This window comes from Oncorhynchus mykiss, chromosome 24, assembly GCF_057628025.1.
Source record: "Oncorhynchus mykiss isolate SJ-2025 chromosome 24, ASM5762802v1, whole genome shotgun sequence".
In the NCBI taxonomy this organism is placed as follows: domain Eukaryota; kingdom Metazoa; phylum Chordata; class Actinopteri; order Salmoniformes; family Salmonidae; genus Oncorhynchus; species Oncorhynchus mykiss.
The window spans coordinates 18886210-19030388 of NC_143045.1; the positions used below are offsets into that span (position 1 = coordinate 18886210).

Consider the following 144179-nt stretch of genomic DNA (forward strand, 5'->3'; position numbering starts at 1 on the left):
AAAAGTGGGAATGAATTCTGTTTGTTTCTCAATAATGATGGTTTAATTCTGAGCAATGTTTCATTTCCTCTTGCAACATAACTAGCTGCAGCTTTAACTCAGTCATGACACAAATGGAAACTAGGCACCACCGCACAGAGTTGTCAATGTTATGAAACAAGAACATATGTTTGGCATGAGTTAAATAGTGCAGTGAGTAATAATGCAGTCATTTACATATCCCATAAGTGTCTTCCTATTTTATCTATCATTGAAGGAGGACACTCCTTCAAGCGAAACAGGTTTTAGTTGGAAGAACACTTTTTCAAAAGCTCCCAGACATAGCATATACAGCCTTATTTGACTCGGGAATAGGACAATGAACACCATTTGGCACAATAAGTAACTTACTGAAGGATTCATGTCAACAAGACTTTAAGTTTGGAGAAGAGAACCACCCCAAGGTAAGGAAGCTGAGGAACTGTATGCTTTCAATCAGTTAAATATCTTAAATTATTGATATGTTAAACCCTCAAAATACATAAATGTCTTAAAAATATATACGGTTTGTTACATAGTTACTAAATACTAAGAGTTAAGGTTAAGGAAATGATGCACAGTGACGCCAAACGTACAGTCAACGTACTGACGTAGGTTTGTGGGAAATCCCTTTCCACATTCACACCGAATACAAAACATGGGGAATACATGTTTCAATGCCAAAAAGGTAATGTTTTGTCTTTCGAAATACTATTTTTATGTATTTCTCTGTATATATAGAAATTAGGAACATTGACATAAATTCAACATTGGCTATGTGCATGCATGTATGTAGATTTTTGTCTAAGTGAATGTCAACAGCATGTTGTTTGTGCTATGCTACTCAACAAGTGCAAGCTAATAACGAAACTAAAGAGTATTTTTGCTATCATTTTACAACATTTTGAAAATTTGCACAATAGTGTAGACGGGAAGTTTGACAAAACTGTAGACTATAGGGACCATTCATCCCTCAGAGCAGACCACAGTTGAAGTCAGTTTTGGCCAGGTAACCAACACACGCAGAACTGCTAAAGGCCATTGAGTTTCAAATGAGTAAACTACAACAATTTAACTATATGATCAAGGAAATTGAGCCACAAGTTTGTTTGAGACTTAGTTTTCACTTTGATTATGTTTTATTCAGTACAGAGGATATTAAAGTTATGAATGCATTTTGTGATGTTGCAGACCCAGAGTGAGGAACAGCATGAGAAGAATCAAGATGCCAGCCCCTCTGAGGGTCAGAATCATAATAATTGCCATCCTCACCAACCTCTAACGGTATTGGTTTCAACTACTAAACTACTGGACGGTCCAACTACTCATCACTGAATTTCTAATGTTACAATAACATATTAAATTAATGTGTAACTCAATTAGCTTATATTTGCTGTAACATCAAAAAATTCTAGATGCCACAACAATGTAAAGAAGACCAATCTGGCACCAAGACAGAGGTGTATTATGAAAAACATTTTCTTCCTTGGAAATGGAACATCACAGCCTTGTGAGTTGTCTGTGTATTTGTTTTAGTGATTGGAATTTGGTGATGGTAAGGAACCTTAAGGTGTGTTGAAAAATCTTTTATACCTAGGTCTACTTTTTTTTCTTTTTAGAATTCAGAACAACCACATGGAATCAACTGTGCCTGTAAATAGCAGTAAGTAAAGCTAGTGGAATTAAAGTGGCCTACTAGAAAGTATTCCGTCTACTAGTTTGTCTTAAAGTTTTGAGATTTCAAAATCGTACTAATTGCCACCTGTGAATATTGTATGATATCATGTCATATATATTGTTATCACTTTACCTTTAATATATTCTAATCTCCTCACAACAGCGGTGGTCCCATTTCAGGCTGGGGTGGCGGGTGTGGATATACATCCTCATCTAGGCTTCATCTCAATAGGATCATCTCCAGACTGTGTTCAGGCAGCTCTACCTCATACCGATGGCTCTTCCTCACAGCATTCACCTCAACACCAGCTTCTTCAATGATGGTAGGGTTTCACAATAGTGAGGGAACAAAAGCACAACCATACCTTCAATCAAGCAAGGTATCTAGTTATATCTCAAACAGAATGGAGGCACACAGAGCAGCAACATTAGTAAATATATTTATATTACATAACGTACACAAGAATCCCCAAGTGTGAATTCACAGCCACCGATAAATGAAATGATACCATGCAGAAAGCACACCATCATTTTACGACTGATCTATCATAGATCTAAAACTGAGATTAAACTGTGGTGGTGTTTCCCAAATGAGTCACTCTCAGTCAGATATAATCATCTGTCATTTCATGAGTGCTTCTAACCTGTTCTGTCCTGTTGTTGCAGCAGTCATAACATCAGGTATGAAAAGCTCCAGTAGCCTTGGAAGAAGAGATTAAGTGAAGGAAGAGGCTGCTTATGAAAACATTTCTGCTGCTATTTTCTGCTGCTTTTAAGATGTATGTATGTATGTATGTATGTATGTATGCATGTATGCATGTGTGTGTGTGTGTGTGTGTATAAGCATGTGTGCGTATGTGTGTGTGTGTGTATAAGCATGTGTGTGTGTGTGTGTGTGTGTGTGTGTGTGTGTGTGTGTGTGTGTGTGTGTGTGTGTGTGTGTGTGTGTGTATAAGCATGTGTGTGTGTATGTGTGTGTGTGTGTGTGTGTGTGTATAAGCATGTGTGTGTGTGTGTGTATGTGTGTATGTGTGGTAGCTAGGAAATGTATGTTTTTGTATTTAAGTAAATATTTGCTATTACTTATGCAGTGAGATGGCCTTTTCATGTTCCGATCAAAATCATAAAAACACCAAGAGTGCTTTGGTGATTCCACTCTGGTTGCAGATAATATTTTTTCTGAAAGATTAGTTAGCCTTCAAAATTCTTTACATATGAGCATGAACTAGCCATAATATTATCGCCTTGATCACACTGACAGCATCATTGTGCATTGTCTAGATATGTGTGCAACAAAAGTTCACCTTCTGCTACCATTTTTGTCAAGCTGTCTACACATACAGTATGACTCATACGTTTGATAAATCCAACCTATGCACCACACAGACCGCACTGCAACTGCCTCTGCAACGCAATGCTGTAAGTCAAACGCAGCATTCCATTGGAAATGAATGTACTTCTGGTGTACTAAAACGCAATGAAGCTGTTGGTGTGACTGAGGCATTTTAAGTTGGATTTATCGAAGATATGCGTCAAACTGTATGCATAGAGGGCTTAACAGAAAGGGTAGCAGAAGGTGCATGTTGAAGTTTTGTAGCACACATTTCAAGATGATGCTGCGTACCATTTTGCGCAATAACACTGCAGGTGTGATCAAGGCATTATCCATCGAACTAGCTTACGGCTCAGCTCGTCTCACTACTTTAGATAATTAACATAGATACATAGCTAGCTAATGTTAGCTACCTGGGTCAATCTTACAATTTTCTGTCCCCAGGAAATATCAGTTCTTATTTAGTGTAAAATGTGGATTCCAAAAAGGCATTAAATATAAGGTCATGTGTCCTTTACCTTAAAAACACCAAAATGTGGATCCTGAAATGGAATTTTATGCATTTTAAACACTTTTTGTTAGTGGATGTAGGCGTTTTTTGGAATGTCCTCAGGTGTTATTCATCAACCGCGACAAGAAATATAAGCCATAAAATAATAAAATGTTTAGAATATTTCTTCACTATTTCATAGTTCTAGTTAAAGGTTTTTTTTTTTTTTTTTTTACATTAGAAGGTTCCTATTCCGCTTAAATGGACCCTGTATCATCTGATGTGTCTCCAGTATGACACATGGGTTTATCAAGGCTTCATGCCCAAAATGCAGTAAGCTCCACTGAAAAATGGAGGGTGCTACATTCAGGCATAGTAGTACCGAATTCTGTGAGACTCTGCATTACTATAAAGTATACTGTAAATGTCACACCTGCTTCCGATCCCCCTCTCTGGTGCTCAATGTCACCAGCGCACTCATCATTACACACACCTGCGCTTAATTATGGGACTCACCTGGACTCCATCACATCATTTACCTCCCCTATATCTGTCACTTCCTAAGTTTCATTCCAGAGTCAGCATTGATGTTGTTACGTTTCTCCTGTTCAGAAGCTGTTCTTGTTTTGTTTCGTGTCTATTTATTATTAAATCCACACCCTGTACTCGCTTCTCGTCTCCCAGCGTCTGTCATTACAGAACCGCTACAATAAAGGTACAAGTATCCGGCAGTTAAGGGAGCTCCCAAATTAAGTAAGGCCTGGCCATTGGCTTGTTTTTGCCCTTTGTTTTACCACATACACATCTGCAAACACACACAACACCCTTCTATACAAATAAATATTTGTTTGTGGTGTTAAAACCGTGTCTGGTTTATTGTGTAGGTTTTCGACTTTGTTTTAGTAGGTTCTTCATGGGCTAAAAAGGATGTACCTTCAAGGGCATACAAATGCAATTTACTGAAGTATCGATTGTCTGAATTTTGGATGAACACATGTAAGTTCTCCTGATGAGAAATGTACTGAAAAACCCAATGTAAACCTGCTATAGAGAATCTTTGAAATGTTTTACAACAATGAGTCCGAAATAAAAGGGAAAGAACAGACTCAAAGAACAGGTATTGAAAGACCTCTGTTCTGAAGTTCTGGTGAGGCCTGATCACCCTCGCAAGAAAGATCAGGGACAATGCTTGACATTTTTAATTAATATGTATTCATTGCGAATTTTGAAGAACTTTATAATTGATAAATTCTTCTAAGTGTGATTCAGACCCCGTGAAGGAGAGAGGGAGGGAGCGCTGTCCCTGAATGAGGGAAACCTGTCTCTAGTCTATTTGACTATTCCTTGAATTCCCTTAAGGGATAAAAGTATTTCCTTATGGAGTTATCAAGGGTTGTAATTCTAATTGTATTTGTTCTGAATCGTTTATATTTTTATTTAACCGGCACTGTTGGGTTACCTTGGACGCATGAATCACAGTGTGGCTTGAAGCCTTCCCCACATTAAATAAGGAAGAAAAGACTGTGGCTTAATGCCTGCTACATGATATTCGGTATACCACAAAGTCAAGATAGCGATGAGGGGACACATTTCAACTCAAAGATAATAAAATAACTGTGTAACATGATGCAAGTTAAGAGAAGGTTGCATGTACCATTTCAACCGTAAAGTTCTGGAATTGTAGAACGCTACAATGGCATTCTGAAAATAAACTGGCAAAAATATGTGCTCAACCAGGACTACCTGGGTGGATACACTACCCATAGTCTTGTTTTCAATGCGTTCCACCCCAGTCAGGAAAACTGGACTTGGTCCACATGAGGTACTCATGGCCTGTCCCATGAGGACCCCAGCATCGCCACCAGCTGCAGTCCCAGATCTGCATCTGTTGGATGACACGATGATGATGTACAGTATAACTCTGACTAACTGTACTCAATCTATTCACTCACAGGTCTCTGCTGCCCAAACCTCCCCAGACGACTGTCCCCATCACGATCTCCAGCCCTGAGATTGGGTAATGGTGATCTCCCTCACAAGCCCAACGGTGGTAAAGTGCTTAGGGAAAGACACCTGGATCCACGCCTCCCACTGTAAGCAGGTAGCAGAGCCAGAAGATGTTACTCCCGTTACTCCTACACCCCAGTAGGCAGTAGATGAACAACCTTTTCCATTCTTCACTCCAAGACCATCTGACCATGTGCATCTACCGGGTACATATCCTAGTGTGAACAACTACCTCACTCAAGGTAAGGGACTCAAGGTAAGGGACTCATACAGCCACATTGAACTATAACTGTTAGAACCAACGATGCCTGATATATCTAAACAAACATTTGTGTTGTTATACAATCCAAAACACAGAAGTTAAATGATCCACTGAGCAATCAGTCCAAATTATGTGAAGCAATATACTGTATGTAGCTAAGCAATGCATTGTCATTAGCTCTGAAGCTGTCCAGAGTACAAATAACTAAAGCAAACCTGCTACGTCTGGTTGCATGTCTTGGTAGATGTGGAGCCCTCATGACTGATCAAGCATTAGTATGAAGAACTAAACATGGTGGATGAGGACAAACAGGATCGGGAGGAGGACAGAGTTAAAGTGGCGTGATATTGCCTGAGCATCAGCATAACTGAACAACACAGACAGCAAAATTATGTTCATCAGCAAAGAAAGAGGGTCAGGAATGGGTGGTTGTCACAACAGCGTGCTAAGTATTGATGTCTCACAAGACATCACGTTAAACGTTTGACCATAACATACACATACTGTAACTTTACTATTTTATTTGCTTCCTGCTCCTGTGTTGTTTAAATGTATTGTACAGTTTGTAATGTTCCTGCAAATAATTATAAAACAACTATTTGAAGTTAAGTTAATAAAGAACAGAAAATGTCATGTTTTGTCCCTCTGATTCCTAAGGATATCTGTCGGTAAATCTGTAAAAGCCTTTTGATATTTTAACTCACCACCCCTAAAAACACCTTGCTGATGTTTATTCATAAGTAAACAGTTAACAGCATATAGCTAGTCTGGGTACCAGTCTGTTTAGCTATCATTCCACTCCTTGCCACTCCTATCATGCTAAACATATGGCATATGACACCAAATACAAAAAGTAGAAAGTTAGCTAAACAGATTGGTACCCAGGCTAGCATATTGCATGATACATCAGATGATTTTGGAGTAGGACAGACTCAGGCATAATGCAATGTCAGTGTGGGCCTAGAGTACAACTTCAGGGGGAAAGGAGGGGAGCCTCACTCTAGATCTGGGCCTTTATTTTGTGTGGGCGTGGGCATGTACGTGTGTGTGTGTGTGTGACCACCACTGTGCTGTGCTTTTTTCTCATTTGACTTCAGGAGTGGTATGAGATGCTCACCTTGTGGCGAGAAGAAGAATGGTCACAGAAGGACAGACAAGTAGTTTACCACCAAGGTTGGAGTTAGTTATGTATGTTAACTTGATATGAATTGTTTCTCATGCCTTCTTATTGACATTACAACAAATACTAGTCTTATAAACCTCATCAAGTCAAACGAAACAATGAATGATGATCAGCAAAATGTCAATGGTTCAACAGTCATATTGTCTATACAAGCTAGTTTTATTAAATAAAAAAAATAGGCCTGAATTCTGTTAATTTCTCAATAATGATGTTGGTTTACTTCTGAACAAGGTTTAATTTCCTCTTGTAACATATCAGCTTTAACTCAGTCATGACACAAATGGAAACTTAGCACCAACGCACAGAGCACTGTCAACGTTACGAAACAAGGAAAATAGGTTTGGCATGAGTTAAATAGTGCAGTGAGTAATAAAGCAGTAGTTTACCACCAAGGTTAGAGTTGGAGTTAGTTATGTATGTTAACTTGATATGAATTGTTTTTCATGCCTTCTTATTGACATTACAACAAATATGTGGAGTCTTATAAACCTCATCAAGTCAAATGAAACAATGAATGATGATCAGCAAAATGTCAATGGTTCCACAGTGCTCTTCTGGTCTCACAATCCTAGTGTCAATACAAGCTAGTTTTATTAAATAAAAAAGTGGGAATGAATTCTGTTTGTTTCTCAATAATGATGGTTTAATTCTGAGCAATGTTTCATTTCCTCTTGCAACATAACTAGCTGCAGCTTTAACTCAGTCATGACACAAATGGAAACTAGGCACCACCGCACAGAGTTGTCAATGTTATGAAACAAGAACATATGTTTGGCATGAGTTAAATAGTGCAGTGAGTAATAATGCAGTCATTTACATATCCCATAAGTGTCTTCCTATTTTATCTATCATTGAAGGAGGACACTCCTTCAAGCGAAACAGGTTTTAGTTGGAAGAACACTTTTTCAAAAGCTCCCAGACATAGCATATACAGCCTTATTTGACTCGGGAATAGGACAATGAACAACATTTGGCACAATAAGTAACTTACTCAAGGATTCATGTCAACAAGACTTTAAGTTTGGAGAAGAGAACCACCCCAAGGTAAGGAAGCTGAGGAACTGTATGCTTTCAATCAGTTAAATATCTTAAATTATTGATATGTTAAACACTCAAAATACATAAATGTCTTAAAAATATATACGGTTTGTTACATAGTTACTAAATACTAAGAGTTAAGGTTAAGGAAATGATGCACAGTGACGCCAAACGTACAGTCAACGTACTGACGTAGGTTTGTGGGAAATCCCTTTCCACATTCACACCGAATACAAAACATGGGGAATACATGTTTCAATGCCAAAAAGGTAATGTTTTGTCTTTCGAAATACTATTTTTATGTATTTCTCTGTATATATAGAAATTAAGAACATTGGCATAAATTCAACATTGGCTATGTGCATTATGCATGTAGATTTTTGTCTAAGTGAATGTCAATAGCATGTTGTTTGTGCTATGCTACTCAACAAGTGCAAGCTAATAACGAAACTAAAGAGCATTTTTGCTATCATTTTACAACATTTTGAAAATTTGCACAATAGTGTAGACGGGAAGTTTGACAAAACTGTAGACTATAGGGACCATTCATCCCTCAGAGCAGACCACAGTTGAAGTCAGTTTTGGCCAGGTAACCAACACACGCAGAACTGCTAAAGGCCATTGAGTTTCAAATGAGTAAACTACAACAATTTAACTATATGATCAAGGAAATTGAGCCACAAGTTTGTTTGAGACTTAGTTTTCACTTTGATTATGTTTTATTCAGTACAGAGGATATTAAAGTTATGAATGCATTTTGTGATGTTGCAGACCCAGAGTGAGGAACAGCATGAGAAGAATCAAGATGCCGGCCCCTCTGAGGGTCAGAATCATAATAATTGCCATCCTCACCAACCTCTAACGGTATTGGTTTCAACTACTAAACTACTGGACGGTCCAACTACTCATCACTGAATTTCTAATGTTACAATAACATATTAAATTAATGTGTAACTCAATTAGCTTATATTTGCTGTAACATCAAACAATTCTAGATGCCACAACAATGTAAAGAAGACCAATCTGGCACCAAGACAGAGGTGTATTATGAAAAAGATTTTCTTCCTTGGAAATGGAACATCACAGCCTTGTGAGTTGTCTGTGTATTTGTTTTAGTGATTGGAATTTGGTAATGGTAAGGAACCTTAAGGTGTCTTGAAAAATCTTTTATACCTAGGTCTACTTTTTTTTCTTTTTAGAATTCAGAACAACCACATGGAATCAATTGTGCCTGTAAATAGCAGTAAGTAAAGCTAGTGGAATTAAAGTGGCCTACTAGAAAGTATTCAGTCTACTAGTTTGTCTTAAAGTTTTGAGATTTCAAAATCGTACTAATTGCCACCTGTGAATATTGTATGATATCATGTCATATATATTGTTATCACTTTACCTTTAATATATTCTAATCTCCTCACAACAGCGGTGGTCCCATTTCAGGCTGGGGTGGCGGGTGTGGATATACATCCTCATCTAGGCTTCATCTCAATAGGATCATCTCCAGACTGTGTTCAGGCAGCTCTACCTCATACCGATGGCTCTTCCTCACAGCATTCACCTCAACACCAGCTTCTTCAATGATGGTAGGGTTTCACAATAGTGAGGGAACAAAAGCACAACCATACCTTCAATCAAGCAAGGTATCTAGTTATATCTCAAACAGAATGGAGGCACACAGAGCAGCAACATTAGTAAATATATTTATATTACATAACGTACACAAGAATCCCCAAGTGTGAATTCACAGCCACCGATAAATGAAATGATACCATGCAGAAAGCACACCATCATTTTACGACTGATCTATCATAGATCTAAAACTGAGATTAAACTGTGGTGGTGTTTCCCCAAATGAGTCACTCTCAGTCAGATATAATCATCTGTCATTTCATGAGTGCTTCTAACCTGTTCTGTCCTGTTGTTGCAGCAGTCATAACATCAGGTATGAAAAGCTCCAGTAGCCTTGGAAGAAGAGATTAAGTGAAGGAAGAGGCTGCTTTTGAAAACATTTCTGCTGCTATTTTATGCTGCTTTTAAGATGTATGTATGTATGTATGTATGTATGTATGTATGTATGTATGTATGTATGTATGTATGTATGTGTGTGTGTGAGTGTGTGTGTGTATAAGCATGTGTGTGTGTGTGTGTGTGTGTGTGTGTGTATAAGCATGTGTGTGTGTGTGTGTGTGTGTGTGTGTGTGTGTGTGTGTGTGTGTGTGTGTGTGTGTGTGTGTATAAGCATGTGTGTGTGTATGTGTGTGTGTGTGTGTGTGTGTGTGTATAAGCATGTGTGTGTGTGTGTGTATGTGTGTATGTGTGGTAGCTAGGAAATGTATGTTTTTGTATTTAACCTGTCTACGATACTGGTTCCCAATTGGGGATCAACCCTCCCACGTGCAGCTGAAACGGTGGCGCATGGAACGCAAAAATATTCTTAAAAATATTTAACCTCCACACATTAACAAGTCCAATAGCTCAAATGAAAGATAAACATCTTGTTCATTTAGCCAGCAAGTCAGATTTCTAAAATGTTTTACGGCGAAAACATAGCACATATATATGTAAAACCACCACCAGACACAGCTCATTTCAATAGCCAAAACATGCAATCAACAAACGCAGGATTAAAAAATAAATCGCTCACTAACCTTTTGAAAATCTTCATCAGATGACAGTAATATGACATATTACACAGTACATATTTTTTTTTTTCAATAATATGCCATTTATATCCATAAATGTCCATTTACAGTGAGTTCACCTTCAGAAATTACTCAAAAACGCCCGCAGGAAATCTATGTAGCGCGGCAAGATAACGTAAAATAGACATCATAAACTTTGACTAAATATACATGTTCTACATATAGTTAGAAAGATACACTGCTTCTTTATGCAACTGCTGTGTTAGATTTATTTTTAACGTTACAGAAATCGCACACTATTCCATATTGTGAGACAGCGCTCAGTTCCAAGCTACATTTCCACGTAATGTTGGAGTCAACAGAAACACAGATTTAAGCATAAATATTCCCTTACCTTCGATGGTCTTCATTCAGAATGTTCTGGAAGGCTTCATACTTACCCAATACATCGTTTGGTTTCAAGTCTTGCGTCTTTGTATTAGCTACTGCTAATAACATCAGCTGAAATGCACCCAAAACGTCCTCTGGTCCGGATAAGTTGCGCATCAAAACTTCGAAATTACACATTATATGTCGACTAAACAGGTCAAACTAAGTGCAGAAGCAAGCTTTATGATGTTTTAGACGTGCAAAACAAACTTCAATTCAATCGGCCATCGTCTGCCCTTCTCTTCAGTGCTGGAAACAAAGGAATGGCTGTGACCAATTCGCGCCCATACGCACAGCCTATTCTCTCGTGGCACGCACTAATTTCACTCCCATAGGGTCAATTCTCGCGCGATTTGAACGGTTTGAAGCCCTAATGAAAGAGGACATCTAGCGGAAGAGATAGAAAGTGTCCGCAGAATCATAGCTGGTTGGGAAGGGTGGGGGCCATGACGTCAAAGTTGCTCCAACTTTCATGGCCACAAAAACTAGTTTGGAAGAATGCCTGCCCTGTGAGTTCTGCTATACTTACAGACATAATTCCAACGGTTTTAGAATCTTTAGAGTGTTTTCTATCCAATAATAATTTTTATTTGCATATATTAACAATTTTTGACAGATTTTTTTTCCAGTTTACTAGGGGTACCCAATCTCTCCAAAGGGGGCGTATGTCTGCCATATCCTCAACATTAAGTAAATATTTGCTATTACTTATGCAGTGAGATGGCCTTTTCATGTTCCGATCAAAATCATAAAAACACCAAGAGTGCTTTGGTGATTCCACTCTGGTTGCAGATAATATTTTTTCTGAAAGTTTAGTTAGCCTTCAAAATTCTTTACATATGAGCATGAACTAGCCATAATATTATCGCCTTGATCACACTGACAGCATCATTGTGCATTGTCTAGATATGTGTGCAACAAAAGTTCACCTTCTGCTACCATTTTTGTCAAGCTGTCTACACATACAGTTTGACTCATACGTTTGATAAATCCAACGTATGCACCACACAGAACGCACTGCAACTGCCTCTGCAACGCAATGCTGTAAGTCAAACGCAGCATTCCATTGGAAATTAATGTACTTCTGGTGTACTAAAACGCAATGAAGCTGTTGGTGTGACTGAGGCATTTTAAGTTGGATTTATCGAAGATATGCGTCAAACTGTATGCATAGAGGGCTTAACAGAAAGGGTAGCAGAAGGTGAATGTTGAAGTTTTGTAGCACACATTTCAAGATGATGCAGCGTACCATTTTGCGCAATAACACTGCAGGTGTGATCAAGGCATTATCCATCGAACTAGCTTACGGCTCAGCTCGTCTCACTACTTTAGATAATTAACATAGATACATAGCTAGCTAATGTTAGCTACCTGGGTCAATCTTACAATTTTCTGTCCCCAGGAAATATCAGTTCTTATTTAGTGTAAAATGTGGATTCCAAAAAGGCATTAAATATAAGGTCATGTGTCCTTTACCTTAAAAACACCAAAATGTGGATCATGAAATGGAATTTTATGCATTTTAAACACTTTTTGTTAGTGGATGTAGGCGTTTTTTGGAATGTCCTCAGGTGTTATTCATCAACCGCGACAAGAAATATAAGCCATAAAATAATAAAATGTTTAGAATATTTCTTCACTATTTCATAGTTCTAGTTAAAGTTTTTTTTTTTTTTTTTTTTTTTTTTTTACATTAGAAGGTTCCTATTCCGCTTAAATGGACCCTGTATCATCTGATGTGTCTCCAGTATGACACATGGGTTTATCAAGGCTTCATGCCCAAAATGCAGTAAGCTCCACTGAAAAATGGAGGGTGCTACATCCAGGCATAGTAGTACCGAATTCTGTGAGACTCTGCATTACTATAAAGTATACTGTAAATGTCACACCTGCTTCCGATCCCCCTCTCTGGTGCTCAATGTCACCAGCGCACTCATCATTACACACACCTGCGCTTAATTATGGGACTCACCTGGACTCCATCACATCATTTACCTCCCCTATATCTGTCACTTCCTCATTCCTCATTCCAGAGTCAGCATTGATGTTGTTACGTTTCTCCTGTTCAGAAGCTGTTCTTGTTTTGTTTCGTGTCTATTTATTATTAAATCCACACCCTGTACTCGCTTCTCGTCTCCCAGCGTCTGTCATTACAGAACCGCTACAATAAAGGTACAAGTATCCGGCAGTTAAGGGAGCTCCCAAATTAAGTAAGGCCTGGCCATTGGCTTGTTTTTGCCCTTTGTTTTACCACATACACATCTGCAAACACACACAACACCCTTCTATACAAATAAATATTTGTTTGTGGTGTTAAAACCGTGTCTGGTTTATTGTGTAGGTTTTCGACTTTGTTTTAGTAGGTTCTTCATGGGCTAAAAAGGATGTACCTTCAAGGGCATACAAATGCAATTTACTGAAGTATCGATTGTCTGAATTTTGGATGAACACATGTAAGTTCTCCTGATGAGAAATGTACTGAAAAACCCAATGTAAACCTGCTATAGAGAATCTTTGAAATGTTTTACAACAATGAGTCTGAAATAAAAGGGAAAGAACAGACTCAAAGAACAGGTATTGAAAGACCTCTGTTCTGAAGTTCTGGTGAGGCCTGATCACCCTCGCAAGAAAGATCAGGGACAATGCTTGACATTTTTAATTAATATGTATTCATTGCGAATTTTGAAGAACTTTATAATTGATAAATTCTTCTAAGTGTGATTCAGACCCCGTGAAGGAGAGAGGGAGGGAGCGCTGTCCCTGAATGAGGGAAACCTGTCTCTAGTCTATTTGACTATTCCTTGAATTCCCTTAAGGGATAAAAGTATTTCCTTATGGAGTTATCAAGGGTTGTAATTCTAATTTTATTTGTTCTGAATCGTTTATATTTTTATTTAACCGGCACTGTTGGGTTACCTTGGACGCATGAATCACAGTGTGGCTTGAAGCCTTCCCCACATTAAATAAGGAAGAAAAGACTGTGGCTTAATGCCTGCTACATGATATTGTTCCACGATTCGGTATACCACAAAGTCAAGATAGCGATGAGGGGACACATTTCAACTCAAAGATAATAAAATAACTGTGTAACATGATGCAAGTTAAGAGAAGGTTGCATGTACCATTTCAACCGTAAAGTTCTGGAATTGTAGAACGCTACAATGGCATTCTGAAAATAAACTGGCAAAAATATGTGCTCAACCAGGACTACCTGGGTGGATACACTACCCATAGTCTTGTTTTCAATGCGTTCCACCCCAGTCAGGAAAACTGGACTTGGTCCACATGAGGTACTCATGGCCTGTCCCATGAGGACCCCAGCATCGCCACCAGCTGCAGTCCCAGATCTGCATCTGTTGGATGACACGATGATGATGTACAGTATAACTCTGACTAACTGTACTCAATCTATTCACTCACAGGTCTCTGCTGCCCAAACCTCCCCAGACGACTGTCCCCATCACGATCTCCAGCCCTGAGATTGGGTAATGGTGATCTCCCTCACAAGCCCAACGGTGGTAAAGTGCTTAGGGAAAGACACCTGGATCCACGCCTCCCACTGTAAGCAGGTAGCAGAGCCAGAAGATGTTACTCCCGTTACTCCTACACCCCAGTAGGCAGTAGATGAACAACCTTTTCCATTCTTCACTCCAAGACCATCTGACCATGTGCATCTACCGGGTACATATCCTAGTGTGAACAACTACCTCACTCAAGGTAAGGGACTCAAGGTAAGGGACTCATACAGCCACATTGAACTATAACTGTTAGAACCAACGATGCCTGATATATCTAAACAAACATTTGTGTTGTTATACAATCCAAAACACAGAAGTTAAATGATCCACTGAGCAATCAGTCCAAATTATGTGAAGCAATATACTGTATGTAGCTAAGCAATGCATTGTCATTAGCTCTGAAGCTGTCCAGAGTACAAATAACTAAAGCAAACCTGCTACGTCTGGTTGCATGTCTTGGTAGATGTGGAGCCCTCATGACTGATCAAGCATTAGTATGAAGAACTAAACATGGTGGATGAGGACAAACAGGATCGGGAGGAGGACAGAGTTAAAGTGCCGTGATATTGCCTGAGCATCAGCATAACTGAACAACACAGACAGCAAAATGATGTTCATCAGCAAAGAAAGAGGGTCAGGAATGGGTGGTTGTCACAACAGCGTGCTAAGTATTGATGTCTCACAAGACATCACGTTAAACGTTTGACCATAACATACACATACTGTAACTTTACTATTTTATTTGCTTCCTGCTCCTGTGTTGTTTAAATGTATTGTACAGTTTGTAATGTTCCTGCAAATAATTATAAAACAACTATTTGAAGTTAAGTTAATAAAGAACAGAAAATGTCATGTTTTGTCCCTCTGATTCCTAAGGATATCTGTCGGTAAATCTGTAAAAGCCTTTTGATATTTTAACTCACCACCCCTAAAAACACCTTGCTGATGTTTATTCATAAGTAAACAGTTAACAGCATATAGCTAGTCTGGGTACCAGTCTGTTTAGCTATCATTCCACTCCTTGCCACTCCTATCATGCTAAACATATGGCATATGACACCAAATACAAAAAGTAGAAAGTTAGCTAAACAGATTGGTACCCAGGCTAGCATATTGCATGATACATCAGATGATTTTGGAGTAGGACAGACTCAGGCATAATGCAATGTCAGTGTGGGCCTAGAGTACAACTTCAGGGGGAAAGGAGGGGAGCCTCACTCTAGATCTGGGCCTTGATTTTGTGTGGGTGTGGGCGTGGGCATGTACGTGTGTGTGTGACCACCACTGTGCTGTGCTATTTTCTCATTTGACTTCAGGAGTGGTATGAGATGCTCACCTTGTGGCGAGAAGAAGAATGGTCACAGAAGGACAGACAAGTAGTTTACCACCAAGGTTGGAGTTAGTTATGTATGTTAACTTGATATGAATTGTTTCTAATTCCTTCTTATTGACATTACAACAAATACTAGTCTTATAAACCTCATCAAGTCAAATGAAACAATGAATGATGATCAGCAAAATGTCAATGGTTCAACAGTCATATTGTCTATACAAGCTAGTTTTATTAAATAAAAAAAATTAGGCCTGAATTCTGTTTGTTTCTCAATAATGATGTTGGTTTACTTCTGAACAAGGTTTAATTTCCTCTTGTAACATATCAGCTTTAACTCAGTCATGACACAAATGGAAACTTAGCACCAACGCACAGAGCACTGTCAACGTTACGAAACCAGAAAATAGGTTTGGCATGAGTTAAATAGTGCAGTGAGTAATAAAGCAGTAGTTTACCGCCAAGGTTAGAGTTGGAGTTAGTTATGTATGTTAACTTGATATGAATTGTTTTTCATGCCTTCTTATTGACATTACAATAAATATGTGGAGTCTTATAAACCTCATCAAGTCAAATGAAACAATGAATGATGATCAGCAAAATGTCAATGGTTCCACAGTGCTCTTCTGGTCTCACAATCCTAGTGTCAATACAAGCTAGTTTTATTAAATAAAAAAGTGGGAATGAATTCTGTTTGTTTCTCAATAATGATGGTTTAATTCTGAGCAATGTTTCATTTCCTCTTACAACATAACTAGCTGCAGCTTTAACTCAGTCATGACACAAATGGAAACTAGGCACCACCGCACAGAGTTGTCAATGTTATGAAACAAGAACATATGTTTGGCATGAGTTAAATAGTGCAGTGAGTAATAATGCAGTCATTTACATATCCCATAAGTGTCTTCCTATTTTATCTATCATTGAAGGAGGACACTTCTTCAAGCGAAACAGGTTTTAGTTGGAAGAACACTTTTTCAAAAGCTCCCAGACATAGCATATACAGCCTTATTTGACTCGGGAATAGGACAATGAACAACATTTGGCACAATAAGTAACTTACTCAAGGATTCATGTCAACAAGACTTTAAGTTTGGAGAAGAGAACCACCCCAAGGTAAGGAAGCTGAGGAACTGTATGCTTTCAATCAGTTAAATATCTTAAATTATTGATATGTTAAACACTCAAAATACATAAATGTCTTAAAAATATATACGGTTTGTTACATAGTTACTAAATACTAAGAGTTAAGGTTAAGGAAATGATGCACAGTGACGCCAAACGTACAGTCAACGTACTGACGTAGGTTTGTGGGAAATCCCTTTCCACATTCACACCGAATACAAAACATGGGGAATACATGTTTCAATGCCAAAAAGGTAATGTTTTGTCTTTCGAAATACTATTTTTATGTATTTCTCTGTATATATAGAAATTAGGAACATTGACATAAATTCAACATTGGCTATGTGCATGCATGCATGTAGATTTTTGTCTAAGTGAATGTCAACAGCATGTTGTTTGTGCTATGCTACTCAAAAAGTGCAAGCTAATAACGAAACTAAAGAGTATTTTTGCTATCATTTTACAACATTTTGAAAATTTGCACAATAGTGTAGACGGGAAGTTTGACAAAACTGTAGACTATAGGGACCATTCATCCCTCAGAGCAGACCACAGTTGAAGTCAGTTTTGGCCAGGTAACCAACACACGCAGAACTGCTAAAGGCCATTGAGTTTCAAATGAGTAAACTACAACAATTTAACTATATGACCAAGGAAATTGAGCCACAAGTTTGTTTGAGACTTAGTTTTCACTTTGATTATGTTTTATTCAGTACAGAGGATATTAAAGTTATGAATGCATTTTGTGATGTTGCAGACCCAGAGTGAGGAACAGCATGAGAAGAATCAAGATGCCGGCCCCTCTGAGGGTCAGAATCATAATAATTGCCATCCTCACCAACCTCTAACGGTATTGGTTTCAACTACTAAACTACTGGACGGTCCAACTACTCATCACTGAATTTCTAATGTTACAATAACATATTAAATTAATGTGTAACTCAATTAGCTTATATTTGCTGTAACATCAAACAATTCTAGATGCCACAACAATGTAAAGAAGACCAATCTGGCACCAAGACAGAGGTGTATTATGAAAAAGATTTTCTTCCTTGGAAATGGAACATCACAGCCTTGTGAGTTGTCTGTGTATTTGTTTTAGTGATTGGAATTTGGTAATGGTAAGGAACCTTAAGGTATCTTGAAAAATCTTTTATACCTAGGTCTACTTTTTTTTCTTTTTAGAATTCAGAACAACCACATGGAATCAACTGTGCCTGTAAATAGCAGTAAGTAAAGCTAGTGGAATTAAAGTGGCCTACTAGAAAGTATTCCGTCTACTAGTTTGTCTTAAAGTTTTGAGATTTCAAAATCGTACTAATTGCCACCTGTGAACATTGTATGATATCATGTCATATATATTGTTATCACTTTACCTTTAATATATTCTAATCTCCTCACAACAGCGGTGATCCCATTTCAGGCTGGGGTGGCGGGTGTGGATATACATCCTCATCTAGGCTTCATCTCAATAGGATCATCTCCAGACTGTGTTCAGGCAGCTCTACCTCATACCGATGGCTCTTCCTCACAGCATTCACCTCAACACCAGCTTCTTCAATGATGGTAGGGTTTCACAATAGTGAGGGAACAAAAGCACAACCATACCTTCAATCAAGCAAGGTATCTAGTTATATCTCAAACAGAATGGAGGCACACAGAGCAGCAACATTAGTAAATATATTTATATTACATAACGTACACAAGAATCCCCAAGTGTAAATTCACAGCCACCGATAAATGAAATGATACCATGCAGAAAAGCACACCATCATTTTACGACTGATCTATCATAGATCTAAAACTGAGATTAAACTGTGGTGGTGTTTCCCCAAATGAGTCACTCTCAGTCAGATACAGTGCCTTGCGAAAGTATTCGGCCCCCTTGAACTTTGCGACCTTTTGCCACATTTCAGGCTTCAAACATAAAGATATAAAACTGTATTTTTTTGTGAAGAATCAACAACAAGTGGGACACAAACATGAAGTGGAACGACATTTATTGGATATTTCAAACTTTTTTAACAAATCAAAAACTGAAAAATTGGGCATCTTTAAAATCTTTCTTCACTATTTCATAGTCCTAGTTAAAGTATTTTGTTTTACTTTAGAAGGTGCCTATTCTGCTTAATGGACCCTGTATCATCTGATGTGTCTCCAGTATGATTATGTATACACATGGTTTTATCAAGGCTTCATGCCCAAAATGCAGTAAGCTCCACTGAAAAATGGAGGGTGGTACATCTTGTCACGTTCTGGCCTTTATTTCCGTTGTTTTGTATTTATTTAGTATGGTCAGGGCGTGAGTTGGGTGGGCAGTCTATGTTTGTTTTTCTATGTTTTGGGGCATTTCTATGTTTTCGGCCTAGTATGGTTCTCAATCAGAGGCAGGTGTCATTAGTTGTCTCTGATTGAGAATCATACTTAGGTAGCCTGGGTTGCACTGTTTGTTTGTGGGTGATTGTCTATGTTAGTGGCTTGTGTCAGCACAGGTCTCATGTTGTAGCTTCACGGTCGTATTTGGGTTATTGTTTTTGTTATTCTTTTGTATAGTGTTCAGTCTTTCTTTATTAAAGATTCACCATGGACACTTACCACGCTGCGTATTGGTCCTCAGATCCATCTCGCATCTCCTCTTCAGATGAAGAGGAGGACGGCCGTGACAGAATCACCCACCAACCAAGGACCAAGCGGCGTGGTAGAAAACAGCGACGACAGCAGCAGCAGCAGCAACAACAGCGGCCGGTATCACAGGACTCCTGGACATGGGAGGAGATACTGAACGGAGAGGGACCCTGGGCACAGGCTGGGGAATATCGCCGCCCCAAAGCAGAGCTGGAGGCAGCGAAAGCTGCGCGGCGGCGATATGAGGAGGGGGGGGCACACGAGGGGTGGAGCTAAGCCAGGTAGCAGACCTGCGCTCACTCCTCGTGCTTATTATAAGCAGCGTGATACTGGGCAGGCACCGTGTTATGCGGTTAAGCGCACGGTGTCGCCAGTACGTGTCCATAGCCCGGTGCGCTATAGGACAGCCCCCCGAGAGTGTCATGCGAGTGCGGGCATCGAGCCAGGTCGTATGGTGCCTGCTCAGCGGGTCTGGTCGCCGGTACGCAGTTTTGGTCCAGGGTATCCTGCGCCGGCTCTGCGTGCTGTGTCTCCGGGGCGCTGGGAGGGTGCAGTGCGTCCTCTGCCTGCGCTCCGCTCGTGCCGGGCGAATGTGGGAGTGGAGCCTAAGGGAGAGATGTGTGTAGTAAGCACTAGATCTCCCGTGCTTACCCACAGCCCGGTTCAACCTGTGCCTGCACTCTGGAGGGTCCGGGCAAGAGTGGTTATCCAGCCTGGGGAAGTGGTGCCAAGGTTGAGCTCCAGTGCTCCCCCACAGCCCGGTCCTTCAGGTGCCTCCTCCTAACCCCAAGCCTCCTGCAGGTCTCCCCAGCCTGGTGGTTCCTGTGGCAGCCCCACGCACCAGGCTGTCTCTCTGTCTCCTCCCTGCAGGTGGTCCCGCCTGTCCGGCGCCGCTGCCGGAGCCTCCCGCCTGTCCGGCGCCGCTGCCGGAGCCTCCCGCCTGTCCGGCGCCGCTGCCGGAGCCTCCCGCCTGTCCGGCGCCGCTGCCGGAGCCTCCCGCCTGTCCGGAGCCTCCCGCCTGTCCGGCGCCGGAGCCTCCCGCCTGTCCGGCGCCGCTGCCGGAGCCCCTCTGCCCCGAGCTGCCCCTCTGTCCAGTGGGGTCATTGAGTAGGGTGGCCATGGTGAGGAAGCCACGGAGGCGGACAATAAAGCGGACTAAGACAATGATGAAGTGGAGTCCGCGTCCTGCGCCAGAGCCGCCACCGCGGACAGACGCCCACCCAGACCCTCCCCTATAGGTCAAGGTTTTGCGGCCGGAGTCCGCACCTTTGGGGGGGGGGGGTACTGTCACGTTCTGGCCTTTATTTCCGTTGTTTTGTATTTATTTAGTATGGTCAGGGCGTGAGTTGGGTGGGCAGTCTGTTTGTTTTTCTATGTTTTGGGGCATTTCTATGTTTTCGGCCTAGTATGGTTCTCAATCAGAGGCAGGTGTCATTAGTTGTCTCTGATTGAGAATCATACTTAGGTAGCCTGGGTTGCACTGTTTGTTTGTGGGTGATTGTCTATGTTAGTGGCTTGTGTCAGCACAGGTCTCATTTTGTAGCTTCACGGTCGTATTTGGTTTATTGTTTTTGTTATTCTTTTGTATAGTGTTCAGTCTTTCTTTATTAAAGATTCACCATGGACACTTACCACGCTGCGTATTGGTCCTCAGATCCATCTCGCCTCTCCTCTTCAGATGAAGAGGAGGACGGCCGTGACACATCTAGGCATAGTAGTAATGAATTCTATGAGACTCTGCATTACTATAAAGTATAAAGGTACCTGTATCCGGCTGTTAAGGGAGCTCCAAATTACGTAAGGCCTGGCCATTTGTTTGTTCTTGCACAATGTTTTACCAAACACATATCTGCATACACACACACCACCTGTCTATACAAATAAATATTTGTTAGTGGTGTTAAAACCGTGTCTGGTTTGTGTGAGTGTTTCTACTTTGTTTTAGTAGGTTCTTCACAGGTTAAAAAGGATGTACCTTAAAGTATCTGTCTGAATTTTGGATGAAAAAATGTAAGTTCTCCTGATGAGAAACGTACTGAAACCCAATACCTGGTGTAGAGAATCTTTGAAATGTTTTACAATAAGGAGTCTGAAGTAAAGGGAAAGAAAAGTTAAAGAACAGACTCAAAGAACAGGTTTTGAATGACCTCTGTTCTGACTTTCTGATCTGTTCACCCTCGCTAGAAAGATCAGGGACATTGGTTGAAATTTAAGTATTATGTAAACAGAGAATTATGAAGAAGTTTATAATTGATCAGTAGTTCTAATTGTGAGAAGGAGAGAGCGAGGGACCGCTGTCCCGACTGAGGGAAACCTGTCTCTAGTCTATTTGACTATTCCTTGAATTCCCGTATTATATAAAAGCCCTTATGAGTTATCAAGGGTTGTAATTGAAATGTTATTTGTTCAGATTTGTTTATTTTTATTTAACCGACACTTACCTTGGATGCATGAATCACAGTGTGGCTTGAAGCCTTCCCCACATTAAATAAGGAAGCAAAGACTGTGGCTTAATGCCTGCTACATATTGTTCCACGATTCAGTATACCACAAAGTCTAGATAGCGATAAGGGGACACATTTCAACTCAAAGATAATAAATGAACTGTGTGACATTGTCACGTCTGCTCCTGCTCCTCCCCCCCGGGTTATGACGTCGCCAGAGTTCTAACCACCGGTTCTGAGATTCATCATTACGCACACCTGGACTCCATTACCTTCATCATATTCCTCCCCTTTGCATGTCACTCTCCCATGTTTACTCACCAGTTGGTATTGTTCTTGTGTATCGGCGTAGTGCCTTATGTTAGTGTCGTGTTCTTGGTTTAATTGTTTTGTTAAAACGTTTCACCTGCACGTGCTTCTGACTTACCACCCCATTATTACAGACATGATGCAAGTTAAGAGAAATTTGCATGTACCGTTTCAACTGGAAAATTCTGGACTTGCAGAACACTACAATGGCGTTCGGAAAAATAAACTGGCAAAAACATGTGCTCAACCAGGACTACCTGGGTGGATACACTACCCATAGCCTTGTTTTCAATGCGTTCCACCCCAGTCAGGAAAACTGGACTTGGTCCACATGAGGACCCCAGCATCGCCACCAGCTGCAGTCCCAGATCTGCATCTGTTGGATGACACTATGATGATGTACAGTATAACTCTGACTAACTGTACTCAAGCTATTCACTCACAGGTCTCTGCTGCCCAAACCTCCCCAGACGACTGTCCCCATCACGATCTCCAGCCCTGAGATTGGGTTATGGTGAGGAGGCACGGCAGAGGTAAAGAACCTTCAAAACCCAGGTGGAAGGGACCACAACAAATCTCCCTCACAAGCCCAACGGTGGTAAAGTGCTTAGGGAAAGACACCTGGATCCACGCCTCCCACTGTAAGCAGGTAGCAGAGCCAGAAGATGTTACTCCTGTTACTCCTACACCCCAGTAGAGGCACTCTGCTTACCCTGGGACCTCCTATAACCCAGTAGAGGCACTATGCTTACCCTGGGACCTCCTATAACCCAGTAGAGGCACTCTGCTTACCCTGGGACCTCCTACAACCCAGTAGGGGCACTCTGCTTACCCTGGGACCTCCTACAACCCAGTAGAGGCACTCTGCTTACCCTTACCACTTTCTTATAGTTAGCTAGTAATGTCTCTGTACTACAGAATGAATCAGATTGTTGGGTTTGTTACCAGACAGTGCAGAGACTATGCCATTACTAGCTATACCTCTCTGTGCTTACTAAATATTGATGCAGACCAAAGCAGGTAACCTTAGAGACGGAGAGCTTGATTGGGTGGAGGATAAGGTGATTTTATTTTAATAATGCCACCTCTCTGCCTAAGCAACCCATCACCCTGGCCTACTCTCCCCCAGGTTATTTGTGTTATAAAGCATATGGAATCGGTCTCCAGTTGGGGGAAAGTTATTGTAAGTATAACCTTTCATTCTACAATAACATAACCGTACACATATTGTTGAGAAATGAAACATTCCACCCTAACATGTCGATGGGAATACATTATAAACTTAAGAATGTCAGTGTGTATGCTAAACCTACTTCCTCAGTCAGTGGATCTATGCATGTGTTTGGGGGGAAAGCCTATACTATTATCTGCCTACAAACTGGTCAGGATCATGCTATGCTGCCTATGTTGTTCCTGCTATGTGTGCTACCCCAGTACCCCCAAATCACCTTTTCTCCCACTTGTATAGGAAGACCATTGTAATGTTTTTTTCTATGCATTAATTCCCAAAATGGCATGACAACTGTGCTTGATTCCATTATAGAACTAGGAAATTAAGTAGAAAGAATACGTAATGCTACTGCTACTGCTTTTGAAGAATTAACTGCTGAACTTGTGGCTATACCTAACATGGTCTTACAAAATAGATTGTCTTTGGATATTCTCCTAGCAGCTGAGGGGTTTGTGCAGTGGTGGGTGACGAATGTTGTACTTACATTCCAGACTTATCTATTGGTGTTGCTGAGTAAGTTGCCACTATCAGACAGGAGGTATATACTGTAAACAAGCAAGATAACGAGAGAGGTCAGCATCTGTTTGCACGGGTGAAAAGTAGCCTGAGGAACATTAGAACTCTTGTGTTGCAATGTCTCCTAGCCCTGGTTGGAGTCCTTATCTATCATTCTGCCTGTTCTCATGCATTACGACCCTGGTGAGGAGATTGTGTGAAACAGCAGTAAATCTTCCCCACCAGATGGTCATGACCACAGAAGTAAACATGAATGAGCTGACGGATCTTACCACTGTTTCACTCTTTACCATTTAGAGTTTGAGTTCTTACCTGTGAAATCAGAGATAGATCTCCCTCGCAGCTGCTTGATTAAAGATTTTTCTATTATACAGTCTCTACCTTAATTTTTCGATCGAGTTGTCCTCAACAGTACTGAAGGTCGGGTTTATAACACTTCCTTGCGGATATTTTGCATCAGATTACCCCCCGAAATAGGGACAAAATCAGCAGACAACAGGTAATGTAGGTTGAAATTATGTTTGTTCAACATTCTGACTTGTAATGGGACTGTTCGGGAATGCTGAGCCTAGATGATAGAGATGAGTGTAAGTATTTCACTCTCAGATTCTAAAAGAGCCTAGCTGTATGTACGCCTATCTATAGTGCCTTCAGAAAGTATTCACACCCCTTGACTTTTTCCATATTTTGTTGTGTTAGAGCCAGAATTTAAAATTGATTAAATAAAGATTTGTTTTGTCACTGGAGAACACACAATACCACAATGTCAAAGTGGAATTGTTTTTATTTTTATTTAGACAAATTAATAAACAATGCTAACTTGTGTCAATAAGTACTCAACCCATTTGTCATTGCAAGCTTAAATAAGTTCAGGAGTAAAACTTAACAAGTCACATAATAAGATGCATGGGCTCACTCTGTGTGCAATAATAGAGTTAAAAAAAGAATGTTAATGGCTACCTCACCTCACACACAATTATCTGTAAGGTCCCTCAGTCAAGCAGTGAATTTCAAACACAGATTTAACCACAAAGACCAGAGATGTTTTACAATGCCTCACAAAGAAGGGCACCTGTTGGTAATTGGATAAAAATGTAAAAAGCAGACATTGAATATCCCTTTCAGCATGGTGAAGTTATATCACTTTGGAGTGTGTATCAATACACCCAATCACTACAAAGGTATAGTCGTCCTTCCTAACTCAGTTGCTGGAGAGGAGGGAAAATGTTCAGGGATTTTTCTATGAGGCCAATGGTGACTTTAAAACAGTTAGAGTTTAATGGCTGTGATAGGAGAAAACTGACATTTTAGTTACTCCACAATACTAACCTAAATGACAGAGTGAAAAGGAAGCCTGTACAGACTAAAGATATCCCAAAAACATGTATCCTGCTTACAACAAGGCACTAAAGTAATACTGCAAAAAATGTGTTGTTCATTAGTTTACTCCAATTAGGGGAGGGGTGGTAGAGTTAGAAGAAAAACATGTATATACACACATATATATATATATATATATATATATATATATATATATATATATATATATATATAGTACCAGTCAAAAGTTTGACTATTTTCTACATTGTAGAATAATAGTGAAGACATCAAAACTATGAAATAACACATATGGAATCATTCAGTAAACTAAAAAAGTGTTAAACAAATCAAAATATATATTTTCTATTCGAGATTCTTCAAAGTAACCACCCTTTGCTTTGATGAGAGCTTTGCACAATCTTGGCATTCTCTCAATGGGATGGTATTTTCATGTTCCACTCAAAATCATAAAAAACACCAATTTAGCTTTGGTGGTCCAACTCTGGTTGCAGATAATCGGTGTTTTCCGATAGATTAGTTAACCTTAAAAATGCTTTACTTTTGAGCATGAACGGTGCAGCGTTTGCGCGAATGCATTGCATTCATCCAGCCAGAGAATCAACAAAGTTGCGCAAATGCTGCCTTTTCAGACACGCTGAATCGAACGCGAAGAAATACATTGGCAACAAACAACATATTCGGGCTTCAGCTGATTGGTTGACCTTATGGACCGCTTGGCATGTTTTGGAAGTAAGTGTTGGCTAAATTGCACAGATAGAAACAGCGCACAAACATGGCTGAAAACGAGTTTGCACGAGATATCGTTTTCCATCTAACTATCTGCTCAGCTCGTCGCACTAACGCAACGTTAGCTACATACAGCTAGATAGAAGGCTAGCCCAGCTAGCTAACAATTATCCATTTTAGCTAACTATGTATTTGCCTTCGGGTAGCTAATCGATTCAACCAGCTACTGTAGCTAGCTAACTAATGCATCTCTGTTAGCTACATAATTGTCAGCTAGCTTCCGACTTGAAGTGCCTACGCTAGCTTGCTAGTTACAGTGTATTCAGACCCCTTGACTTTTCCCATATTTTGTTACGTTACAGCCTTATTCTAAAATGTAATTGTTTTCCTTCATCAATCAACACACAATACTCCACAATGACAAAGTGAAAACAGGTTTTTAGAAATGTTTGCAAATGTATATAAACTCGAAATTGAGCTCTAGTGCATCCTGTCGAAATTGATCATCATTGAGATGTTGCTACAGCTTGATTGGAGTCCACCTGTGGTAAATTAAATAGATTTGGAAAGGAACACACCTGTCTATATAAGGTCCCACCGTTGACAATGCATGTCAGGGCAAAAACCAAGCCGTGAGGTCAAAAATTGCTGTGCAGCGACGCGCCACCTTAAACCTTGACAGCGCTTGAGAGGATCTGCAGAATAATGGGAGAAACTCCCCAAATTCAGGTGTGCCAAGCTTGTAGCGTCATACCCAAAAATATTTGAGGCTGCTAAAGGTGCTTCAACTGAGTAAAGGGTCTGAATACTTGTAAATGTGATATTTCAGTTTATTGTTAGTACATTTGCAAAAAATTCTAGACCTGTTTGTGCTTTGTCGATATGCTATATTGTGTGTAGATTGGAGGGAGGGAGGGACAATTTAATCAATTTTAGAATGATGCTGTAACGTAACAATGTGGAAAAAGTCAAGGGGTCTGACTACTGAATGCACCTTCTGTTAGCCAACGTTAGCTACTGCTAAACCTGTGATGCTTGCTTTAAATCTGACCAATAATACAGATTTTAACAGAATATTTCCAGTAGCTAATGTCTGCATATGGTTACCAGTAGAATTGGCCAGTTTTGGACATTACTCTGACTTATTTTCAGATGACCCTTCTGACAAGCCCCCATGTCGAGGTTGCTCATCTAACCTGGTGGAACCCTACATAAAATGTGCTGAGTGTGGACCCTCACCTTTCCTTCTATGTCTCCAGGTGAGGGGGGCACATTGCATCCTCTGGCATGCGCATAAAACTGTTAATACATTTTGCCTAACTAGATAACTCTACTGACACTATACCCCCCCCCCCCCCCCCCCCCCCCCACACACACACACACACACACACGCATTCTGTTTCAGTGTTTTACCAGAGGGTTTGAGTTCAAGAAACATGAGAGTGATCACAAGTATGAAATAATGGTAAGATATTCGTGTTAATTGTGCTGTCATCCATTCTGAGTAATGCATATTATTATAATATTGACTCTTAAGTTATCCATTATTTACCAAAATTCTGGCTAAACAATAGTGACCATGCTCAATACCATGCCTCCCCCTCACACAGACGTCAGACTTCCCTGTGCTGGAACCTGGCTGGACAGCACAGGAAGAGATGGCCGTACTGGAAGCAGTTATGGACTGTGGCTTTGGGAACTGGTTAGTATACACACACACACACACACACAATCGCTCTCTCATCATATATTACAAACTTGCAGACGAGGGGCCATTTGCAGTCTAACTTGTTTCGTAGCAGCACTCTCGTGTACTGTCTGCCAATATAAACATGTTCAAATTGATTTCAAAATCATAACTGTCACTTTTCTATTTGACTCTGCACAGGCAGGATGTAGCATATCAGATGCGCACCAAAAGCAAGGAGGAGTGTGAGGCCCACTACATGAAGAACTTCATCAACAACCCCTTGTTCTCCTCCACCCTGCTCAATCTCAGACAGATAGAGGAGGCTCGTACTGCAGTCACAGCCATTCCCTTCAAACGTCAGTATACAAACAACAAATCAAATCAAAATCAAATTTATTTATATAGCCCTTCGTACATCAGCTGATATCTCAAAGTGCTGTACAGAAACCCAGCCTAAAACCCCAAACAGCAAGCAATGCAGGTGTAGAAGCACGGTGGCTAGGAAAAACTCCCTAGAAAGGCCAAAACCTAGGAAGAAACCTAGAGAGGAACCAGGCTATGTGGGGTGGCCAGTCCTCTTCTGGCTGTGCCGGGTGGAGTTTATAACAAAACATGGTCAAGATGTTCAAATGTTCATAAATGACCAGCATGGTCGAATAATAAGGCAGAATAGTTGAAACTGGAGCAGCAGCACAGTCAGGTGGACTGGGGACAGCAAGGAGTCATCATGTCAGGTATTCCTGGGGCATGGTCCTAAGGCTCAGGTCCTCCGAGAGAGAGAAAGAAAGAGAGAATTAGAGAGAGCATATGTGGGATGGCCAGTCCTCTTCTGGCTGTGCTGGAACACACCTACTCCTCTGGATTTCTCCCTCCATAGTAATAAGGAGAGTTTTTGTCTTACAAGTTATTATAGAATTCTGAAGCCATACAACAAATACAATTTAGGCTATGCTTCAAAAGAAATTGTAAACTGGGTGGTTCGAGCCCTGTATGCTGATTGGTTGACAGCTGTTTTATATCAGACCATATGACAAAACATGTATATTTACTGCTGTAATTACGTTGATAACCAGTTTATAATAGCAATAAGGCACCATGGGGGTTTGGGATATATGGCCAATATACCACGGCTAAGGGCTGTGTCCAGGCACTCCGTGTTGTGTTGTGCATAAGAACAGCCCTTAGCTGTGGTATATTGGCCATATACCACACCTCCTCGGGCCTTATTGCTTAATTAGACTTGTGTATGATTTCCAGCTGATAAAGGCAGGGAGGAATACATGGCTTTTGTGATTTATCTGATATGCAACTACATCGTTCCTCATTTATGCTTGCTTTCTTATACAGTAGTAACATGTTTATCATGAGGGCCATTTCAGAGCACTAGGTATAAGTACTATTTTGGTTTTCCTCCCAGCCACTGACGATCCCCCCAGGCCCACCTTTGACTCTCTGTTGTCTCGAGACATGGCTGGATACATGCCTGCCAGAGCAGACTTCATGGAGGTGAGGGGAACTAGGGTCTTAAAGCATCCATGCCTTTAGTTGTTCTAATCTCACAAGCCATAGTCAGACATTCACTTTTTCTCTTCTTCTGCTAAAAACATTTCCCCATGTCATAATGAGCATGTCCTCATACTCCTGGCACATTATAATTAGAATCATAGTAACTACTTAACGATAACCAAGACAACCCTTGCCACCCTGCTAATGTATGCATGAGTGAAGATATTAGTTCTCCAGAGGGCCATCTCTCTGCAGTCCTATTGAACTCTTACTCATCTCCTTGTCCTTCTGTGGTCCCCTCCTGTTATTTGTCATCCTGTCTAGGAATTTGACAACTATGCTGAGTGGGATCTGAAAGACATTGATTTTGTGGATGATGACTCAGACCTACTACATGGTGTGTCGATAGTGCTATAATTGTATTTGAATTGAAAGTGAAGTCCAACCCTGCTTTCAATAGAGATTGGAAGTGTATGTTTATTGTACAAAATATCCTCATTGCTTTGTCTGACATATGTTTCTGGTTCAATCTAGCGTTGAAGATTGCTGTTGTTGACATATACCATTCAAGGTTAAAGGAGAGGGGTAGAAGAAAGAAGTAAGTTGAAATGTTTTAACTCTGTTGTAAGGGGCTTATTCAGCCACTAGATGGCCTCAAATATCTTTGAATCTTTGCCCTTCATCATATGCCTATAACACTGCAGATGTTTCCACAAGAACATTTAATTGCTTTCCAAAATTGGAAATGTGATACCTACACAAGTAACACAACAGTCTACTGACACTAGCCTATTACCATAAGCACTGGTTCAGAATCATCGGTTGCTATGAATTCTGAAAGGCTTAAACATTACACAACTGTCAAATTTGAGTGTTCTTTGACCTGGTCACTTATTTTGTATTTATTTTTAGATTTGAGACGTTCATGAATTGTCAAACTCCGTCCTCAGCCCCCTTCAGTGTGTGTCAGTACTGGTCTTGGCCATGGTGGTCAGTCCATTCATGTGGTAATACATCCATCACTAAATCAAACATAATGAGTTGCTACTCCCCTAACTCTGTGGTATGGCATGTGGGGTGTGTATTGTATGTTAGCTGGCCAGAGCTCCCAGGACCGTGCATGTTTGTCTCATCTCAAATGACCCCCTATTCCCTACATGGGCCCTGGTCAAAATAGTGCACTACTTTTGACCAGGGCCCATCAAAATAGTGCACTATGTAGGGACTAGGGGGCCATTTGGGATGTAACACTGCTAGTCTGCCCAATGACCCCCACCCCGAGCTGGTGACATGGCAGAGGCCCAAAGCAGTGACTCTTGACTTGCAGGCCACATAGTTCAAACTCAGTAAGCCCCACTGTCAGGTCCTGTTTCACAGCATAGGAAGCCTACTTGTTGCAAAGCTGTTCTCACAACCATACCTTCAAGCTATACTATATATACAAAAGTATGTGGACACCCCTTTTTAAATTTGTGGTTTTGGCTATTTCAGCCATCTGTTGCTGACAGGTGTATAAAATTGAGCACACAGCCATGTAGGGCAGCAGGGTAGCCTAGTGGTTAGAGCGTTGGACTGTTAACCCACTGTTCCTAGGCCGTCATTGAAAATAAGAATTTGTTCTTAACTGACTTGCCTAGTTAAATAAAGGTGTAAAAATAAAATCTCCATAGACAAACATTGGCAGTAGAATGGCCTTACTGAAGAGCTCAGTGACTTTCAATGTGTCACTGACAAGTCAGTTTGTCAAATTTCTGCCCTGCTAGAGCTGCCTCGTTTCCACTTCACAATAACACAGTTGACCGTCTAGGAGCAACAAAGGCTCAGCTGCGAAGTGGTAGGGCACACAAGCTCACAGAACACGACTGTTGATTGCTGAATCGCGTAGTGCTTAAAAATCGTCTGTTCTTGGTTGCCACACTCACTAACGAGTTCCAAACTGCCTCTGGAAGCAACCTCTGCACAAGAACTGTCGGGACTCAGGAGCTTCATGAAATGCGTTTCCAGCTGCACACAAGCCTAAGTTCACCATGCGCAATGCTGAGTGATGAATCCCACTTCACCATCTGGCAGTCCGACAGACGAATATGTGTTTGGCGGATGCCGGGAGAATGCTACCTGTCCAAGTGCATAAAGCCAACTAAAATTTTTGGTGGAGGAAGAATAATGGTTTGGGGCTGTTTTCATGGTTTGGGCAAGGCCCCTTAGTTCCAGTGAAGGGAAATCTTAACACTACAGCATACAATGACATTCTAGACTATTCTATGCTTCCAACTTGGTAGCAACAGTTTGGGGAAGGCCCTTGTGTCGGCATGACAATGCCCCCGTGCACAAATGCTCTTGTGCTGCGGGGATTTGCTACCTTTCGGCCAATGTTTCAACAGCTAGTGGAAAACCTTCCCAGAAGAGTGGAGTCTGTTTTTAGCTGCAAAGGGGGTGGACCAAATCCATATGAATGCCCATGATTTTGGAATGAGATGGTTATCGAGCAGGTGGCCACATACTTTGGTCATGTAGTGTATGTGGTTCAGGTTTAGCAGATATAAGGTACCATCACTCATTCAATAAATGTCAGTCTAAACCCTCTGCTGTTTTCACTCTCTCTACCGGCCTGAGAATTGGCTGGTATTCACCAATGGACGTGTCCATATTCTTGACTTTGTTGTCTTACAGGATCATCAGGGACCATGGACTGATCAACCTGAGGAAGTTCCAGAGTAAGTGCTCTCCTAACAGATTAGAACTGGGCTGCAGAACAACCAGGAGACCAGGCGTTACTATAACACCCAGACTGAGTATGCATTATGTATCCATGGTTGTATGTAAACAACTGTTGCAATAATGATCAACAGTAACCCGAGGGACCCTGAAGGCACTGCCTGTGCTTTTATTTACGCTGGAAGCTGAGAATAGCCCAGTGCGACGCGTGCCAGAGCATGCCGCAGCATAATTATTGCTCCACTATGAATAGATGCCTATGAAATGAACACTGCAGGTCTAATGACCAACTGTATTGGAGATTTGTGAGCTCTTATTGATCCCCTCTCCATGGACAGTTTTTCATCTAGCTTGGTAATATAATACATTTTTGTGTCCCGCTTTTTATTCATGGCAGATGGGACTGCAAGAGACTCCCTGACTAGATTTATACAATCGGTTCCTCTTTTTCCATTACTGGCCAGTGCAGTGTTATCTCCAGGTGATGCTCTGGGAAATTGGCTGTAGTTTTAGGGGTGGAAAAGGACACCCTTATGTTTTATTTACCAGTCTCCAGTCACTACGGCCCTCCTCCCCATCTCTCCTCCTATCTCGTTAGTCTTTCAAGACAAAAGAGAACCCAGAATTGCGGTAGAGCTGCAGCGTGGTTGTCATGGAGACTGTCAAAGTGTGTGTGTGTGTTAGTCATACGGTAATGGAAGCCGTGTCCAAGCCTGGGAGGCTCACAGTGTCGTGCCTAGGCTGATCATGCTGTTGCTCCAGGCAGTTTGAACAAACCGTCTCACTCAGTACCTCAGGACCACCAATCCAGCCCATTCCTGTTATGGAGTGTTTCAAATATTTGACTCCGCAGGACATTGACTCTACCTGTGTGTGCATGTCAGACACGTTCTCATCACTGTACAGCCACTAAATCAATGAGGAACTCTTGCTGCCAGCTTGCAGATAGACAAAGCTGTGCCAGCCTTGAGCTGCTGTCATACTACCCCACATTCACTGTGTACAGAATATATAATATAGAAATCACCATGTCTGCAAAGCCACGAGAGTCCACTCAATAAATATATATATCTATGTCTCAGCAAAAAAAGAAATGTCCCTTTTTCAGGACCCTGTCTTTCAAAGATAATTTGTAAAAATCCAAATAACTTCACAGATCTTTGTTTTAAAGGGTTTAAACACTGTTTCCCATGCTTGTTCAATGAACCATAAACAATTAAGGAACATGCACCTGTGGAGTGGTCGTTAAGACACTAACAGCTTACAGATGGCAATTAAGGTCACAGTTATGAAAACTTAGGACACTAAAGAGGCCTTTCTACTGACTCTGAAAAACACCAAAAGAAAGATGCCCAGTGTCCCTGCTCATCTGTGTGAACGTGCCTTAGGCATGCTTTAAGGAGGCATGAGGACTGCAGATGTGGTAAGGAAAATCTCAGTCTGTCTTGTGAGATGCTTAAGACAGTGATACAGGGAGACCGGATGGACAGCTGATTGTCCTCGCAGTGGCAGACCACGTGTAACTCCTGCACAGGAACGATACATCCGAACGTCACACCTGCGGGACAGGTACAGGATGGCAACAACTGCCCGAGTTACACCGGGAACGCACAATCCCTCCATCAGTGCTCAGACTGTTCGAGAGGCTGGACTGAGGGCTTGTAGACCTGTTGTAAGACAGGTCCTCACCAGACATCACTGGCAACAATGTCGCCTATGGGCACAAACCCACCGTCGCTGGACCAGACAGGACTGGCAAAAAGTGCTCTTCACTGACGAGTTGTGGTTTTGGCTTACCTGGGGTGATGGTCGGATTTGCGTTTATCGTCGAAGGAATGAGCGTTACACCAAGGCCTGTACTTTGGAGCGGGATCGATTTAGAGGTGGAAGGTCCGTCATGGTCTGGGGCGGTGTGTAATAGCATCATTGGACTGAGCTTGTTGTCATTGCAGGCAATCTCAACGCTGTGTGTTACAGGGAAGACATCCTCCTCCCTCATGTGGTACCCTTCCTCAGGCTCATCCTGACATGACCCCCCCCCCCAGAAATGTCCGGAAACTTGCAGGTGCCTTTGTGGAAGAGTGGGGTAACGTCTCACAGCAAGAACTGGCAAATCTGGTGCAGTCCATTAGGAGATTTAATGCAGCTGGTGGCCACACCAGTTACTTTTGATTTTGACCCTCTCCCCCCTTGTTCAGGGACACATTCCATTTCCATGTTGGTCATGTGTCTGTGGAACTTGTTGAGTTTGTCTCCAGTTGTTGAATCTTATGTTCAAATGCCCATCGGGGGAGCTTTTAAACCGTTCATGGCCACAGCAGGTTATCTCAGTGATGCAAGGGGGTCACTCAATGTGCAATGTCTGGACATGTTCTCCTCTGGTGTTCCTCAAAATCCTCTAATCTACCAAGATTGAATGTGATACAGATCACTGCTGTCATACCCTCTTCCTGGAGATCTACTGGGTTTACAGTCCAACTCTAATTTACCACCTCATTCTACTTATCTACTTATGTAGTGTTAGACTGAACCTACCGGACGGTAGATCTCCAGGAAGAGGGTTGGGCAGTCCTGCTCTACAATTACAGCTACGTCTCGCGACCATTGTGTTTTTATCTTCCAGTCCTGGAGCATCGCTACCCTAAGGAGGTACAGGATCTGTATGATGCTATGAGACGTTTCGCCAGGGTGGTGGGCCCTATCGAACACGACAAGTTCATAGAGAGTCATGCATGTGAGTATGACATTCTAATGTGCACACACAGTAGTCATTTGATGTTCACACCTGTCTGTCTGTCTCCGCCTGTCTGTCCCTGTCTGCAGTATAGACCGGTGAGGTGAGTGGACAGGCCTTTCTGATCTCATGTCATCCTTGTCTTTCAGTGGAGTTTGAGCTGAGGAGAGAGATTGGCAGGCTGCAGGAGTACAGGAGAGCAGGCATCCAGTCTTTCTGCAGTGAGTCCAGTCTACCCATATAACCCTGTCCCCCCCCCCCCCCCTACTGCCAGACAGTCCCCCTCAGAATCTGTGTCCCAAATGGCACCCTATTCCCTATTTAGTGCATTACTTTTGACCAGAGCCCATACAGCGCTGGTCAAAAATAGTGCACTTTGTAGGAAAAGGGTTAAATTTGGGACAGAGGCAGAGCCTCATTAGTGACTTCCTTGTGTCAGCCAGGACCCAGGGCTGACTGCACCAGTAACCCCCTCCCTCCTCTGTGTCCCCCTGCAGGTGCCAAGGTGTATGAGCGTGTGAAGCACGTGCGGGAGGATGAGCGGAGGAAGAGGACCATGCTAGTTGATGTGCTGCAGTACATTCAGGACGGACGGGCCTGCCAGCAGTGGCTCAGCAAACAGGCTGCCATGTGAGCCCCGTCCGCTTACCCTTTTGTCCAGTGTTTCACAATCCATTCCTCTGGACCATGTGGTTGTACGTTCATGTTTAAGTCCAACACTAGCCCACCTGATTCTACTAATCAATGGCTTGATGATTAGTTGACTATTTGAATCAGGGGTATTAGTGCCTGGCTGTAACTGAGATACCACCCACTTCTGCAGTTTATTACTGTGTGCTTGGCTCTAACTGCAACAAGCAGTGCTTGATTGTTGATTGTTTGTATGTAGAGCTGTTCTTGTCATTTTGTTGTTTATCCTAAGCACAGCTCTTGGGTGTTCTGATAATTATTCTTTATGGAAGGAGAAAAAAAACAACTGCTAGTGATTAATTCTCTCTGTGGACAACGATCCCGGAGAGTGAAGTGTGTGCCTGTAGTGACACTTCTCTTTCCACAGTGATGCTGGTATCACTCCTGTTGTCATCACCACATCAGGTAAGGACTCTCTTCCTTTCCCTCTCCTTCCCCCGCTACCTCTCTTCTTATCATGGTCCCAGGTGCAGTCACATGAATGTATTCTCAGAGATGCTCCTCCAGAAATCCAGTCAACGTACAGGACTGTTATGCTTATTTGTCTGTTTCCGTTGTCATTCAGTGACCTCCAGTGCACAAGTAGGACACATCTATGTACTCAGTCATTTCTACACAGCTATATTTATACTAATTTGCCTGTCATAAATATTTGTCTTTATTTTCCTCACAAAACTGATTTTGTAAACCCATCAGTTTGTCATTTATAACAATAAGAGAATAGTCTTTTCTTAATTTTTTTTTTTTAGATCTGTTATAGTGTTATTGTTCCACAGCAACAGGCAGGAGAAGCGCCCCTCCTCTCAACCTGACTGGCCTGCCAGGGACAGAGAAGCTCAACGACAGGGAGAAAGAGGTACACACAGAATCCATTCCATTACAAATGAATTCTAGGATCTCTATGGATGTAAGGCTCTCAGCACCACCAGGGCATGAAATGAAGGGCTAAACAGAGTGTGTGTCCTAAATGGTACCCTATTCCTCGTAGGCCCTGGTAAAAAGTAGTATACTCTATAGCAGGGCTCCAACTCTGTTCCTGGAGAGCTGTCCTCCTGCAGGTTTTTGCTCCAACCCCAGTTGTAACTAACCTGATTCAGCTTATCAACAAGCTAATTATCAGAATCCGGTGTTGTAGCGAAAACCTACAGGACAGCACCTCTGCAGAAAACGGCTTGGAGAGCGCTGCTCTATGGGGAATACAGTGGTATTTGGGATGCAGTCACGACTGGCATTTTGTTGAAGTAAAATGGCGTGTCTCTTTCTCGCTCTCTCTCTCTCTCTCTCCTGTGGCTGGCTGCAGCTGTGCCAGGTGGTGCGTCTGGTGCCAGGTGCCTACCTGGAGTACAAGCAGGCCCTGCTGAACGAGTGCAGGCGGCAGGGTGGTCTACGGCTGGCACAGGCCCGGGCACTCATCAAGATTGATGTCAACAAGACACGCAAGATCTACGACTTCCTGATCAAGGAGGGCTACATCAACAAGGCCTAGACCAGCCTAAGACCAAGGTTGTGTCATAAATGGAACCCGATTCCCTAAATAGTGCACTACTTTTGACCAGAGCGGGGTGCTATTTGGGACGCATCCAGAGTCAGAACTGTTCCAGCAGAGGTCATGGCTGGACTGGACCCTAACTGATACGTTTTATTCTCATGTTGTCTTGGTGAAATGATGCTGTCATGTGCTGTGAGAACTACGTTTCAATGCCCTTCCTTTGAAAGAAACACAATGAATTGTACACTATATTTACAGAAGTATGTGGACACCCCTTAAAATTAGTTGATTCTGCTATTTCAGCCACACCTGTTACTGACAGGTGTTTAAAATAGAGCACACAGCCATGCAATCTCCATAGGAAAACATTGGCAGTAGAAAGCCTTACTGAAGAGCTCAGTGACAGTTTGGCAAATTTCTGCCCTGCTAGAGCTTTCCCAGTTAACTGTAAGTGCTGTTATTGTGAAGTGGAAGCGTCTAGGAGCAACAACGGCTCAGCCGCGAAGTGGTAGGCCACATAAGCTCACAAGACCGGCGCGTGCTGAAGCGAATAGCGCTTAAGCATCGTCTGTCCTCAGTTGTAACACTCACTACCAAGTTCCAAAATGCCTCTGGAAGCAACGTCAGCACAATAATTGTTCATCGGGTGCTTCATGAAATGGGTTTCCATGGCTGAGCAGCAGCACTCAAGTCTAATATCACCATGCGCAATGTCAAGCGTTGGCTGGAGTGGTGTAAAGCTCAACGCCATTGGACTCTGGAGTGATGAATCACACTTTACCATCTGGCAGATCGACGGACAAATCTGGGTTTGGCAGATGCCAGGAGAAGACTACCTGTCCGAATGCATAGTACTAACTGTGAAGTTTGGAGGAGGAATAATGGTCTAGGGCTGTTTTTCATGGTTCAGTCTAGACCCATTGGTTCCAGTGAAGGGAAATCTTAATGCTACAGCATACAATAACATTCTATATGATCCTGTGCTTCCAACTTGGTGGTAACAGTTTCAGCATGACACTGCCCCCGTGCACAAAAAGAGGTCCATACAGAAATGGTTTGTCGGGCCTCCGGGGTGGCGCAGGGGTCTAAGGCATCGCAGCGCTAGCTGTGCCACCAGAGACTCTGGGTTTGCGCTCAGGCTCTGTCGCAGCCGGCCGCGACTAGGAGGTCCGGGTTAGAGAGGGTTTGGCCGGTATGGATATCCTTGTCTCATCGCGCACCAGCGACTCCTGTGGCGGGCCGGGTGCAGTGCATGCTAACCAAGGTTGCCAGGTGTACAGTGTTTCCTCCGACACATTGGTGCGGCTGGCTTCCGGGTTGGATGCGCGCTTGGTTGGGTTGTGTTTCGGAGGACGCATGGCTTTCGACCTTCGTCTCTCCCGAGCCCGTACGGGAGTTGTAGCAATGAGACAAGATAGTAATTACTAACAATTGGATACTACGAAAAGGGGGTAAAAAAATTTTTTGGTCGAGATCGGTGTGAAAGAACTTGACTGGCCTGCCTAGAACCCTGACATAAACCCCATCGAAAACCTTTGGGATAAAATGAAAAGCTGACTGTGAGCCAGGCCTAATCCCCCAACATCAGTGCCCGACCTCAATAATGCTCTTGTGGCTGAATGGAAGCATGTCCCCGCAGCGACGTTCCAACCACTAGTGGAAAGCCGTCCCAGAAGAGTGGAGGCTGTTATAGCAACGAAGGGAGGACCAATGCCCATGATTTTGGAATGAGCTGTTTGACGAGCACATACTCTGAATTTGTTATCAACTTCAGGTCCTACATTTTGCGTCAGTCTTGCCTTGTATATGTTACCAGTCAAAAGTTTGGACACACCTACACATTCAAGGGTTTATCTTCAATTTACTATTTTGTACATTGTAGAATAATAGAGAAGACATCAAAACTATGAAATAACACATGGAATCATGTAGGATTCAAAAAAAAGTGTTTTAAAAAAATCCAAAATATATTTTAGGTTCTTCAAAGTAGCCACCCTTTGCCTTGATGACGACAGCTTTTCATTCTCTTAATGGTTGTACAGTCGTCTCAAATAAAACTGTGAAGGACCTCGGCGTTACTCTGGACCCTGATCTCTCTTTTGAAGAACATATCAAGACCATTTCAAGGACAGCTTTTTTCCATCTACGTAACATTGCAAAAATCAGAAACTTTCTGTCCAAAAATGATGCAGAAAAATTAATCCATGCTTTTGTCACTTCTAGGTTAGACTACTGCAATGCTCTACTTTCCGGCTACCCGGATAAAGCACTAAATAAACTTCAGTTAGTGCTAAATACGGCTGCTAGAATCCTGACTAGAACCAAAAAAATTGATCATATTACTCCAGTGCTAGCCTCCCTACACTGGCTTCCTGTCAAAGCAAGGGCTGATTTCAAGGTTTTACTGATAGGCAAACAAAGCATTACATGGGCTTGCTCCTACCTATCTCTCTGATTTGGTCCTGCCGTACATACCTACACGTACGCTACGGTCACAAGACGCAGGCCTCCTAATTGTCCCTAGAATTTTAAGCAAACAGCTGGAGGCAGGGCTTTCTCCTATAGAGCTCCATTTTTATGGAACGGTCTGCCTACCCATGTCAGAGACGCAAACTCGGTCTCAACCTTTAAGTCTCTACTGAAGACTCATCTCTTCAGTGGGTCATATGATTGAGTGTAGTCTGGCCCAGGAGTGGGAGGGTGAACGGAAAGGCTCTGGAGCAACGAACCGCCCTTGCTGTCTTTGCCTGGCCGGTTCCCCTCTTTCCACTGGGATTCTCTGCCTCTAACCCTATTACAGGGGCTGAGTCACTGGCTCTACTGGGGCTCTCTCATGCCGTCCCTGGAGGGGGTGCGTCACCTGAGTGGGTTGAGTCACTGATGTGGTCATCCTGTCTGGGTTGGCGCCCCCCCCCCCCTTGGGTTGTGCCGTGGCGAAGGTCTTTGTGGGCTATACTCAGCCTTGTCTCAGGATGGTAAGTTGGTGGTTGAAGATATCCCTCTAGTGGTGTGGGGGCTGTGCTTTGGCAAAGTGGGTGGGGTTATATCCTTCCTGTTTGGCCCTGTCCGGGGGTGTCCTCAGAGTGGGCCACAGTGTCTCCTGACCCCTCCTGTCTCAGCCTCCAGTATTTATGCTGCAGTAGTAGTTTATGTGTCGGGGGCTAGGGTCAGTTTGTTATATCTGGAGTACTTCTCCTGTCCTATTCGGTGTCCTGTGTGAATCTACGTGTGCGTTCTCTAATTCTCTCCTTCTCTCTCTCGGAGGACCTGAGCCCTAGGACCATGCCCCAGGAATACCTGACATGATGACTCCTTGCTGTCCCCAGTCCACCTGACTGTGCTGCTGCTCCAGTTTCAACTATTCTGCCTTATTATTATTTGACCATGTTGGTCATTTATGAACATTTGAACATCTTGACCATGTTTTGTTATAAACTCCACCCGGCACAGCCAGAAGAGGACTGGCCACCCCACATAGCCTGGTTCCTCTCTAGGTTTCTTCCTAGGTTTTGGCCTTTCTAGGGAGTTTTTCCTAGCCACCGTGCTTCTACACCTGCATTGCTTGCTGTTTGGGGTTTTAGGCTGGGTTTCTGTACAGCACTTTGAGATATCAGCTGATGTACGAAGGGCTATATAAATAAATTTGATTTGATTTGATTCTTAACCAGCTTCACCTAGAATGCTTTTCCAACGGTCTTGAAGGAGTTCCCACATATGCTGAGCACTTGTTGGCTACTTTTCCTTCACTCTGTGATCCAACTCATCCCAAACCATCTCAATTGGGTTGAGGTCGGGTGATTGTGGAGGCCAGGTCACCTGATACAGCACTCCATTACTCTCCTTCATGGTCAAATAGCCCTTACACAGCATGGAGGTGTTTTGGGTCATTGTCCTGCTGTAAAACAAATGACAGTCCCTAAGTGCAAACCAGATGGGATGGAGTATCACCGCAGAATGCTGTGGTAGCCATGTTGGTTAAGTGGGCCTTGAATTCTAAATAAATCACTGACAGTGTCACCTGCATGTACCATCACACCACCTCCATGCTTCACAGTGGGAGCTACACATGCGGAGATCAAGCGTTCACCTACTCTGCGTCTCACAAAGACACACAATAATCTCAAATTTGGACTCATCAGTCCAAAGGACAGATTTCCACCGATCTAATGTCCATTGCTCATGTTTCTTGGCCCAAGCAAGTTTCTTCTTATTATTGGTGTCCTTTTAGTAGTGATTTCTTTGCAGCAATTTGACCACGAAGGCCTGATTCATGCAGTCTCCTCTGAACAGTTGATGTGTCTGTCACTTGAACTCTGTGAAGCATTTATTTGGGCTGTAATTTCTGAGCCTGGTAACTCTATTTAATTTATCCTCTGCAGCAGAGGTAACTCTGGGTCTTCCTTTCATGTGGCGGTTCTCCTGAGAGACAGTTTCATCATAACACTTGATGGTTTTTGTGACTGCACTTGAATACATTTTCAAAGTTCTTGAAATGTTCCGGATTGACTGACCTTCATGTCTTAAAATAATGATGGACTGTTGTTTCTCTTTGCTTATTTGAGCTGTTCTTGCCATAATATGGACTTGGTCTTTTACCAAATAATCTATCTTCTGTATACTGAATGGGTTAGGAAGAAAATAAATTCCATAAATTAACTTTTTAACAAGGCACACCTGTTCATTGAAATGTATTCCAGCTGACTACCTGATTAAGCTGGTTGAGAGAATGCCAAGTGTGCAAAGCTGTCATCAAAGCAAAGGGTGGCTACTTTGAAGAATCAAAAATATATTTTGATTTGTTTAACACTTTTTTTTGTGTTATTTCATAGTTTTGATGTATTCACTATTATTCTGCAATGTAAAAAATGGTACAAATAAAGAAAAACCGTGGAATGAGTAGGTGTCAACTTTTGACTGGTACTGTCTGTACCTTCCTATTTGTACAGTACTTTAATTGTCAGTGACACAGGAGCAGATAAGAAAATTGTGTAGTTATTTCTTGTAATGAAATGTTTTATGTGAAATGTATAACCGTACATGGTATATTTTACTTATCATCAATGTGTAATAGCAGTTACCTGTTACATGATAACCAACTTTCCATCGTAGCATCGGTGCTGAGTTGCTTTACCTAAGCAGGTTCTGTTAGCAACACCTCTCCCAGTTTGATAATGGGCTCCATCTCTGATTCAATTCCTTCTCTGCCAGTGGAGTGAGTCTGGGGCTGTATTTCTACAACTTTTCAGAGTAGGAGTGCTGACCTAGGATCAGACCACCCCCCCCCCCCCCCCCACCCCACCCCCCACCCATCCATGTAATCTTAGAAATCCAAAAGGCAAAACTGATCCTAAATCGGCACTTTTAACTTGAAACTCTATATACATACAGGCCCTGGTGTGACGTGAGAGATGTGACTAATGCTAACTATCACCTAGACCCAGCCAGCCAGCCCAGCGGCCTCTCCCTCTACTCTGATGGCATTATCAGAGCAGCGGTGTCACGTCAGCCAGCGCTAATAGTCTGATTACAGCTCCAGATCCCCCCTTTGATGATAAGGAGGAGGCTCGAAATGTGCTCTGTCTACAGGGATGAAGAACCCAGAAAGTCTGTTTTGCAGCCTATTGTTATTTCTCTTTTTTGCTATGATACTAGAATATTGTTTATGATTCTGCGGTTCAGCAAAATCGGTGTCTGTTACTGTGGTCCCTAACTAGTATCCTTTGCCCCAATTGCATAGTTTCTTATAATACCAGTCTGCTGCAGACTATGCAGGACCTTGTTAAGACCAATGCAGTTCAAGATGGCTTGTGAGGTTGTAGGTGTATTGGAGAGTTTGAAAAAGTTGTCAGCATTGTTGGTATAAGCTCTGCCTCCCAGGTACAATGACTGGACTCTCAATCAATGTGGCTCAGTGGGGCCACGTGAACCCCTTATCTACATTGCAAATGGGTCCTGGTCAAAAGTAGTGCACTATATAGGGAACAGGGTGCCATTTGGGATACACACACTCTGCCACCTGCCTACCTCCTGGTGAGAAGGTGGAGGAGTGTGAAATAGGAAAGAGAGACTGTCCCAAAAGGTACATTATTCCCTATAAAGTGTACTACTTTTGACCAGAACCCATAGACCCTGGTCAAAAGTAGTGCACTATAAAGGTACTAGGGTGTTGTTTGGGACATAGACAGAGTGCAGCTGTCAGCAGGTGTCATGGGAGGAAATCGGGATGAGGTTCTGTGGGCGAGAGAACGTTTATCAGGCAGTAAGAAGCTCTGGGACATTCATTTTGACACCAGTGTCTCATGGCCAGGTAAACAAGTTAATTTGCTGGGTTGTCTTGGAATAAGCGTGACATGGCAATGATCAATAAAATAACGAATCAGTAAGGTTAGTTGTTCAAATTACAAGAGCTGTTGCTTGTTATGGGGGGAGTCTCAAATTAAGCAGGTTAGGTTTAGCTACAGGCTTGGCTCAGCTGCACTGTAAAACCAAGCAGGCTGGGCTCAGCTGCACTGTAAAACCAAGCAGGCTGGGCTCAGCTGCACTGTAAAACCAAGCAGGCTGGGCTCAGCTGCACTGTAAAACCAAGCAGGCTGGGCTCAGCTGCACTGTAAAACCAAGCAGGCTGGGCTCAGCTGCACTGTAAAACCAAGCAGGCTGGGCTCAGCTGCACTGTAAAACGAAGCAGGCTGGGCTCAGCTGCACTGTAAAACCAAGCAGGCTGGGTTTAGCTACAGTGTACCATTTCTCTCTTCACCCACACACTGTCTGTTCAGATGCACTCACCATCACTCCCTTCCCCCATCCATCCCTACAGGGTTGAAGTGATACTGACTTCCTTTAGGGGAAACTCTGCCTCTGTTCATCCATTGAAGTTAAAGTGCATGTGATGGAATAGCGCCACTCTACATTACGCATAAAACACAGAACACAAGTGGAACGTGTTAAGATTTTAAGAGCTTTCTTTTTGTCACACACTCCTGTTGTTTTTCATTTTTGCTGACAACAGCTGGTAATTTTTTTATTAACTTTTATTTCACCTTTATTTAACCAGGTAGGCTAGTTGAGAACAAGTTCTCATTTACAACTGCGACCTGGCCAAGATAAAACAAAGCAGTGTGACAAACAACAACACAGAGTTACACATGGAATAAACAAACATACAGTCAATAATTCTTACGTGAATTATGTTATCAATGTTCATAAACTGAACTTCAATTAAACGACTCAGTCTGCAACCCAGCATTTGTAAGATTATGGTTGAATGAAAGAGAGTCCCAGCTACAATAGCCAAAATGTTTATTCATGAGGAGTAGAGTGTTGGATGCTATTTTGTAAATTACATCACCAAAGTCAAGGATCGGTAGGATGGTCAGTTAATATATGAGATGCATTGGATGGCATCTTTCTAGTACTCCTACTCTGTGCCAAATCTGAAGCATTTCTAATGCACAACTACCAGATCAATCAGTTCAATTATGTAGGCCTATGTTCAGTCATCGAGGAGATATGATCAATCGATAACCTACAATACATCTGACAAACATGTATTTGGATGAATAGTATTCACAGCTCTGTTGTGTACGCATACACAGTAAGGACAAGACACTGTATGATAAGATAAATGACCCTTCAGGGATCATGAACAGGAAATAATGTTGATTTGCTGCTTATTTGAGAAGGCATTGTTAAGTGCCTGCCAAGTCCCCCCTAACATGATCTTGTTCTGTGCCGTTCTCAGTGTTGAAGTGAGGATGCATTTTACAGAGCCCTAAGTACAGTATTGTGTAAACTCCGAAGAGACCTTGGTTAGAAACACAGCTCTCCTAAAGAAATGGACGTCTTGATTTTAAAGCATCCCTCGTCTTCCTCAGTATCGATTTTGAACTGCAGTATTATTTTGTGAAAATGGAAGAGAGATGTTTCCTTCCAGTTGGTTGAATAAACAAGCAGTCTTGGCTTTTTTTCCTGGTCAGTGGAGTCTTGGGCTGTGTGCTAAATGACACACTATTCCCTATATAGTGCACTACTTTTTGCCATGACCAATAGAGTCCTAAACCCTGTATAGTATCCCACTATTTGGGGAATAGGGTGCCTTTTGGGACATAACCCTGCTCCTGCTGAAAGGACAAGCTCTAGCCGTTGCCCCCCCCCGCCCGCCCTTCTGCCTGGCCCCTTTCAAGCCATTATTGCTAGGCAGTGATTAACACAGAGTGGAACCTGTCTGCCATTGTCAACATGCTTGGTTCCCTTGGAAACCAGTTCTCAGGCACTCTAGAGCTGAAGTCTGAAAAGAGGATTGGCTGGTGGAAGGAGGAGCAATGGGGGGAGATGTGTCAATAGCCACACACTCGCGCACGCACACACAAGCACACACACACTTTCTCTTGCCCTGTTGCTCACGCTCATCACTGACTGAGTCACTAACGAAAGCCGAGAGCAAGCAGCTGCATTCCATTTAACACATAACATAGTGTTTTTACACTCAATGAGGCACACTTATTGCAGACATTTACTCCAAGTAGAATTTGAATTCTCAGTCAGTCAAATCCTTCTCCTATCAGGACACAGAGCAACAGCGAAGAGTGCAACCTCGTTGACGCTCTGTTATCACAGGTTCTACATGGTTTTCTTTGCAGGAGCTAGCAGCAGCTAAATGTGTTGTTTGATGTGGGAGTAGTCCTGGTCACTGTGACAGAGACACCATGCTAAGCCCAGCCTCTCCTGCTGACATGTTGCCACTGCAAACACTTACGATCCCAGGTCTATTTACTGCAGTCACAGCTGGAGCGATGCAGGGAGGGAGGCGCCTACGGGATCAATGGCAGCAGCCAGGGCTTAATTTAGACCGCCAGCCAGGGCTTAATTTAGACAGCCAGCCAGGTATTAATTTAGACCGCCAGCCAGGGCTTCATTTAGACCGCCAGCAAGGGCTTAATTTAGACCGCCAACCAGGGCTTGATTTAGACCGCCAGCCAGGGCTTAATTTAGACCGCCAGCAAGGTCTTAATTTAGACCGCCAGCCAGGTCTTAATTTAGACCGCCAGCCAGGGTTTAATTTAGACCGCCAGCCAGGGCTTAATTTAGACCGCCAGCCAGGGCTTAATTTAGACCGCCAGCCAGGGCTTAATTTAGACCGCCAGCCAGGTCTTAATTTAGACCGCCAGCCAGGGCTTAATTTAGACCGCCAGCCAGGGCTTAATTTAGATCGCCAGCAAGGTCTTCATTTAGACCGCCAGCCAGGGCTTCATTTAGACCGCCAGCCAGGGCTTCATTTAGACCGCCAGCCAGGGCTTAATTTAGACCGCCAGCCAGGGCTTAATTTAGACCGCCAGCCAGGTCTTCATTTAGACCGCCAGCCAGGGCTTAATTTAGATCGCCAGCAAGGTCTTCATTTAGACCGCCAGCCAGGGCTTCATTTAGACCGCCAGCCAGGGCTTAATTTAGACCGCCAGCCAGGGCTTAATTTAGACCGCCAGCCAGGGCTTAATTTAGACCGCCAGCCAGGTCTTAATTTAGACCGCCAGCCAGGGCTTAATTTAGACCGCCAGCTAGGTCTTAATTTAGACCGCCAGCCAGGGCTTAATTTAGACCGCCAGCTAGGTCTTAATTTAGACCGCCAGCCAGGGCTTAATTTAGACCGCCAGCCAGGTCTTAATTTAGACCGCCAGCCAGGGCTTAATTTAGACCGCCAGCCAGGTCTTAATTTAGACCGCCAGCCAGGGCTTAATTTAGACCGCCAGCCAGGGCTTAATTTAGACCGCCAGCCAGGTCCAGCACATCTACTCTCCATCACTGACCACAAAACACTTTCCACACGCCTCATCTTACCAGCTCCCTGCCAAGGGGGAGAATGTATCAATGGCAGTCCCAAAATGAATGGCAGAGCAATCCGTAATGTGACTCTTCCCTTTAGGTTGCGATAGTGTTGCAGCAAGGCTATGTGACAGAGCAGAGCAGAGGATTAGGGTGGATCAGACTGTGCATCTGTTGATTTAGTTTATTTTCTCAGGCATCACCATTAATCATATTATCAGAGGAGAGTATCAGGTGCTGTCTGAACTTTGTCCAACTTAGCCGTTTTTACACAGGCCTTTAATTCCACTATAGAGACTGTACTGTACCAACATATAATTCATATAATCTCTGCTGTCCAGAGACATGCCCACCTAAACCATTGAAGCTCCCTGGCTGACCCCTAAACCCAAGGCCAGTCTCCTCTCACTCTAACCCCCTGGAAGTGGCCTCCTGGTGTGGAGGGTCCTGGGAGAGAGCAGTACACTCTTAGAAAAAAAAGGTGCTATCTAGAACCTAAAAGGATTCTTCAGCTGTCCCCATTTGAAGAACGCTTTTTATTCCCAGGTAGAACCTTTTCCATTGAGATGTATACATGGAACCCAAAAGGGTTCTACCTGGAAACAAAAAGGGTGCTCCAATGGGGATGACCTAAGAATCATTTTGTAACCATTTTTTCTAAGAGTATACTAACATCTCTTATGGGGCAGGTCCTGCCAATGCTTCTGGCGCAGCACTTCTATTTCTGCTGTAGGGCTCTCTCTAACTGGGACGCTAAAATGGGTTAGCTGTCACGTCCAGCATTCTTCCTAAATGATTTAATTAGAATCTGGCTCTCGTGCCATGTTTTTATGTTCTTGATTTATTAGTGCGATTCAAGGTTTTCTATAGGCCCCCATTGACACGCGATAGTAGTTATACCCCACCAGTCTTCATTATTTAGAAACTACATACTACAATGTTATGTGGAAAGATGCCTGTGTGTGAAATTTTTGATACTCCAGTGGTAGGTGTGACAGATATGTGTGACAGTCACTATGCTTGCTTAACAGCTTTGCTTCCACAAGTCTGCTACAAACAAACTCTGTTATATAGGAAGCCTCAGTCAAGTCATTGTGGCCCTAGTGCACCCTGCACCATCATCTGAGCACCTCTCTGAGTAACGGGAAGTGCTACCGCCCACCCATTCGGACCAGACAGCTCCACTGAAATGAGGCTGCAGGTGCTTGTTGTTTTTGGGTGACAGTGAGTGTATATTTTCAGCCTCCATCGCAGGAGGCTCTGGAACAATATTAAACCACCTCACCATCTCACCGGAATGCCTGTGACTCATCTGACATTTCCGTCTCCCTCTCCCTGCAGCCTCCAGCACTCAAACACACTCTCTTCTCTGTGACGTGCTGTGTCCCAAATGGCACCCTATTCCTGATATAGTGCACTACATAAGGAATAGGGTGCCATTAGGGATGTATCCCCTGTCGCTCTCCCTCAATCTTTTTTCAGTTTTGCCCTCACCCTCTGTCCGAACACTCCTTATTACATCTTACTGCTGGCTTTAATCTCCTTCACTCTATTGGCAGACCACTATTTGCTCTGCTTTTACAATTTGCTCCCCTCCCCACGCATTTCTCCTGTGGTTCTTTGATAAGCACTGACATGTAGCATGAGCTAATATCTGTCTCCTACACCTTGTCCTGTCCTGTGAAATATGACATGCCAATATAGAAAGAGGAACAATGTGTGACTAGCTGTTTACTCCCTGTGTATGTCCCAAATTGCACCATATTCCCTATATAGTGCAATACTTTTGACCAGGGCCCATAGGAAATAGAGCGCCATGTGGAACACACAAAGCTTTTTGGTTTTCATTTGCCCCTGTTTCTTTGCCTTCCTGCCCATCCGGCCAGGCAGTCTGCTCTATATCACCAGTGTTGTGTTGTATTGTGGCTGCACAGCCAGGTAGACAGACCACTGTTTCTTTGCCTTCCTGCCCATCCGGCCAGGCAGCCAGCTCTATATCACCAGTGTTGTGTTGTATTGTGGCTGCACAGCCAGGTAGACAGACCACTGTTTCTTTGCCTTCCTGCCCATCCGGCCAGGCAGTCAGCTCCAAATCACCAGTGTTGTGTTGTATTGTGGCTGCACAGCCAGGTAGACAGACCACTGTTTCTTTGCCTTCCTGCCCATCCGGCCAGGCAGCCAGCTCTATATCACCAGTGTTGTGTTGTATTGTGGCTGCACAGCCAGGTAGACAGACCACTGTTTCTTTCACAGTTGATTGAGTTTGGTGATTATCATCATGGAACGTAATTAGGAATGACTCAGAGCGGGGACCATGCTTGGGTTTATGGGTAGGAAAATACCCCCCTCAGGATCTCTTCAAATAACATTGACTTTGTCTGCATCCCAAATGGCACCCTATTCCCTACATAGTGCACTATTTCACCAATAGGACTCTGGTCAAACGTAGTGCACTTTATTTGAATTACGGTGCCACATGGGATGCAGACTTTGGCATGCAGCAGCCTTGATAATGGCTGTGTATGGATGTAGTGAAGACATTGTATATCACAGTGGCTTTATGGAAAGCTCTACTGGGGCAGCTGTTCTGCCTGGTCTCAGAGCTGTGACATAGTTGCCATGGGTCATGTACGGTCATCTCACCCAGCCAGCAGACTGCTTCAACACATTCACAGCTTGGGCTGCCTCCGTCTGCTCTGCTCTACAAGGAAATCAAAGAGATTACTCACAGGATAGGGACATGTGTATTATTAAACACATTGGCCTATAGCAACAGGCTTATGTAGTCCAGTCTTTGTGAAATAAATGTACCTCATTGTTTGCATTTCTTTTGTGTTTGTTGTTACATTTCTTGAATCACATAATTCAAATGTAATGTGAAGAATGCAAGGATACCCAAAGGCAGAAAACGTTCAACCGGTACACTGTAGTGCATGGAATTCTCCATCCTGTGTTCTATCTCTGAGCCTAATGAGACAAGCCAGACCTTCACAGGGGCTTGGTAACTGGCCAACAGCATTCATAGAACTGGGATGTCTATTGTCACCAAAGCCCCATATACTACCCACCATTGCGACCTGTACGCTCTCGTCGGCTGGCCCTCGCTTCATACTCGTCGCCAAACCCACTGGCTCCATGTCATCTACAAGACCCTGCTAGGTAAAGTCCCCCCTTATCTCAGCTCGCTGGTCACCATAGCATCTCCCACCTGTAGCACACGCTCCAGCAGGTATATCTCTCTAGTCACCCCCAAAACCAATTCTTTCTTTGGCCGCCTCTCTTTCCAGTTCTCTGCTGCCAATGACTGGAACGAACTACAAAAATCTCTGAAACTGGAAACACTTATCTCCCTCACTAGCTTTAAGCACCAACTGTCAGAGCAGCTCACAGATTACTGCACCTGTACATAGCCCACCTATAATTTAGCCCTATCAACTACCTCTTTCCCAACTGTATTTAATTTATTTATTTATTTTTCTCCTTTGCACCCCATTATTTTTATTTCTACTTTGCACATTCTTCCATTGCAAAACTACCATTCCAGTGTTTTACTTGCTATATTGTATTTACCTTGCCACCAAGGCCTTTTTTGCCTTTACCTCCCTTCTCACCTCATTTGCTCACATTGTATATAGACTTGTTTATATTTTATTATTGACTGTATGTTTGTTTTACTCCATGTGTAACTCTGTGTTGTTGTATCTGTCGAACTGCTTTGCTTTATCTTGGCCAGGTCGCAATTGTAAATGAGAACTTGTTCTCAACTTGCCTACCTGGTTAAATAAAGGTAAAAAATAAAAATAAAAAATAAAAATTGTTGTGTCAGTCCCAAATGGCATCTGATTCCTAATGTAGTTCAGTACTTTGCGGTATAGGGAATAGGGTGCCATTTGTGCCCCGTAATAGACATTCCAGATCTGATTCCTGCTAAAGGTATCAGGTTTTCATCTGACCTTTTCTCTCTTTGTTTTCTTTGACTCCTTTAAACTCTGACCATGAGCGCAGCTGGCTGTTCTAACAAACAACAAACACTGGCATTGTGTCTTGTTTCAGGAAATTTCAAGTTCAAGTATGCTTCCTTGCAGTTCTATTAGTAGACATCGGTCATCTATGACAGCCATGCTCTTTGTGACCCTGTATGGCAGAACATTTTATTGCTTTCTGTTGCCCTTACCGCAAGACCCTACTTTGACCTATGGCTGTGACATTTTTGAAGCGATGCAGATGTTCATGTCTATGTTTTCAAAGAACTGCCTTTTGGAGAGATGTCCCCCTGACCAGCTTTGTGAGGCAATGTAGTTGAAGTTCTGTAGAATACCTAGTAGCAAGTCAGATTTCACCATAATTTCACAGAGGCTTGGTACTAACCTATTGTACCCTACCCACAGCTACTTCTACTGCGTTGTTCAGAGGGGAGGCGCTTCAATATACCACCTAGGTTCTTGCTTCAGTACCGAATGTTTTCCTGCGCGAACGTTGGAGAGCTGGCTGAAAAAAATTCATTCGCATGGAGTTCTCTCTCTGCTGACTTTGACATTTTAGTGATATTGTTACATACTTATTCTTTAATATTGTATTTTATTTCCCACAAGACTACGACTCTGCGAATTATCTGCTTTACCTAATGTTCAGAGTTTGAATCATCTGCAACCGCATGCCTGGAATCGTGCGTTAGCAACTCGCTTGGAAAATCATCGACTCAGGCAAAGTAAAGTGGTTTGGTAAGTTGGTTTATCCTCTACTGTATGTAGCCTATAGATCAAATATCTAGATTTAGTTTTATTCTTGTGATGATAATATTTTGTGTAAAACTCACATATTAGGCAAAGCATAGCCTATGCATGTCTTTCTGAATGATTTTCTACAATATCTTATATTAGGCAGAGAAGGTAGGATTTTCAGCTGTCCAAAGAGTGACAGTAGCGTATTATTCAAGAGACCAAAACATGTCTAGCCTATATCGCTCTATATATATTCACAGTTCGTTTGCATAATTCGTAGTTATTTTATCATACCCTGCTAATTTGGTGTGTGATCCAGATGGGATAAAGCTAAAAGGGGAATAATGTGTTTGCACTACAATCAAATAGACTACCATGTGATTTACAAGACCCTATAATCACATGTCCTTGTATTCTTGTAGTCTACTGGAATTATGTTCAACACATGGCATACACGCACACCTATTCACTTTGTACACACACAGTGTAACAGGTTGAGGTTTCCATTCTCATATCTATGAAAGTAGCAGGGATGAAAAGGAGATGACTACTCAATAAGCAACAACATGTATCTCCAACCTCTTTTTTAATACTGTACAATGCTATGGTCTGATCATCACAGGTAATCCTATACCTGTGACATAAAAATAGTTGTAGACTGTACAACACTCACTCACTCACTCACTCACTCACCCTCATCGTGCCAGCTGGCCATAGGGCAGCAACAAAGGCTCTCCATGTTAGCATTATAAATACAGTGATACTTATCATATCATTTATACTGTGTATTCTGCCACAACAACCAATGAATGTGTTCAGTCTTTGTGTCTGTATCGACTAGAGCGAGAGAGATCAAATTACATACATTGAACAAATCAAACCCTTCAAACAGGATATTCTCAAACAATTAAACATAGCCTTATCTTATGCTTACTCTTCCGCAATGTTCTGTCATTAAATTAGCTGGTGCTGCAGGTGGCTTGGGTCCACTTCTCTAGCTGATAGAGAGGGACTTTAAAAAGGGGGCGGCAGGACTATGTAGAGGGTTACATGGCAGCTTCCACAGACAGGAGACAAATTGCTGGTGTGAATGAGCAGCACCCAGTCGCCGGTGTCACAGGGAGGTGGTACTCTGCTCAGACAGGTGTCAAGACAGCCTAACCCTGGCCTCGTGTGAGGTGTCATCCCTGATATACTGGAAAACATACCAGACCAGATTCTCATCTAGCACTTCAAGTTAGGCTGAAGAGGTTCCCTAATCAATGAATGCCCCTGTAAAACAACCCATTTCACATCACCTAGCTGGTGTACGGTGCGTTCGGAAAATATTCAGACCTCTTGACTTTTTCCACATTTAGTTACGTTACAGCCTGATTCTAAAATTGATTAAATTCATGTTTTTCCTCATCAATCTACACACAATACCCGATAATGACAAATCGAAAACAGGTTATTTACGTAAGTATTCAGACCCTTTGCTACGAGACTCGAAATTGAGCTCCGGTGCATTCTGTTTCCATTGATCATCATTGAGATGTTTCTACAACTTGATTGGAGTCCATCTGTGGTACATTCAATTGTTTGGACATGATTTGGAAAGGCACACACCTGTCTATATAAGGTTCAACAGTCTATAGTGGATGTCAGAGCAAAAACCAAGGCATGAGGTCGAAGGAATTGTCCGTAGAGGTCCGAGACACTACTGTGTCAAGGCACCAAAAATGTGTACAGCATTGAAGGTCCCGAAGAACACAGCAGCCTCCAGCATTCTTAAATTGAAGTAGTTTGGAACTCTTCCTAGAGCTGGCTGCCTGGCCAAACTGAGCAATTGGGGGTGAAGGGCCTTGGTCAGGGAGGTGACCAAGAATCCGATGGTCACTTTGACAGAGCTCCAGAGTTCCTCTGTGGAGATGGGAGAACCTTCCAGAAGGACAACCATCTCTGCAGTTCTCCACCAATCAGGCCCTTCATGGTAGAGTGGCCAGACGGAAGCCACTCCTCAGTGAAAGGCACATGACAGCCCGCTTGGAGTTTGACAAAAAGGCACCTAAAGGACTCTCAGACCATGAGAAACAAGATTCTCTGGTCTAAAGAAACCAAGATTGAATGTTTTTCAGCGGCAGGGACTGGGAGTCTAGTCAGGATCGAGGGAAAGATGACCGGAGCAAAGTACAGAGAGATCCTTGATGAAAACCTGCTCCAGAGCACTCAGAACCTCAGACTGGGGCGAAGGTTCACCTTCCAAAAGGACAACGACCCTGAGCACATAGCCAAAGACAATGCAAGAGTGACTTCAGGACAAGTCTCTGAATATCCTTGAGTGACCCAGCCAGAGCCCGGACTTGGAGAGACTTGAAATTAGCTGTGCAGCCACGCTCCCCATCCAACCTGACAGAGCTTGAGAGGATCTGCAGAGAAGAATGGGAGAAACTCCCCTAATACAGGTGTGCCAAGCTTGAAAGTGTCATAATCAAGAAGGGTCTGAATACTTATGTAAATGTAATATTTCAGTTTTGTATTTTTTTAATCAATTTAATTTAATCCATTGTAGAATAAAGCTGTAACGTAACAAAATGAGGAAAACGTCAATGGGTCTGAATACTTTCCGAATGCATTGTATGTGACCCCCCCAAAAAAACATATAGATGCAGAGCCCTTTATTGTACATAGAAGGCTCTGGGTAGGTGTACAGTTCCTCACAGTGTTCTAGAATAAAGAGTCATTCTGTGGGAACACTGTCTATGAGGGTGAACTACTATGAATTGTATTGTGAGAGAACAGTACACTACTGCTTACTTCCCTCTCTGTTCCAGTCAGACAGCCACTTGTTGATTCAGGAATGTTCTGTGTTTTCCAACATGTCTTGACCAGCGGGTGTGAGTGTCAATGAGCTGCTAAGTCAGATGCACATGCCCAGTTCAAATCTGATTTCGAAGGTCCACATTTGGTGTGGGAGAAGAGCCAATTTATGAGGCTCCAGTTTTTCTGCAACGTGGCTCACGTTCCCCATTTGTGCTATAGGAGGTGGAACCGGACCAGAATCTCGCCATGCAGAGAGAGAGAGAGTCGAGATGTGCATCAGGGAATCTGTGATGGGCCCTGTGTTGACATGCCCTGAAACGAACACTGAGTGATGGGCTGTGTGTTTGCAATGCAGATGTAGGAGAATGCATTTCTGCCATGCCGAGTAGAGCCAAGCACCAGCCAGATGGCAGGCCTCAAGTGTGGTGAGAACGTGCATGATGTGCCTTGAAGGCAGATCGACAGATGGATATTAATGTTAACCCTGTGGAAGGTGCTAACCACTTTTATAAGGGTCCTGTAAATGTGTCTCAAGCTGCTCCCTCTATCAGCTTCATTTTACATATTTATTTTGGAGAATTAAACCACAGAGAAAATTAGATTGACAGAGAGCCATCTCTTTGCCGGCAGACAGTAGGTTCATCTCGATGATATCCCCTGCGTAGCCTCCTTCCCTCCTCCTCTACTCCTCTTCTCTACTCCCTGCCTCCTCAGCTCCTCTGCCCAGGCCAAGTCAGATATAAATAGCCATGTGGATGGAGGGAGCGAATGTCAGCAAAGCCAGGCAGTGGTTTTGTTCTTTGCTCCTGTTTCATTCCCTCCAGAAATCTGAGGGGGCACAACGTATGTGAGCGTGGCTAGGGCGTGGCTAGGGGGTGGCTAGGATCATTTATTATTTTCAGACACTTGAAACAGCCTTTTCCTGCAATCTACAGCCATAATCATTATGCCTAATTCTATGTCAAAATGAATGTTTCTGCTTATCTAAGCATACCTCTTGAGCTGTCTGTATCCTCCTGACTGGTGGTTATTTTAAATAAAGTAAATATGCTTCTCTGCATCTTTGCTCAAATCTGGAAAGAGATTTAAGGGAATGTGAGTCTTATTCGGTACATTTAGTAATTTAGTAAAAGTCTACCAACTTTGCCCACAGGCATGCCCGGTAACTTGATTGATAACCTGAAAGGTTGGGAGATAGGTTCCCAATCTGGGCTAGCTAAAGCCAACTTCATAAAATTGCTAGGTAGTATTACAGAGAAACATAAAATAAAATAGAAAACTGGACAAGTCTGAGGGGACAACTGCCCATGTGCCCCCTATGGGCATGACACCTCTGGTACAGTATATCCTGTTCCCTTTCTCCCATTAAATTTAATTTTGAATCAGTCACTATCTGTATATACAGAGTCATAGACTGCTCCTAGTGTTGCTGTCACTGCAGGTATTTTTGGTTTATCACCAACGGCAACTGTGAGAAAGATTGTGGAGTCAGCTGCACCTAAGTGTTCCATGGCAACCACTGCATGTGTGAGCAGGCAAGATGCAGGCCAGAGTGAAATGTAGCTCAGGAACAAGGGATTCCGTGGCCGGGCTGAGAGGATAGATTTCTTTGAAGTTAGCATCGGAGGGGAATAGGATAGCAGGATGTGTATCAGTGCTGGGGGAGGAGGGAGGGCAGGGAATAAGGGAGATAGACAACTTGCTCAAACTGGGCCATTGATGGGAATGCATCCTCAGCCCTCAGTGAATGGCATTCTTGTGACTGCCATTAAAACAAAGCTCTCTGGTAGAAAGCAGGCGCTATCTGTCCTGGTTAGTGGCTTTATGATATGTGTGTGTGTCATACAGAGAGCCTCAGAGAACAACCACATTGAGGTGGAGGGTGACATGGGGTGTGCAGGTGTTTTCAGCACAGACGGCAGATTCAATTCATATTTCATGTGTTTGATTTGATCTGTGTGGCTGGTTAACCAGACTGTGGCAGAGAGGGAGAGAGAGCTCCCCCGGCTATTGTGCAAGGTGTGGATGGGATGACGCACGACCAGTGCAACAGTGTGTAAGGTAGTGCCTTAAACTCTGTGATCCCCCCCCCAGATAACTAACTTCAATTTAAATGCAGATGGATGAAGGGTCTTTCATATCAGAGACTGGAGCGATTTGATCTGTATGCAGGAGCTGTGGAGGAGCTGGTAGTGTGTATCTGCCTCCAGAGGACTGATGTCCATATGGTAGAGGGAGGCGGGGGGAGAGAGAGAAAGATAGAGAGAGGCTGAGAGAAACGGAAGGGGACAGCGTGAGTCAGAAAGGCAAAGGGAGGAAGAGGGAGACGGGGAGGAACAGCAGGAGTGACGCATTACTCCGAATGGAAGACAGTAGCTTCAGTAACAGTTCTTACTGTGCAGGGGAACAGTGTTCTGGTTCCACTTCCTGGAAGCCACTGTGTGACCTGTTACAGGAAAACATCCCCAGCCCAGTGTATTTGAATTGTTTTTGTGTTGTTCAGTTTGTTCTTATTAGCCTCTTCTATGCTGTGATGGGGCAACTGGCTCTCTGGCTCTCCTCCATAGGTGCCTTAAAGGCATTTTACAGCCACTGAGCCACCACAATACCTTCCCTGAGGGGGTAAGTAGACCCTGCCTGGTACTGGCACTGCGGGCCACACACACATCTCTCTCTCCTGGCGAGGGATGACTTGTGGTAACATTTGCCAGACACAGAACTTTTCTGTCACAGCACAATGTCATCCAAAAAGATCCTAATACCTAATTTGATGAGTCATTGCAAATAGCTTTAATGGCACCCTGCTGATGTAGTTGTATAGGTAACTGCCAAAATAAAGGAAACACTTGAGTAAATGAGGGATACAACGTATATTGAAAGCAGGTGCTTCCACACAGGTGTGGTTCCAGAGATAATTAAGCAATTAACATCCCATCATACTTAGGGTCATGTATAAAAATACTGGGCAGGCCATTATATTGGCTACCATGGCTCCATCTCAAGGGCACGAGTGGTCACTGAATGGTTTGATGAGCATGACAATTATGTAAACCATATGCCTTGACCATCTGTCACCAGATCTCAACCCAATTGAACACTTATGGGAGATTCTGGAGCGGCGCCTGAGACAGCGTTTTCCAACACCATCAACAAAACACCAAATTATAGAATTTCTCATGGAAGAATGGTGACAAGTCCCTCCAATAGAGTTCCAGACACTTGTAGAAATTATGCCAAGGTGCATGGAAGCGGTTCTGGCTCTTGGTGGCCCAGCGCCCTATTAAGACACTATATGTTGGTGTTTTCTTTATTTTGACACTTACCTGTATGTTTGCCAGTCTGAGAGTGGTCATCACAAATTGAATAAAAACAAATAAAAAAAATGGAAAAAACTGTTGCCCATTTTGGTCTGAAATTGGGATGTGCCTTTGTTGTTTTAGGTGAATCTCCTGCTGTCTGGTTTTGCTGTTCCAACATGACCTCAGGCTACTGAAGACCTCCCTGTTATTCCTCCTGCTCTCTCTGTATCACTCCTAGTACTCTATTCTCCAATGGGTTCCCGCAGTCAAGGTGGCTTTTTCCACCATCACCACCACCACAGCTCGGTGGTGCCCACAGCCGTGCCCAGGCTTCTCACAGAGAACGGCAGTCTGCTAGGGGGCATTGCCCAGATCACCCCTAACCTCTTCCTGAGCCGGGGAAACGTGGCGTCCAACCGCAGCCTGCTGCTGTCCAAGGGCATCACCTGTGTGGTCAATGCCACTATTGAGCTGCCCAACTTCAACTGGCCCCACGTGGAGTATGTAAAGGTACCCCTGGCGGACATGCCCCACTCCCCCCTCTCCCTTTACTTCGACAGCATAGCTGATAAGATCCACAGTGTTGGGAGAAAGCGGGGAGCCGTGCTGGTGCACTGTGCTGCAGGGGTGAGCCGCTCAGCCTCCCTGTGCCTGGCCTACCTGATGAAGTACCACCGCGTGTCTCTGGCTGAGGCCCACGCTTGGGTCAAGGCCCGCCGGCCAGTCATCCGGCCCAACGGGGGCTTCTGGCGTCAGCTCATCGACTACGAAAGGAAGCTGTTTGGCAGGAACTCTGTGAAAATGGTGCAGACGCCCTACGGGGTGATACCTGACGTCTATGAGCGGGAGCGCAGGAATCTGGCACCCTACTGGGGCCTGTAGAGGAGGTCTGCGGCCTCGCCAAGGGGGGAGGGAAGGCGACGGAGAAGAGAGTCCTCCAGGGCTGCTGGTTCATGCATGTTCCCCCAGCCAGAGATGCAGAGTGAGATGAAGCGTGTGACTGTCTGTCTTTGTGAAGCTTAATTAATGAATGCATTGGGATGTAGGGAGTCTTAGTAATCAGTCACTACACTGCAGACTGGTTACTGGTGGGTGATGCTACACTACACTGCATCAACCCCCGTCTGTCTGTCTCTGAGAGGAAGCAAGGCCTCCTCAAGTCTGGAATCCTCAGGACCAAAGGAGTAACAGAACCATGACCAAGCCAGACCCCAAATCAGCTGACATGGCCAGACCCAGACTGTGACTTTATGGTCTAGCTTAATGCCCCAGACTCTGGGAAGGTGTAGGTGGTGCTTTAGACTCAGCAATTTTGACAGGCAGCGGTGTGACTCACTCAAGTCCTTCCCCGACGTAACGTCATGTGATGGTATTGTGCCAGTTTTGCTGTTGTCTTTAATGTGAGAACTAGCAGCAGTCCTGCTCTGTTTTGTTTGACAAATTGAATTATGTTCTTGAGAGAGAACTGAAATCAAGAAAAGATATGGTGCACAATGAATATTTAAAGCTGTTAGTGTATACACATTTTAATCAAGACAACATCTAAGGCTGTTAGTGTATACACTTAAAAGTCCCTACTTACTATGGGGATGATTGTGCAGAATATACTGTATTGGTACTAATATTGTACAATATTATGCTATTTTAGAATGTCACCACAGTACTGTGTTAGGGGCTTGGGAGAATCACAGTTTCTATTTCCCTGTTTTTGCCTCATATTGATGTTTAAGTGAAATGAGGTCCAAGGAAGAACACAACCAGACAGTCCTGTGCTTAACTGGTGTACTGTCATTGATAAACCTTCCTATTTTTGTGGTTTGGAAGAATGCTATACCTTACACACGAAAAGCTTTGAAATAAAATGTTAATATTACTGTAGCAAGTGAACAATGCCCTTGTCACAGGTGTAAGCAGAAAGCCAAGCTTACATGAATTTAGTGCTCTATTCAATCTATCGCTGAAGCGTTACAGATTGTGCAATAGAAATGTAAAGGTAATTTCCGACTGAACCAAATTTGTATCACGCTGTAACGCTAAACTTGATATGGATTGAATAGAGTCCTGAGTTTCATAACCTAAGGCAATGAATGATTAACAAGCTAATGTAACGGGTTAGCTCATGCAACTGTTTGTGTTTGAAATGAATAATAAAAGACATGACTGATATGCATTATTGTCAGTTTATACTTTTCCCTGTAAATATGGAATAGGACTGAAGCAGAGTAACATAATGGATCCAGATACAGTGTGACTACACTGAAAATCTATACATGGAGTATATCAAACATCAGGAACACCTCCACAAACCGGTACACGTGGCGAGCACCGACTACCATCCGCCGGTCAGAGGCACTTCAATCTTTTGTTTTGCCCATTCACCCTCTGAATGGCACACAAACACAATCCATGTCTCAATTGTCTCAAGGCTTAAAAATCCTTCTTTAACCTGTCTCCTGGATTTAACAAGTGACATCAATAAGGGATCATAGCTTTCACCTGGATTCACCTGGTCAGTCTGTCATGGAATGCGCTGGTCTTAATGTTTTGTATTCTCAGTGTATATGGAACGTTTAGAAAAGACTTATGGGGGATTTTCAAGTCCCTCAGTCGAGCACCTGATTCTCTTTTTGTTTAAGCTGGGCTGAAGCGTGTTTTGGGTACACACTTTTTATTTGATTGATAATGGTCAATATTCATCCATGGTGTTGTAAAGTCATCGTCATTTTGAGAGCCAATCAGTCGATTGGAAACCGACCATGGGAATATTCATTGTAATTTTCATGGTGATACTCACGTTCTTTATTCAGACCAGTGGAAAATAAAGATGTAATGAGGTTTAACAGTAAGTTTAGAATAATTGCTGAATTTTTCACTTTTGATAGATCCTGTTAAAGTCCTACTATCCAGCTGTGCCAACAATGAGGCTGGAATGATTATAACATGGTTCTCTATAGCAACAAAGACAATTCAGATTGAAAATGCACATTCTTACAAGTTAACCGTGTGCTCTCTGTTTCTTTGTGACTTTAAAACGTCTTTAATAGAGGTTGATATAAAAGTGAACTCTGTACACCGGCTCCTTCAACAGAAGACCATGGATGCATCCCAAATGGCACCTTTTTCCCTATATAGTGCACTTCGTTTGACCAGAGCCCTATGGTGTCTGGTCGCAAGTAGTGCTCTATAAAGGGAATAGGGTGTCATTTGATTTGGGACGCAGCCTACTGATGTTGCTCACAACAATTTCCCTCAGAGAAGGTTTCAGATGTCACAGCAACATTCTATCATTCATTTTCATTTGGAATGGCCACAGAGAACCAGACAGACAGGATGGGAACTATTTGTCTTGTGGCCTATTCTACTGAGGGATCTCCAGAATGGCCTACACAATAAACAGCATTAACCACACAGACACTGGCTCCATTAGATGACAGGCCAAGCGTGAGGAAGATGCAGGAGTGATGGGCCCAAATTATACCTTTCTTTATCAGCTTACTTCCCCCAATAGACTGACACTCTGTGTGTGTGTGTATGTGTGTGTATGTCTCTCAATCACTGATTCTCAGGGAATAGTTAGCCAACCTTGAGTAAAGACATCTTTCAGCAGCAACAGAATATGACCGTCAATCAGGAAACCAGTAAGCAGAATGATCTACATTACCCTGAACATCACAGGCAGTAGACTGGGCAACAGTGCTGTGGTGCAGGCCATGCAGAACAAACTGCTGTGATGAACTGGATGAGATGTCGTTAGGCTGTATGTAGGAAGGAGATGTGTCTGGCAAAAGGGCTCACAACAAACTGCCTGCCTGACTGCAGCTTAATACGCTTTGCAAAGCTTGGATGGTTGCACTCACATCAAGATTGTCTCTTTAGAAGATCCTCCATTTTAAATTGGAACATGATCAAATAATATTTCTCATGACACTAACATGGTAGTAATGTTATGATGCATCGCCTTATAAAGGAACGTGTTCCTATTCCAGTATTTTATTTAGCCTTTATTTAACTAGGCAAGTCAGTTAAGAACAAATGCTTATTTACAATAATGGCCTACCCCGGCCAAACCCTAACCCGGACAATGCTGGGCCAATTGTGCGCCGCCCTATGGGACTCCCAATCACAGCCGGTTGTGATACAGCCTGGAATTGAACCAGGGTCTGGAGTGACACCTCTAGCACTGAGATGCAGTGCCTTAGACCGCTGCGCCACTCGGAAGCCCAAACTTGAATTGATGCCCTGAACACTACAGATGTAGGATCTTCATTTGAGCCAGTTTGTTACAGCAGGAAAATAATAATGCAGCACCAGGAAATGTGAATTGCACTGAAAAAATATATAAACACAAAATGTAAAATGTTGGTTCAATGTTTCATGAGGTGAAATAAAAGTACCCAGAATTTTTCCATACACACACAATGCTTATTTCTCTCAAATGTTATACACAAATGTGTTTACATCCCTGTAGTGAACATTTATCATTTGCCAAGATAACCCATCCACCTGACAGGTTTGTCATATCAAGAAGCTGATTAAACAGCATGATCATTACACAGGTGCAACTTGTGCTGGGGATGATAAAAGGCCACTCTAAAATATAGTTTTGTCACACAATACAATACCACAGATGACTCAAGTTTTAAAGGGAGTGTGCAATTGGCAAGTTGACTGCAGAAATGTCCACCACAGTTGTTGCCAGAGAATTGAATGTTAACTTTTCTACCAAAAGCTGCCTCCAACATAATTTTAGAGAATATGGCAGTACATCCAACCGGCCTCACAACCGCAGACCATGTGTAACCATGCCAGCCCAGGACTTCCACATCCAGCTTCTTCACCTGCGGGATCGTCTGAGACCAGCCACCCGGACAGCTGATGAAACTGAGGAGTATTTATGTCTGTAATAAAGCCCTTTTGTGGGGAAAAACTCATTCTGATTGGCCGGACCTGGCTCCGCAGTGTGTAGGCCTATGCCCTCCCACGCATAGGCCTGCGCTCCTGCCCAGTTATGTGAAATCCATAGATTAGGGACAAATTAATTAATTTCAATTGACTGATTTCCTTAAATGAACTGTAACTCAGAGAAATTGTTAATTGTTGCATTTATATGTTTGTTCAGTATAATTATGTAGATTGTAATTAATGGATATTTTTTGTATAGGTTGATACATTATACATTAGGGCAAATGTGGACTATAGAATCTATAGAAGCCTTTTTAAACCTTGAATACACTACAAGTTTGCATTTCCTGCTGTGCAAGAAAATTCTCATCAACAAAAGAGTGATCAAATTAGATCCTACATCTGTAAGCTTACTTTGAATTAAAACAGCTCATACAGTTTTTTCCTGGTATATATATCATGCTTTTCTATTTAATAACAAGGTACAGACGGAGAGCATAGTCAATATTCAGCCAAATAATAATCACGCTTGTTACACCATTGATGGGATAAGAGAAGGCTGCCGAAAAGGGACATGATTTTCTAAAGCAATCAATCCTCATACAGGAGTGGGGAGATGCACTTTGTATGACAATACCTTGACAGCAAATGAAAACTACAGTAACCCTAGTAATGGTCACCAAGTGCAGTGGTGCTGTTAGTGATGAACATTAACACTGAATCAATGCCTGGGCACAGTAATCAATTGCTGTGGAGGAAAAATGGTGGGAGAAGGTGAGGAAGAGAGAGAGTATACTGTATGTATGAATGACAGACTGAGTTCATGTTCATTTGAAAGTTAAACTCAATAAAAATGGAGACAGAATGTGATGGGTTATGAATAGCCCAAGCATCATCAAAGCAGTTATATTTGTCCTCGTGTTCATTCCAAAACCATTTGGTACAACGACTTCTATTGAAACAGAGTCATGGATGTTTCAGAAAACGATCACAGAATTCTTGCTCCTTTTCCATAGTCATATAGTCAAAGATTGAAGTTCAATCGAGAGAGGGAGACTGACCTTGAAGTAATTCAATTTAAGCAAGGGTGGATGAAGTCATTCTTTCTCAGTGATCGGTTGACTGAGTGGGATTCTATCCTCTCTTCAAGCCTGCCTATCCATTCCCCTTTAGAATGAACACTGATGATCTCTAAATCAATGGCCCTACCTCACTGTGTTGTCTGGATCAGTTTATAGAAAGGACATAGATGCTGAATACTGTCATCTATTTGTAATAAATAATTAGTGATTAATACATAGTAAGGATTTCTAATAGTTTCATCTTGTCATTGTTAAACTGAACAATTGAAAGTGTCTGTAGGAGATATCTGACTCATCTTGTCAGTGCCTTCTTCAAAGACCCATATTTGACCAGACAGGGGTTTCAAATCCTTAATTTCAAAGTACAAGATCTTGGACACTCAAGTGAAAATCTTCACAGATCTCAAGTCATGTAAGCCTCAAGCCTTTTCAAATCAGCAAAACTACAGCTCAGTCTGAAATATCACCCAGATCAGGCTGTGAACACTAGCTTTCATGGCCGATAGGATGTTTGTATGAATTCTAAAGAAAAAAAGGAAAATATACATTTTTCTAGGGACATCAAAGTAATAAAAATCTCCACTTGACAATTAAGGGTAAAGGCATTACTTGCGAGTCAGGCGAGCAAAAAATCTGCCTTTAATCAATACTGTAACTGACAATGGGCAGAAAATATGAAAGAGCCTGTGGCTGAAGAATAGCAGTCAATACAGTAGGGTAGCACTCCCTCCCATCTCTCCAGACCCATTCTCCTCAGGTGATCCTCCGAGGCACAGCCCTGCAGACAATACTAGGCATGAAGAAGACAGGACATGGGGACAGATGGATGGGTCTGCATTTCAAATTTACAAAGCCTTATTATTCAGTCATTTGAGCATTTGTAATTTTCTGTAATCTGGCAGCTCATGGTGAGAAGACAGAGAGAGGAATTCATTTTCAGCAGGATGTTCAATTAGGGAATGGTGAGAGATAAAATGTATGTTGGAGAACACACACACCTGCCCTGTACACATAAGGAGACAGAATGATAATGAGACTGGTTCCATGCATGGCGCTACTATAAGCATATTTTTCATTTGATTGTCTTAGCTCTCCATCCTCCAGCGATGGCTGAGGTTAATGTATTTCATTTGGTCACAAAGTGATAGAGATGAAGCCTCTCTGGTCTGAGAAATAGCATGTTATTGAGTGAAAAATAAAAGACGAGACCATCTCAAACCATTTGGCATTTTAGGAGAAGTACTGCTAATATGATATTGCTGCATTAGACTCTGAACCTGACTTTATTCCAGATGTCATCCAGATTAAACGACTCGTGCTATTGGGACTATAGAATGCCTTCAGGATTCATGTTGGCATTCAAGCCAACCTTCTCGATTATATTCAGAAAATATTGAAAACAAAAACAAAATTCAGCAGAACTGTATAATACTCTTAATTGATGTGTACGGTAATAGGCTTCCAGGTAATACATTCATTGATTAATTGATTAATGACCATGAAAAGTATTTAATTTATGCATCAATGTATTATTTATGTAAATGTCAACACTTCACATTACAGTTAGTTATTGCAATTCCAATACTATGATACTGTAATCCTCACAAAGAGCTGCTGCAATAGTCCATAATCACAGTGGACTTCATTCAAGACTTAGATCTGCAAAAACATCCCCGTCAACAGCGCGAGTATATATACACTGGCACAGCAAGACAGAAAAACAAAACCCACAGCCAACAATCTTCAAGAATTAAGACTCCCTTTCAAGCCCCAATGTCACAAAAATGTTCAAACAGGACATGGACATTCATTTAGATAAAGCAGTCCTTATCAAACAATACAAAGACATTAAAAAGCAGTCAATGTCACACAATACTTAAAAAGTGAAATATCAATTCAAATGTTAGCAACCATAGACTCTCCTTTTAGAGACCCGACCTTAAAATGGATTCAGTTCCAGCAGTGTGATGATACCACAACCCTGATTCGAGAAGAACAGAGAGGAGAAAATACTACTTTAAGACCCAAACACCAATAAAGTCCCTCTTTCTTTGCTGAGCTCAAGCATTAAAGAGTAACCAAGCAACAAGTGACAATCAAGGGAAATGACAGATAGCTTTACACTTCAGTTTGTCTCCAAGTTCCTTCATTAGTAGTGTATTGCACAGTTTTAATAGTTTGTTATGGACTTGTTGAGTCACAGAAAGAGTGCAGTACAGAAAATGTTGACACCCATTACCCCATTCATATAACTGTCCACATTTTCTCCTGCTCTGACATAGGGACTAGACCTCCTTTGGGTTACCGTAGCACAACATTGGTTAATTATCTGAATAATGTTTGCCAAAATAAATCCTGCCAGGGAAGTCGCAAAAGCATCAATGCTAAAAGGCCAACTTGCATTCTACTGTATATGAGACCAGACAATGAAAAAAAAGAGAGAAAATTACACTATTTATAAAGTATAATTTTACAATACATTATGATACAGAATAGTCTTTACTGTGTCAAGCCTTGAATTTGTACAAACTAGCAGATTTGCACTTCTTCACCACCGCAAAGAGCACAGAGTACCTCTGAGAGAAAGAGAGAGAATAAAAGGCAAATAAATAAAGATGATTCCAGTGAATTCTGAGGTCTCTCCCTCTGTGATCTCTGTATTCGCAGCCCAAGGTGTGAGGCTGTGAGGTGTGTGGCGGAGAGCCCGGCTGTTGCACCTCGCCGGTGTTGATTACCTGGCGCCCGTTGCCATGGCAGCGGTGTCTGCAGTTCAGAGCAGGTCGGGCAGAATGAGGCCCGGCGGTTTGGGCTCCACGCAGTTAATCCAGAAATTGGCACAGCTGGCGTGGTACTGGTGGCCCCCGTACGGCAGCTTGAAGTTGTCCGTCTCTGAGTTGAAAGCCTGGCGGAAGGGTCAAATAAGAGCGAAACGAGGGGGGATGTTAGGACAAGGTTCTACTGAATAGTTAATAAACAGATGAACTTGGCAGTAGCTCAGGCTAACAAATAGAAAGCAGTGGTAAAGATGAATCAACGATCAACAGGAACTAAATAATTGATCTATGAGAGTAATGGTAGAAGCAGGGATTTGTAGGTAGCTTAACCTGCATACAGTATCTCCACTGTGGCATATAAACAAGGGGTCAATGAAAACTGGTCCTTTGAAAATATGACTCGTGTTTGGCACAATATTCTGTTTACCGATCAATAAGACTGCTGCTCATTGCCTGTCCTCCTGACTGTTAGTTGAATATATTGAGATAGCTGAATGGCACTCCCACATAACATCTGAATATAGCCGATGAGAAAATAAACTGAGTGAACTGAGAGGGGCAGAGAGCTGTTATGCGAGCTTGCATTTAGCTGAGCCCAGCTGTAGCAGCAGGTTGGTGATGAGGAGGAGATGCTAATGTTTAAGAGTTTGCATCCCTGGTGAAATATCCGAACTGAAGCAAGAAAGACAAATAAGTAATGTGTGGTGAATCATATCCTCCCACAGACAACAACCTAGAAACACACACATCATATTCATACCTGTCCACCTGCTCACAAACATTTATAGTACATTTACTATGCTGTGCACACCTGTTGTCTTTCTCACACACACTGACACACTCAGGTTTCACAGACACAATGTATTCTCCTTCCATCTTTTGCACGTCCTCCCACTTCTTTTGTCAAACCTGCATTTAGTCCGCCTGCCAAAGCCTGGAATGTTGGAGAGCGAGAGCGAGAAGAAAGGAGAGAACACAAAGGCATAACCCCTCGTCTCCACGTCCTCCCTCTCCTCCTCCTCACCCCCACCTCCACCTCCACAGTCCCAGCCTGCAGAACTGTAATGATGTGCAATTTACCCATCAAACATGATTGTGCCGACACATATAATGTGGTGAGACATAACAGAAGTAGAAAGTGCTGGAGAGAGGATATGCTTGGGAGAGTTAGACAATTTGAAAACCAAAATGAAAGGTCAGCATGATTAATCCTAGGTAACCTTTCTAACTGTAATCTAAAGGTTAATGACCCTCCATTAGGAAACCAAGACGACAGTGCTGCTCATGGTGCTACAGGGCTCCAGACTAGAAACACCACCTGTTAATGCAAGGGGCATCATGCCTAAAGAGGGAGGCTACAGTCTACTGCTGCTTAAGAGGCGGAAATAAGTGAAGCATACCCTTACCCTTAACCTCTTGTCATGGTCTTTAGCCAGTGCCTGTAAGTAGCATAAGAGGTGTCAGCATTTTCCTGGTTTCATGCATTGTCCTGAGTAAGCAAAGTGAAACTCTACAGTAACTGAGGATCAGTCCGTCAGTTTGCACAGAACGGAACGTTGGTACACCAAGGAGCTGAAAGAGCAACATTCCAAGAGCCCCAAAGTGAAAGAATCTAAAGTACCACCTTACATCTAATTTTCCAATAAACATCAAACAGGGATGGGCATCTTTCAAACAGGGATAGGTAGGATTCCAGACTCTGCAATAGATTTGAGAGAAATACTGTGCAGTCTGCAAAGCCATGGCATCCACTGCCAAGTAAACTTATTTGAATGTTATTGGCCTATTTCCAGATGAAGTCATAACCAAATTAAAGAAACTGAAAAATAACTTAAAATCCTGGAGGTACAGTATATTTCAGAATCTGACATTTATGAATAATAATGCATCATACTGCATAAATTAGTATTGGGAAAAAATCCAAACCAGTACTTTTGGGAATGATTGCACTCATTAGCATTTATCACTGACCAAAAATAGTAATACTTCATTAAACCCAAATTATCACTCAGAGAGTTTATAGCTTGTTTCAGTAGCCAAGTAATAAACTATGTTTAGATGCTACCTGTTGCTTAGCCTGACAGCAGATCTGTGTGTGCTGTAACCAACTCCCTTGTCCTTCGTTGTCATACCATACATGTTTGACATGACAACAAGCACATCAGAGGACTTGGCTGAAACCCAGGCTGATCTGCTACCAGGCTACATGGTGCTGCTGTTGCCCATCCCTGACTCAACATATGAGGGTGATTGGATGAAGAACATTGAGAAAGGTCTCCATTGGATAAGTTAAAACCCAGAACCCAGTCAGCAGTATCAAAGACCAACAGCCTAGGACCAGTCTCTCAATGGTGCCCATCATAATATTATGCCAGTGATGTCATCAACACCACACCTTTACTTGTAGTTGGAAGACAGACAGAAATTACCTGTACTCTGAAAGATAATAGTATTATCAGCTTCTGTATGAAAATGCTTTCTGTGATTTCATTATTCTCTGAGGGGATGTTATTCTCTGTTTGGCTTTTATGCCTTCTTACAAATGTTCCTCTGGACACAAGTTTAATTAAAAGGTGGCTTATTAATCTGATGTCAGGGGCAGGCTGAATAAAACTATTATTCAGCCTGACTCAGTTCACACGAAAGAGAGAGAGGAGAAAGAGCGAGAGAAAGATTGAGATGAACACAGAGAGAGTGTGAGAGAGAGATGGAGAAATACCCTAACCCTCAGCAGATTTCTTAGCACCTGCGCTCCCAGCTCCTGACTGATCTGATGCGTGAGCCACATCAGCTGCCTAAACTCAGCCATCCTCCCTCCGCCTCGCCTCATCAATCTATCTCTAGCTAAATGATGCAGGGGAACATCGCAAGAAACAATCAAAGCAATCTTGCCCTGCAGACTGTCCAGTCAAACAATACTATTAATGGACCCCAATATGACAAATAGTTACTGATGATCAGGGTTTGACAAGTGGAAAAGAAAGAGTCACAAACACATTTTAAGCCATAGCAGAACTCAAATGATGAAACAAATGAACACACAGATACGGATGAGTAATGTATAGACTTGTTGTTAGTAGCTGGTAAGAGGTGAAGTGAGAGGTGGCTGTCAGATGAAGGTTGAGCTTACAAGCCTGTTATTGTCAGAGTAAAGCTGCATGCTTCACTGACCCTCCAGAAACCTTCCCACAATTCCCTCAGCTCAACCAGAGGTGCCAAAAGAACAACTTCACTCCTCTCACGTCCCGTCTGTCTGTCTGTCTGTCTGTCTGTCTCCTCCAACTCTTTTTATCTCCCTCTTTTTCTCCATCTCTCCATTCCTGAATTGTTATCATCTTAACAGGTGTCATTTTATCATCATTGTTTCATCACCTTCTCTTGTAAGACTCATTTTGGAGGGATATTTGGTGAAATCAGATTGTCTGGTCATTTCTAACACATCTGTGCATGAACACAGTGCTGCTGCTGTCGGCACTGGCAGTGTCTCAAATAGCACTCTATTCCCTGTATAGTGCACTAGTTTTGACCAGGGCCCATTTTGTCTTTTGGGATGCAGTCAGTGTGAAGGGAGGGAGCTGAGAGGAGAAGAGTGTGCTGTCATTTTGGCACCCCATCGCCTGTCTATCAGTGGAGAATTTGGCCCCCAGGCCCCCAGTATTAGAGAGTGAAGTGAGATTCAGTTGACAGTTCACTGCCTCATACTCTTTTAAACAGACGTCCAATAGTTGTCTCTTCTTTGCTCTGCAAAATGTTGAAAGTCAAAGAAACGATCATTTAGTTATTATGCGTCAACCACTAGTTTAAAAACAACTCTCAAAAGGCAAAATGATTCATGGTTTATTCAGCTTGAGAAATTTGTTGGAACGGATTTATAATCAAATGTTTCAACAGTTGTTGGGTCCATCTGTTGAGGGATTGAGGGTGTGTTGGTTGGCAATCATGATTATGTGTTAACTGAGAATTACTGTATGCTTATTGTGTTGTGTGTCTGTACATTAGTGTTTGTGTGTGTGTGTTTGTGTGTGTGTGTGTGTGTGTGTGTGCAGACCTTGCTGCGTGAATCCACGTTGAGCAGGCACACCCCACAGGCCAGCTCCTTGGCGTTCTTGATGCCGTGTCTCAGGATACAGGAGGAGAAGTCCAGCGAGCTCTCATCAGGCTGTACAGAGAAACACACAACATTACACAAGGAGAAACACACACAGGCGAACGTACTCAAACACACATACACACACACACACACACTTTATTTGAATCCACAAATTGCATTATATTCAAGAAGGATTCAAAACATTTCAAAGGTCTTTGTCTGCATGGACACTTAAGGATACCGAAAGCCCCTTCTCATAACAGCTGAAACAGAGCAGTACCTAGCCAATTACTTTGCCTTAGGCTGGCCTGCAACCTGGAGGCCACGTACTGTAAGCCTATGTTTGTGACCGAGACACACACAGGGTGGTAGGTGCTGGCAGATTGGTCACCTGATCATAGGACTCCGCTGTGGGGCACACGATGTTGCTACGCCTCACATCAACAACTTCACAAAACACTGCATGAAACGAGGGATCTACAGTTCTGAAATTTGAGGAAATGTACCATATTTGCAAGGATTTTATAAGGGTGCCAACCAATTTACATGTAAAAAATAAGTTGTATATTTAAGCAATAAGGCTCGGGGTGGTGTGGTATATGGCCAATATAACATGGCTAAGGGCTATTCTTAGGCACGACACAATGCATTCAAAGCTCGAACAACCTGGTTTACAATACCTAGATACAGACCACTGTAACTACATGTGTAGCAGCTTCCTCTCCAACACTGAGCTACAGAACAATAGCTCGAAGGAAGAGACATGTTCATTAACCAGCTAAATGAACTGAAGTAGAAATATGTCTTTAATCTGGGAAATGAAAGTAAATACAGTCCATTAGTCTGTTGGCAGCAGAGCTGTGTGAACAAGTGAGTGTGCCCAGGCATCGCTCTCGCTCTCTCTCTCTCTCTCTCTCTCTGAGGAGGAGGAGGAGGACGGAGACTGCAGAATCAAAAGGCAGCTGCAGGTCTACGGTCTGAGATAACGTAGCGTTACTACTCACTCACTGACCGTCTCCCTCTACCTCTACCTCCCTCTGTCCCTCTCCGCTAATTCTCTCTCTTTCTGTACTGACATTATCTCCAGTCAGGAGATGGCCAGCCTGTATTATCTGCTGGCATTTGAGAAGCAATGTTATTCCTGAGGCTGGCTGCAGAGGATAAGGCCAGCACATCTCCTCTCTGCCTCTGTTCTCAACACATCACTACAGCCTACAACAGACAGCTCTACACTCGCCGTCCCACAGCTACACACACTAACAGATACCAGAATAGGGCTTGGTTTAGTACACTGTCAAGGTTTCATTGATAATCCTACTAGGCAGTCCTTATCCACTCAACATTTTATCAGGAACATTTTCAAGACAAAGTTGTTACAATCAAGTGTCATTTTCTCAGGTCTGTGTGTAGCCTAACCAACTGCATTTGTCTGTGAGTGTGTGTGTGTTGACTGTACTGTGTGCGTGGGTCTGTGTGTGTGTGTGTGTGTTTCTTACCGCCAGGTTGGCCAGGGACATGAAGCCCATGAGGTTGTTCCAGACGCGGCTGATGTCCTTCAGCAGCTGCTGCAGCTTCTCAGAACACACGGCTGTGGCCTTGATACCCAGCTCCACACGCTTGGTCACGCGGTACACCTCCACCACACCTGCCACATAAACACACTTAGACAATAAGACAACACCTCTGCTCCCAGTTCTCTCCTACAGCCAGCTCCAACATAAGCCAAAGATAGACAGTGAGAAGGACAATGAAAAACAGCTAACATGTCTACACTCCCCTATGTTGAAACCTCCTCTGAAGTTGGATCATTAGACCAACCTGACATAATGTTGGCTGTAACACTACCCTCCCTGGGGATTGAAGGGTTAACATGCTGTTGTTCTCCGTTGAGAGGTCAAAGGTTTATAATGGTGTGTTTTTGGAAGAAGACTCATTGGTGGTACACTGTGTTCTGTTCTCAGCCCCTCACAACGGTATGGGTGCCTGTCCCACTCTCACCGCTCATTAAAAAGACACACTGCTGTCTGTCTGGTCAGATACACACTCATGTGCATCCCAAATGGCACCCTATTCCTACTCTGCCTATGACCAGAGCCCTATAGGACCCGGTCAAAAGGAATAAGTGACATTTGAGACACATCCACAGTCTGTCAGGCCGAGTGAAGACAAGCCCCCACTAGGATCCACAGTCTGTCAGGCCGAGTGAAGACAAGCCCCCACTAGGATCCACAGTCTGTCAGGCCGAGTGAAGACAAGCCCCCACTAGGATCCACAGTCTGTCAGGCCGAGTGAAGTCAAGCCCCCACTAGGATCCACAGTCTGTCAGGCCGAGTGAAGTCAAGCCCCCACTAGGATCAACAGTCTGTCAGGCCGAGCGAAGACAAGCCCACACTAGGATCCACAGTCTGTCAGGCCGAGTGAAGACAAGCTCCCACTAGGATCCACAGTCTGTCAGGCCGAGTGAAGTCAAGCCCCCACTAGGATCCACAGTCTGTCAGGCCGAGTGAAGACAAGCCCCCACTAGGATCCACAGTCTGTCAGGCCGAGTGAAGACAAGCCCCCACTAGGATCCACAGTCTGTCAGGCCGAGTGAAGTCAAGCCCCCACTAGGATCCACAGTCTGTCAGGCCGAGTGAATTCAAGCCCCCACTAGGATCCACAGTCTGTCAGGCCGAGTGAAGACAAGCCCCCACTAGGATCCACAGTCTGTCAGGCCGAGTGAAGTCAAGCCCCCACTAGGATCCACAGTCTGTCAGGCCGAGTGAAGACAAGCCCCCACTAGGATCCACAGTCTGTCAGGCCGAGTGAAGTCAAGCCCCCACTAGGATCCACAGTCTGTCAGGCCGAGTGAAGTCAAGCCCCCACTAGGATCCACAGTCTGTCAGGCCGAGTGAAGTCAAGCCCCCACTAGGATCCACAGTCTGTCAGGCCGAGTGAAGACAAGCCCCCACTAGGATCCACAGTCTGTCAGGCCGAGTGAAGACAAGCCCCCACTAGGATCCACAGTCTGTCAGGCCGAGTGAAGTCAAGCCCCCACTAGGATCCACAGTCTGTCAGGCCGAGTGAAGTCAAGCCCCCACTAGGATCCACAGTCTGTCAGGCCGAGTGAAGTCAAGCCCCCACTAGGATCCACAGTCTGTCAGGCCGAGTGAAGTCAAGCCCCCACTAGGATCCACAGTCTGTCAGGCCGAGTGAAGTCAAGCCCCCACTAGGATCCACAGTCTGTCAGGCCGAGCGAAGACAAGCCCCCACTAGGATCCACAGTCTGTCAGGCCGAGCGAAGACAAGCCCCCACTAGGATCCACAGTCTGTCAGGCCGAGTGAAGACAAGCCCCCACAGTCTGTCAGGCCGAGTGAAGACAAGCCCCCACTAGGATCCACAGTCTGTCAGGCCGAGTGAAGTCAAGCCCCCACTAGGATCCACAGTCTGTCAGGCCGAGCGAAGACAAGCCCCCACTAGGATCCACAGGCAACACTGGAGCGCTGAATAAATCTCTCAAGAGGGGATCAGGCAGAGTTTGGGGTTCTAGCTGAAGACTGTTGGACCTTGTTAACAAGCTCAGGACCTCTGTCTGTGTCTCTCACCCAGCAGGTACTCCATGCCCTGAGCAGACTGGATGACCTCAGTGCAAACAGTAGAGCAGCTGATGCTGTTTAGGGTGTTGTTGGCTTTAATGATGACCTGGGGACAGAGACAGACAGCAGAATGGGTTAGGGTCTCTCTCACTCACTCTCTCACACTCTCTCACACACACACACACACACACACACACACACACACACACACACGCTCAGATATGGCAAAACAGGAGAGGGGGAACAGTCCTGCACACTATCTTACCTGTACAGCACTCTCCAGACACCTCTGCCACTCATATGCATAGCGCTCACTCTCCTGAAACAACATGCTATAGTTGTTAGAAAGAGTTCAGATATGAGAAGACATTTACACATTTCCATAAAGACACTTACATAAATACAAAAAAAAACATATAAACTTATTAAGGCCAAAGCCTCTGTGGTTTGCTATTGAAATCAATGTCTACTGAACTTCTAAACACTCTACAGAGCATCTGGATAATTGGCAAATGTAGTTAACATGTCTGGGATAGTGTGACTGTGTGTGGGTCTCACCTCCACCTCCCCAGTCAGGTCCTTGTACTTGTCTCTGATGACGGGCAGGGCAGGCTTCTTCTCACTCAGGGTGCTGGAGCGGTCTCTGAAGGGCTGCTCCGGGGCCGGGGTGGGGGGCGAGCGCCCAATCTCCTTCTCCCCCAAACTGTGGCTACGTTTGTGGGAGCCTGAGGCAAGGAGAAGAGGAGAGAGTGTCTTGATACGTACATAAATAATATATACAGGCAATATCTGGCATACATACAGTACATTCAAATGCCCTTTTAATGGCCACTTCTACCAACCCAGAGATGTTGGCTAATTCCAGATATGCACCTGTTTGTTTACTATGGCATAATTGGGACTTTTTACTGAGCTCATTTTCTGTTGTGGCTAATTCCTTCCGGACAAGGACACAGACGTCAAAACACTTCATTTACAACAAATGATAATTATGTACAAAATAGCACCACGGCAACCAATGCAAGTATGAATAATTCATGATGGCTCACTCACTTACACAGACAGACACACACAGAAAAAAACAGACAGACACATGAAAAAAGACACACAGTCACATGCCACAGGGGCTCTCTCTCTGTTTGTGTGTGTGTGTGAGAGAGAGAGAACAAGGTAATCACCCCCTGCGGAGACATGCATCATCCTCCCCACAGCATGACAGCACTAATACATTCCCCCATTACCTCACACTGATCAGATTACCATTCAATAAGGACAGAAGAATAACAAGTAAAAAGTAATTAGGGTTAACGCTGGGAGAGAAATCATTGAGGCAAATGAGCCTTTATCACTTTGGAGGTAGGAATCGCTAATTAACTATGCATGAAACATAACACCGGAAAACAGCAGTAAAAAATGAACACACAAGGAGTGAATACGGTTAATTTCGTCTGGGCATGGATTTTCTGGGCTGTGCTGTTAATTAATCTCATTTGCCTGTGTTGTGTACCAAGGATGTGTTTTACAGTCTCTGGGTTGTAGTCACAACACTGACATCTATTGTCTGACAGCGGAACTGCACTGAGCTGCCGGAGTAGGCACAGAGCTCCAATACGAGGTGATGAAAGTCCTGCTATGTCACATCACAGCCAGCTCATCTGATTTACACCACTACATCAGAACTAGAAGGCATGGAGTAACTGGACACAATATACCACCATCTACTTACTGAGGATCAGAAAATGTACATATATCTACTATCTACAGAAAATAAATCAACAAGAGGAAAGAGAGACAGAGTACAGGTCAGATAACTCACCTTGTACAGAGAGGTCAAAGGTGGCCAGTTCGCTCTTGATCATCTCTTCACTGGACTTGACCTTGGTCTGAGAGCTGGCCTTCAAAAAGTCAGACTTCCCAAACTTGGCCTTGTCCCCCTGAAAGGCCCTGAACTCATCCGAGGCCTCGTTCAGGTTCCCCTCGGAGTCCAGCTCGGCCGCTGCCGCGGGGGAGTCTGACTTCGCTGACACCGTGCTGGCAAAGTCCCCAAAGTCATCATTCTCATCCCCACCCAAACCTTCCGGCTCACAAGAGCCAAAGTCAGCGAAGGCCTCAAACTTGCTGTCGGTCGACACACTATCCTCTGTTGAGAAGGTGGTGATCTTAGTCTGGGCGATGTGTGTGATGAGGATGTTCTCTGTGCTGCCGAACGACGTCTCCTTCCTGTGGACTACGTCTGAGGGGAGAGAGGAGGAAACACCAACACCGTCCAGGCCCAGATGCTTCTTGGCCTGATCCTGAGCGGACAGGCATTCCTCTCTTTCTGACCAATCATAGCTGGCCACGCTGCTGACTGCTGATGTTCCGAAGGGGTTAAACTTTACGTCGTCTCCTTCTGTAATGACAACGAAAAATACACACTGGTACCTCTAAGTGGGAAAAGCATAAGGTGCTGAAATTATAGCTACTACTCAGTCAGCCATGATAAAGTGAAAAGGCATTTGGGCAAGCTATGATATGTTATATGAAAAATACTTACTGTGGAAGCCATATTCTGTGTCTGACGCTGAATGTGTGTTGACTTTACTTTGCTCAGAGTACCACCTCATCTCCTCTACATTGTAACAGTGAGATCAAATGCACTGCATTTAATCTTGTGCTGCACTATAGTGTGTGTAAGGGTTCACTTACTAGGATGTGATCACCAGCTTAAAGGAGGGATAAAATGCAGAAATTGATTGGGTTCTAAAAATATGTTTTTTCACCAGTCTATTTCCAATTGGTGACATAGAAGACAGATAATATAGGGAGGGGTACAACATACGCTCGTTGATCCCATACAGATACAGTGAAATATTAGTTTGGATAATACCAATAGGTTGAAAACCTCTACAGGATCCCCCCGCGGGATGGTTGAGCTAACGTAGGCTAATTAGCGTGAGGTTATAAGTAACAACAACATTTACCAGGACATATCTGATGGGGGCCTAAAGCTTAAATTCATTGTTAATCTAAATGCACTGTCCAATTTACAGTAGATATTACAATGAAAGAATACCATGCTATTGTTTGAGGAGAATGCACAGTTATGACCTTGAAAATGTATTAATAAACCAATTAGGCACTTTTGGGTAGTCTTACAACATTTCGAACAGAAATACAATGGTTCATTGAATCAGTCTAAAACTTTGCACATACACTACTGTCATCTAGTGGCCCAAATCTAAACGGGGCCTAACCTGGAATAGTACATTATGGCCTTTCTCTTGCATTTCAAAGATTTCAAAAAACACTATTTTTTCTTTGTATTATCTTTTACCAGATCTAGTTTGTTATATTCTACCACATTAATTTCACATTTCCACAAACGTTTCAAATGGTATCAAGAATATGCATATCCTTGCTTCAGGTCCTGAGCTACAGGCAGTTAGATTTGGGTATGTCATTTTAGGCGAAAATTTAAAAAAAGTGTCCGATCCTTAAATTAAAGGGATACTTTGGGATTTTGGCAATGAGGCCCTTTATATACTTCCCCAGAATCAGATGAACTTGTATGTGTCAGTGTCCAGTATGAAGGAAGTTAGAGGTAGTTTTGTGAGCCAATACTAACTAGCGTTAGCACAACGTCTGGAAGTCTATGGGTACCTGCTAGCATAAATTAACCAAGGATTGTGTTAGCTGTCCTCTGATCCAAAGGAAATAGATGTCCCGTCAGGGTTGGCTGCTGGGGTTGTGAGGTAGATTGGAGATCTGACAGTTCTGAGGCAGATAAGACAGGATAGGACGAGGCCCTGCTGTAGAACACCTCTCTAGTGTTTTCTCTAGGTGTGTGACAATACCGTAGCACAAACTATTAGGAGCAGACAGTTCTGCTAACATGATGATACAAAATTACATCCGTTTCATGACAGATTGCCATGGCAACCTCAGTAGTGGAGTGGAGCCGTTCTGTCTCTGTATTGATTGTCTACCCCACAAACTGTGTTGTACAAGCAGAACACTGTTCAATTCATAATATATCGGGCAGGAATTGTATAACTACCGGTAACATAAACAAGCACACAGTCTTACAAGTGCTCGCACAGTCACACACCCAAACACTCAGAGATACACACTCCTCCTAAGATCCAGTATAACCTGCAGGAATGTGTGGACCCCAGTCAGCGTTGCCTCATGAGTGACAGAACCCTTGCACGCAAAAAAGCAATTTGTGAAATTGACAAGGAGCTAGTGTAGTAGTAAGCCTAATGTAGCTAAACATTATCTGGCCTCTGAGGATAGGAAAGGGAGAAAATAAGACGGTACGCATTTCAGCAATACCAATAGTAATATTTATTACGACAACATGGGTTAAGAGAGCGAGAAAGATCACAAAATACTCTGAGAGAGGTCTATTGTTACAAGAGGTTTGCCAAACTAACACTTGTAAAAGTATATTTGAATAATTTAGAACACAAGGGCATGCAGTCAGAAAAGAAGAAGAGAAACAAACAGAGAAAACGGTAAAAGAAAGAAAACCCCCCAGAAGAATATAGCTGCAGAAAGCAGAATGAGAAGGCACATTCACAGACTAAAATGAGTAAATCTCGGTAGAAGACGACACACTGTAGTTGTACTAACAGGGTGGAAAGCAACAGGTTGATTGATAGAAAGATAATTGAATACAGAACACTTGAAAAAGCCAAGGTGATTTAAAGGACAGGTTCAAGGCAGGAGAGTGATTAACCCTTTGAGGACCTGAACGCTTCTCTACTATTCTCGCCATGATAGAAACTCAAATGTCAACGGCAGACTTTAGAGATAAAATAAATACCGGTTTTGTCATTTTTAAATCAAAACTTTGTGTCCTACTACATAATGACAACATATAAATAGGATACATTTCTACAGTCTACTACATCCAATAGGACTCAGAGGCATTACATTGCCTTACATTCTATTTCTGAGAAGTTGGAGGAGAGGTATGGATCACCAAATCCATTGTTTAGCACATGTACATTACCATTCACAAGTTTTGGGTCACTTAGAAATGTCGTTGTTTTTAAAGAAAAGCACATTTTTTGTCCATTTAAAATAACATCAAATTGATCAGAAATACAGTGTAGACATTGCTAATGTTGTAAATTACTATTGTAGCTGGAAACAGCAGACTTTTTATGGAATATCTACATAGGCGTACAGAGGCCCATTATCAGCAACCATCACTCCTGTGTTCCAATGGCATGTTGTGTTAGTTAATCCAAGATTTATCCTTTTAAAAGGCTAATTGATCATTAGAAAAGCCTTTTGCAATTATGTTAGCACAGCTGAAAACTGTTGTGCTAATTAAGACGCAATAAAACTGTTGTACTGATTTAATGAAGCAATAAAACTGTCCTTCTTTAGACTAGTTGAGTATCTGGAGCATCAGCTCCAACAGGCTCAAAAGGGCCAGAAACAAAGAACTTTCTTCTGAAACTCATCAGTCTATTCTTGTTCTGAGAAATGAAGGCTATTCCATGCGAGAAATTGTCAAGAAACTGAAGATCACGTACTACTCTCTTCACAGAACAGCGAGTTTCAGAAGAAAGTTCTTTGTTTCTGGCCATTTTGAGCCTGTAATCAAACCCACAAATGCTGATGCTCCAGATACTCAACTAGTCTAAAGAAGGACAGTTTTATTGCTTCATTAAATCAGTACAACAGTTTTCAGCTGTGCTAACATAATTGCAAAAGGGTTTTCTAATGATCAATTAGCCTTTTAAAATGCTAAACTTGGATTACTTACCACAACGTGCCATTTGAACACAGCAGTGATGGTTGCTGATTATGGGCTTCTGTACGCCTATGTAGATATTCCATTTTTTTTAAATCAGCCATTTCCAGCTACAATAGTCATTTACAACATTAACTATGTCTACGCGGTATTTCTGATCAGTTTGATGTTATTTTAAAATGGACAAAAAAATAGCCTTTTCTTTCAAAAACAAGGACATTTCTAAGTTACCCCAAACTTTTGAACGGTGGTGTGTGTAAACTTGTCAAGTGATCCAACTCCATTTTTCTCCATTATGATTCTTCATAAAACCATTCTGCTCAAGCTCTCAAAGGGTTAAAGAAACAAAGCAGGCTATCTTACCACAAGACCTCAGAGGTTCTTCATCTTGTCCAATCACAGGTGACAAAATAGATTTAAAGAGACAGTATAATTTTTCTCTTGCTACCTATTAGTTCAACGCTCCTGTGTACAAGCTTAATAAGACTCATTCAATAACTAACAGCAAGACAGGGTTTCTCAAGATAATAATCCATCTTTGATTCTGAACCAATCTAAAATATTTTCCATAACTAGGCTATCCTCATAAATACATTTCATCTTCAAATAGTTTACACAACACAGTTTAAAACAATATCAGGAAGTCTATCTAGTTTGAAAATAAATAAGAATTCATTTTCCTGTAATAAAAATACACTATTAAATCTGTATACATTTAGTATTTTTTTTAAAATTTTCTTTAATAAAAACAACTAGTAACACTGTTAAGCAGAAAAATGGCATCCTATAATATGTTCTTGTCAATTTCACAAATTGAACAGGCAGGCACACTGCAGCAAAAAAGCAAGGCAGGGAGGGTATCACTAACTTCAGTGTGTTCTCAAGGAGCCTGTTCGTAGACCAACACATAGCAAAACATACCTGAATATCAAAGACAAATGAAAAGGCTTCCTTTTGAGCTGCTCTGACCCAAAGGAGCCCGGGTGGGGGAAATAAATACTGTCTCTTTAAGGTTGGTTACATTTTCTCCAGGATTGAACACAGTGCAAGCATGTTGAGGCTTTCACACTCCAAGGCCTGCTACTGTACGCTTTCTTAAAGATGAGAATTGATTGGTGCTGTCCAGAAACAAAAATACTGATTGGATGAACTTGGGCCAGAATAAAAGAGAGCAGCAATTAACAGGTTCTGAGGAATGTTTTCACCGCTCCACTACACTATCTCCATCATGTTAACGGCAACCATTTTGCTGCAGCTCCGGGATCCGTTGCCATTGCTCATTGTCTTACTCTCTCCTTCGAGAGTAGCCTAACCATTTCAGTTCAACTGAAAGTTGATTTATTCTCATGTGCAATAAAACTTAAACAAAAAAAATGGGTGTCATTACATTGATCATTTCCCAATTTAGAATAACTAAAATGGTGAATTCCTAGACGGAACTTGATTGTGATGCCTCTTTGCCCGAACTGCTAAAACCAATAAACTGATATGTTGGCTAGTGTTGAAATATTATAGGCTATAAGGACATCTCACTGCACACTTATGCCAATAGATAAGCACATGGGTGTTAAAAGGAGTGTGCTGCTCACACACAGGGGATGTAAGGAGAGACCTTGAATGTACTCAGAGGAATATGAGACGTGACATGGAAGATGAAATGCTTGGTAAATTAATTACGATCATGAGAGGGGAGAAGGGTGCTGATATGGACAATGCCTGGACATTAAGGCTAATTAGATTCCATGAGAGTGTTTCCATTTAGAGGTTCAGTACCCTGGTCCGCTAACCTCTGATCTCTTTGTAGTGATGTGGGCTTTGTGGGGTCAGGGCCAAGAGACCACTTAGGTTTAGGGAGATGGAGCAAAAGCACTATGGGAGACTGATACCCAACACTGGGAGTGTCAAGGAATACTATATGGGTACTCTCTCACACACAGTAGGAAAACTCACTCGTACACATACAAAACACAACCAAGCAATCACACTCACACATACCAAAACACAACGAGCAATCAAAACAATTTACTCAATGCAATAAGATAAACTGTGTGATATGATAAACTGTAGGTGATTTCTGCCATTCATAAATACTTTTTGCCTTTTGATAAATACTTTCTTTTCACATAATACTTAAGTACAGTGCATTCGGAAAGTAATCATTCTGTTACGTTGTTGCATTATTCTAAAAGTTATTATATACATTTTTTCCTCATCAATCTACAGATACCCCACAATGACAAAGAAAAAACTGGATTTTAGAAATGATTGAAAATAAAAAACAGAATAAAAAAAGAATACCTTATCGACATAAGTATTCAGACCATTTCCTATTAGACTCGAAATTGAGCTCAGGTGAATCCTGTTTCCATTGGTCATCCTTGAGATGTTTCTACAACTTGATTGGAGTCCACCTGTGGTAAATTCAATTGATTGGACATGATTTGGAACGACACACACCTGTCCATATAAGGTCCCACAGAAGACAGTGCATGTCAGAGCAAAAACCAAGCCGTGAGGTCGAAGGAATGGTCCAAGACAGGATTGTGTGGAGGCACAGATCTGGGGAAGGGTACCAAAATAATTCTGCGACATTGAAAATCCCCAAGAACAGTGGCCTCCATCATTCTTAAACGGAAGAAGTTTGGAACCACCAATACTCTTCCTAAAGCTGGCCGCCCAGCCAAGCTGAGAAATCAGGGGAGAAGGGCCTTGTTCAGGAAGTTGACCAAAAACCCGATGGTCACTCTGACAGAGCTCCAGAGTTCCTCTCTGGAGATGGGAAAAACTTCCAGAAGGACAACAATCTCTGCAACACTCCATCAATCAGGCCTTTATGGTAAAGTGGCCAGACGGAAGCCATTCCTCAGTAAAAGACACATGACAGCCTGCTTGGAGTTACCAAAAAGACACCGAAAGGACTTTCAGACCATGAGCAACAAGATGCTCTGGTCTGAGGAAACCAAGATTGAACTCTGGCCTGAATGCCAACCATCACATCTGGAGGAAACCTTGCCATCCGTACGGTGAAGCATGGTGGTGGCATCATCATGTGGGGATGTTTTTCAGCAACAGGGTCTGGGAGACTAGTCAGGATCGAGGAAAAGATTAACGGAGTAAAGTACAGAGAGATTCTTGATGAAAACCTGCTCCAGAGCGCTCAGGACCTCAGACTGGGACGAAGGTTCACCTTCCAACAGGACAATGACCCTAAGCACACAGCCAAGACAACGCAGGAGTGGCTTTGGGACAAGTCATTGAATGTCTTTAAGTGGCCCAGCCAGAGCCTGGACTTGAACCCGATCAAACCTCTCTGGTGAGACGCCATCCAACCTGACAGAGCGTGAGAGGATCTGGAGAGAATCATTTAAGAAACAGGTGTGCCAAGCCTGTAGCGTCATACCCAACAAGATTTGAGGCTGTAATTGCTGCCAAAGGTACTTCAACAAAGTATTGAGTAAAGGGTCTGCATACTTAAGTAAATGTGACATTTCATTTTATTTATATTTATTTTTGCAAAAAAATCTAAAAACCTGTTTTTGCCTTGTCATTATGATTATGATTGTTGAGGACAAAAAACAATTACATCAATTTTAGAATAATGTTGTAATGTAACAAAATGTGGAAAAAGTCAAGGGGTCTGAATACTTTCCGAATGCAGTGTATGTCCACGCTCAAGGAACATCTTTACAAATGTTCCTTGTATGCCTCTTATTATCATCATGTTTTGATTTGATAACTGAGCATGAAGCATCAATATAATAAATCTGAGGAAGAATTTGGCTTGCTGTGAGTAAAGGTAAAGCCTATTGCAGCATACAGTAACTGGGCATTCTGAAAGTGATCAATAAAATCCATCTCCTGGTACAGAGGCCCATCACCATTACATGGCTCTGCGTTAATCTGCATTCAGCCATTTTAGTTGCATCACTCAACACACAACCAAGGCTGGGGAGACAAAAGGTGCATTGAGGAGATGAGCGATGTGTGCTATGACAGCACAGACAGGGAATGAAGGCCAGTGGTCTCATAGAGCAGCGTGACTGCATCACATCAACCTGACTGTCTCTCATCAGAGGAGGCCTGTGCTTTTTGACTGTGCTACAAATTCTAAACAAATTAGTAATAAATAATTAATTAATCAAAAGTATCTTAATAAGTTTAATAAATAAATAAATAAATAAATAAATAATAAATATTAGGTGAATAAAAATGCTGAATTTAATACCAGGTAATGATGGGTTTGGGAATGAATGACTGGTGGGTGTGTCTCATCATGATTTAGCAGTAATGTGGTTGAGCTAGCTCACTGCTTTGCCCTCTAGTCTAAACCCTAGTTTAATGGGCGCTAAGGGGCACTGAGGGGGGTGGAGACAGAGAGGCCACCGCCAGGCCTACGATTGGTTCTCTATGTGTGACTGGACGGGGCCTCACCAGAGGAGGCGCACTAGTTCCTCACCTGAGGCGGGGGGTTGGTGGGCCGAGAGACCCGGCAGGTCCAGAGAGCTGTCTGACATCACGTGCTTCAGGTCTCCACCCATGTCCGACAGCTTCATGTCCAGCTGCACTGACAGAGCGTCCTCAGAGTCCTCTTTGCCCACGCTGCTGCCCCCGATGGATGGGAGGTCTAGGGACTTAACTGAAGCCGAGTCCTCCTTGCCTCCGTGTTTGAAGGCTGACACCTTATCCACCAGGCTCTTCTCCGAGGCCCCCAGCGCCGTGCAGAACTTGGATGACTGGAAGTCGGCGAAGTCATCTGCTTCGCTCCTGAGTGACGAGAACGAGCCGCCGGCACTCTCCTTGTTGTCGTCGTACGCCAAGCCTCCCTCCAGAGACAGCTGCTTGAACACGTCGTACTTGTCAGAGCCCTGCTGGGGCAGCTGTGGAGCGATGGTGGTCTCTCCTCTCCCCTCTGCCCTGCCCTCTCCAGACCTCAACCCCTCACCCTTGGCCTCCCCCCCAGAGCTGCCGAAAGCCATGAAGTCTGCAAAGTCATCCTGAGATGCTGCCACGCCCCCTCCCGGAGCAGTGCCAATAGGAACAGCCTCAGAAGACGAGGCGGGGCCGAAGAGGGCAAAGTTGCCAAAGTCCTCAGCCCCTCCCCCAGGGGGCTTAGCCCCACCTGGTGGGAGCACTAGGGAGGGGGGCACAGAGGGGAAGGGACTGGGCTTGGTCTCAGCAGGGGTGGGGGCTGAGGGAGCCATAGAGGAGAAGAGATCCAGGTCAGCCATGTTGAGAGGGTTTTTAGGCTGAGAGAGAGAGACTGCTGGTTGTTGATGTAGATGTATCTGATTTTGTAGTTGCGGTAGAGACTGAGAGTTAGGGAAAGCAGGAGGGAAGGCTGGCTGAAACATCTTGGCCTGGTCTGGAGGGTCTAGTGGAGAGATGCTGTCGGAGGTTTTAAAGTCTGTGAAGCCATCATCCACGCTGGCAGACTTGAAATCGGCAAATCCTTCCCCTGCGAAACAAATAGAACAATTGAAGAGGATTGCAAAAGCATTTAACACAGCAGCCAGACAGGAAGGACATTGGCATGACACAGAGTAACATCAGTCGCCTCAGTTCCAGATTTTTTTAATCATTTCACAATCCTACAAGAAAGAGAGAGGCGGATTAGTTACGCCTCTGTAACATAACAGAGACGCGTGGTGAATTTCAAGCAGTGAAGAGACCTGCGCTGGGCTGTAGTCCAGAGACACACTGCTATGAAAGAACAGCAGCAGCACACAGCAGTACACAAACCAGTCTGGGCTCTCTACAGAGACACACACAACACCACAACATGCAACAGTCGTCTGTCAGTCCCTAACCGTGGGAAAGAACTCCCTACCATCTACAGACTTCCTCCCAAGTCTCAGTAGTGTTTTCGATTTTTAGAACAGCATCTTATTCCCAAACCACACATTTTACTTCAATCATGACAGGAGGGCTCTAGAAAAGCACAGCGGAAAAGTGGGTAGAGTTGTGGTTGTAGTGGCTGCTACACCTCTGCAGTAACAGAAGCAGGAAATGGTGTTCACACCACTGCTGTTTTGTGGGAGAGAGAGAACTAATGTGCTCATTATGGAGAATGAGCCTGGCAGGCAGCACACAGGAAAGGTCACTGCAATCAGAATCAGGCGGGACTTACTGGAGTCGTGAGAGCTGCTGTCCCCATCGGAAACTGTTCTAGTGAAACAGGGAACAGCAGGAAACAGACCTACATCAGGGCGACTTCTGAATGTACTGAACACTCTGGAAATGTGCGCAAGATAAAAGCACACACACTACAGAGCAAACACAGCACTCGGAAATAGTATTCTTCTTGGTACTCAGTCTCTAACCCCTTCCCATTTACACAGCTCTACATTGGTCTAAATCTAGGTAGAACACATGGCTATTTCGGTCTACCTACAAAAACAAGTCATCAAACATATTTTCTCCTCCAAGGCTGCTGTGACTTTGTGTTTGAAGGTCTGTCAGTTTCTTCCTCTAGCCATCTGTTGAGTACAGGGACCATCTCAGAGCCCAGTCCCCACTATGCACTCTCTGAGAGAAGGCTTGGGAGCTGTAGGGGTTGGCTTGGGAACTCTGTGTGTGTGTGTGACCCAGCCCAGAGCCAGGGAGGAGGGAGAGCTCTACTTACCTACTGGTTTCCTGTCACCTGGTGGCTCTAGCTGTCGGAACACACTGTATTTGTCTCCGCCAAAATCTGGGTCAAACGAGATAAACAAAACAGCTGAATGATAAATGACAGCATATCTGGCAGGCAAGAAATGTACTGTACTACAATACCACACAAAGACTATTAGGTAAGTATTCTATGACAAACAACATGAACAATGTCTATTTCCTACACATCTGTTAGTTGTGGTGGAGGATGAGCAGTGAATAGTTGAGGTGTGATGTAGGGCCAGGAGGGTGTGTACCTGAGGCAGGCTGAGAGGGCTCTGGAGGCTGCTCCACCGAGAGCTGCTTGAAGACAGCATACTTATCAGAAGATGACGAGGAGGAGCCAGAGACCGGAGTCAGAATGGCAGGAGCACTGCAGACAGACAGACAATACACCATGCTCAGTCCACAGGGGAGTCTGGGGCTGTGTCCCAAGTTGCACCCTATTGCCTATATAGTGCACTACTTATGACCAGAGTGCGCTATGTTTGTAGGAAATGTATGTAGGGAATAGTAGTGGACTATGTATGTAGGGATTTTTGGACGCAGTCTGGGGGTCAATGCTGCACCCATCTCCCCTACCTTAATCCCTTTAAGCTGCCTGAGTAGATTGGACACTTACAATGGTGAGATCTCATGGCAGTTTTACACCATACAGTCCCACAGATAAGACAGAGGGAATCAAAAGCCTGGAGGGAATGAGGGATCTCTCCTGATGCCTTGCCTTCAACTGACCATCATGTTGTTAAGAGCCATTCTACAGCTGCTGTGAGAGCCAGCTGTCTATCCTGACGATTCAGCGTGGGGTTTTTCAGTCTCCCTTTCAATTAGACAGTGATCTGATACCGGGGTGGTGGGGAGATACGCAGGAGGAAACAATTTTGTTTTTGGGGAGAGAGGAAGGGGATTGTAAAGGACTATGCCACCATGCCATTCAGACGTGAGAACCTTTATTTCCACATTCTCTTTGTTCTTTGTCTTGTAAGATAACTGGCTTTGGGCTGCCTCTTCCTGAGGGACACTCCCCACACAGGGTTTGAAAAGTAATATAAAGAAAATCATTAAGAGATGGTGAGATGCAATTGTAATGCTGGAGAGACTATTACAAGCAACTAAGAGACCATGTACTTGTTACCCACAATACCTGTATAAGATGTAGCATTCAGCTTTACTTCCATACAGAACGCATCATCTTATTTAAAGTAATATCAAACACTGTCTGTACCGTACCTGTTCTGGTGCAGAGAAGGTGTGTTGGTGGGGAAGGTTTGCCCTGACTCCCCCTGGAATTCAGTGAAGGACTGGTCCCCTCCTCCTGCCCTGGGGGCCTCCTGGAAGTCCTGGAAGTCATCATCGTCTGCTTTCCCCTAAACACACCACCAAGACGATGGACACATGAGTGAGTAAACACAGAATGAATGAACACACTTTGGATAAAAGCGTCTACTAAATGGCATAAATTCTATAATTATACATAATGTGAAATTAAACCACATGTATCTGTATATACAGTGCCTTGCGAAAGTATTCGGCCCCCTTGAACTTTGCGACCTTTTGCCACATTTCAGGCATCAAACATAAAGATATAAAACTGTATTTTTTTGTGAAGAATTAACAACAAGTGGGACACAATCATGAAGTGGAACGACATTTATTGGATATTTCAAACTTTTTTAACAAATCAAAAACTGAAAAATTGGGCGTGCAAAATTATTCAGCCCCTTTACTTTCAGTGCAGCAAACTCTCTCCAGAAGTTCAGTGAGGATCTCTGAATGATCCAATGTTGACTTAAATGACTAATGATGATAAATACAATCCACCTGTGTGTAATCAAGTCTCCGTATAAATGCACCTGCACTGTGATAGTCTCAGAGATCCGTTAAAAGCGCAGAGAGCATCATGAAGAACAAGGAACACACCAGGCAGGTCCGAGATACTGTTGTGAAGAAGTTTAAAGCCGGATTTGGATACAAAAAGATTTCCCAAGCTTTAAACATCCCAAGGAGCACTGTGCAAGCGATAATATTGAAATGGAAGGAGTATCAGACCACTGCAAATCTACCAAGACCTGGCCGTCCCTCTAAACTTTCAGCTCATACAAGGAGAAGACTGATCAGAGATGCAGCCAAGAGGCCCATGATCACTCTGGATGAACTGCAGAGATCTACAGCTGAGGTGGGAGACTCTGTCCATAGGACAACAATCAGTCGTATATTGCACAAATCTGGCCTTTATGGAAGAGTGGCAAGAAGAAAGCCATTTCTTAAAGATATCCATAAAAAGTGTCGTTTAAAGTTTGCCACAAGCCACCTGGGAGACACACCAAACATGTGGAAGAAGGTGCTCTGGTCAGATGAAACCAAAATTGAACTTTTTGGCAACAATGCAAAACGTTATGTTTGGCGTAAAAGCAACACAGCTCATCACCCTGAACATACCATCCCCACTGTCAAACATGGTGGTGGCAGCATCATGGTTTGGGCCTGCTTTTCTTCAGCAGGGACAGGGAAGATGGTTAAAATTGATGGGAAGATGGATGGAGCCAAATACAGGACCATTCTGGAAGAAAACCTGATGGAGTCTGCAAAAGACCTGAGACTGGGACGGAGATTTGTCTTCCAACAAGACAATGATCCAAAACATAAAGCAAAATCTACAATGGAATGGTTCAAAAATAAACATATCCAGGTGTTAGAATGGCCAAGTCAAAGTCCAGACCTGAATCCAATCAAGAATCTGTGGAAAGAACTGAAAACTGCTGTTCACAAATGCTCTCCATCCAACCTCACTAAGCTCGAGCTGTTTTGCAAGGAGGAATGGGAAAAATTTTCAGTCTCTCAATGTGCAAAACTGATAGAGACATACCCCAAGCGACTTACAGCTGTAATCGCAGCAAAAGGTGGCGCTACAAAGTATTAACTTAAGGGGGCTGAATAATTTTGCACGCCCAATTTTTCAGTTTTTGATTTGTTAAAAAAGTTTGAAATATCCAATAAATGTCGTTCCACTTCATGATTGTGTGCCACTTGTTGTTGATTCTTCACAAAAAAATACAGTTTTATATCTTTATGTTTGAAGCCTGAAATGTGGCAAAAGGACGCAAAGTTCAAGGGGGCCGAATACTTTCGCAAGGCACTGTACTATGGAGAAGCTTGGTTGGCTCATTGGCTGGATGTGATACCTGCAAATGTGGGAAGTTGGTGATGAAGTTGGTGGGAAGTTGGGCAGAGGGTAGAGGAGCTCCAGGAGGAGCCCTGCCCATGACTGCTGGTGCTGGGGTAGGCATGGCCATGGACACGGGGACAGGGGGCTGAGTCATCATGGGCTGCTGGTGTTGGTGCTGCTGGGGCATGACAGTGGCCATAGCCATGGCCAGGGCAGGTAGGTTGGGCACCGGGGGAGAGGGAAACTGGCTCAGGATCTCCACATTCATGGCTGGAAGACCACTCTGCAGGGGAGGGATGAACAGGGATCAGTGGTCAGGTTCAGATAAGGCTGCGTCTCCTGAATGATGATATATTTATTTTAAATGGTATTTATGCCCCGTTTTACTCCCAAATTTCGATCTTATCTCATCGCTACAACTCCCCAACGAGATCGGGAGGCAAAAGTTGAGTCATGAGTCCTCTGAAACATGGTCCACCAAACTGCGCTGCTTAACACCCGCCCGCTTAACCCGGAAGCCAGCCACACCAATGTTTCGGAGGAAACACCATTCAACTGACGACTGAGGTCAGCCTGCAGGCGCCCGGCCCGCCACAAGGAGTCGCTAGAGTGTGATGAACCAAGTAAAACCTCCCCAGCCAAACCCTCCCCTAACTCGGACGACGCTGGGCCAATTGTGCGCCGCCGTATGGGACTCTCGATCACGGACGGTTGTGATACAGCCCGGGATTGAACCCGGGTCTGTAGTGACGCCTCTAACTCTGCAATGTAGTGCCTTAGACCGCTGCACCACTCGGGAGGCCCTGAATGATGGACTTTTAGCGTGACATCACTGAAAGTCACAGTAACTGCTTGATGCGTTAATGTCGATTTTTACATGTTAGACTTTTAGAAAGTTACATAGACAGGGGCATTAACTTTGCAAAGACACCCGTCATCATATAGTGAATAGGCAGTGCTGTCTGTAAGTGCATCATCATTTTAAAGCAGTGACACTGGAAAATTGTGCTTTTCCTTTCATCCAACCCAATCATCTATTATAATTGCATTCCATCCAGCAGGAGCCAGACAGATGTTTTTCTGAAATAAATCATTCATTAGTCAAGTTCCATTTTAACAGCCATCAATGGCGGCGGCTTCCCAATCTTTTTCATCATTGTACAAAGGATGCAACTCATGCCGGCGCTCCCTCAAGACTCGTACATAACAGAATAAGTGATATTATTCTCGCTGTGGCAGGTGGCGGTGGCGTGCAGAGTGAGTTGTGCAGTGCAGAGGATTGTCAGTCTCTCAGGGGTGCTGGTGAGCGACAGGGCCGGGCCGGGCCGAGGGAGATAAGAGGTCTGCTGTCACACTAGGCTGAGAAGAGACTCAGTCACTTTCACCTGGCTGCCTGAGCTCAGTCATACCACCACCACCACCCTCCCAGGGCCCAGAGCTGAGATTCAGCACAGTCACTCACTATCAGTCTCCCTTTCACATGTCTGGGGTGACTGACTGTAAGACGGTTCTTAGAAGATCAACTGCACACATATGCAGTAGGCCTAACTACAGAAGGTGGGTAAGGTGCTATGAAACATAATATTAGGGACTGTCCTTCACGTGAAGAAAAGATCACAGTGACGGTGAAGGATGACTTTGTGTCCCCAATGACAGAACAGATCCTCAAATCTTTCTGTTGTTAATAACTCTGACCCTTTAAAAAATGTAAGGTGATGCAAATGCCTACCTGTGCCACACCAATCAGAGCCAGGACTGTGTAGAGCTCCTCCTTGGTCAGCATGCCAGGTGTGGTGCGATTGGCTGAGGCCCAGATCTGGCCCAGTGCTTCCCTGGGCAGGCCTGAGGACATCAGGATGGGGTAGAGCTTGGCTGTGTCGATGCCCCCCGGAGTCATGGTGAACTGCAGGACCTTTTTGAACATCTCTGGAAGGGAGAAAGAGAAGGCATAGCAACAGGTCAATCATATTACAGAAAGACTGGGTAGAACTAGGAAGTTTTCTCTGACTCAATGGAGAAGGCGTTGGACAGGATCTGAGTAGACACCATAGACATAATGCATCATTGGCAGAAACCTGTTCCAAAATGTAGGTGTTTACCTGGGATGAGGCTGTCGTTGTAGAGCCAGCCTGGTACCATGGGCTGAGGGTACCCACCAACACCTGCTGTCAGCAACACAGGGACAGTTAGGTTAGGAGCTGAAGTAGAGACTTAGGGCTGGGTGTACTACCTGCTCTGCATCTCACCAGACCAGAGCCTGCCTGTATACTATTCTCCACCTTCTGGAGATCTGAGTGGAAATGTAATGCTGCACTGCACTGATTCACTAAGGACACATCCAAAATGGCACTCTGATGCACTACCTTTAACCCATATGGATCTGGTCAAAAGGAGTGCACTATAACGGGAATAGGGTGCCATTTGGGATTCCACACCCTAAGCTTCATACAACTATTCATGTGTCCTTGTACCAGAACCAACTACTCCGACAGCTCCTGAGGGGGAAGAGAAGGTTGGATTTGGGTTTTCAAACAAATAAATGAGCCTCTCTCTTTAATTCATAGTGACATTGATCTAAATATTCTGTGTAATCATGAGGTCATTTTTTCATGAATGTACTAAGGTGGAGTTACTGATTCAGCAGGTGTAAAAGCAGCTCCTAAAACACACTGAATAAGGTGCATTCAGAGAGGAAGATGCCTTAATGGATGCATTAGACTAGTACGTCGAAATGACAAATGTTGACTCAAGCAGCTACTTGGCTACATCATCCCCTCATCAGACCAGCTCAATCATCTCAGACACTTAAATAACTCTATCACAGTTCACCCAGTCTCTGATGAGGAGCCTCTACATTGTCTTGGATGACAGACAGCAAGCGACTGAGGAAAAAGACCAACAAACGAAACCAAATAGACAGCAGCAGAGTAGCAGAGTGGCATGCAGAATAAGAATGAGGCCCCAGGTCTAAACCCAGGGGACCCCAGTAGGAACGGGTCAATCCAAGCGTAGCATCTCATCCGTGTTAAACCTAAACAGTCAGCAGCATGCGCCAGTCTCTCTATGACTGCATCAAATGACACCCATTACCTACAGGGCCCTATGGTCAAAAGTAGTACACTATATAGAAAATGGGGGGCCATTTGGGACACAGCCAGAGCGAGAGAGGTTCGTCTGCAGGAAAGTGATCCCCAGTAGAAGAACAGACAGAGAATTATTTAGTCAGCAGGCAGGTATTCCTCCAGGGGATCTCCACATTGTGCAGGCTAGCGTGAGACAGGCCTAATGAGATCTGGATGGAGAAGAGACCCAGCAGAACGATTCCTCAGCTATATAGGAGTCCCGAAGCAGTTACCCAAGGAGGCAGAGATGGGACACTCTAGTCCTTATGAGTGACTCATACAAAACAGGATCAATTACATCAAAAGCGTTTAGGCTTTGCCAAACCAATCTGTGAGCCCAGAGGTGGTTAGTAGGATTTCCATTACAGATTGAAAAATCAAGAGAAGTAACGGGGTTAGAAACAGTAAAATCACATTTTCTGAAGTCTTATCAGTCAACGTTGAAGTGTTTGCTGAAAAATAAGAGAGGAATCGGGGGCATTCGGCATTCGGCCAGCTTGAGTGGAGAGTGAAAAAATAGATAGGCCCCATGCTCTGCGTTGACTGTGTTAATACTGCAGTGAACGAAGGCAGAGAGAGAGACTGTTAAGAAATGGTTTATTTTCTCACCACCGTCACTACTGGTTTGGGGAGGACGGGTGTCGGCTTGCGGTGAGGGGGCTGTGGGCCCCTGTGCTGGTGCCTCTGGTTGTGGTGTTTCTATAGTGAAGGCAGAACTCAGGTCCCCAGGAGCCTCAGCCCAGTTCCGGGCCTTGGTGCTGGAGTGAAACTGGGCCGAGACTGTAGCTCTGTAAGGGGCCAGGGTCCTCTGGGACTTAAAGCTAACCTGGGCCTTCTTTTGAGCCGTTAAATCACACGAGGATAACAGTTTCTCTTCCAGGGACGGGCCTAGAGAGGTGGGTGAGGAGGAACATAGCTGCTTGATATCCCAACCATTCATACTGCCTGTTTCTTAGTTATATTGAATTTAGATTTCACAGAAACTGACCATCATTGCTTTACAGCTGTCATTCAGTGTGCAAATTTAAACTCAGGGACACTGTAAGAGTGTAGAACTGTAGTGCATCAGCAGCTTCACACATTACATGACAAATATGTTCAACTTTGCACCTAGGTGGAGCTTCTGGCCGCTTACTGAATGCTACAGATAGGCTAGCCTATCAGTTTCTAGGTCGATGGCACTAGCAGCATATCAAAGAGCTAGAGTAGGGGAGTCAAATTCAATTTGCCCCGGGGGCCCGCATTCGGTCTTCAGCGAGGTCCACAGGGCCGCACTGAAAATGTGTTATAATTTGCAAAAAATAGTCCTCTATCCATCGTTTTTTGAATTTTCGATGCTCTCTGACAGTCTAGCTTTCATTTTTAGTGATTATTAGCGAGCAGGACACAGACAAGAAACTGTATGAATGTAGGTTCATTATCATTTCTACAGTGTTTCAATTTGGTTTCAGTCATTTTAAAATATGTTTTATAATAACCACCTGCAGGCCGGATTGGACCCCTTGCGGGCCGGATCCGGCCGTATGTTTGACCATTTTTTTGCTACAGTATGTATCTACCACCTAATTGGCTTATTATAGATGGGAGACAAGTAGGTCATTAACTCCTTAAAGGATTGGAGACAGACGTGTGCGTACCAGCTCTCAGCTGGCATGTGTCCTCTGTAGGCCTTCTCCGTACAGAGAACACAGGGAATGATCGAGGAGATTACAAGGCAGGGGACACAAAGAGCCCGGCTGCATCTCAAAGAGAACCCTCTTCCGCTGCCTATTCCACTAGGGAATAGGGTGCCATTTGGGATGCTGCCTAAGTCTCCTGTCCTCCTGGTGTGTTTACTGTCTGTCAGAGTCTTCCATCTCTTCCTCACTGGCTTATCAGGGCATCTGCCAGCCAGAGTGAGCACTAACAGTCCCAGCCCATACTGGATGGTACAAATACATGAGCCACTGGGAGTATTTTACTAAATGTCAGTAACACAGAACTGGTTGTTGGGTACGGCACTCACATGGTTTACTTTCTATTGTGCATTAACTTAAAGGCTTAAGTAATCTGACCATCTGTCGTACCGTCTGTATGCTTACACACAGTAAACTGACTACAAGCCGAGTCTGACGCTAGAGGGTTTTCAACACCACGATGCGGTACGGCCTATCGTCGCATCAGCAGCACTGGTGATAACTTCCAAACTGTGTTATTGGTTGATTATGAACACTGACTTATGAGGTTGATGCAAACAAAAAAACTGTTACCTTGAAATGCAGATTGAGAGCTGGAGTTTCCAGTAGAGTGTTGGGTGGCAGTAGGAATGGACACAGAGGCAGGGAGGGACTGGGAGAAGGATCTCTGACCAGGACCTGGGTCTAAAGACTGGGGATGGGCCTGGGAGGAGGGGGGGAAGGAGGATCTCTGACCAGGACCTGGGTCTAAAGACTGGGGATGGACCTGGAAGGAGGGGGGGGAGGAGGTTCTCTGACTACGAACTGGGTCTAAAGACTGGGGATGGACCTGGGAGGAGGAGGAAGGGAAGGAGGAAGAGGCATCTACGGGCCCCTGCATAAAGTCACTAAACTTGTCATCATCAAAAGCAGGGGGGGGGGAGTGAGAGGTGACAGAAGAGTGGGATGGCGATGAGTCTGTAAAAATGGAGGAAGACAACACAGGCTACGATGACGGGAGGTGGACACAGTGCACAGTGCTATAGCAGTGACACATAAAGGCTATTTGGTGCAGGATCAGAAAACGTACCATGGATTCTTAAGCAAATTACTGTTGAATATGTTCATCATATGAATGAATAAATATGATAATGTCCATAGTTAATATGAACTAAGGATGTCAGATCAATTAATACTAAATAAATACGGTGGTTAGTTTGATGTTTGCTAAAAGACATATTTTTGTAATGCACAAGATAAGGACAGTGAGACACACAGTAGGTCAAGTTGAAGATCTAAAACAAAGTGAAACGTGACAGAGAAACAGAAGATTATGTTGCTCTCTTAGTATGCTAGAATCTTTGTGAGACACAGAGGCAGATACAAGCTGCTCTGTCCTTTGCAACAGCTGCTGTCACATAGGTTGATAGCCAGCCTGTTTGTCTGTCTGCCTGTCTCGTCTGTCTGTCTGTCTGCCTACACCCCAGAGGCAGCCTTATCAATCTCGGGGGAGGCTGTTCAGTCAGGCAGCAGGGGAGTGGAGCTGTGTCCTGACTCCTGGAAGACAGATACGGAGGAAACACAGAGTGAAGGACAATGACTGTACTGATGGGTGTACCTGGCTTCTTGGGGTGTGAGGATGGCGTGGGGTGCATCTTAGCGTCTCTGCTGAACCCGTCCAGGTTGCCTTTGATGGCCTCCAGCGCGTCGTCCCGACTCGCCCCCATCTGTCCCTGTGGATGGGAAAAAGCAGGGCTCAGGAGGGGAGTGTATCTAGAATGACAGCATTGAAGCATCCTAAATTGCGCCCCATGTGTCTTTATCACACTGTGGGAACTAGGCAGGACTGAGGCAGCAGCCAGGCATGATGATGATGTGGCTCACCTTGGGTTTGACGCTGCTCAGCAGCCTCAGCTTCTGTTTCTGCTCCTCAAACTGCCTCCTCTTCCTGTCCTCCTCCAGCATCCGCTGCTGCTGCTCCAGACGCTTCCTACACAACATAACACACAGAGAGCATACAGCTAACACACACACTGACCACATAGACAGACAGAACAACATGTAGAGAGAAAGAGAGACTCTTACTGGTGTTCCTCAGCCATCTGTTTTTGCATGTCGGCAGTGTACTGGGGCCCGGGACCCCTCATGCCCATGAACTGCGGCTGGCCCATGAACTGCATCCCAGGGGCCTGCATCCCCATGGCCATCCCACCCTGCACAGAACACACACGCACGCACACAAAGCGGAGGTCTCGTTAGCATTCATAGCATTCCTTTCATGCATTATTATCACAGTGCAATGTCAGGAAACCAATGCCTTTCTAAGTTGTTTTAACACAGAAATCACTACATAAGCACGATTAGACTGGAAATAATGTGTGCTATTAACAATATGCAACACAGAGGTCCTAACATTTCAGCAGTGAATGGAGGAAAAGTTGTCATTTGATAAAAGAAAGAGCAAAGAGACAGAAATAAAGGCAGGGGATTTGGTGAGGATGAGGCAATGCCCTGCAAAGTGCTCCTTCTTCTAAATGTTTAGCCTGAATGAAAGAGAGATAAAGGCAGAGGATTTGGTGAGGATGAGGCAATGCCCTGCAAAGTGCTCCTTCTTCTAAATGTCTAGCCTGAATGAGAGCGGTAGCTTGAGGCAGTCTGCTCTCTTATAAAGAGCAGCATTACAGGAGAGATTGTCTTGCCCTTCTTCTTCTTTTGGCTTATTTAATACCTCAGAGGACCAAAGAGACAGCAATGTAAAACAGAATACCTTTCACTCTAGGGTAATGAAAGGAATATGTTGTGGCCATTGCATTCAAATACACACACCCGTGCACGCACACACAACACACCTGCATAGGCATGGCACCAGGAGGCATCTGGACTCCGAAGTTCATTCCCATCATCCCTTGCATGTTGGGCTGCATTTGGACTTGGACCATACCAGGGAAACCCTGCTGTTGTTGTTGCTGCTGTATGGGCATCATGCCTGGATGAAAACACACCACACATGTACAGTCAACCACAAGCACTACAAAAGGCTACACTGACAAAGGTCTGTTGCAAACCATAAAGATGACATGTAGTAACTAAAGCGTGAACATGTACTGTCAAGGAGGACAATATAAGTAGAGTTGGCCCAACTGGAATGGAGTGTGTTATTGGACATAGACTAGATGTACATTGTGCAGTGAATTATTATTGCAAACACATTTCCTGGACAGGGAAGAGTAAACAGAAGCTCAGCAACAACCCAATCTGTTTTGCCTGTGTGAGTGGAGTGCTGTAACAGCTCAGAGCAAAACAGAGGAGTATTAGGGAATAGAACTAGAGAGAGTGTGTTTGTTTGCACAGATGCTCTGGCTGACAGTCCTCCTGGAGCCTCCACATGATTTACCATATAACGCCCCAACCAGGCTGAATAATGGGTTATGGATCATCCAAACAAAGTGCTGCATGCATTCTGATGCGTATTTGCTGAAACATCTAAGGACCCCTAACACAGCCACTGACACAAGTGTGTGTGTGTGTGTGTGTGTGTGTGTGTGTGTGTGTGTGCGTGCGTTTTATGTTTTTGCACGATATTCCAAATGCCTGTATCGCAAGAAGAGGTTCTATGATTTTTCGTGTTTATAAGCTTGTTCTCATGTTGTATTTTTAGTCTCCTCTCTTTCACTCCTCTGTGCTGTGTGCACCTTCCCCATTTACACCAGAGATCTGTATAGCTTTTCAAATTATATGCTTTTTATGTCTCAACTACTCAAATTGTGCAATGAGCAGACACTACTAAAACGAGATGATCAATGAAAATTGATTCTGGAAAATGAATGCTCAGGTTGTCGCAACGCGGCATTGGAACCACGTACCGCTAGCAGCATTTTAGCCAACGACTGTTATACTATCTGTCTAGTCTGTGTTTTATAGATGTGCAATAAGCATAACACAGAAATAAGGTAGACCAGTTGATTTCAACATCAGAACAAAGTGGAAAGGCTAGCATGCTGTTCAAACAGTTGGAGACAGACAGAAGGGTGAGTTCATAACAATTCCACTGTTCAACTTTGTTAGCTAGCAAATAGATTCAAGTTGGCTAAACTTGAAATATAAAGATTAGCTGGCTCATCACTAGCACGAGGGCTTGAGAGGTTGTTGATGAGACCTGTGTTCATTCTCTATAGGCTAATACCTGCTACAAGAAGTCAGTCATTATTGGTCAATACGCATTGTGTATATTCTAGTTAAATTTGTAACCAAAAATTGCATTTTCATAGACAGACATGAAAGCCAGAAAAGTGATTATTGCAACAAAAAGCAAGTTAAACTATTTAAATCAAATAAATGTAATTATTAGAGGGTCTTATGCTTGTGGAAGGATTATATTTAGTCCTGAATTCATTAGAGTATTGCTGACTGTTTTAAATGCAGTGTATTTTACCTTTAAATTGTACAACAATGCTTACTTAGAGACAAAAATGATTTTGTAAATCAAGATATATCTTGTGAATTGCCCAGCCCTAGTTTGTTTATGAAGAGTGTCATTGTAAACTCAACAAACACCCTATACATAACACAGCTACAACATAAGCTACATAATACCAGAGAGTTGTCATGGGTAATGACCAACGCTTAGTATTGTTAAGTCATCAAGGTCAATTCCAGAGCTTACTATCACAATGTGAGATGATCAAATATCCCAATTACCTAATAAACTATTACAAACAGATAGGCCCTAGGTTTAAGTCCTATGTATTGTATTTGACTGATGTTGTTGATAGCGCAGACTGCACCTCTGAACTGACTTTACTCTGATGAACATCATTATGAGTTATTGATTAGGCCTATTTACTGAATCCAAAAACGTCTCAAGAAACCAGGGCACATAAGAGAGTGAAGTGCCCGGGGAGATTTGGAAAAGTAGCGCTGACTGACAGGGCGCGTCACAAATGGCACACTATTCCCTATATAGTGCACTACTGGTCAAAAGTACTGCACTAAATAGGGAATAGGGTGCCATGTGGGACGTAGCGTGCAGGATGACTCACCTTGTGGCGGTCCCAGGCCCCCTCCAACAGGATAAATAAAACTGCAGGAGGGAAGGAAAAACACAGGTCAATAACACAGCTAGAGACTAGCCTAAAGGGAAGACTAATGGAGAACATTTAGCCTGAAATCATTCAACTCTCTCACAATAGGCTATCGCATAAAAGTAGGAAAGATTGGACTAGTCATCAAAAACCATTCAGCAAATGGATCATTATCAGTTCACACCAATAATTTGTCAGACTTTAAACAATGTGACACAATAGCTATCATTTTAACAAAGGAGTCATCATTCACATCACAAAGAATTAGCAAAACTGGAGATTGGATATGATTTCCTTACAATGGCATGGAGAGAAAGTAAAACAATAAACATGCTGTATGGTGATGTGGCAATACCTAGCCTCCCTTTTTCTGTTCCGTCTTTATATTTTGGACACTTTTCTGTTCGGTTAGGCAGCCTGGACTTGAATCCAGTGTGGCCCTTATTGTTCTAGCTCACTGCTTTCCAGGGAATGCATGAATAAATATTGCATTGACCGCGAACACTAAACCTGACAGGCAGGAAGAAAAATCTATCCAATAACCCTTTGCTGTTGCTCGGAAGAACATTTATCGATCAGGGAATGAGCTCCTCTGAAAACAGTCGTTCTGGAATGCTTCTCCAAGCATATCCATGCTCTGTCATTTCCCATAGTGGTAAAGTAATAACAGCTAGACAAAGATTTTAAGGGAATGCACGTCAGTGGTCGTTTCATGTGCCGTAATTGATGGAGAATCTGTCTAGATCGGGACACGGCAGGGAAATGGAGACAAGAGCAGGAATCTATAGAAACGTATTTATCTATAGAAACACAAAAGACAGACTAGATTCTAAGAACAGACCGTGTCAGAGAACTAGGTAAGAGAGAGGGATAACGAGTCAACAAGGCCAGCTTGGAACTTTGATGCAGTCTGCTTCTTGTCTGACTCCTCCTCTCACTAGCTCTATGGTCCTACTGATGCTGGAGGAGAAAAGAGATGGATGAGGATGCAAGCAGTCAGCTTTAGTCTACCTGCTGCCCATCATAACACCTGAACATCCAGAGAGACTACTAATACCCAGGTAAGCCCACTAGAAGTCCATCCTACAGAGCAGTACACTGGACCTTAGAGCTTCACTTTACAACTGCCATTTCAGGCAAATCCATCAATCCATCCAGATAGCACTTGCAAGCTGTTTTTTATCCATCTTGTCAAAATAATCCTTTCCCAGAGGTACCAAAATGCCATACGAGACAAAAAACTATGTTTTTCTATTTTAGGATGCCAGAATCATATAATTATAATTTGAAAAGAAAACAGTATTCCTTTGTTTACAAATTGAATAATACAATGCATTAACAATACCAGGATCCTTTCCCATAACCTGGGCTTGATGTGGAGTGAGACATTCTGGCTCACATCTGTTCTCCCTCAGATTTAGCCTGTAGCTTTACAGAGCTTTCATAGCAGTGCTATGCTACGCAACCACAGCAAATGAAACCCCCTGGAACAACAGTGCAGATTAACCCAGAATGAGATCAGCAGTGCCAGTGATACCAGCTGTGGGCTCTGTATAGGCCATTGCATTGTACAAGGCCTGTGTTCATTGATACAACCAACATTGTTGGGCTAATATAAGGCTTGGGCCGTGTCACATGCATAAAGGTGCTTCTACCACAGTAACTAGCCTACCAGATCCATGTGTATCATTAGACCTAACGTGCTTTCTCCTTTTCACTCTGGTAACGAATTTAAACAAAAGTACTGATCTTTTAACATCAATGAACTCCTCATATGAGCCTTAAATGATGTAATGCATCCATCTACTGCAATGTGCACTGACTGCACTGCAACCTAATGTAAACCATACTTCTGCAAGTCTTTCACTCTTTTGGCATTTTGGACATAATGAATAAATAAAGTGCATACTGAAAGTCTGGAAGCACCAGCACCAGTCATGTACCCTCCCAAAGACTGATTAAACAGCTCGGCTTTAATATGATACTTAACTATGAACCTATTAAATAACACTTAACCCTGTCTTGAGCAATTCATCCGAGTACAATTTCTCAGTCTCACCCATCAAAGCACTTTAACTGAAGATGAATGCTACACATAGCTGAGCTTTTCCCACAAGCTCAACACAACTCCAAACTGTAGCTAGTACCTGTTGCTACAGTACAGCTCTCCTATCGCAACTCCCTATAGGCCTCATTTAGATGTTTTACTTAACCTTTTTGGGATAGGGGGCAGCACATCACTTTTGGATGAATAGCGTGCCCAGAGTGAACTGCCTCCTACTCTGTCCCAGATGCTAATATATGCATATTATTATTAGTATTGGATAGAAAACACTCTAAAGTTTCTAAAACTGTCTGAATGATGTCTGTGAGTATAACAGAACTCATATGGCAGGCAAAAACCTGAGAAAAATCCAACCAGGAAGTGACACATCTAAGGTTTGTAGTCTTTCAAAGCTTTGCCTACCAAGTACACATTGAGATATGGATGATGTCAACTGTCTTTTGAAATTTGAATGAGGATTCTACTATAAAGGAGGGGCTCATGAGACCTGTTTGAGTCTGGCATAGTGCCTCGGTCTCATGGCGCGCGCTCCTGACAGAGTTACCTCGTGTTCCTGTGCATTTTCTGAAGACAGGAATTCTCCGGTTGGAACATTATTGATGTTTTATGTTAAAAACATCCTAACGATTGATTCCATACATCGTTTGACATGTTTCTAAAGGACTGTAGTGGAACTTTTTGAGTTTTTGTCTGGATGAAATGCTCGCGCCTCATGAAGATGGATTACTGGGCTGAACACGCTAACAACAAGTGGCTATTTGGACATAAATAATGGAACTTCATGGAACACATCAGTCATTTATTGTCGAACTGGGATTCCTGGGAGTGCCTTCTGATGAAGATCATCAAAGGTAAGTGAATATTTATGGTGTTGTTTCTAACTTTGTTGATTCCAAAATGGTGGCTTTTACTCTGGCTGTTTTGGGTTCTGAGCGCCGTTCTCAGATTATAACGTTTTTTTGAAATCTGACACAGCGGTTGCATTAAGGAAAAGTCTATCTTTAATTCTGTGAATAACACTAGTATCTTTTATCAATGTTTATTATGAGTATTTCTGCTAAAATCACTGGATGTTTTAGAATCAAAACATTACTGCACATAACACGCCAATGTAAACAGAGATTTTTGGATATAAATATGCACATTATCGAACAAAACATACATGTATTGTGTAACATGATGTCCTATGACTGTCATCTGATGAAGATCATCAAAGGCTAGTGATTCATTTGATCTATATTTCTGCTTTTTGTGACTCCTATCTTTGGCTGGGAAAATGGCTGTGTGTTTTTGTGACTTGCCTCTGACCTAACATAATCATTTGTTGTGCTTTAGCTGTAAAGCATTTTTGAAATTGGACGCGATGGGTAGATTAACAAGATGTTTATCTTTCATTTGCTGTATAGGACTTGTTAATGTGTGAAAGTTACATATTTCTAAAACATATTTTTGAATTTCGCACACTGCCTTTTCAGCGGAATGTTGTCAAGCGCTAGAAAGGTTAATTAACATTTATTTAACTAGGCAAGTCAGTTAAGAACAAAATCTTATTTACAATGACAGCTTACCCCAGCCAAACACAGGCCAATTGTATGCCACCCTATGGGACTCCCAATCACGGCCAGTTGTTACTGGATTAGAACCAGGAACCAGTCTGTCGTGACGCCTCTAGCACTGAGATGCAGTGCCTTAGACAGCTGCGCCACTCGGGAGCCCAAAGCAGAGTGCTAGTCCCATGTTGTGAGACTTTCTGGTCAAAAGTAGTGCATTACATAGGTAATAGGGTGCCATTTGTGACACATCCTCAGAGTGCTATGCCAGGCAGCAGGGCCCGTGAAGAGTAGACTCACGCCTCTGGCTACTGTTGACAGCCTGGGATCAGGATGTTTCTCATTAATTTCAGGCTAGGTTGCCAGCACAGCGCCTGCCTGCCTGCTCCCCGTCCCTGGTTCAGTGTGTAACATTGTCATCAAGTAGTATGTCCACCACATCGCAGAGCCTTCACCACACACTAACACAGTCACACACACCCAGCAGAGCTATGCATAGCTAGCCCCGGTCACGTTCGCTGATCTGAGACCACTAGCCAGCCCGTTGGGTGTAGACAGCTTACTAATAGAGAAGGGGGAGAGGCCTGAATAATACCAATAGAACCAGAAAAACATTATTCTCTACAGATCTTAGCTTTCAATATAGATGAGTTCAGTTGGGAGTTTGTACAGCTGCTCAGCACTCTAAATCAGCACTTCACCTATATCTGACCCCCACCAATGGTCTTAAAGTACACCAATGCCAGGACAAGAAATGTCTCCAGAACGTTTGTTAGTCAGAGACAAACATCACCTGTTATTTTCAATGAGACCATATATGAGATAGGCTACTCTTGCCAATCTAATCTGTAGGCCCAGCCTAATCTAAAGCTATTTGGTTTCCCCAGCATCAGTATCCGTATCACCTGGCTGGTCGGGTCCATAGGCACGTTGCAGGCAGACATTCATTATTCACACCGCTCAGCTCAGGCCCAAGCTGCTGATGAAAAAGTCATGAGGATAGCCTTTTCAAGTCTAATGTAGGACGAGCTGCTGCTTCACCAATATCAACAGGCTCATGCAGGACTGAAGACTTTACTAAATATTCACCATTTCTCATAGACCTCTACATCAATCGCTAAAAACTGAGAGGAGATTTAAAGCAAAGGCTTTATTTCACTACAGCAGCTCAGGTTTAACACGATAACCGCCTGGCCTTTCAGCCTATAAGTACCCACTAGAGAAAGTTGAGAACGTTGCCGGCCATCCTCTTTAGCATAATCATCAGATTCACATCAACCCACAAGGTGCGCAAACATAAGCACCTAGACTTGATAAACAGCGCATAAACCATTGTAAAGCATGAATTGCATTAATAAATACTTGTGGAAATATATTGATGTAAAAATATAACAATTCAAAAAAACATTAGCCTAAAGTACATTTTCGACATATTAATATTCTAACAGTCTAATAAATACATTTCATATAATGCTATCGGAAGAATAAGAATGTGGTTGTTCATAAAGGTCTTAGGTCACATTAGAAAACTAAAAAACTATTATTTCAAAAGAACATAATAGCATTTTCATTCGTTTATGTTACTTTAGGCTCTAAGAAAAAAACGAAAAACCACTAGTTCAAGTCCATCACAAAGGACTCCATTATAATTTTCGTTTTGGTAGGTCAAAAGAAACATTGTGGAAATAAGAAAAATAAATAAATAAAATTAAACAGAATAGAATATTTGACATGTTACTAGTCTTTGCTTAGTAGCCAGAACAATGTTGCCATGCGAGTGGTCATGTGCTGAACGCATGGACAGCGCAAATATTCTTGGAAAAAGTCAAATTTGTAAATAGTGCTGTATCTCTTGAATTGAGAGTAATTTGACAAAGGTGAGTATACAGTGCATTGCGAAAGTATTCGGCCCCCTTGAACTTTGCGACCTTTTGCCACATTTCAGGCTTCAAACATAAAGATATAAAACTGTATTTTTTTGTGAAGAATCAACAACAAGTGGGACACAATCATGAAGTGGAACGACATTTATTGGATATTTCAAACTTTTTTAACAAATCAAAAACTGAAAAATTGGGCGTGCAAAATTATTCAGCCCCTTTACTTTCAGTGCAGCAAACTCTCTCCAGAAGTTCAGTGAGGATCTCTGAATGATCCAATGTTGACCTAAATGACTAATGATGATAAATACAATCCACCTGTGTGTAATCAAGTCTCCGTATAAATGCACCTGCACTGTGATAGTCTCAGAGGTCCGTCAAAAGCGCAGAGAGCATCATGAAGAACAAGGAACACACCAGGCAGGTCCGAGATACTGTTGTGAAGAAGTTTAAAGCCGGATTTGGATACAAAAAGATTTCCCAAGCTTTAAACATCCCAAGGAGCACTGTGCAAGCGATAATATTGAAATGGAAGGAGTATCAGACCACTGCAAATCTACCAAGACCTGGCCGTCCCTCTAAACTTTCAGCTCATACAAGGAGAAGACTGATCAGAGATGCAGCCAAGAGGCCCATGATCACTCTGGATGAACTGCAGAGATCTACAGCTGAGGTGGGAGACTCTGTCCATAGGACAACAATCAGTCGTATATTGCACAAATCTGGCCTTTATGGAAGAGTGGCAAGAAGAAAGCCATTTCTTAAAGATATCCATAAAAAGTGTTGTTTAAAGTTTGCCACAAGCCACCTGGGAGACACACCAAACATGTGGAAGAAGGTGCTCTGGTCAGATGAAACCAAAATTGAACTTTTTGGCAACAATGCAAAACGTTATGTTTGGCGTAAAAGCAACACAGCTGAACACACCATCCCCACTGTCAAACATGGTTTGGGCCATCATGGTTTGGGCCTGCTATTCTTCAGCAGGGACAGGGAAGATGGTTAAAATTGATGGGAAGATGGATGGAGCCAAATACAGGACCATTCTGGAAGAAAACCTGATGGAGTCTGCAAAAGACCTGAGACTGGGACGGAGATTTGTCTTCCAACAAGACAATGATCCAAAACATAAAGCAAAATCTACAATGGAATGGTTCAAAAATAAACATATCCAGGTGTTAGAATGGCCAAGTCAAAGTCCAGACCTGAATCCAATCGAGAATCTGTGGAAAGAACTGAAAACTGCTGTTCACAAATGCTCTCCATCCAACCTCACTGAGCTCGAGCTGTTTTGCAAGGAGGAATGGGAAAAAATGTCAGTCTCTCGATGTGCAAAACTGATAGAGACATACCCCAAGCGACTTACAGCTGTAATCACAGCAAAAGGTGGCGCTACAAAGTATTAACTTAAGGGGGCTGAATAATTTTGCACGCCCAATTTTTCAGTTTTTGATTTGTTAAAAAAGTTTGAAATATCCAATAAATGTCGTTCCACTTCATGATTGTGTCCCACTTGTTATTGATTCTTCACAAAAAAATACAGTTTTATATCTTTATGTTTGAAGCCTGAAATGTGGCAAAAGGTCCCAAAGTTCAAGGGGGCCGAATACTTTCGCAAGGCACTGTAGATATAGACATCAAAACATGTTACCTGCATGTGACTCTGAAGGAGGATTTGATAGTGATCCTCCTTTCCTTGCTTCTGGCTGACTGGCATCGTTTGTTTCCCCTTGCTCATCCACTTGGATAGTCAATTATATGTTTTGCATTATTCTAAAGGCCTGATGCAACACGTAGCATGTTTTCATTTCCAGTACAATAAATGTGATTAGTAATAGAGTTATAGTAAATAAAACAGTCAGTTGACAGCTTGTTTTAACAAAGTAAAACGTAAAAGAGAATGGTATGAATCCGCAAGGCGTGCGGTCAAATTATTAACGGTGATAAAAAGGCCTAACACAAACTCATCATTATACTATTGTTGTTCTAAATTAAATCAGCCTCATCATTCAGTTGGGCCAAACTTACATTTGATTGTTAAGTAATTTGCACAATTATATCCCATTCATCCATTTGGCATTCAATCAGTGGGTTGGCATTGTTTGCTTCCCTTTGCTCATCAACTCAGAGTCAAGGATATGTTTTTCATTATTCTAAAGGCCAGCTGCAACGACGTAGCATGTTTTTGTTTCCTTTACAATACATTTGATTAGTAATAGAGTTGTAGTAAATAAAACAGTCCTGTAACAGCTTATTTTTTACAAAGTAAATATAAAAGAAAATAATATCAACCCGCAAGGAGTCTGGTCAAGTGATTTGCTATAAACATAAGCATCAACGCTGATTTAAATTCAATTGTGAAGTAATGTGCACAATTACCATTCATTCAGTGAGACTCATTAACGCCTGGCTGGGTAACAACGTTCTACAGCGCATTGTCTCGTGGGTTAAGTTGGAAATAGGTGGGGTATAAAACGGGGGGAAAGTCTCTAAATACTTTTCTGTTTGTGATTTAAAAATCCTAACAAATGAGCAATGTAAAATAGAAACATTTAGGAAAAGTTAGGGAAGGCTCAGGACCTTGCATTCCTTTTGGGCCAATTTGTTTAATTTACAAAATCAAACGTCAGTGGCCGTTGGCCTATAGCGGTTCTATTGTTCTACACGACTGGTAGATCTGACTGACTGAACTACAATAGTTGTATTATAATGACATCAGACCAGAAGCAAAGATCAGAAAAGCAAAAGTATTTTTAGTCTAAGCAGAGAGGATTTATCTTTCATGGGGGCAAAAACGAGATCTAGGTTATATGCATGTGTGTTGAGATCATGATCAAGCCTAGATTTGGCCACTGAAAGAATGAGGGCATGGCAGCTTGCTTCATGATGTCATCCAACACCTGATCAGACATCAGCTTAGTCCAGGAAGATACACCATGGCAGCACAGGTTAGCTGCTTTAGTGCTTGAATGATTAGGGGATAACATCTTATGGGATATTAGCATGATTTGACCTCAGTTTTTTACAAGTTCCCAGTTGTCTTGAAAGCACCAACACCATTGAAGGAGGTTGGGGAGAATGTGTGCAGTGTGGATACTCTGACGTAACGTTAGTTGCTACCGTCCTTATTAGCTCGGGCTATGTTAGCTCGCTAGCTAGTCAGCTCAATCCAACAACCTAAAGATGACAGTGTGTTGAGGTATCGAATCCTCTTAGCCTGCCAATCCATACCTGGACTGTTCGCACAAGCAACTAGCGTTAGCTAGCAAACAACATCTGACAACTCAGCTGATCTAGCTACTCGCTAACGTTAGCTGGATGGCTAGTTAGCTAACTACAATACTGTGCTGCAAATACGCTTTATATAAACTATAACACATTATTTGTTATTATTATTCGACAGACAGCAAAGATGTGACAATACATCTAACCGTTAGCACTTCCCTAAAAAGCTGCATTCCTATGATATCTAGCTAACTTAGGCATCTAGCATTATTAGCTGTATGGCTAGCCTGCCTCGCCTAACGTATTGCAACGCTCATTCTTCACTCGCTATTCCGTGTGTAAATTTAAACCGCAGCTGTCAAGTGCAGAATATCGTAAGACAAATAATTGACTCGTTTCTTAAATATTTATACAGACAGAAAATAAGTACCTGCCACCTCCCCCAGATCCTGGCCGTAACGCCATCTTGATAACATTGGTCTGTGACAGAAAGATGTCGTCGGCAGTGACCGTGTGTGACGGATCTTCCGGGTCACTGTTGTTTCTCCTCCACAAGATGTCACTGTGGTGCTTCTGTCAAACTCACTAAAATATTTGGCATTGCGTCCATGGAACATGATGCCAAGGCTCTTGGAAAGTTTACAGTAAATATGTCAATTGTGTACCTGTCTTGATTATATGAAGAAGATGCTTCTCATATCACAAGACAAACCTTTCAAATAGTCCCACATTTCTAAGGTATTTTTGATTTTAGATAAATAAAATATTAATTAACATCACTAAGTCAATGCTGATGATTAATTTCCCTGGGTCTTCCATATCACTGACATTAAACCCCTATCCTGGGCTGGATAGAATTAAACCTGCCTCTGCAAGGTTTGCAAAATGTGTGTTTTACATAAATACTGTCAGTTCAACACATGCATCGATCATGGTGTTTTTTCAGTCCCTCAAACACTCTGATATTATTTGATGACATGGGAAAAGTTATCTTCGTGGATAGGCCTACTGCAACATTGACTTGACCCCTCATTCTTCCTAATTGATCAAATTAGATTTCCCTAATATAGATGTAGGATCTTCATTTGATCACCCTTTTGCAGAACTGTCCTGCAATTCCTGCAACTTGTAGTGTATTTGAGGTTTAAAAAGCCTTCTGAAGTTTGTAATTTCCACTTTGACATTTCAGACTGGGTCAAATTTAGATCCTACATCTGTATATCCATTATCAGCATGTCAAATAAACTGATATTTTTACAGCTTGTTGTATTTCATGGCACCTGCATTTGTCCCCTGAGGGATTTGTCCTACATTTATACTGGCTGAATGAGGTATTGAGGCTATTGTGTGGCCCCTCACATAAACGTTTTCAGCAAGCATCTTCATTGTTGCACCAGTGACAAGGTGGAGTTACAAGGATGAACCCTTCTCCCACTGTTCTGTGGGTGTTATTGTGAAAGATTTACAGCTTAATGAGGGTAGCCACCAGCTAGGATTGACCGCATTTATATCATTTTTACTCTGAATGCATCTGATGCTTTCAATAGATCACAGACAGGGTATATCCTGATTGTGTAGAATAATACCCAAATATGCAAAGGAGGATATTACATACTTATGCCTTTGAGTATACCAGTGTGCATCCACATTAGTATACTGAACTTTCTGACAGAAACTGCAATTTCCAGGTTACAAATTGCTACAAATAAATGACTGCACAACAAATATAAACAAATGACATGACCCATTGGTCCATATTGCGTCCATATTGGTACAATGACACATGGCTACTGACACAAATTTAACTGATGCTTGGTGCAATACATTCTTTGAAAGAAACTACTAACTACTCATTACTAAACTATAATTACAGATACACTGATTAGCAGTTGTCCTATCCTGTGATTTGTTTTAGTGTGAAGTGCTGATTTATACAATATATTCTGAAGGAATTGAATTTGTTTGCTGCTTTTTGCTACTTGTGAAACTCCTCACCAGCCCCTCGTCAGTCTCCTCAGTCCCTCCTACACAGCTCTTTGAATCCATTCACAGGCCTTGAAGAGAGCATGGGTCTCCTACCCTGCTGGGAGCATAGAGTTTAGCTGGAGGCCGGCAGAGTCAGGCAGGTCCCCCTACGGTGGAGCTGCTTGGGCAGGCTGTGGGCAGGCAGACCCCAGAGGTGGCCCTGTGAGAGAGTCGAACATTAACCCAGGCCCACTCTGGGCATCCCACCATTCTCCATAAATCATCAACCTCTTCAGTACCAGGCCAGTGACAGCATCAGCATGACAACTGCAATCTGTCAGGATCCTTCTGTACTGTATATGATCTGTCTCTGACGGTAGAAGACAAGATGAGACACATCTCATTTACTATCCATTTAGAAACAATGGGCCAAAAAGAGCTTTCATTCTTATTCTGACCTATTCCTCTGATGGCCTGCTAGTAAGATTGATTCGCTCGGGCTGTGAAAGGACTCCCCATTCGACTTATTTATCCTTTAACAATGTAATGTATCACATCTGAGGGTTTATGGCCTACTGGATAAAACTCATTTGTTTATATTTTTAGTGCAGTAATTTACTTGTAGCAGTTTGTGTCCTGGGAATGGTTGTTTCTGACAGAAAGTACAGTATAGTGTACTGTGACAACAACTCTCAGATGTATAGCACTTTGTTCTATTGACTGTTTGTTTCTCTACTTCAGTCCTGTTGTCTCCTGTGTTTATGATACACAACTGTCAGACTCTCAGCTAAATTATGGCTTGTAATAGATAGAACATCTTCCAGGAGGATTTGTCCTACTTTTTACATGTTAATTGAGCCCTTTGTGTTGGCCTGGACAACTACTTTTCATTTAGTATGGCATAAGGGTTTATATACTTGCACACTGAAGACAATAAAGTAGTCCCACAACAATGAGCAGGTTACATCAATTTACAGTACTTTTTACTTGACATTGCAATTTCTGACAGTTACTGCAGATGAATTATATAATGAGGAAAAAGGGGATGAAATGTTTTTTTAAATAAACGCAAAAGAAAAAGAGTTTTCAAATGTAATCTGGACCTACAACAACAAAGAATTGCATTGAAATGCGTATGTAAGAAAGAACCAAAGGCCACCTATACTGTCTATATTTGTCAAACTGCATCACTGTAGGTGGTAGTGAGGGAGATGTACAGTGAAGGGCTAGGATTGTTCTAACTCAGGCCTGTCTGAGAACAGAAGCACAACAGAGGAGCTCTCTCTCAGTCAGATCAAGGGCTTTGATGGAAGACGCCTCTATCAAAGCTGCTGTATACATGTGTATGTACTTCTCCATGGAGGGCCGGCCGGTGGGCCTGAACTCTGTTCGCTGTGGCCAATTAGCCCTGGTAGAGAGTGGCCTCCTGACCCCTGACCCCTGCTGGGCAGTCTCATCCATTAACCCCTTGGGCCCCAGCTGGAGTTGATGTAGTACCCATTCTTTTGGGACTGCTAAACACACGGCCACATTCACCCTGCCGCTTCCACTTTCCGTCCCTGTGTCCCTTCCTTCTGTTCCCCACGTGTCCATCTCGCTCCTTGCGTTGACCTCTGGACCTGAAGATTCCCTCCTCTGTCTTGGCAATACACTAGTGAACAAGTGTCAAACTCTCTGGTCAGTGAAACCTATCCTTACATGTTCTACTCTCTTATTACAATTTAGCTATGCTGTAATCGGTATCTGCATGACTTTTCTCTTTCCCGGCTTAACTTTCTCCTCTACCTCCCTTTATCACCAACTCCACATCTTCCTTTTTCTGTCCTCTTTGTTTTTCACAATGTGGTCGATGACATGAATGATGACAATACCATGTCGGTCATTAACCTGAGCTCTCTGGCTAGAGATTCCATAACAGAGACAGACTGGATGACAAATGGGGGCAGAAGTCAGGGAAGAGACTAGGTTAATTTGTTTAACAATGGTTGATGGATCAACATCACATCAAATACTATTGAAACAAAAGGCAATGATGTAAGACTAAAATAAATGCACAAATAGAATCACTAGATTCTGAGTTCAGATATGGAGATATTAGAAGCTGCCTGGCAGTTAGATTTCCCACCAATTTTAGTTAGACTACAATATTTAAAGATAGACAGTCAAATAGTTCCTCTCACAGAGCCAAAATGCAAACGTAGCCAAAATGATGCAATAAAACACACAATGATAATGTACAATATTAAATATTCAGTCCAATGCTATTGTCAACATGTGCTCACATGAACAAACAAAATCTGTGATTTCAGTTATAAATTACTCTTAAATTATAACACACAAAAAATCAGATTAGCCCCAGAAAACTGCTGAATTATAATTTAATTGAAATAGTTGTGTTAAGTTTTCACACAGCAATTTTGATAGAGATTATGTAAGCTATTGGGTGACTTTAATGCTGTATCGTATAGCATTGTAAATTCCCCTTTCCAAAAGGATGCAAATGAGTATAGTGCTCTTTCTTCTATAACCTGTGTTTCTTTCAGTGAAAAGTAGTTAAAGAGCAGTAGTCAGATCTTTAGTGACTCCCTGGGCCTAAAATCAAAGGGCTCATTGATAGCCAAACAGAGCAACATCATTGGATTACAAGGGCTTCCCCAGCGTGACTCCTCCTCTTAGAACTATGGAGGACAGTCTCTTTCAGGGTCTTTCAGTTCTCTTTAAACTCAGGATAGAATAGCTCAGCCAGAGTATTACTACAGTAATTTGCCATCACATTACATTAACTCTTACAATAAATATCCATTCACCCTCCTGTATATTGCGGTCTCTCATTGTGTATTCAGGTTTTCTTGGACAACACACAACAAAGTGCATTCTAACACTTTGTAAGATAACATGCTCACTGACTCACAGATGAATTTATCAAAGTTGTCCCCTTCCAGAGAACAAAAAAACCCAGGGGCTAATCTTGAACGTTGCTTTTTGTATGGCTGAGATCCTGTCATAAACAAATGATATGCAAAACACTCACTTGTGTCAGTGGGGGAAAGCCGACCTTAAGAGTTGGACACTATAAACTGGATGAATGCAGTTCTAAAACCATATCATATTACTCCACAGAGGATGCAGTTTACGTTCAGATTTGAGACACTGTATGTTTGTTGTAGTTTTGAGAGAATGTTGTAGTGTTGTACAGCTGAATTAGTATTGCCTAACTGACTCCCGCTATAACTGTGCATTCAAAACAGTTTCTACATTTGAATATTTCCATTTCCATGTGTCATCCTCCCAATGTTCAACGTTTGTAATAAAGTTTGTATGAAGGAAAGACCCTTGAGTATTCAAGCAAAGAAACGTTAAGCTAACTTGTGGATGATTCATTTGTTTGAAGTGCAATGCATTTCTCAATCACTTCTTTCTCAACCATAGCGAGTAAAATGTAATTATTACTTTGATAATGAAATAGTGTAAACCAATTGGTTTTATATTTGTAAGTACAGTTGAAGTCCGAAGTTTACATACACTTATGTTGGAGTCAATAAAACTCATTTTTCAACCACTCCACAAATTTCTTGTTAACAAACTATATTTTTGGCAAGTCGGTTAGGACATCTACTTTGTGCATGACACAAGTAATTTTTCCAACAATTGTTTACAGACAGAATATTTCACTTATAATTCACTGTATCACAATTCCAGTGGGTAAGAACTGTACATTCACTAAATTGACTGTGCCTTTAAACAGCTTGGAAAATTCCAGAAAATTCTGATAGGCTAATTGACATAATTTGAGTCAATTGGAGGTGTACCTGTGGATGTATTTCAAGGCCTACCTTCAAAGTCATATCCTCTTTGCTTGACATTGTGGGAAAATCAAAAGAAATCAGCCAAGACCTCAGAAAGAAAAATTGTAGTCCTCCACATGTCTGGTTCATCCTTGGGAGCAATTTCCAAACGCCTGAAGGTACCACATTCATTTGTTCAAACAACAGCACGCAAGTATAAACACCATGAGACCACGCAGCCGTCATACCGCTCAGGAAGGAGACGCATTCTGTCTCCTAGAGATGAACGTACTTTGGTGCGAAAAGTGAAAATCAATCCCAGAACAACAGCAAAGGACCTTGTGAAGATGCTGGAGGAAAAAGGTGCAAAAGTATCTATATCCACAGTTAAACAAGTCCTATATCGGCATAACCTGAAAGGCCACTCAGCAAGGAAGAAGCCACTGCTCCAAAACCGCCATAAAAAAGCCAGACTATGGTTTGCAACTGCACATGGGGACAAAGATCGTACTTTTTGGAGAAATGTCCTCTGGTCGAAAAACACCATCCCAACCGTGAAGCACAGGGGTGGCAGCATCATGTTGTGAGGGTGCTTTGCAGCAGGAGGGACTGGTGCACTTCACAAAATAGATGGCATCTTGAGGCAGGAAAATTATATGGATATTTTGAAGCAACATCTCAAGACATCAGTCAGGAAGTTAAAGCTTGGTCACAAATGGGTTTTCCAAATGGACAATGACCCCAAGCATACTTGCAAAGTTGTGACAAAATGGCTTAAGGACAACAAAGTCAAGGTTTTGGAGTGGCCATCACAAAGCCCTGACCTCAATCCTATAGTAAATTTGTGGGCAGAACTGAAAAAGTGTGAGCGTGCAAGGAGGCCTTCAAACCTGACTCAGTTACACCAGCTCTGTCAGGAGGAATGGGACAAAATTCACCCAACTTATTGTGGGAAGATTTTGGAAGCTTGTGGAAGCCTCTCAAATAGCCTCTCACATAGCCTTTCACATAGCCTCTCACATACCCTCACACATAGCCTCTTGCATAGCAACACAATCATGCTTAACCTCAGCTGAGCAATGTGAGAGACAGTGGCCAGGGTCCATGTATGAATTACACGTCATACATGTTGTTAGCAGTGGCCTCCCCTCTGTGTGCCCTCTAAAGACCTAGCCCATTCATAATAACAATGTGAGACTCCCGATACTGTGCTTACCGAGACACCAGATTGGCCCTTTCAAGTTGTTCTTCCTGGGGGATATTTCGGTTGTTGTTCCAAACAAGTGGGAAAGGTCTTCCACTGTCTTCCCTGTACTATTGGTCTGTCTGTCACACAGGGAAGTAAGGGAAATAATCCTCTGCGTTGAAAAATTATGATTGAATAAGGGGACGTGTTCATGGGTTTGCTCAGATCACAAGAAACATACCGATGATGCCTATACACACTAAAGTTTAGAACACACCATGGTAGTTGACATGAACTTTCTAGATTGCTTGGTGTAGGTGCCTTCCTGTTGGAAATTGAACACGCACTTTAGATTTACAAACTTCAAAGACGCCGTTGTCTTATCACATAGAAATACAACAGATCTTTGTAGAGGGCGCTGTCATCTTATCACATAGAAATACAACACATCTTTGTAGAGGGCCAATAAACACAGAAATTGACCAACAGGGCTCATTGCTTCAAGGGTTATGTGCATTGTGTTACACATTGCTCCTACTGACAAGGAACACACACACAGACACACACACACACACACAGACACACACACAGGGACAATGTATACACCTGGGGATTCAGTGTGTCGATCAGATAGCTTGAATAAACATGATTTGCAAAGGCATGAGGGGTGTGGGGTCATCTAGTCGATAGGAATACATTCCTTTCACACTTCTCATAAGGAAACAGTGAGGTGAAAAGGTAACACTCAGGACGTTAATGTTGTAAAATGCCAGGAAATGTTGTGCTTAGGTTAGGGTGATAACCATTTACCTCAAGGTCCCTCATGAGTCATGATTAAGTATACATGTTGCAAGGGAGGAAGAATCAATCTATTGCTAAATCTGTCAACCACTCTTCCCACTGGGCAAAAACTGGTTGAATCAACATTTTTCCACGTCATTTGAACAAGAAAATTCAATGACATTGAATCAATGTGGAAAACTGATTGGATTTGAGAAAAGTCGTTAACTTAAGGGAATTTTGCCTTTTTTTCACCCAACTTTTATGCTAAATCCAATGACATCGGTGAAATTGTTTGGGGATTTCACGTTGAATTGAGGTTAGTTGACAACTCAACCAAATGTAAATCAAAACTAGACATTGAACTGACGTTTGTGCCCAGTGGGTTATTATGTCATCAACAAATATAACCTTTCTGTTAAGACACACAAAAACAGAAAACACTGACCAACACTAATTCATTCATTTTGAAAAAAAGCTTTACTTGAATATCAACATTTTCTCAGAAAGTATAAATAATGATTTTAAAAGATTGATTTCCATTTTATACAAAAATACGTCAAAGAGAAAATAACTTGTCTTTGCCTGTCATCTACAGTTAAAAGTGGACATGCATGCCCTCTGATTAGATGGCAGTGGGTATGTTCAGATTGAAACAAGGTAGTACAAGTAATAACAAGATAGTGACCTATTGAAAGGGAGTCTGTACAGTATGTGCCAACCAAAATATGGAGGTGGAGAGGGTATGACTTCAATTTAGAAAATATGAAGTCAAATAATTATTCAGAAAACACGCAGTCAAATGCAGACTATACAAATGTTCATTATAAAAACCTGATTGTTTGTACCCTGTGCTTGTTTTTCTGGAACTCTCTGGTGGATTGGGATTTCATAAGTAACTAAGTGCGGCTGAGTATCCAACTCTCCATAACATTTTTCAACCTCTGTGGAATCCAGCCTGATTACATTGGTTGCTGTCACAACAATAGATGCTTTCATCTTCCACCCATTCACAAATTACAAGACTCATTTCACTGTTTTGCTTGCAAATACCTGTAAATATTGTCATTGTCACGGGGAGGGGCTTTTATGATTTATAAAGGAGAATAACAAAAAAGGGTCCAATTCCATATGTGTCTTTAAATTAGGAAACGTTGGGAATGAGGAAGTGGGAGGAGAGGGGAGGGAGCCTGGGAGGGCTAAAGTCCCATTCCTGAAATTCACCTGAACCCTATGAGCAAACATCAGTCAGAGAGAGGTCTCCTAGGCAGGCAGGCATGGGCCACCCTAGAATTGGGACAATATGTGCATCCTAAATGACACCCTATTCCCTATATAGTGCACTATGTTTTAACCAAGTGTAGTGTACTATATAGGGAATAGGGTGCCATTTGGGACAAACCCTATAAATGGGTTTGAAGGCATACAGTGAATATGTGAGTCAACACGCCCACAGGGCAGACTTTGTTTATGATATCATAGCACACTGACTCTCTCTTCAGAACGAAACATGGGAAATGGGTGAAAGAAAAACACCCAAAGTGTCCAACTGAATTTCTGACTACTTTATATACAGTATCTACTGTACACATATATATTTTTTTAAATAATTGAACATTTTGGTTTATTGTTTTGTGTCGTGTTGCGGGCAGCTCTGACAACAGAAAGAAACAACATGAGGGGCACTAAGTTCATAGAGTAATGGTGCATCTCAGAAATCCCTCGGTCTTCTGTTTGTGGAGTACTGTACACGTTTCAGTCTTCTGAGGCTTCATATGCACTTCATATGCACTTCATATGCACATTGCATAGTCCTTTAGTTCTAAAGATTGTCATATCTTTCAATCACAGTTTACAGTTGGAACCAAATAAAAAATACAAGTATATTGTCTATTATATTTCCCCCGTGTTTGGGAATGACAAATGTTGAAATCCTTTAGACACATGAACAAAGTTATAATTATCTGCACTATTGACTGTTCAGTACAGAAAATCACATAATGAAAAACAAACATGGAAGACTCCTTCAAACAGAACAGGCATGTACATGTATGAAATATCTATCTACAAAAACCTATACAGTTGCTCAGGACAAAGTTAATATGATTGTCATCCAGTAGTTCTGATGGTTGTGCATTGCCGTTGATAATATACAGTATAGTGGGGATCAGATTATTCAGATCTGCCCATCATGAGTCCGGGCCCCATGCCAGAGGGAATCACCCAGTCCCCCATACAGTCCATCCCCACCACAGCCCAACATAGCTGGGCCGACTGAGGCAGATTGTGTCCTCTCACCCCAGCCTCCATAGGCCTTCATCTTTCCACATCAGATCACAGTAACATGTTAGTTCTTCATGGACATCCACTCCACCAGTCCTATTCTTACATACCACAGCATGTAAGGCATAATGTGAAGATCCATTTGTTTTGTTCCTTGATAATGTCACAAATGATTGGCCACATAGAAGCGATCACTTGTCATTTGCACACATTTTCAATGAAAAGATAGAGAAATGAATAATGTTTTCTCAAGATTGTGTTTGTAGTGAAAAATCATACATCCTTGTTGTATGTCAGGGGAAATCCAGTTTCTCCTCCCTTCATTTGGGTGTCTATTAACGCAAAACCTGCAATGTGCATTTCTCTCCCCTTCTCTCACTCCTCCTCTCCTCTCGCCCTCCGCCACCGCTGCTCTGGATTTGTTGACTGACTCATCGTCCAGTGCGCTGTTGCCAGTTATTAGGAGTTGTCATGGTTACCACAGTGAGTGGGTGGAAAAATGTGCTCCTGTTGCTAGGCACCAAGGAAGTCAGGTGTGTACTCTCACCAGGCTTGAAGAGGACACTGCAAAAAGAGAGACCGAGAGAGAGGGAAAAAAACGTCAGAGTGAGTATATCACACAAACAAATTAAGAAAACCTATTCAATAACACAAGAAACAGTTTCTGGTGAGGATGTATTTAAGATGTATTGTCATGATAATAGGTCCCATTTCCCCATGGTGTCAGATTCAGATTGGATGTAAACGGCTACAGCAGATTTATCAGCCCTATGGCCTACTGCCTACCTACACCACACCTGACCAAATACATTCCACATCCTTCTTCCACTTCACTGAAAAGCCTTGGTTCCATTCAAATGGCCTTTTGGAGATTGTTTGTGGAATTCATGTTTTCCTTTCCCTCAAGGGGTGGAGGCAGTTGACCCTGGCGTGACCCTCTGGCCAGCAAACAGCCCTACCTGATAAAGGTGGAGGCCAGCTGCTCAGACCACAGTCTAACCCTAAGTGGAGGTGAGTTTAACATGGGGTGGGAGGGGTGTCCTCAGCAAACAAGAGAGTTATAAAGTCTGAGCATGTTGGTCATGTCATGAGAAGAGCCCACTGGCCTCTCTGCACCACCCAGTCCAAATAAAGACCTGAGAGGCAGCCTGGAGGAGCCTGCTGTCCAAACGCTGGCTCGTTTAAATGCTGCTCCACCTATAAAGCTACAAATATACCATGATATCATCAGAGCATAGCTCAAAGCTAGACACCAATATGTTTAGGTTTATTTTCAATGCTCTGAAAAAACATTAATGATGACTGTCTTAGGTCTCGTTACTCAACACTGTAGAGCGATGGGTTCTACATACATATCAAACCAAAAGCCCCCGGTCAGTATCTTTCCAAAACCACTCTAATAAGGGGACAGTTTGCTTTCAAGCCAATCGGAGCATCTGCCAGAATGTTGCTCTGAGCGAGACATCTCAGCACTTCAGCCTGCCACCCAATGAGCAGTGACAGTGCTGCGGCCGGGCAGCATAGAGTGCTCTGTCTCAGGCAGCGTGGGAAATTGAGCGTGTGAAAGCAAAGCACAGAGGAAGGCATTTCAGGCTAGAGCGATCACTGGGACCAGGGAGATGTAGGAAAGGGGAAGAGCTGTAATTACAACAAAAAACACCCCCCACCCTCACCCTATACTCCCCCACCATCAACCCCCATAGGAGCGAAGTAAGTAGCAGGACACAAGCCTCCTGAACTTTGATTAACAGTGGGTTTCATTTCCTGATCAGGACACTAGGTCTTGCCAGGCCAGGGAGCGACCAGCCCTCTTTCTCCCCCAATGGAGAGGAAAGCGAAAGGAGGCATCATTAATCAAATGCCGTTCAGGATGAGGGCACGGGTGATTGATTGGTCCGGCCTTTCAAAGGAAATAGGAATTCTGAGGAGTATCCATACACCCGACTCCTTGGGCCAATGATTGAGATTTGTGGTCCACATGCTCAGACAAAAGCAGAGTGAACTGAGGACTAGGGTCAAACCCAGCATCAAAGCCAGAGCCTCACAAAAACATTAGCTGTGAAACCATTATGTGAATAAATAAAGATTGTATTATTCAATAAGTCTGATCTCATATTGCCATTCATTGACTTTAGATGCGTAAGATGATGGATTACATGAATTAAGGTTACTGTATCAGTCTGTATAAACATTTATTTATGCCTATATAGTAATCTAAAGCGCAGACATTTATAACGCAAAATATGGTATATTGCACACAAATATTCAGTTGAATGACCTTGGCTTTGGGACAACAACACATCACATTGGGGTGAATTCACTGAGCCAGTGCAGTTAAACTAAGTTTGCCTGGTACCAGATCGGTTTGTGTTCTTGCCAACTCCATTGCTGTCATTTTCAAGACAAATAGAGTTGGCATGATGGCACAAACAGACTGGCACTCGGGCTAAAACTAAGGGACTTTTTTAAGTGACCGTACTTAGAAAATAGTATTTACCCAGGAGAGACCCCCCAGTTGCACCATCTTGTTTACGGTAGAATCCTAATGTAAGAGGGATTAAACAAGTCAACAAACAATCACAACACACAGACCTAGTGTCCAATTTAAAGGGCACCCTATTCCCTACATAGTGCACTACTTTTATCCAGAGCCCTATGGTGCACTATATAGGCAATAAGGTGCCATATGAGACACAGCCCTACTGTATCTATCCTAGTCTATCAGCCTACTGTATCTAACCTAGTCTATCAGCCTACTGTTAGTGAGTGCTCAGTTCGGGGAGGGGGTTGTGTGTCGGCTGTGAGGAAGATTTGGTGTGTTAGTAGATAAAGAAATTAATCAAGCCGATCTCTAATGGGAGGTTTGCACAAGATACAGTACATAGCCTAACCTCTGCAAGCTCGGAATTGATTTTCAAGCTTTACAACTTACATTTCCAACCACCTATTTTCACAAACGTTTTAGTTTAAATACAGCAACTTGTGCAAACATATCTCAGAGAGCAGCAAAAGGGATTATTCCTCCCATTATATATGTACATGCTCTTATACACAGATAGGTCAAATATCAGAGACTGAGGACAAACACTGAGCACAGACACTGAGGACAGACAGAGAGAGGAGACTGTATTGACTGAGTCAGGGCCAGGGTAGAGGGGGGGGGGGCTGATTGTGGCCTGTGTCAGGTGAGACTGAAGCATGTTAGTGACTGACTTGTTTGCTGGATGACATGGAGCTGAGAGTACTGAGGCTGTTGGCGTCTGTCACCACCATGGCTGAGGGAAACCGTGACTGGTGGGAATATTGCGTGGGCTCCTGCTTGTGAGGGTACACTGCCATAGACAAAGACATAGAGAGAACGTCTCATTGTTAATTTTAACCCAATAGATTCGCCTTTATTAATGGGTTAGCATTAGGGTTAGGATTAGGATTAGGATTAGGCTACATCTGTACATACTGAAATTGAGTTTCAAGCCAATTGCATATTAGCAGTAGCCTGGATGGCAGTTTCTGCACTCTTGTCAACTCCTTATGGAATTGTCATGCTAAACAAAGCATGTCAATGAGTGAAAAAGTATCTGGGACCAGGGTAAATCTCCATTATATCCCATCTATGACATGGCATTAGCAATTGTTTAGTGCTTACTAAGAGGCAGGTACTGACTGTGTGAGTGAGTCACGGTGGCCATGAAAGGCTGCTGGCTGGGGGACTGCTGCATCAGGCCATGCTGGTGGGGACTGTGGAGCTGCTGGGAGAACTGCACCGGCTGCAGAGCTGCAAGGCTCCCTGCCACGCTGTTGATCACTGGCACCGACTGGGACTGCGACGTGTTCAGACCTACAACAAATAGAACCTCAGTGATTTGGCTCATGTCAAAAGCATGACAATAAAAGCATGACTATATTCCCTATATAGTGCATTATTTTGACCCCTATTGGTCAAAAGTGATTTGGGTGCCATTGGAGCTCAACCATTGTGTTCATACGAACGCACAAGAAAATAATACAAGAATGTAAACAGAGGAGAATTTGGGAAATGCAAAGCGCTGGCTGGTTGGTTGATTGGCTGACTCACTTTGTGCAATGGTCATGACTCCAGAGAGAGGCATGATGAGGTTTTGTGTCTGCTGGTGTGTATGGTGGGAGCTGTGGATGTTGGTCAGCGTGCTCACAGGTGGCAGGCCTCCACCTGACGCAGACATCTAGAGAGAGAGACACACTAAGAAACTTAGTGATACCATTATGGACCAAGAATGAAGTCATGTACTGACAATATCCTAAATCTAACATGCTAACTGATATAAGGATGGTTAAATCAGGGTATAGAGTATAGTAAATCACTGTAGAAGTGAAACCAGATGTTCTCAGCAATGCAGCTCACACAGATAAATGTTGTGTTAGTTCTGCTGTGTTTGTGTAACACTGTGTTTGTGTAACACTGTGTTTGTGTGACACTGTGTTTGTGTAACACTGTGAGAGGATGTGACACTGTGTTTGTGTAACACTGTGTTTGTGTGACACTGTGTTTGTGTAACACTGTATTTGTGTAACACTGTGTTTGTGTGACACTGTGTTTGTGTGACACTGTGTTTGTGTGACACTGTGTTTGTGTAACACTGTGTTTGTGTGACACTGTGTTTGTGTAACACTGTATTTGTGTAACACTGTGTTTGTGTGACACTGTGTTTGTGTGACACTGTGTTTGTGTGACACTGTGTTTGTGTAACACTGTGTTTGTGTAACACTGTATTTGTGTAACACTGTGTTTGTGTAACACTGTATTTGTGTAACACTGTGTTTGTGTAACACTGTGTTTGTGTGACACTGTGTTTGTGTAACACTGTGTTTGTGTGACACTGTGTTTGTGTAACTCTGTGTTTGTGTAACACTGTGTTTGTGTAACTGTGTTTGTGTAACACTGTGTTTGCGTAACACTGTGTTTGTGTGACACTGTGTTTGTGTAACTGTGTTTAAGTAACACTGTGTTTGCGTAACACTGTGTTTGTGTGACACTGTGTTTGTGTAACTGTGTTTGTGTAACACTGTGTTTGCGTAACACTGTGTTTGTGTGACACTGTGTTTGTGTAACACTGTGTTTGTGTGACACTGTGTTTGTGTAACTGTGTTTGTGTAACACTGTGTTTGTGTAACACTGTGTTTGTGTGACACTGTGTTTGTGTAACTATGTTTGTGTGACACTGTGTTTGCGTAACACTGTGTTTGTGTGACACTGTGTTTGTGTAACACTGTGTTTGTGTGACACTGTGTTTGTGTAACTGTGTTTGTGTAACACTGTGTTTGTGTAACACTGTGTTTGTGTAACACTGTGTTTGTGTGACACTGTGTTTGTGTAACTATGTTTGTGTGACACTGTGTTTGCGTAACACTGTGTTTGTGTGACACTGTGTTTGTGTAACTGTGTTTGTGTAACACTGTGTTTGCGTAACACTGTGTTTGTGTGACACTGTGTTTGTGTAACTGTGTTTATGTAACACTGTGTTTGCGTAACACTGTGTTTGTGTGACACTGTGTTTGTGTAACTGTGTTTGTGTAACACTGTGTTTGCGTAACACTGTGTTTGTGTGACACTGTGTTTGTGTAACACTGTGTTTGTGTGACACTGTGTTTGTGTAACTGTGTTTGTGTAACACTGTGTTTGTGTAACACTGTGTTTGTGTGACACTGTGTTTGTGTAACTGTGTTTGTGTAACACTGTGTTTGCGTAACACTGTGTTTGTGTGACACTGTGTTTGTGTAACACTGTGTTTGTGTGACACTGTGTTTGTGTAACTGTGTTTGTGTAACACTGTGTTTGTGTAACACTGTGTTTGTGTAACACTGTGTTTGTGTGACACTGTGTTTGTGTAACTATGTTTGTGTGACACTGTGTTTGCGTAACACTGTGTTTGTGTGACACTGTGTTTGTGTAACTGTGTTTGTGTAACACTGTGTTTGCGTAACACTGTGTTTGTGTAACTCCAGTCATCTACACCGAGCAAATCCTGAGAAGGAAGACAATAAAAAATAAGAAATCTGATGATAAAGTGTAAAAGCACAGACTGAAAGTAGTAGTGTGTATGCATGTGTGTGCACGTGGGTGTGTGTATGTTCACGCACGCGAGTATGTTTTCATATTCCCTGCCAACTACTCCGAGAGGAGGGGATGGTCAGACAGTGGATGTATCTCAAATGACACTCTGTTCCCTATATAGTGCACTATGGGCCCTGGTCAAAAGTAGTGCACTATAGAGGGAATAGGGTTCCATTTGGGACTCAGACAGTCATCTGTACGGTACCCATAGATAACAACCTGTCTGCTCTGACCTGTTCCACACTATACTGACCTGCCCTCCCTACGAAAAACTAACATCCTACTGACAGGAGAGGATGACAAATGTACTATGAATCATCAGGGATCTCTCACTAAATAAAAAGGTTTATTTTCAACTTTGTTCGATTTAAACATGGCAAATCTGGTTAGTGTCATAAACTCGTTATTATTCTGATACTAAGAATACAATATAATTGTTTTTTGGCACCAGCGTTCAAGAGTTAGTTTCTGCATGTACTGTACTGTCAAGTTTCATTTTCACCCATCAAATATTGGACTAGGGCAGAGGGCTGAGTTTCTCCCCTCGCGCTCCCTTTTCTGAAGGTAGAAAAAACATTGAACATAATCAAGCGCTGTCGTCATTTCCCTGGCAGAGCAAGCAGTGCTGAGCGCTCCAATCTCCGCTTCTTTTTACAGGGCATTTAATCAATAAACGCATAATGCAGGATGTTTCTTTGTCAGGTTTATCGGCTCAGCTCTGGACCTACCCGGTTCACTTTAGTGGTGAAGGCGTTCTGTATGGCCTGAGCCAAGGCCTGCCGCATGCCTGCCTATCTGCACTTTCCACAGAGAGAAGCACAATGCTCTAACTGTTGTTACCTACAGACTGTTCCATGGCAGTCTGGCTCCGGGACCTGCTTTATATGTCTATGGTTGCGTACCAAATTATACCCTATTGCCTTATATAGTGCACTACCTTTGTCCAGAGCACTATGGTACACTATATAGGGCATAAGTAATGCAGTACAGAGGGAATAGGGTGCCATTTGGAACGGACCTCATGTTAAACGCAGCCCTGGTCCTTATCTAATCAGAGGCCAGGAGGGCCCAGGTGTGTTACTCACCATCTTGGCATCAGGTGACAGCAGACTGTGGCTGGGGTCCAAGCCACCCGGAGACACCTGCTGTAACACCGACTGGCTGGTCGACATGCTGCCATGGTGGCTGATGGTCGTCGAGGAGCTGACCTCACTGGGTCCCTGTTGGCTGTACCGCACTGGAGGGAGGGAGGTAAAGAGTGAGAGAAATTGACAGATTGTTAGATTGAGAGTTTATTTCTTGACCTAACAACATCTGTGTTACACAGGATAACAGTATATAGGGTAGAGAGACGGTAGCAGGCCTCTCAGTATGACTAAGTGTGCTATGTCAGCAGGTGCTCCAACCCATCAGACTCACCTGCTCTTTGACTCAAACAGGGAGAGCAAACAAACACACTGACCCCTCCACTGGTGCTATCAGCCCAGCTCAGCCAAGGCCATTTAGTGAGTACAATACACCGTACACCAGTCCCCCACAACCCCAGTCCTAGACTTTATGAACTCAAGCACCATTGTTTTTTAGAAAATCAACACTACAGCTTCAAACACCACAAATACAATTATTTACATTCAATCCAAACATTTGTAATTCTCATTACATTCATTCAACATTAAAGTCCTAAACTGCCATAGAGGCACCAGAGAGTCAAAATGCAGGGAGTTTTGTAGGTTATTCCAACAATGGGGGGCACAAAACCTGAAGGCAGATTTACCTAGATCAGTACATAACCATCCCTGTGAACCGGTTTGGTGTCTCATATTTTGTTATTTTAACAGTGAAGTGAGGTAGGTCGGAAGCTTGTGTAGTTGAGCTTTGTAAACAAAAAGGGAGTAATGAAGTGGTCTACGGGACGTTAATAAGGACCGGCCAACCTTTTGATACAGGATGCAGTGATGCGTATTAAAACTGTCACCTGTGATAAAGCGAAGGGCGCTATGATAGACGGCATCCAAAGGTTTAAGAGTTGTGGCTGCGACATTCCGATAAATGGTGTCACCATAGTCAAGGACGGGCATGTAAAGTTGACTGTACAATCTGCTTCCTGCTGTATAGAGAGAGACATTATCTATTTCTATAAAATAAGCCTACTGTAAATCTCAACTTTATAACTAGCTCATCCGTATGTTTTATGAATGTAAAATTATTGTCAATCCAAAAGTCCATATATTTATAGGCGGGAATCTGCTTGATGAAAGAATCATCCATTGCATAAATGTGTAAGCATCTGAAATATTTATATGAGAATTATAAAGCAGCAAACATTTCGTTTTTCCCGCACTACGTACCAATCTTAAATCAAAGCATTGCAGCTCCAACATAGCCTGGTCAGCCATAGGGGCAATAGTGTCATCTGCATACAGATCGATGTTACAGGCTTTTTCAGATAGACCAATATTATTTATACAAATAGAAAAGAGGACAGGTCAAAAAATAGACTCCTGCCGGACACCTTTTGTAATATCGAGGTAACTTGACACCATCAGAAAGCACACATTGTGTCTTGTCTGACAGATAGTTCCCAAACCACTTGTAATACGCCTGGTCGAGGCCCATTTTAGACAACCTTTGAATGAGTAGGGGAGGGTCGACAGTATCAAAGGCCTTGGATAGGTCTATAAATATGGCAGCACAGTGATTCCTACCCAGCATGGAAAGGATCCCTCTGTGCCCAGGTAAAGGTATGGAAGTGAAGAAATGCCTTCTATGTGCAGTATGTCATCAATAGAGAACCCTGTTATGTTCTCACCTATCCTTCCACTCTCCAAACACTTAGTCAGTGAATTCTGTGACATCATTGAATGACCCATCTCTTAATCCCGTGTCTAGACCCCTTGTTGTCTCCCACCTCCATTGGCCACCGGGGGCCAAAGGAATGCTGCTCTCCTCCTATCAAACAGATGTTTGCCTGGCCCCCTTTGATACCAACAGAGCAAACATTACACATTTACAACCAATGTCAAACACATTCTTATCCTGTAGTCTCAGTCTCACACAGAGTCTCCCTCCCTCCCCCCTGCAGAGCAGAGCAGTGGGTTGTGACACTGGGCCAGTCCTAAATGGCACCCTATTCCCTATATAGTGCCCTACTTTAGACCAGGGCATATAGTAGTGCACTATGTAGGGAATAGGGTGCCATTTGGGACAAAACCACTGTGACAGTGTTTACTCTCAGATCCCAGATCTTCCCTGTGCCCTCTGTCCCTGACCCACGCATGTCACACTGAGTGCCCTGTCTGTCACAGTCCCAGATAGTCACAGACAGTCCCAGACAGCCAGACAGTCCCAAACAGTCCCAGACAGCCACTGACAGTCCCAAACAGCTACAGACAGTCACAGACAGGAGACACCAAGCATCATATGTCTGCCATAAAAGAATGGGAGACCGTATCTCACTCAAAATAAAGTTTACCTTAGTAAAAACATGCTTTACTGCCTGGGAAATACGACTAAATCAGACCAGAGAATTTACCATTTTCATCTTGACTGTATTTCATCCACTAACAACAAACATGTTGTCCAGTCTGTCCAGGCAGACCACAAGAGAACCACATACAGACCTCATATTGTCTAGAACATCACACTAGCAACCCCACAGCACTTGTTAACACCGCTACAGAACAATAACGCACTCCATCAGGCCCATGACCCCCATACCCTCACAATGGCAGAGGACTCATAAACAGGCATTTATCTCCAAGCTGGACATCCTGTAAAGTGTCAAGGGGAGAGAGGTGCTATTCAGGCCAGCTTTGTTTTCCTGTGTCAGGCAGTAAATCTGGCTGCAGGGAACCCCAATCCCAGTCAGGAAAGCTTCCGTTGTCTAGTCTGTCTGAGGCAATTGGTCATTTGGAAGGAGGAGGAGGGCTCCATTTCTGGGACACCAGTGGGGTGGCCAGCGGTGTCCACATACCAACCTATGCACCCCCAGTTTGTTATTGGGATATTATAAAGATGCTGTCAATATAGCTTGAGATTAAGAAATCTTTCTTCCTCAAAATAACATTATATTAGAGACAAAAACAACCCAAAATTTAAACAACTACTGTACTTTCTAGCTGCATGACATTTGGCCAGTTTCAGACTGTGTCCTACATCCACTCTTATTTACATCCTAAAAAAAGTTTGCTAGCTCCTCTCTATCACCAAATTCTCAGCTGAAATATGGCTTGAGCTAAATCAACTACAATACCAAGCACACTGAGCACTGGACCAGGGGAGACTAGAAGTAGACCAGGGGGAGGGTGAGAACCCTGTGAAGGGGAGTGATAGCGTAGGCAGCAGGGAGTTACAGCAGGTTTAAAAGGCTTCAGTGCTCTGTGTGACCCATGTAATATCAAAGCCCCTCTTCCCATCCCCAGGCACTGGTCATTGAAGCTTCGGTGCATATTAGAGACCTCCCGGGTCTCTGTAGGACGTAGCAGGCCTTGGTACCTCTCTGACCAGGCTGGGGCTCCCAGTGGTCAGAGCAGGACCAGGCAGTAGGCAGGCCTTGCCTCTCTATCCCTTGGCCAGGCAAACTCCCACATACTGTAGCCTTGGGTGACACAAGGCATTGAGGCAACACAACCTGCTCACCATTTTTCCCTCCTATAATATGGGGTTTTACTCTCACTGTTATTAAATGAAATAACACTGTTTTCAGAGGATTACCAAATGAATAGAACGTGCCCATTACACCAGTCTACCAGGTATTGAACCACACTCCCCTCACTGCCGTCTTAATCTTACAGCTAAAACCTTTCCAGTGTGTCAGATTAGGTGGGAGATTCCTGAATCAGCAGGCTTTGCCGTGTGAGACGAGGGAATATGCTAAAAAAAAAATGAAATATCAGCAGGTTATCAGAGGTTCAATTCAATCTCTTAGCACATTCTGGTGAAAAATATGCTACTGTTGCTGAATTATCTGGGTTGATTGGCACGTCAACGTCTTTATCTCAGCTTTGATGCAGGTCAACATAAAGGGAGGGCCTATTTAGAACTCTGGACAACACACTCAATATTATTGACACAGAAGTAGCAGCAAAAAAGATAATCCGCCCACCTCTATACTTTGCTGAAAGATGTATGAAACTGCTCCCTAAGCTTAGCTTTCAGATTCACCCTCAAAGTGGCTGAAACGTTCATCTTTTAGCTTAAAATAAAATAATGAGTTTTTAATGGTGAGCGAGCGTAGCGCCTTTTCCTTTTCAATGATTATCACATTTTTGGGCTGCACCTCGACTCACATTGGTTGAGCGCCCTCTACTTATTTCCAGATTCACTCTCAAAGAAAGAATCATAACAATTATACACAACATAACAGTATGGTCGTGACATCCTTTCCCATAACGTATGGTGACACACACACACAAACACACACGTATTGGCATCTGTTTCGTTTAGAAAAGGGTTCAATTCCAATTGCCTATTCTCAATAAAAACGCAGGTTGTATGGTTAAATGAACGATCCAAGGGGACACTATGGCCCTAAAAGTGTTATGGCCTCAGACACATGGATCATTCAGCTGATGAAACAGTTTGATTAGACCAACAGTGTATGTGAATCACCTATTACATGTATGTATTAACACGTGACTAGTAACAGAAGATATCTATTTATACATTTGTTTTGGTTTGGTCTTTTACCAAACACTGACTGTAGAATAACCTCATCTTTCCTCAAAAAATACTATTTGACTGTTTCTACCATTGTGACCAATCAAGTTAACTCACCCTTATCAACAGAAGTAAGAGAATCAATGAAAACTCCAGGAGTAAGAGGTTTTCCTTGATGTGACCTGATAGTGACCTCCCTCACATAACTGTTGTAGTGGCGCTGAAGGAGGGGGCTACCCACATCTCACTATAGGCTGGAGCACAAGGGGTCATCAGTCCTGTCTGGCCAGAAAAGAGCCAATACCCCAGAGGACAGCCCCTGCTGCTCTGGTCTGGAGAGCGCCCAGCCCCAGCCTCCCTCGGCCACTATACTGACGCCCTATAAAGGTGAGGGGGGAGGCTTTAAAATAGCCCCTCCCCAAGGCCCAGCAGTGATAAATGAACCTAGGTTACAGTCACTGCAGTCTTCCAATACGCCACAGACAATAGGGACCCCTGCCAGGCTGGGGTATAGAGAGGAGAAGTCAGGGGAGCCACTTATCAAAGGACTGGGAGATGTAGTAGCCAAGGATTTTAACTGTCCATTAAGCATGCATAACACAGGCCGTGGCCTAGCAACGCGATGAGGCAACCTGCTGGGGTGCTATTGTCAGGCCAGTGGCTGACACTGAAAAACAGCTGATGCTGTTGGCAGCACACCGGCAGGACACCTTGTAAGCAGGCAACCGAGGGCTAAGGGGAGCAAAGTACCTTCCGCTTCTGACCCTTAACCTATCCCTCTACAACCAGCCCCTTCTCTCTCCCCTCCACACAAGCCTATCATTGAACCTAGCTCCTCAATTTGAAACCTGAGGTCAATGCTTGGTCAGGTGTGCTGGTAAAAACCACAAGCAAACAGAGCATGGGCTAATGGGCCCAGTATAACCAAAGGTAAAAGAGCAACCCGAGGCAAACGGTTTGTTTTTCTAGAGAGTTGACCTCGTGTTCTAACTTGAAAGAACGACAAGGGGCTTTGATTGAGTCTCTCCAATCATTGCTTTTATGGAGGTGAGCGATGGCACTGAGGATAATGCTGTGCCAAGATATCAGCTCCATGTTATCTCTTATAGACGCCGGTAGATGGCTAAATTGCACTGAGTGCAAACAGCATTATGATGTTTAACGGTCAGTTTGTTGGATTTCCTCTTTACAACTTCAGGAACTTTGTTGATTCCCCAAAAAGTCACCATTGACCGACCGACCTTATGCTTATAGAGTGAATGTGGAAGTAGTGGTTATAGGTTCAACTAGCGCTGAATCCCTACCTGACCCTGCCCTGACCCTGCCCTGTCACAGGACTGCTGCACTTTGTGCCACTCTCCTGCTCCTGCCTGCCTGCTGACTTTGGAGTGGAGATTGCAGGTACAATGTGGATTGTTCTCAGTGTGTTGTCAAATATCAGAATAACAATGACATTTGCTCAGCTCCCTCAGTGACTCTTATTGATCACTTGCCCTCTCTCTTCTCTCTCCCTGATCTCATCAACCATTTTTCTCTCCCTCTTTTCACTCTTGCTTGGGTATGAAAATAAAATCATCCAATTATTTTGCCAACCATTGTTCTTCTAACTGTCAAAGACATGTCCCTGATCATGATACCATAGTAATTAAATGCACTCAGATCATGGCTGGGACAGGTACAGAAAGAGGAAAGCCCACATTTTTTATGATTCCATGATTGTGTGTAGTATTATATTAGATATAATAGCAGAGTAATGAACTGTGGTATGCATGTGGTGTGGAGACGCTACCTTGCATCTTACTAGGGGGGGATGCGCTGGTCTGGGAGCTGTGGTGGTGTGGGGAGTTGTGGCTGTGAGACAGGAGAGGGTTCATGCTGTGGATGGGTATGGGGTAGGCGTCCATCGCCAGCTTCTGACGGAAGGCCTCCTCCTTACGTCGGTTGGCAAACCAGTTATAGACCCGTACCTCAGTGACCAGGTTAGAGCCCAGCCCATGAGCTTTAGACGGAGACACCCCTCTCTGGAGACACTCAGCCCTATAGGAGGAGAGATTTAAATAGTATCAATGGAATAAAATGGAAAAGAACAAAGGGGAAATATAATGGTAGTTGCATTGGAATGATAGTTGGATACAGTAAACAACGAGAGACATTCAACCCTGTCAAGATCATTCTAAGCTAGGGCCATATGCTGCTGTAATAATGGAGTTAGTATCAAATAAGATGTGCCAAACAATCAATTATTGAAAGGAAGAACAAAGTTGTGTCACTTTTTCCCAAATGGCACCCTATTCCCTATATAGTACATTACTTTTGACCAGAGCCATATTGGCACCAGTGCACTAAATAGGAAATAGGGTGGCATTTGGGACGCGGCCCAAAAGGTGTAACTTTCTCATTCTCCAAAGTGTCCTCCGCTCACCTGTTGCACTCCTCCACCAGAGCCTCTCGCTCCTCTTTGCTGGGGTTCTTCTGTCTTTCATAGGCCTGGTAGAGGATCTGTTGGGATGCAGGCCCCCATTTGAAACGGTTCCGTCTCATTTTCTTGCAGGAAGGTTCAGAGCCCACCTCCTCCCCTTGCTGCCCCATACCCTGACCAGGAGGGTTGAACTCTGGGAAGAAAAACAGCACCTGATCCTGACTGCCTTTGTCAGTCATGTTGTTGACAGAACCTTGCACTGCCTGGTTGAATTCTGGAAAATAAGAACAAGGTACATTTGATGCATCTCATGTCACATAAAAACATTGTATTGGCTGGAATGGAGACAAAATAAATCAATAAGACAATAAGAAGAAATCAGGCATAATTTAATGAGGGACAATTTCACAATATGTAGCCTAGGTCCTAATGATAAATCAGGCACATTTGAGGTATAGGCTTACTAGAATATGATACTGACCATATGTAGAGCCGAAATATGACATTTATTTTCACGCAAATTGTGTTGTGGGTGGCCATTAGTATTATGACGCCCAGGCCAACACACCTCTGTGACTCGAACTGTATCAAAGGCTTTGTGAGAAACTCAAATATTAACTTACGTCTGAGAACTTCCCGCTGTTTCCTGACATACCAGGTGTAGAGCGCCGCTCGCTTCTGAGTTTTCATGGGCGTGCCTTTGTTGAGGTGCTGTGAGAGGTGAGACTGATTTAGTCCGGTTACGTCCACCACCTCGCGCTGTGGTATGTTGTGCTGTTGCATGTAGCCTTTAATTATGCGAGCGGCACGCCACGGGTCCTCACTGCGGTTACATAAAACACACATAAAACAATTTTCGAATCACCTTGCTAAATACATGTTATTCATTCTATTAGTAGCCTAATAGTATTGTGTGTATAATGGCCTATAGGTGTTGGTGCTAAATTAGCACCAACTCCTAGGCTATAGACCAGTATACACCATATAACACTCATACTAATAGCCCTGCTAATCTAATGTATTATTCATTGGCCAAATACATTCCTAACCTTGCTTCAGTACCAAGATACAGCACGAACATTCATTTCCCTTGGTTTATTCTATTCGTATTGCTCTCGGACTTCTTCTACGTTATCCCTGTTTTGCAAGGCCCCAATTTTGGGGGGGTTGGGACAATTGTTAAGTACCCTAATAAACGACCATTAATCATTGTATTCAATAGTATGTAAATATTTCCAAAGGTTACGGATTTTACTGAGCTGGTGTAAATCGCCTGGACGACTTCAAGTGGTGTATTACTTAACTAAAAATACTTTAAAGTACTACTTAAGTCGTTTTGGGGGGTATCTGTACTTTACTATTTATATTTTTGACAACTTTTAGTTTTACTACATTCATAAAGGAAATACTGTACTTTTTACTCCATACATTTTCCCTGACAACTAAAAGTACTCGTTACATTTTGAATGCTTAGCAGGACAGAAAAATGGTCCAATCACCGATCTTATCAAGAGAACATCCCTGGTCATCCCTATACTGCCTATGATCTGTCGGACTCACTAATCACACATGCTTGTGTGTAAATTATGTCTGAGTGTTGGAGTGTACTTGAGTAATTTTCTATTAAGGTATCTTTACTTTTACTCAAGAATGACAATTGGGTACTGTTTCCACCACCGGTGAACTCATAATACGTTCAGAAACCTGAAAATACTCCGAATCAGGCCTATTTTCAATTCAGTGTTATGACTGTAGCTGAGGCGACACTGATGCATTTGAAAATCTAAATCCTAGACCTTGGTTTATACATTTTCCACAGTTTTTGAAATGTCAATATTTCATAGCAGATGTGAGATACTAAGGATATATGATACAGAAATATATTACAAATGCTACTAAATTAGGCTATCATATAATCTAAACTAAGCACCAATAGGATAGGCCTAGGGTACATTGGTTTAGAAGCACAGTATTTTATGTCATCTGAGTCTGACACACACTGACGTTATAGTCTACACATTTTCCCATTTGGACAATAGGCCCGTAGGCCTAATCAAATCCAGACTAAATAATCCCAGAATCGAGTATGAATCAAATAAATAAATAGGTGATTTGGTTGAATAAGATCATGTTGTTTGCTTAAACATAGGAAATTGATAATACATTGATAATAAATTGAATGTATCAATTCAAGGCTTCCATCCAAAATTGCATTCAATTATCGAAGAATACACTTACACATAGCTAAAATCCTCTGAATTATTCCAATGTTTCAATTATATCAACTATAAACAATTGCACAATTGCGGCCAAGGATGACAGCTCAATAGGCTTTATTTCGATAAAAAAAAAATCTATATATCAAAACAACTTAAAAGGCCTAGAATATATGCGCAGCGTGCTTTAAAATATTACATTAAAATAACACTTACATTTATCCTACCGTCACAGTCATCTCAGATTAAGTTTTGACTTCACATGGGTAATTTTTGCAAATCTACACACAACTGTTTGTTTTGGAGAGTTAAGTCTGCGGGTTTATATATTGGTTTAGATGTTGGTTTATAACATTCGACAATGAATAACCAGATCTCCATTCACTCTAATCATACGACACTGTGTATCTTTCAGTTGATGATTTATAGAATACAATTAATAATAACTTAACTACACGTGGGTTAGTTTTGATTTTCTGCCGGCCACTTGATCATGTTACTAGCGTAATGAATGAACATTTATAAATGTATATTAGAAGATAAATTAAGACAATAACAACATATACAAAGATTAAGTCCTTTATAGACTACATTCATAAAACATAATAATATTTGCTTCAAGAAGTGTTGCAATATTTCACCAGAATATTCTTATTATTATTATTAGAGCCTATATCTAGTGCAACATTTAATCCTGCATAATAAACAAATGCGTGGGTGTGAATTCACTTTCTCTTCTTGCACTGCCATATATAATCTAAGTGAGAGAGATCGAGTAAGTTAATAATAAATAGATCTCGTTTAGTTGATATTTTGCTAAGGTAAATAAATAATAACCCGTGTGGATAATTAGTAACTAGAACGTGAAAGTACTACTGGCGCATTATTTTACATTTGTAAACACTGGGAACATATTGCCTTGTTGCCTTGCCTTTGCATTTAAATTAAAATGTGTTTTTACAGGAGTTTTGTCAGCATTCTAAAATACAGACACGATGCAGATACAATTGTTGGGCGGAAGGTAGCGGTTAGAGTGGTTAGAGCGTTGGAACAGTATCTGACAAAGTAACAATCTGTCGTTCTTCCCTTGAACAAGGCAGTTAACCCACTGTTCCCCGTTAGGCAGTCGTTGTAAATATAAATACATATATAAACGTTTTAAAGACACTGAAATTACAGCAAAGTCTAAAATAAGTAGGCATATCCATAATAACATATTTTTTGTTGAACAGTCCTAAATGTATGCAAGTAAACATTTAAAGTTGTATCCACTTACGCTAATATTCTGTCAACTTCTGCCCTCTGCTCCGCTGCTTCCTCCGTGTTAAGCGACTGGAGTTCTTTTAGTATCGGTGGGGTATCGAAATCATCCCCGTCCTCGGACCCCTCGTCTCCCGACAGTTTGCCCTTACCGTGCCCGTTGCTCAACGTTAGAAATACCGGCTTCGAATCCGAATCATTTCCGTTGATTTTAGAACTTGGCGGAGACATGTGTAGATTCTCCAACTTAACTCCAAAGCCATTCGGGCTAGGATCCATATCGTCCAACGCTTGGATCAGAACATCTTTGGTAACTCCGGAATCTAACAAGGCGCTCAAGAGCTCCTGTTGGAGAGATGTCAACTTGGACACCATTTTCGAGAACATTAAAAAAAAGTTAAATTCTGAACTAAAAGGGAGGCTGGGGAGAATAAAAACTAGAAAGTACAAAAAAAAAGTTCGATCTCTCTTCCTCCCGTGCTCCAGTGTTAATGTGAATGTCCTACTCCTGACACCTGCTCAGAGAAGCTGGTTCACTTCCCATTTGAGGAGAGTGATATAATTTGCCATGATGCTTTCAGAGGGCAGGGAATATAAAACATGGTAATTAGTGGGCTGGCTGATGGGGACTTTATGCAAATCGTCAGAAGAGGGCTGCACTGACGAACTGAAGCAGGTAGACCTGACAGTGTTTACACTGGAGCGCTGTTGCTTTTATTGGCTCTGCCTTATCAGCAACAAAACTTTCATGAACTTTGGACTCTGTTGTATAAAGACTTTGGTGAAAGAAGAGGGATGGTATACTTGTGATAATAATTGCACTACTACTACTACTACTACTAATAATAATAATAATAACACAGTGTAATTATAATAATATTGTATAGTCAATATCATATATTATTCATTACAGCATTTATCGTATCAACTGTGTTCACTTCTGTGGTTGTCATTAAATTAAACAGAAAAACATAGTTCAAACGCTCCAGACGCAGAAGGATTGACCAGGCCAACAAGCAGGTGCAGCTGAATATCATTTTTATTTATTTATTTTATTTAACCTTTATTTAACTAGTCAAGTCAGTTAAGAACAAATTCTTATTTACAATGACGGCCTACACATCATAGTAAGCCTACATCATCGGGCAGGTTCGGTGACCTGTAGAACGGGGAGAACTAAACAAATTAACCAGGCTAATATGGAAGAGTTGGTTGGTATAGTCATAAGAGCAAAATGTGGCCTGATATTTTGATAATTTTGTATCCATATGAAAATATATTAATATTGCTTAGCATATTGGTTAACAAGATGTTGATTATATCATATCTGATACAGTGGTATTGCCTGCCAATAATTATACCGCCCTTACTGTCAGTGTAGTATCAATACTCGTGGTTGATCATTATATGGCCAGAGGACAGAGCAAACCTACTATAATTGGTCTCCAAATAATGTTTACATTATGCCTATGTTACGCCCCACGTCGTGTCAGTAGGATAATGTTTATAAACTAGGACTGCATTGAATTACTTAGACAATTCCTAATTGTATACACGTTTTCTTTATAAGTATGCATTAATCCAAGCAAATAAATGATTGTAGGCCTATATGTCATCCACAAGGCTGTATGACAACGGCAGTGATTGGGAGTCCCATACAGCCGGGCACAATTAAGAACCTAGTTAGATAAAGGTTTAAATAAAACAAATCAAAAAACAAGGCTGATCAAAAATAACTATATTTCTATTGTAACTTTACATAATGTCGGTTTCTTTTCCAGCCTTGTATTAGACAGCTGATTTAAACTAAAATTCCTATATCTATCTAACTATTGCATCAAACTATCTTTTTTAATTTGTTTTATTTAAATGTCCTATGCCAAAAATATGTTGATTTTAACCATTTCTAAAAGCTAATGTTAAGAGGGCTTTGACGCGTGTGTGTCATTTGGTGTCATTAACCAACGCCTTTTGGGGGTCATTTGGTGTCATCGCTGCTATTTTTCTCTGTGTCGCTGTCTTGTAAAGTTTTCCTGAGGCTGACACACAACTTTAGCTGCACTTCGAACTGGTGTAAATTTCCATCGATCCATTCTGTGCAGCCCGGGTGGAGTTGATAGCAGAACCGTAACAGTTACAGCTAAATTACGGTCCGTCTACATAGGAATGTTTGTTTTTTACTTTCCAGACAGAATTGATGGTAATTAATTAATTTCGAAATTATGGGATCGAAAAACTTGTTTTTGTCATATCAACTTCTCTCATAATGAATTAGATAAGGGTGGCTTACTCAGGAAATTCATAATCTGAGGTTTGGTGGAATTGACACTCGGCAGAGTTCCATGAAATTAAACATCTGAATAGACGAAGTAATTCGGATTTGACAACAAGACCTATGGTTCACATGAATAATTCATAAGTAGAGCTGTACTCAACATTGTCTGTCATGTCTCTCTCTAAACATTATGTCTCGTACGCCTCTTAACGGTATGGCTCTAATGAATATGCATGAGCACCTACAGTACACTGTTAAAAGGAAGTGCTTTGTAACCCCAAAACTAGTGACAGCTGAGCTGCCACCAACTTGAAGGAGATGAAACCTTAACTTTGCTGGAGTATTGAAATACATCAACCTGAGATGCTGCACTTGCCTTTTCCTTTGATAATATTGAATGTGGGAATGGGTGCTGTCCTCATTGAAGGTCAATTTGTCTGACGTTTTTGATATCCGTTCATCACGATCCATTACACCACATGGCACAACAGCTTAATACTAATATGGAAATATACTTTTCTTTCTTTAAACATGCATACAACATTGTGTGAAAGAATTATAAAGTATAAACATTTTGAATTACCAACAATACAAGTCAAGTGGCAAGAGTCAAGTGGCAAGATATGAAACGCAAGGTGATTAAAACCAGACTTTCAATTAGTTCAATCACTCTATTGCCTCTCATTGCAACACAATCTCACACTCATTTCGTGCAAATATGTAAAAAAATATATATATTTCAGCAGATTTTGTGCGTTTCTGCGCGTTTTATGTAGCTCAATTACTGTGAAAAGACAGATTTTTGTGCGACTTCATTCATAGGAAAATACATTTTTTCGGGGCAAACTTTGGAACAATCTTTTGAAAGTTATTAGAGCAATGCATGACGGGCAATGGTGTTCACCACTGCTATTTTTGTATCCCCCATTTATTTATATATATAAAAATTAATGCGTTAACAACCCAATATTGTAAATCAACCAGATTGTCACCGAAACAATTAGAATATAATAGTAGTATAATCGTTTTTTTATCGTTTTTATTAACGCCAATACTGTTTCTATGCTTGTTTTAGCTTAATACTTTGGGACACTGCATTTGTAGTGAGAAAGGCCCTTTTTTCATTTAGGTAACAGTAGGCCTACACAATTTTCTTCATAACGCATTTCATATTTAAACCAGTTAAAGATAATAAGTACAGTACATGACAACTAGATACAAATATTCTATTAAAAATCATTAATACAAAAGTCAAAAGTTGGCTATTACTTGAGTACCAACAAAGTGAGTGTGTGTATATGTATGTAAGTGTTTGTGTGCCTGTGTGTGCATTACAATTTCGCATTATAAAAATGTATCCCCATTCCCCAATCAAATACCTTCATCGATACCTCTTCTCAAATCTGGCAACCTTCATAAAATTCGACATAGCTTTGTATACAATTAATTATGAAAGAAATTGTGTAATGTACATGAAAAAGTGGAGTCTTGTATTGAATGAATTATGAAGAAAATGGTGTAATTTTGGCTCCATTAAATGTTTGTAGTTTGCACGTTTCAGCAATTATTAACATGGTTAAATAGTTATAAATCTCTGATTCATTTAGCTTTTGGTATATTTGGCATTTTTATACATATTCTGCATTTCCACTGAAAGCAATAATTAATCAACCCACTACTGTAAATAAATTTACAGTACCTGTTATAAAACAACAATTTCTCTCCATAAATAAGTATGAGAAATGCTAAGTCTTAAGTCATTTGGCTTTGGGTTTCACAGTCTTTTAATAATGATACATGTTATATCAGCTTAAAAAGGGTTTATTTCCAACCTCTGGGGCATAACATGTTGGGCAGTGGTATAGGAGAGTCTGACACATAACCCCTAACTTGAGTTCAGTCTTCTCCAATGAGGACCAAGAGAGGCCTAGCTTCGTCCTTCATGACTGGGAAAGGCCTTGATTCTAGGCCGTAAGAAATCCTACAACCATCTCATTAGATCAGAACAGGATGGATCAACAGTGATTCATATTACTGCTTTGCATCCTTAAAAAAATAATAGCTGTGTTTTTCTGCATAACACACATTAGTTGTCTGCCCATATGATGTGGATCATTGTCAGGTTATTAGATGTATATGCTTCAGTAACAAAAAAACACCATGGTTGTAATAACACTTCAAACAGGTTGTTTGTAAAATTGTAGAATGTACTTGTTTTGGGTCCAGATCCGGGTCCGGATTTTCTTCTGAATAACTGGTCAGGGAAAAGCACTTTCCAGTCAGATTTAGGCAACTTTAATGTAAGGCTTGATCACACCTGTAGTGACTAGTTCTATCCATCACTCCCATTGTTGCTTATCTATTGTTCACTAGATATATTCATGTAATTACACCCAACACGACGCTGGAAAAACAGAATGCTTACTGCGAGATCACATAACTAGACATGAGCGGGACGTGATCCCAATGCTGCCACCAGTGTAGCGGAAGAAAGTGACAACTGCAACAGGGACTCTAACCAGGGCTCATACGTGGCAAAGTGAGCTCTAACGGCGTTGCCATGAAAGCCTAGTAGGCCTCTGGGCAGAGGCAGTAGTCCTACAATGCTGGCATATGCCTTGTTACAATAGCCTAAGTATATAACATGATTGATATGACCATAATAATCATCATGTAGTGCCATAAGTGTAAGCCAACATAATTCATTATTTTACATTAACCTGTTTAACTGCATTGATATGGCTTAATTGATCATAGTCCAGACTAGTTATCGATGAAAATACCATGCAGTTGCACCATGGGAATTTAAACCAAACAAAATGTTTCCCCACATTTCCCATCATGAAAATGTATCCCCCTTCCCCAATCAAATACTTTCATCGATACTACAAAACAAACATTTCAAATATAGCTTTTTACTCCAATCTGGCAACCCTCATAAAATCTGAAATAGCACCAGTATCCAAAAGTATTAAGCGAAAACAAGCATAGAAAACAGCATAAATAAATACAAAATAAAGCTACTGTTATATTATAAGTATTTTGGTGACAACCTGGTTGATTAACAATATTGGGTTGTTAACATGTTTTTACAATTTTTATATATATAAATAAATGTGGGACACAAAAAAAAGGCAGGGTGGAACACCATTGCCCAAAATGCATTGCTCCAATAACTTTCATAAGATTGTTCTGAAGTTTGTCTCCCAAAATTTTTTTTCCTACGAGTTAAGTCACACAACATTTTTGTTTTTTTCACAACGAATTAAGCCACACAAAAACGCACAAAATCTGCTGAAATACTTTTTGTACATATTTTCACAAATTGAGCTCTCTTTGGTTATCCTTATCATTTTTTAAAGTATTTTTTTATTTAAACTTTATTTAACTTTATTTGATAAAATATGCATTTTGATTAACATATTTAGTTGGATTTATTCTTAGATCATTTTGGTAAAACGAAATTAACAAATCATTAAAACAATTTGAATACATTTAAAAAATATATATTTTGGGGATATCTTCACACTTTATTGAGACAATGATGAAATGACAAAGGAGATACAGATAGGTGGAAGAAACAGACTGAAGGGTTGGAGCGGGAATTTGGTGGGGAGAGGAGTGACATGTCTAAACCGGGTGCGTCATCACTGGACCATGGGCTCTGCACGACTTGCATGCATTTTTATTAATGATATGTTAAATGTATTTTTTTGTTTGTTGTCAATTTCAATTAACCCCAGAATAATTTCTTACAGTGTGGTTGAGTGGGTAAAATTCCAACGAAATGTATCATTTTACTGCCCCTCCTATTTTTAACCCGTCTAAATAAAGCATTTAAAAGATTCTCCATAGGCCCCTATCATGAATCAATATTTAGGCTATAAACCATTTGCATTTCTAAACCATTGATTGAATGAGAAACACAGCTTTTGTGTTTTGATGCTGCCTTTTACATGAACTGAAACCCTCAAAAAGTGTTTTCAGAACACTCTTAAAAACATCAATATGAAGGTTGAAGAACCACTTTGGGTGTTTCAGAGTCCTTAGGAATTCCTGTTTCAAAAAACATTCTGTGCATTAAAACACTTACATTAGGCTTTCCTTCAAACACCCTTCAAAACACCAAATCTCAGTTTAGGTGCACTATTCATGGTTCATTTCACAATCACGGTATTCTGAGACTTTTTACAGTGTAGTCCATTAATGATTTGTCTTTGTTTTTCAAAATTGCTTGCATTTTTTCTGCTCTTATGGATCCGCCCCCTTTTTTTTCAATTTTCGCCTAAAATGACATACCCAAATCTAACTGCCTGTAGCTCAGGCCTTGAAGCAAGGATATGCATATTCTTGGTACCATTTGAAAGGAAACACTTTGAAGTTTGTGTAAATATGAAAGGAATGTAGGAAAATATAACACAATAGATCTGGTAAACAACCTTTTGTATTTTTTCTGTACCATAATCTTTGAAATGCAAGAGAAAGGCCATAATGTATTATTCCAGCCCAGGTGAAATTTAGATTTAGGCCACAGCAGTGTATGTGCAAAGTTTTAGACTGATCCAATGAACCATTGCATTTCTGCTCAAAATGTTGTATCAAGACTGGCCAAATGTGCCTAATTTGTTTATTAATAACTTTTCATGTTCAAAATTGTGCACTCTCCTCAAACAATAGCATGGTATTCTTTCATTATAATAGCTACTGTAAATTGGACAGTGCAGTTCAATTAACAAGAATTCAATATTTCTGCCAATATCAGATATGTCTATTTCCTGGGAAATGTTCTTGTTACTTACAACCTCATGGTAATCGCATTAGCCTGCGTTAGCGCAACAGTCCCGTGGACGGAACACCTATTCTGAAGAAGTTTTAAAGCTCTTTATGAAATGAAAACACTATAAAAGTTTAATACATTTTTATTAGTGTATAAAATAACTCAGTAGGAAAATAAAAACAGGTATGATTGCAACATTTCCTGAAGGTCATTATTTGTAGAAAATGTAAATGACTAAGGAGCCAGGCTCCTGTCATTTTCACATACCTCCAAAAGATCTGTCAACTATTAACAAGAAATAATAGCAAACAGCAAAAACTGTTTATCCAAAATGCAGTGCATCATCGGGCTTGGCTGTTGTGAAAGAAGCAAACTGTGTGTTGGAGCGTAGCGGATAACACTGACGGACACAGGATTCTTACATGAGTTTGTGACACAGGCAGGGACAGTTGGGCAACAGAGTCTGTTTCCCAAATGGCACCGTATTCCCAATATAGTGCACTACCTTTGACTACACTGCACTACTATGAGGCCGGGTCAAAAGTAGTGCACTGTACAGGGAATAGGGTGTCATTTGGGATGAAGACCATCAGAGGAGGTCAGCCATAGTCCTATTACAACCTCAGTCATATGCAGTGCAGTGGCCTCTGAGTTTGGTCTTCAAACCACTTCAGTATAACTATCTATATTGGGTTGTACTTTGGACTGTTATGGACTGTACCACTGACCACTGTTACAGTATTCATTAGAATATTGAAATCAGATTCAGTTGAAATACAAGGACCACCACACTGAAGGACATGCAAATCATCACCCCAAAAAGATATCAATGGAGCCTAACAAACGGATGCAAATTGAAAACAGTGAGATTATTCAGGAGGACTGCTTCAATTACTGTTGGGAGTTGTATAAAACAACATAGAAAGAACAACAGTAGCACATTCATCCACGTAGTTTTGACATGACAACACATGCCAACACTTTAATTAACCCATAAGAGAGAGTCTACATTGATAGGCATGTCGTCTCCATATTGTTCCGACAGTTGAGAGGATGGGATTGACTGTTGAGAGGATTGGATAAGACCACTGAATCACTCAACATGGGCTGATAAGAAAATGATCCCCAAAGCTGGAACAACAATACAACTGACAAATCACAGACATTCTTAATGAGATATACTCAATTTCCAAAAACAATTGGCCAATCGGATAAA

At 42.5% G+C, this 144179-nt stretch overlaps 5 protein-coding genes and 2 long non-coding RNA genes across 71 annotated transcripts; 5 read left to right on the plus strand and 2 right to left on the minus strand.

Annotated features, from left to right (window-relative positions):
* The first annotated feature begins 229 nt into the window (after positions 1-229).
* Positions 230-6420, plus strand: LOC110503913 (uncharacterized). 8 transcript variants are annotated; one of them, XR_016491354.1, is made up of 8 exons: positions 250-443; positions 1210-1302; positions 1434-1528; positions 1638-1681; positions 1859-2018; positions 2362-2474; positions 5473-5767; positions 6032-6420. It is a non-coding gene; the product is annotated as an uncharacterized LOC110503913 (long non-coding RNA). The 8 variants fall into 8 exon arrangements; XR_016491356.1 differs by lacking the exon at positions 250-443 and adding an exon at positions 568-706; XR_016491355.1 differs by lacking the exon at positions 2362-2474 and having other exon boundaries at positions 230-443.
* Positions 6421-7800: 1380 nt separating this feature from the next.
* LOC110503916 (uncharacterized) lies at positions 7801-16183 on the plus strand. 4 transcript variants are annotated; one of them, XR_016491362.1, is made up of 7 exons: positions 7801-8014; positions 8780-8872; positions 9004-9098; positions 9208-9251; positions 9429-9588; positions 14499-14793; positions 15058-16183. It is a non-coding gene; the product is annotated as an uncharacterized LOC110503916 (long non-coding RNA). The 4 variants fall into 4 exon arrangements; XR_016491361.1 differs by having other exon boundaries at positions 14499-14807; positions 15058-15446; XR_016491364.1 differs by lacking the exon at positions 7801-8014 and adding an exon at positions 8139-8277.
* Positions 16184-16849: 666 nt separating this feature from the next.
* LOC149972390 (uncharacterized) lies at positions 16850-24543 on the plus strand. 3 transcript variants are annotated; one of them, XR_016491352.1, is made up of 6 exons: positions 16850-17040; positions 17807-17899; positions 18031-18125; positions 18235-18278; positions 18456-18615; positions 22873-24543. XR_016491352.1 is itself a non-coding variant. In XM_090218545.1 (6 exons), the coding sequence occupies exons 5-6, from the start codon at positions 18567-18569 to the stop codon at positions 19948-19950; spliced, it is 333 nt and encodes a 110-aa protein (XP_090074671.1). In that variant the 5' UTR covers positions 16850-17040; positions 17807-17899; positions 18031-18125; positions 18235-18278; positions 18456-18566. The 3 variants fall into 3 exon arrangements, 1 of the variants encoding a protein (XP_090074671.1); XM_090218545.1 differs by lacking the exon at positions 22873-24543 and adding an exon at positions 19667-19950; XR_016491353.1 differs by lacking the exon at positions 16850-17040 and adding an exon at positions 17165-17303.
* A 1430-nt stretch (positions 24544-25973) lies between these two features.
* LOC110503917 (transcriptional adapter 2-alpha) lies at positions 25974-39143 on the plus strand. 3 transcript variants are annotated; one of them, XM_036961672.2, is made up of 15 exons: positions 25974-26244; positions 27394-27500; positions 27647-27706; positions 27852-27943; positions 28130-28287; positions 29349-29437; positions 29762-29834; positions 29972-30035; positions 32108-32151; positions 34776-34886; positions 35036-35107; positions 35384-35516; positions 35944-35981; positions 36353-36432; positions 36877-39143. In XM_036961672.2, exons 1-15 carry the CDS (start codon positions 26220-26222, stop codon positions 37060-37062), a joined length of 1332 nt encoding a protein of 443 aa, XP_036817567.1. In that variant the 5' UTR covers positions 25974-26219; the 3' UTR covers positions 37063-39143. The 3 variants fall into 3 exon arrangements, 2 of the variants coding, with proteins under 2 accessions (XP_036817567.1, XP_090074672.1); XR_016491365.1 differs by having other exon boundaries at positions 26035-26244; positions 36326-36432; XM_090218546.1 differs by lacking the exon at positions 25974-26244 and adding an exon at positions 26277-26970.
* An 11710-nt stretch (positions 39144-50853) lies between these two features.
* LOC110503918 (dual specificity protein phosphatase 14) lies at positions 50854-59866 on the plus strand. 4 transcript variants are annotated; one of them, XM_021582551.3, is made up of 4 exons: positions 51306-51599; positions 54621-54826; positions 56905-57023; positions 57842-59866. In XM_021582551.3, the coding sequence occupies exon 4, from the start codon at positions 57953-57955 to the stop codon at positions 58580-58582; it is 630 nt and encodes a 209-aa protein (XP_021438226.1). In that variant the 5' UTR covers positions 51306-51599; positions 54621-54826; positions 56905-57023; positions 57842-57952; the 3' UTR covers positions 58583-59866. The 4 variants fall into 4 exon arrangements, with proteins under 4 accessions (XP_021438224.1, XP_021438227.1, XP_021438225.1 ...); XM_021582552.3 differs by lacking the exon at positions 56905-57023 and having other exon boundaries at positions 50900-51599; XM_021582550.3 differs by lacking the exon at positions 54621-54826 and having other exon boundaries at positions 51131-51599.
* A 5326-nt stretch (positions 59867-65192) lies between these two features.
* LOC110503920 (synergin gamma) lies at positions 65193-108827 on the minus strand. 39 transcript variants are annotated; one of them, XM_090218547.1, is made up of 25 exons: positions 108699-108827; positions 99507-99547; positions 97317-97453; positions 96553-96680; positions 96352-96457; positions 96086-96200; positions 95062-95445; positions 93422-93700; positions 91790-91855; positions 91420-91616; positions 89707-89973; positions 87755-87891; positions 86782-86897; positions 86499-86564; positions 84333-85331; positions 75941-76516; positions 74683-74849; positions 74390-74443; positions 74134-74230; positions 72045-72193; positions 70507-70617; positions 70161-70199; positions 67865-67897; positions 66420-66586; positions 65193-66260 (listed from the first exon to the last, which is right to left on the minus strand). In XM_090218547.1, the coding sequence occupies exons 1-24, from the start codon at positions 108731-108733 to the stop codon at positions 66455-66457; spliced, it is 4431 nt and encodes a 1476-aa protein (XP_090074673.1). In that variant the 5' UTR covers positions 108734-108827; the 3' UTR covers positions 65193-66260; positions 66420-66454. The 39 variants fall into 39 exon arrangements, with proteins under 39 accessions (XP_090074673.1, XP_090074675.1, XP_090074681.1 ...); XM_090218549.1 differs by having other exon boundaries at positions 91790-91852; positions 108699-108826; XM_090218555.1 differs by lacking the exon at positions 70161-70199.
* A 7618-nt stretch (positions 108828-116445) lies between these two features.
* Positions 116446-136598, minus strand: LOC110503921 (hepatocyte nuclear factor 1-beta-A). 10 transcript variants are annotated; one of them, XM_090218584.1, is made up of 10 exons: positions 135928-136481; positions 133059-133258; positions 132439-132709; positions 131818-132053; positions 125444-125595; positions 122343-122469; positions 121932-122105; positions 121481-121599; positions 120765-120809; positions 116446-118831 (listed from the first exon to the last, which is right to left on the minus strand). In XM_090218584.1, the coding sequence occupies exons 1-10, from the start codon at positions 136296-136298 to the stop codon at positions 118811-118813; spliced, it is 1716 nt and encodes a 571-aa protein (XP_090074710.1). In that variant the 5' UTR covers positions 136299-136481; the 3' UTR covers positions 116446-118810. The 10 variants fall into 10 exon arrangements, with proteins under 10 accessions (XP_090074710.1, XP_021438244.1, XP_021438245.1 ...); XM_021582569.3 differs by having other exon boundaries at positions 121914-122105; XM_021582570.3 differs by having other exon boundaries at positions 131806-132053.
* Positions 136599-144179: the final 7581 nt, after the last annotated feature.

Excerpts from the sequence above, each read along its gene's own strand:
- LOC110503917 (XM_036961672.2), top strand. The coding sequence starts at position 26,220 with ATGGACCGCTTGGCATGTTTTGGAA. Across the intron at positions 27,501-27,646 it reads CTTTCCTTCTATGTCTCCAG|TGTTTTACCAGAGGGTTTGA; the intron begins GTGAGGGGGGCA and ends ATTCTGTTTCAG. Across the intron at positions 29,835-29,971 it reads TGACTCAGACCTACTACATG|CGTTGAAGATTGCTGTTGTT; the intron begins GTGTGTCGATAG and ends GGTTCAATCTAG.
- LOC149972390 (XM_090218545.1), top strand. The coding sequence starts at position 18,567 with ATGGCTCTTCCTCACAGCATTCACCTCAACACCAGCTTCTTCAATGAT. Across the intron at positions 18,616-19,666 it reads CACCAGCTTCTTCAATGATG|ATCCATCTCGCATCTCCTCT; the intron begins GTAGGGTTTCAC and ends ATTGGTCCTCAG.
- LOC110503918 (XM_021582549.3), top strand. The coding sequence starts at position 57,953 with ATGGGTTCCCGCAGTCAAGGTGGCTTTTTCCACCATCACCACCACCAC.
- LOC110503920 (XM_090218547.1), bottom strand. The coding sequence starts at position 108,733 with ATGGCGTTACGGCCAGGATCTGGGGGAGGTGGCAG. Across the intron at positions 96,681-97,316 it reads CTGGTGCCATGCCTATGCAG|GGTGGGATGGCCATGGGGAT; the intron begins GTGTGTTGTGTG and ends TGTTCTGTGCAG. Across the intron at positions 89,974-91,419 it reads CTCTGATTGGTGTGGCACAG|AGTGGTCTTCCAGCCATGAA; the intron begins GTAGGCATTTGC and ends CCTCCCCTGCAG.
- LOC110503921 (XM_021582567.3), bottom strand. The coding sequence starts at position 136,298 with ATGTTCTCGAAAATGGTGTCCAAGTTGACATCTCTCCAACAGGAGCTC. Across the intron at positions 132,054-132,438 it reads CTGGTGGAGGAGTGCAACAG|GGCTGAGTGTCTCCAGAGAG; the intron begins GTGAGCGGAGGA and ends CTCCTCCTATAG. Across the intron at positions 118,832-120,764 it reads AACTGGGGGGTCTCTCCTGG|TGTCCTCTTCAAGCCTGGTG; the intron begins GTAAATACTATT and ends CTCTTTTTGCAG.